The following is a 144,179-nucleotide window of genomic DNA, read 5'->3' on the forward strand; positions in this document are numbered from 1 at the left end:
TGAGTTAACGCGTTATTTTTCACAGCACTAAAATATATACATACATACATACACACACACACACACACACACATATATACTCACACGCAGACACACTCACACACATACATACACACCCACAGACACACAGACACTCACACACATACATACACACATACACACCAGTGGCAGCTGGTGAATTTTTTTTGGGGGGGGCGCAGTTTAAATAACACTCAACAATGAGAAGAAAAGAGGTTTTGAGTAGAATATTGTAAAAAACAAAGCTTTATTTCAAGAACTCAGCGTGCTCAACACTGTCCTATAACAACTATCAACACACTGTAACTTTGGGCATGAGAGGTTCAGAGCAGCTTTAAGGAACATTGGGTTGGGTTTCAGAGGTTTACAGAATAAAAGAGTTTCACCCTCACATGAAAGAGGTTCAGAGCAGAATAGAGTCAGAAAGAGATCACATGTTACGTTGGGTGTTTGACCCACTACTGTAAAGACAAGTAGCTCCTCTCTTTAAAGTGGTCACTTTACTCTCTGGTTAAAGTCAATCATGTCTGTAACCAGCCTGTTTCCATTATTCTGGAGGGAATGTGTCTGTTTTTCAGAACTTCTTCGTTGTGTTTCGATGCCAGTTCGGTCTCCTTCTGCTGACTGTAAACAGGGTTAGCTTCATGCTGTTAGCTCGTTAGCTCCATGCTCTTAGCTAGATAACTGCGGCAAGATTCGTGCTTTCCACTTGTCTGCAGCTCTTTAGATCCCTCCCCCCGTTGTAGTCCAGAGAGTTTCAGTCCCTTTGGAACAACAGACAGGGGAAATTAAACAGCGCATTACTCACTGAGCACCAGCTAACAGCTCCGTTAGCTACCTGCTCGCGTAGCTCCGTGGAGCTCTCTGGGCTGAGGGAACGATACCGGTCTCTGATCTGCCGAATAGTCCAGTCACGTGAAATAATAAAACGATGTCATTGGCCAGAGCGCACATTTTTGCGACCCAAGATTCACGTTTCATCCGCCAATGAGAAGCCGTCCTTGCCGAAACGACCGTGAAATGTTTTATCGATGCCGTACACACACGTTAGACCAGCGACCCAAAAATGGGGAGGGGCTTCTCTCCGTGATAATGGCGATATATTATATTTTTTCACATTAACTTAAGTGGTTGTTGACAGGCTGACGGTCTCCCACACACATTTAGCGCGTCAACACGGTATATTTACTATTTAAATGATTTGGCATATAATGTTTTTTGACAGGATTTTTTTTTTTTTTCTTCTCAAAATTTTAAGAGGGGCGGCGCCCTAGCGCCCCCTATGGACGAACCGCCACATCCACACACACACATACATACACACACACACACACACACACACACCCACACACACACACACACACACGTTCTCTCCCTCAGCATGATTTGGCTTGACACGGTGAGCTGCCAGTTTGAGTGAGCGGCTGAGGTGACCTTCACGAGGGCCACGTGTCGGCCCCTCCGCCGGGGTCAGGTGACTCTTTACACTCGGATGAACCTGCATTGCATCATGGGAAATCCACTCATGTCTAACCTTTGATGTTTTTTAATAAATGGGGCTGAAAGGGAACTGTTCATATGAGGATCAGTAACAATACGGTCAAAGCAGTTGAGGTGGACATCCTGTGTCAACAACAATATACATATATATACATATATACACATATATATATGTATATATGTGTATATATATACACATATATAATACTTGCTTTTACACTCTTATCAGATTCCAATATTCAAAAGAGTTTTATGACGCTTATGAGCCGTGTTGCTAAATGTTGAGACGTCAACACTGCTAGCTTTAGCTTAGCATAACGACTGCTAGCCGGCTAGCTAGTGATAGCTTCATATTTAGTGTTTTTAACATTACAACACACAGAAAAATGAAGGTTCCATCTGGAACCAAAAATGGTTCTTCAGAGTGATGCCATAGAAGAACCATTTCTGGTTCCACAAAGAACCTTTCAATCCAGGGTTCTCTAAAGAACCATTTCCTTAAAGAGTTATTCAAAGAACTTATAAAAGTGTCTTAAAGAACCTTTAAAAAAATTGTTCTTTAAGGCACCATTTATGGTTCCTCAAAGAACCTTTCAAACCAGGGTTCTTTAACCATGTCCAGAGTTCTTCAAAGAATCTATAAAGGTGTCTTAAAGAACCTTAACAAATGTGTTATTTAAGGCACCATTTCTGGTTCCACAAAGAACCTTTCAAACCAGGGTTCGTTAAAGAACCATTTCCTTAAAGAGTTCTAAAGAACCTATAATGGTGTCTCAAACGATAACATGGTTCTTCCGTAGGTGATGGTTCTTTGTAGAACCACAAAACCTTTTAAAGAACCATTTAAGAACCTTTATTTTCTGTGTGCAGACAGTAAGTCACGTCGGCCTTCTCAAATCAACTCTTGGCAAGAAAGAGAAAGAATAAAAAATTTCAAAAATGACAAACTTTTTTTGACCTTTAATATAACATTGATGCAGCTGACACGTTACCCAGAATCCCTTTGGGCCCGGAGACTAAAGATAGACGACCGACTTTTTCTGCTCACGTCTAAACAAATTTCGCCTGTTTTTTCTTCTTCTTCCATTTCTTCGCAGGAGCAGTTTTTTGGTGCAGGATGTCCGACACGTTGATATTTTCCCACGATGGCGGCAAGTCGACATCGAGCCCTCCGGTCGGCCTACGCACCTGTGACCCCCGCGGGACGCCCCGGCAGCCAATGGCAGGATCACAGGTACGACTGAGCCGCCTCGGAAATACACACATCTTTTTCTCTTGACTCTTTTTTGTTGTTGTTGTAATATTTTATTTTCACAATATTTTCACAATGCAAGAGAAGATGCAGAGCATTCTACATTAAACACATTAAACAGAAAATTACACAGCAAGTTAGGAACAAAAATATATTAAAATACACAAGTACAAAATTAAAAGTAAATAGATTATTACCCCCACCCAAAATAAATAAATATAATAAATAAATAAAATAAATAAAAAGAATAAACAAAAATCTATAATAAAAATAAAAATAAATACAAATACAAAGTACAAAATTAAATGTAAATACATAATTACCCCCACCCAAAAAATATATAATAAATAAATAAAAATAAAATAATAATAATAAAAAATACGAAAAATGATAAATAAAAATAGATAAATATTTGAAAAAATATTAAAAATATAAATTAAAAAATTTAAAATAAGAATAAAAAATAATAAAAAATGAGTGAGTTAGGTTTTATTCCATGATATATTTCCGGAGCAAATAAGTAGTTCGCTGCTATATTAATGCTCCGAATATCATATAGAAACATTCGTAACCCTTCATTCTGGTCACATGACATCTATTCTGTCCATCTTGGAGAGGTATTCTCCTCTGTTGCTCTCCTGAAGGGTTCTTAACTTTTTTTACCCTGAAAGTTTTTTTTCTATATATTTTGGGGAGTTTTTCCTGATCCGATGTGAGGTCAGAGGTCAGGGATGTCTTCTGGTCACATGACATGTATTCTTCTGTCCATCCTGGAGAGGTCTCCTCCCTTTTTTACTCTCCTGAAGGTTTATTCACTTTTTTTTACCCTGAAAGTTTTTTATCTATATTTTTTGGGGAGTTTTTCCTGATCCGATGTGAGGTCAAAGGTCAGGGATGTCGTATGTGGACAGAGTTTAAAGCCCTCTGGGGGAAATTTGTAGTTTGTGATGTTTGGCTATACAAAATAAACTGAATTGAATTGAAATGATCTTATAGAAATGTAACGGGAGAATTCTATACTGTCGATACGCTATATGATGACATGTTGAGTCTTAATATTTGAGAAAATTCGTAATTTTTTATATTGGGCTGAATAAAATAAACTGAAGTCAATTGAATATTATTTACCAACAATTTCGAACTTCTCCTTAAATCAAAAGTAATATATTTCACAATAAAATAACCCAAAATATGCCCCCAGACGTAAAGTTGTTCTAACTTAAAGATGAAAATAAAGGAGCATATTGATTGATTTCTGTGTTTCACGATGAGAGAGATGGTTTTATAATTATAGCCTCGGGGGATTTCCCAGTCAGAACCTTTGCAGCTCCTCGGTCCAGAAATATGAGTAAATCTAGATTTACACATCAAACTCATGTCTTGATGGACAGTAGTCACTGTAGATTGTGTTCTTCATCTCTGAAGATGACGATGATCCCACCGCGGAGTCGAGAGGCCGGAAGCGTCGGCTTCACCCGGCAACAGAGCGCCGACTTCAGCTTGAGGCCCGGTGGAGACGGGACCACCGGGTCCGGGTCCGTGGACTCCGACCGGTACCATCCGTACCATCGACAGCTCAGCGACGCTCGTTCACACAGCGCCAGACGCCAGGCATCTTCATCCCCATCATCATCGTCATCATCTTCGTCCTCATCGTCCTGGGACCGGTTCAACGGCAGCGTTCAGGTCTATGAACTCATTTTAATAACAGTCCCAAAACAAGTTGATAACAGGACTTTGAAGAAGTTCATAAAGAAATGGAGTAAATAAAGTTAAAGAAACACATATCACATTCACTTATTTAAATGAAAATATTAAAGCAGCTTTAATCAATACGCAAAAACTAAACGTATGAAATGATGTGGGAATGTGAACGGGGTCTTAATGATGATAAATTATCACAAGCCATTTGATTTGTTTTCACCAGAAATGTTATTATAAAGTACGCGCTTGCACAAGCATACCTCTAAACAACTTTAATCTCTAACTTATTTTTATCAGAGTTCGTTCCCAGAACCACAGACGGACCCGGTCGAGCCGGCCTGCTTCCTGTCTCACGGCTACCCGCTCTACAGCTCATCGGGCGCTCTGCAACACGTGAGTCATCATGCTTATGTATTCACATGTCTGTATTCACATGTATGTAGTCACATGTTCCAGCAACGACGGTGCAGAAGAATGTACGATTTGAGGGCATCACAATAATCTGTAAAAACATATCTGTCTTTTATTGTTGCCGGTTTTCAGCTGTGTGTGTGTGTGTGTGTGTGTGTGTGTGTGTCTGTGTCCTCTACAGGTCTCCTCTAGACAGTATCCTCATAGTGATCAGTGCAACAGCTCAACGTTTTCCCTCCAAAGTGTCTCCGCTCAGTCACACCTGGAGAGCAACGCAGAGTCCGTCTTCCCCAAGCCCATCTACTCATACAGGTCGTCTCTCCATCTTTTATATTTATGTTTAGCTTCATTTAAAACAAATGTAAACCTTTATTTAACCAGGTGAATCCCAATATTGAGATAAGAAATCTCTTTTTTTCGAGGATGACCGTGACAAGACAGACAGCAACATAAAAGACACATAGTTAGAAACAAAAACACAAGAAACACATAGTTATAAACAAAAAAACATAATAAACACATAGTTATAAACACAAAACATAATAAACACATAGTTATAAACAAAAAACATAATAAACACATAGTTACAAACAAAAAAACACAAGAAACTCATAGTTATAAACAAGAAAACCATAATAAACACATAGTTATAAACAAAAAACATAATCAACACATAGTTACAAACAAAAAACACAAGAAACTTGTAGTTCTAAACAAAAAAACATAATAAACACATAGTTATAAACATAAAGCATAATCAACACATAGTTACAAACAAAAAACCATAATAAACACACAGTTACAAACAAAAAAACATAATAAACACATAGTTATAAACAAAAAACATAATAAACACATAGTTATAAACAAAAAAACATAAGAAACACATGTAGTTATAAACAAAAAACATAATAAACACATATTTACAAACAAAAACACACATGAAACACAGTTTAAAAAATTAAAAAAATAAACACATAGTTACAAACAAATCTTAAAATGCTTTTGTTGGCTCCCAAATATGTGAATAAAATGCAAAAGTGAGAGAGGAGTTCCTCTGTGACCGCAGCATCCTGATCTTCTTGGCTCTGAGGAACAGCGCGGCGGGACTTCTGCCGGTCAGCGAGATCTACGGCTTCATGACCCAACACTTCCCGTACTTCAAGGTACCACGATTTACGCTTCTGTACGTCACATGGAACTGAAAAAGACCCTCGGAGCAGCAGCACGGTCCATATTCTTCCCCAGCCAAGTCTCTCTGGATCAATTGATTGCTTTTCTCCAGGAGGTGACGGGTTCACATTCAGGGTTATCGTCATCTCATCGTCGACACGAGTTACGACCTCGTGATTAATGATGACACGCAGGGCCACCTGCAGCTACAGGGGCCCCGCTGAGCGGTGGCCCTGTGGCTGTTGGCATGGGCAGTTTACATGAGGAGCGCTTCTGTATTTCTATGAACATCCACAGTGTTTATGTGTGAAGCAAAGGATAGTTTAACCAGTCAAAGAGAGGGGGGGCTGAGCCAATAGGGGAGCGGTCCCCCTGGGTACATTTATTTTGGGGCCCTGGATATCCATTGTTTCATAAACTGGTTCAATCACAAAGTGATTTTTTCCCCGTAGTTTTTCTTGCATTCAGTATCTGATAACACAGGAGAAAGAATTTCAGGGTCATAGTGATATTTTAAGCTCATTTGGACTCTATCACTGAGATAAAGATGAACTATCAGTGTCAAATATACACTTCACTAAAAAAAAAGTAATAATAATATATATTAATGCAAAGAAAAAGGAGATTTCGATAGTTATTTCTTGTATTTTCAATTCACTCGTTCACACTCTCGCTCAATGGAGACATTTCTAACCTTTCATTTGCCTCAGGTAAAAATAAAAGCAGGTAACACTCGTTCTCAACTACCGATATCCACCTTCTGTAACTAGCTGGACTGACAAGATCGCCCCGTGCATCGTTTACCTTGAGCTCACCTCATTGGCTGTAAGCCAAAACAGGCCTAACTGACAATCAGCGAATCAAAATCTGATGAAAAACGGAAAAAGACGCATCCAAAATGATATGTTTTGTAAAGAAAGTGCACATGTATCTTCGCTTTGATATTAATAAAACGAGAGCAGCTGCAGGGTTGAGCCGGCTGGTTGAACCCTATACACACATTCTGTACATTCTTCAAAGGAGCATCTACAAATCAAATGAGTTCACGCTCACCTCCTGGAAAGAGTTCAAAAGACTTGAACGGCATTCAGATGGAAGAAGGCGCCGTACAGATGGCTGCCGTCCAAACAGCTGCCTGCGACAGAAGTAAAACAAGACGCAGGCTGCACAGCCAACGCATAGATGACGAGAGATACTCGCAGGAACAGTGCATGGGAGGAGAATTCTGAGGTCACGTCAGTCTGAAAGATATGAAAGACAAAAGATTAATACACCGTAACCTCCAGGGAAAGAGGCTTGCTTAAATAAGTCAGTCAGTAAGCGAGTGAGTAAGTATGTAAGTTAGTGAGTGAGTATGTAAGTGAGTAAGTGAGTGAGTAAGTATGTAAGTGAGTAAGTAAGTAAGTATGTAAGTTAGTGAGTGAGTATGTAAGTGAGTAAGTTAGTATGTAAGTGAGTAAGTAAGTGAGTGAGTAAGTAAGTGAGTAAGTAAGTATGTAAGTGAGTAAGTAAGATTCAAGATTCAAGATTCAAGATGTTTTATTTGTCACATACACACACAGGGTGTGCAGTGAAATGAAAGTGGCAATGCTCAGCAGGAATGTGCAAGGGCAACAAGTACACACTATTTACAATAAAAAACAACACAATATTTACAGTAAGTGTGTGTGTGTGTGTGTGTGTGTGCCTAAGAGGGGCAGTTGTGTGGGTCTATGTGGGGGTCCTGGTGAGGTCGGAGTTCACAGTCCTGATGGCCTGAGGAAAGAAACTCCGTCTCAGTCTCTCTGTTCTTGCAGCGTGACTACGGAGGCGCCTGCCTGACCGCAGCAGCTGAAACAGTCTGTTGTTGGGGTGGTGAGGATCCTTCATGATCCTGCGGCTCTGGTTCTGCACCTCCTGGTGTACAAGTCCTGCAGGGTGGGAGTGTAGTTCCAATAGTGCGTTCAGCCGAACGCACTACTCTCTGCAGAGCCTTCCTGTCCTGAGCGGAGCAGTTGCCAAACCAGGCTGTGATGCTTCCTGTCAGGACGCTCTCTACAGCTCCAGAGTAGAAGGACTGAAGGATCCTCTGGGAAACTTTAAATTTCCTCAGCTGCCTGAGGTGGTAGAGGCGCTGCCTTGCCTTTCTCACCAGAGTGTCTGTGTTCGTTGACCATGTCAGATCCTCGGTGATGTGGACTCCCAGGTATTTATACCGCTCACCCTCTCCACAGTAGTCCCGTTAATCCCCAGTGGTGAGTACGTCCTCTGTTGTTGTACCCTCCTAAAGTCCACAATCAGCTCCTTAGTTTTGGTGACATTCATGATGAGGCTGTTGTCCCCCCACCAGAGTGACAGATCAGCAACTTCCTCCAGGTAGGCCTTCTCGTCGTTGTCGGAGATCAGGCCCACCACCACTGTGTCATCCGCAAACTTGATGATGGTGTTGGAGCTGAACCTGGCCACACAGTCATGTGTGTACAGGAGTACAGTAGGGGGCTGAGGACGCAACCCTGGGGGGATCCTGTGTTCAGGGTGAGGGGGTTGGAGGTGTGTCTGCCCACCCTGACCACCTGTGGCCTGGCGGTCAGGAAGTCCAGGATCCAAGCACACAGGACGGTGTTCAGTCCCAGCTCAATCAGCTTGCCGGCCAGTCTGGAGGGACTATGGTGTTGAAAGCTGAACTATAATCAATGAACAGCAGTCTCACATAGCCCCCCTCTGGCTGTCCAGATGAGAGAGTGTGGTGTGCAGTACCTGGGAGACAGCATCATCCGTGGATCTGTTTGGGCGATAAGCAAACTGCAGCGGGTCCATGGAGGAAGGGAGGAAGGCGCAGATGTAGTCCTTTATCAGCCTCTCAAAGCATTTCATGACCACCGAGGTGAGGGCCACCGGTCGGTAGTCATTCATACATGCTGGAGAAGCATTCTTGGGCACAGGGACAATAGTGGATCTCTTGAAGCAGGCGGGACCACGGACTCAGCCAGGAGAGGTTGAATATTGTGGTGAACACTGGAGCTAGCTGGTTAGCACAGGTCTTCAGTACTCGCCCAGATATGCCATCTGGACCTGCAGCTTTCCTGGTGTTCACCCTCAACAGAGCCCTCCTCACACTGTGCTCGGTCACAGAGAGTGTGTGTTCATCCCCAGCGGTAGAACTCACCTCGGCTACGCTTAACGGTGTTGTTGTTAGCGGCGAGCTAGCGCTGTTGTTGCTAGCCTCAAACCGTGCATAAAATGAGTTCAGGTCGTCCGCTAGGGATGCGTCGGCACTCACCATTGCGCGGGTCTGCTCTGGTAGTCTGTGATAGTCCGTAGCCCCTGCCATAGGCGCCTGGTGTCGCGCTGCTCCATCTGTGATTCCACTCTGTCTCGGTACCTCCTCTTGGCCTTCTTCACCGCCTCCTCAGTCCATAGACCGCTGCCTTGTACTCGTCCATGTTGCGGATACAAGACCGGAGTTATAGGCAGCAGTGCGGGCGTTCACAGCTTCACGGATGGATCTATCAACCCACGGCTTTTGGTTAGGAAAGACCCTAACTTTTACCGTGGGGACGATGGTGTCCGCTAGCGTTGCTATGAGGCTCATTGCTACTTCAAACTCGCCGGCCTCACTCGAACTGGATTGGATCATGTCCCAGTCGACGACACGCAGAGCGCCCTGTAGCTCAGCCTCTGATTGGTCAGACCACCGCTTTACGTTCCTCGTCACTACCGCTTCCCTCGCGATCTTTGCGGTACTCCGGAAGCAAGAAAATGGCGGCATGGTCCGATTTGCGAACGGAGGGAGAGACAGCCTTGTAGCCTCTCTTGAATGGCGTATAGCAGTGGTCCAACGTTCTTTCCTCTGGTAGCACACGTAATGTGCTGGTGAAAGTTCGGCATGACTTTTTTAGGTTTGCCTATTAAAGTCCCAGCCACCACCACAGCCGCGTCGGGATACTTGTTCTGATGCCGACATAACACATCATGTAGGTCCGATAGTGCTACGTCGGTGTCCGCTTGTGGTGGAATGTAGACGGCTGTGGTGATGACCGAGCTGAACTCCCGGGAAGGTAGAATGGACGGCATGAGATCGTCAGATGTTCCAGGTTCGCGAGCAGGAACGAAAGAGTCTTAATGTCCTTGGGGTCGCACCACTTGTTGTTAGTCATGAAGCAAACCCTCCACCCTTAGATTTACCAGACTCTTCCGTTCTGTCTGCACGGAAAACAGAGAAGGACTCGGTTGGGCATATGACTCGATCCGCACCAGCGGGTCAGCCATGTTTCCGTCAGACAAAAGATGTTACAGTCCCTCATGTCCCGTTGGAATCTGATCCTTGCCCTAACATCATCCATCTTATTTTCCAGAGACTGGACGTTAGCAAGAAGGATGCTGGGCAGAGGTGGACGGTGGGCTTGAACTCTCAGTCTGTTCGAATTCCGCTCCGTTTCCCTCGATGTTTTCGTCGTCTCCCGTAGTAGCGGCTCCACTGTTGTTGTTGTGGTTCGCTCACGATCTCCGCCGGCCACGCTGGATCGATGGAAAAAGTGGACAAAACCCCTTGTTTTGCGCAAAAGTTTATGTCCAAAAGTGTGCTGCGGTCGTATGCTGTTAGTGCCGATGTGTTTGTGGCAAAGAAAATATTTTTAAAAAACACAAAAATTAAAGAGCGCACAATCTCCGCGGAGCTACCTCGACGGCGTCTGGACACAGCCGCGCCATCATAGCATGTAAGTATGTAAGTTAGTGAGTGAGTATGTAAGTGAGTAAGTTAGTATGTAAGTGAGTAAGTAAGTGAGTGAGTATGTAAGTGAGTAAGTTAGTATGTAAGTGAGTAAGTAAGTGAGTGAGTATGTAAGTGAGTAAGTTAGTATGTAAGTGAGTAAGTAAGTGAGTAAGTATGTAAGTGAGTAAGTAAGTATGTAAGTTAGTGAGTGAGTATGTAAGTGAGTAAGTTAGTATGTAAGTGAGTAAGTAAGTGAGTGAGTATGTAAGTGAGTAAGTAAGTATGTAAGTAAGTATGTAAGAGAGTAAGTAAGTGAGTGTGTAAGTATGTAAGTTAGTGAGTGAGTATGTAAGTATGTAAGTGCGTAAATTAGTGAGTGAGTATTTAAGTGAGTAAGTAAGTATGTAAGTGAGTAAGTGAGTAAGTAAGTATGTAAGTGAGTAAGTGAGTGAGTAAGTATGTAAGTGAGGAGGTGAGTAAGTAAGTGAGTGAGTAAGTATGTAAGAAAGTAAGTAAGTGAGTATGTAAGTTAGTGAGTGAGTAAGTAAGTGAGTGAGTAAGTATATAAGAGAGTAAGTAAGTGAGTGAGTATGTAAGTTAGTGAGTGAGTAAGTGAGTAAGTATGTAACTGAGTGAGTATGTAAGTTAGTGAGTGAGTAAGTGAGTGAGTATGTAAGTTAGTGAGTGAGTATGTAAGTGAGCAAGTGAGTGAGTAAGTATGTAAGTGAGTAAGTAAGTATGTAAGTTAGTGAGTATGTAAGTGAGTAAGTTAGTATGTAAGTGAGTAAGTAAGTGAGTGAGTAAGTAAGTGAGTAAGTAAGTATGTAAGTGAGTAAGTTAGTGAGTTAGTATGTAAGTGAGTAAGTAAGTATGTAAGTAAGTATGTAAGAGAGTAAGTAAGTGAGTGTGTAAGTATGTAAGTTAGTGAGTGAGTATGTAAGTATGTAAGTGAGTAAGTTAGTGAGTGAGTATTTAAGTGAGTAAGTAAGTATGTAAGTGAGTAAGTGAGTGAGTAAGTATGTAAGTGAGGAGGTGAGTAAGTGAGTGAGTAAGTATGTAAGAAAGTAAGTAAGTGAGTATGTAAGTTAGTGAGTGAGTAAGTAAGTGAGTGAGTAAGTATATAAGAGAGTAAGTAAGTGAGTGAGTATGTAAGTTAGTGAGTGAGTAAGTGAGTAAGTATGTAAGTGAGTGAGTATGTAAGTTAGTGAGTGAGTAAGTGAGTGAGTATGTAAGTTAGTGAGTGAGTAAGTGAGTGAGTATGTAAGTTAGTGAGTGAGTAAGTGAGTATGTAAGTGAGTAAATAAGTAAGTGATTAAATAAGTATGTGAGTGAGTAAGTATGTATGTAACTTAGTGAGTGAGTAAGTAAGTGAGTAAGTATATAAGAGAGTAAGTAAGTGAGTGTGTAAGTTAGTGAGTGAGTAAGTATGTAAGTGAGTATGTAAGTATGTAAGTTAGTGAGTGAGTAAGTGAGTATGTATGTAAGTTAGTGAGTATGTAAGTGAGTAAGTATTGAAGTAAGTAAGTGAGTAAGTAAGTGAGTAAATAAGTAAGTGATTAAATAAGTATGTGAGTGAGTGAGTATGTATGTAAGTTAGTGAGTAAGTGAGTGAGTATGTAAGTGAGTAAGTATTGAAGTAAGTAAGTGAGTAAATAAGTAAGTGATTAAATAAGTATGTGAGTGAGTAAGTATGTATGTAAGTTAGTGAGTGAGTAAGTAAGTGAGTAAGTATATAAGAGAGTAAGTAAGTGAGTGTGTAAGTTAGTGAGTGAGTAAGTATGTAAGTGAGTATGTAAGTATGTAAGTTAGTGAGTGAGTAAGTGAGTATGTATGTAAGTTAGTGAGTATGTAAGTGAGTAAGTATTGAAGTAAGTAAGTGAGTAAATAAGTAAGTGATTAAATAAGTATGTGAGTGAGTGAGTATGTATGTAAGTTAGTGAGTAAGTGAGTGAGTATGTAAGTGAGTAAGTATTGAAGTAAGTAAGTGAGTAAATAAGTAAGTGATTAAATAAGTATGTGAGTGAGTGAGTAAGTATGTGAGTAAGTGAGTAAATAAGTGAGTGAGTGAATAAATAAGTAAGTGAGTAAGTGAGTACTCCCCCCCCGTCTCTGCGTCCTTGTGTTCCAGTCCGCTCCTGACGGATGGAAGAACTCCGTGCGTCACAACCTCTCCCTGAACAAGTGCTTCCAGAAGGTGGAGAACCGGCAGGAGGGCGGCCCCCGTAAGTGCTGCCTCTGGGCCCTCAACCCCGCCAAGGTGGACAAGATGCAGGAGGAGCTGCACAAGTGGCGCCGCAAGGACCCCGTCAGGGTCCGCAGGAGCATGGCGAGCCCGGGTGCGTCCTCCAAACCGCCGCGCGAAACAAGTCGGAAAGAACAAGTCACACCTCGCGTCTGATTGGCCGATTTAAACAATGCAGGCGTTCTGTTTCGCTAAGCCTATTATTTTCAAGATGGCGGGGTCAAACGTCAAGGACAGGAAGCTCCTTCAGAATAAAACTTCTTATCTTGCCTTCAAAATAAAAGTAACGTCTCAGCCTCCATTAAACCATCATCTCTAAGCAATAAAATCTCATTCATGCATCAGACAATAACAATAATAAAACAGTGTCTTTCTCTTATGTTTTACAATACATTCCTCCAGAATGTTCTTCATAATATCCCTTATTAATTATCATATCTAAAACATAGACTTTCTTATTTACCTGTGCAAGTCTGTATAAAGTCCACGACAAGTACACAGGTGTCAAACACAAGGCCCGCCCGCCACGTCATTTTATGTGGCCCTTGAAAGACACGTAATCACCTTTTTCTTCAAGAAATTCAAGAAAAATATCCCATGCTTTCATTTTGAAGGTTTCAAATTAAATGGATTTATGTTATAATATTAGAGAAATGTTCTTATGTACGATATTTCTGCACTCAAATAAACAATAATCAAATGCAAAGAGAGCTATTTAACAATATGTTCGGGTGTAGTTTACACAGTTTTCAGTTACACCGGCCCTTTAAGAGGTGGCCATGATGCTGACTTGGCCCACGGTGAAGATGAGTTTGACACCCCTGCTCTACAGGACCCAAAAAGAGACCTTGAAGCGAAATAAGTCGACAATTTGTTTTTTTAACAAGAATTATTAACAGGAATAAAAGATCTAAAACATGCACTGAACAAATGTTTGACCTTTGACCTCTATCTATGCATTTTAGTGCATCTTATTGGCTTAAAAACTTTATTTTGAAGGCACACTTTCCCCCCTACAGAAGACATGGATCGCCTCCTGGGAGAGAGGCCCACCAAACTGAGGCCGTTGCCCTCTTTCGCCACCCCGGCGTTGCTATCCAGGGTGGCCTCCATCTTTGGCCCCGCCTCCTCGTGCACGCCGGCGCAGCATCGGCCGCCGCCGTCGCGCCGCCCGCAGTACGCGCACGCTCAACCGCCGCAGCCTTGCTACCTCCCCCCGCCCGCCGCCGCCGCCTCCTCGCCGGCCGTCCTGCCCTGCAGCGGCGCCTCTCGCACGCCCGGACTTCCTGTTGGAGGGCGACGGCGGTTATGAGGTCGATGCGCTCCACCCGAGTCTGAGCGACCTGCAGCTGCCAGGTACGCCAGACAACGGGAACAAACAAGACGGGTACACACAGAACCATAAAGGTTCTTAAATGGCTCTTTCAAAGGCTTTGTGGTTCTACGTAGAACCATCACCTACTAGAGAACCGTGTTTTTGTTTGAGACACTTCTATAGGTTCTTTTAAGTTACTCTTTAAGGAAATGGTTCTTTAAAGAACCCTGGGTTGAAAGGTTCTTTGTGGAACCAGAAATGTTGCCTTAAAGAACCATTTTTTGAAGATTCTATGAGACACCTTTATAGGTTCTTTGAAGAACTATTTAAAAGAAATGGTTCTTTAAAAAACCCTGGGTTGAAAGGTTCTTTGTGGAACCAAAAATGGTGCCTTAAAGAACCAGGTTTTGAAGATTCTATGAGACAACTTTATAGGTTCTTTGAAGAACTATTTAAAAGAAATGGTTCTTTAAAGAACCCTGGTTTGAAAGGTTCTTTGTGGAACCAGAAATGTTGCCTTAAAGAACCAGGTTTTAAGGTTCTTTGAGACACCTTTACCCCGTGACCCTAATGAGGATAAGCGGTATGGATGAGACACCTTTATATCAGTGGCGGGCCGTGCATTTTCTATCTAGGCCTTCAATGCCGTCTTACTACAGCTGAACAACCTAATGTAAGATATTAGTTCACCAGTGTTCCGGTGCGGGGCTTTTATTGTGAAGGAGCAGACGGAAAAAGATAAAGTTGTCGTGTTTCTTGTGTTATTAAGTAACGTAAAACCCTCAGTTACACTGAGAATTCAGAGAATCGTATCGTACATGTATATGTATATTTCTATCGATGTATGTGTGTGTATTTATACACACATACATCGATATAAATATGATGAAGATGAAAGTTCCTGTTTACCCAAACACATGACACAATTAATGAGTCTTTTCAATATGTCCCTCTTGTTCTTCACCTGTTCATTGTGCAGCTCCGTTGCCGCTTGTTCGTTGATCTGTAGAGCCGCTCCGTGTCCCCAAAAGTTGTCAAAGCACCGATGCTTGTAGGTGCCGAGTCGTACTCTCGTGTCTCGTTGCTGCCTCGGTTAGACAACTCAAGTTTGCAAAGCCAGTGTGGCTCCCAACACCAAATCGATCACTTGCAACAGGCATCCCCAGCAGTCCGGTGTGCAGAGCTTCTCGGAGCCTGAGCCATCGGTAGCGCTCGTAGTTGGAACTTTGAAAGTGGCGAGCGAGCCCCTGTCCCGCCTGTGACGGGCTTTGTAGCGTCGGCGTCGGTCTTAAAGTTCGTTGAGAATGGCCTTATAATTATATCCTCGACCAAATCGATATCTTCTCCTCCTTCCGCCATTGTGGGTTGAACAAACAGCTTAGTAGTACGCGAATTATTTCGTTTATCAAATTCAGTTTCCTAGTTCTGAGGTTCTGCATCTACCTGCCCATAGACCCCGCCTCTCAATATTGGTAATCCAATCAAAAGGCGTGCAGCACTCGCCTGCTAGCTGGCTCCTGTGCGGTTCGGGGCCTTCGAAGGCCTAGAGGAGCCAACTCTAAAGCTGATTGGTTGACACAACATCGTCATTCCCATTCACTTGAAGCTACCAGCGCCCGCAATGTTGATTCTGAAGGCCTAAGGGCAGATGTTAGCCCCCTGGCAACACACGATGGCTGAATATGATTGGATAAAAGATCTAAGATAAAGACCAGCCCTCCAAATCTCAACCTGGCGCTGGCAGCAGCGCAACCAAGAGGAACGCTATGAAATTAAGAGAAAAACTCTTACTCTGGGAAATAAGTGAATACATATTTGTGGGCAAATATATTTAGAAAAAAATATATATTCTGATGATGTTTAGGCCAGCAGAGAAGGCCTTGCTGGCCCTGACGGCCCGCCACTGCTTTATATGTAACACCCGGTTCTGTGTCTCCTGTGTTCCGTGTCTCCTGTGTCTCCTCTGTGTCTTCTCTGTCTTGATTGTTTAATTCCCTGCACCTGCCCTCAGCCACTCTTGTCTCGTTAGTGTCTGATGTCGTACACCTGTGTTTCCCCCCCTATATATTGTGTCAGTCTTTCCTTTGTCTGCTGTCGGGTTGTCGTCTCTAGTTCCGTGTCTTTTTCCCGTCGTCCTGTCTGTCGTATCTGACCCTGCCTGCTTCCGCCCGGCTGCCCTGACCGACGATCCTCTGCCTGCCCCTTTTGGACCTTGTTTTTTTGTTAACTGTTTTGCCTCATTAAAGCGTGCTTTTTTTTGTTATTTAAAAAAAATTATATATACATGTTTTTACGATTCTTTGAGACACCTTTATAGGTTCTTTGAAGAACTATTTAAGGAAATGGTTCTTTAAAGAACCCTGGTTTGAAGGGTTCTCCGTGGAACCAGAAATGGTGCCTTAAAGAACCATGTTTGAAGGTTCTTAGAGACACATTTATAGGTTCTCTGAAAACTATTTTAAAAAAAAGGTTCTTTAAAGAACCCTGGTTTAAAAGGTTCTTTGTGGAACCAGAAATGATTCCTCTATGGAATCACTCTGAAGAACCATTTTCGGTTCCAGATGGCACCTTCATGGTTCTGTGAGTAGGAATGATGGATATGAATGAAACGAGGAGGCGAGAAACGAGGAGTTGAGAAACGAGGAGTCGAGAAACGAGGAGGCGAGAAACAAGGAGGCGAGAAACAAGGAGGCCCTTCTCCATCATTTCATTCTCACGGCAGCCATTTTGACTTCTTACTGTGACGTACGAACATCTGTTGAAGAAGTTTACGATCTTTCTTTTCTTCAGGGAACTTGTGGGACAGCTTGGTGTTTGATCCGACCTCCGACCCGCCGGACCACCGCGACCAGACCGGCGTCCCGCGGGTCACGTCTCCCGAGGGTCAGAGGTCAGAGGGGACGGACGGCGGCGACGAAGACGAAGACGTCTTCGATCGGCACGCTTGTTTGAGCGGACTGCATCCTGCGGTGTGTTCAGGGGCGCAGAGTCTGGCCGGGTATCTGAGCTCCTGTTCCACATCCATCTCCTTAATGTAAAGATCCGACTGCCGACGTACCAGAGTTACCTGAATTAGGATTATTTATCACAAGTATTAGCTTGTTGGTTATTTAATAAACCTTCACACCCTTAAAATAGGAAATATATATTGTTTCTATGCCCCCCCCCTCCCCCTCCCTCACACACACTTATTTATATATTTTGGTGAGTTATCACTAATGATAATAGGTTTTTTAAATAAATAGAAACAGTTGATAAGTTTGTACAATTGTAATTAAATTCCTTCTTGAAAACGTTGTGTATTTCCATTTTATTTACCTTGTACACACAGTTTTGTCACATTGATTATATAATATCGCATCATCGGGACATTAATTCATGTATTTTTTTGTAATTCTAAAAAACTATTTTGTCATTAATTAATTTTATTTTCACTTAATATTGAACTGGATGCAAAACATGAAACTATTGAATATTTGCCTGAATTATTCTGCATTGTTATGTGAACTCACACACTGTTAATTGATGCTTGTCATTGATGGCTGCTTTGTCAACAAACAAACAAACAAACAAAAAACTGTTATTGCAGTTAAACTAATTAAATTAAGTTACATATCAATGTTTGTTAAAAGAAAAAAATAAAAATGCTTTTTAATTAAACAACAATGCTTGTTAAATTAATTAAATTAAATGAAATAATGCTTGTTAAATTAAATTAATAAAATAAAATAACAATGCTTGCCTGTGTGATGGTGACCAATGGAGTGAGTCTGTTGCCACAGAAGATGGCAGCAAAGATCTTGTACTTAAGGTCATATCTTTCATCCTATTAAAACCTTTACTAATAAGACAACTACACCCTTTTTATTTGTGTTTTTGCATCGCTGTCACAGAGATGCAAAGTTGTGACTGTCACCCTCTTTCTTTTATTTTTTTCAAACCAAACATATTGCATCCAAATACAGCATTTGTCTATTATTGTCTTAAATTTCCATACTTAAGATTATTGAGAATTGTTTGTCTTTTCATAATTTTCTCAATGGGATAAAAAACATCAAGAAAATATGTGTTAGCACAAGTTGTTAAACACGTGTGCTGACATTTGTTTTGCTGCTGTTGTTTAAGGGTCTTCATTGAGAATCCAGGCACTTTTCTCTATTAGAAAGATGAATTGATATATATATATACATATTTTTATACATGGATACATATATATATGTACAATCATTAATATATAAAATCAGTTATATATATATGTAATATAGATATATATGTATATATATGTGTATATATATATACACATATATATATATATAAATGATCAGTAATATATATATGTATATATATTTATGTAATATATATGTATATATATATACAAATCAGTAATATATATAAACAGTAATATATATATATACATATATATGTTATATATGTATATATATATTTATATTTGAGAAGAAACCTGTTAGATTTAAACTATTGAATCAGGTAACAATATAATTTTTTCATAACTTTCCATCCCACCAATAAAAGTCGTAACATGATTTTTTTTCCCGTTTTGTTTACTTTCTTGCTTCAGTTGAATCTTTTCATAAAAACAAACAAACAAACAAGCGACTGATATCAAGACTTTCGAAAAAAATATTTATTGCAGTGATGGAATTTCCGCTGTCAACAACTTTTTTATACTCAAAACTTGTCATCATAATTAAAGTATACACAGTGTTCAGTACTACAGAGAATGTACTGGATATCAAAAATCGGTCTCGTATTGGTTTTTTTCCGGACACTTCAGAGTGGCTATTTATTTAAAAAATACTTCTTAAGCTAGTCGTACTACTACGTGAAAACGATGACACATTCACATGGACAACGTACACATTTCATCCGGATGTGTGCTACTAGAAATTTAAGAAACCTCTGGAATAAAAATGTAATGAGCTTCCTATACAAACTATATAAATGTACATCTTGAATGGATTCATTGTTATTAAACTTCTTTTCTCGGGTCTCTTCTTCCCCGTCGACCTTTCCCTCTCTCTCCTCATTTTATTTGCTATTGAAACACACCGAATGTAACTTCTTGATGATCAACCCACAAACACGGACTGACATCACCACAGTGTGCACAGACTCTCAAGCCGCCCGCGCACTAACGCTCACACGTTGATGCCACACACAAAAAAAGATGATAAAACTGTCAGAATTCGATGTTCCTGCAAAAAAAAGAGGGCGAAGGGAGAACATCGACTGGTTCTGACAGCTGAGTACCTGAATGAGAAAGGAGGGAGGCGAGAGAGCGGATCGTCCGTTAGTTCGTCTGTTTTCTGGTCCTGAAGATGGTCAAAGTGTCTAGACTATGGGGAGGATGGGGAGAAGGTGGGGGAGGGCGGAGGAGGGTGGTGGTGTTTTCCTCATGGGCCTCCGCTGTAGGAATAGTCCGCCTTGTTGTGCATCACCAGCTTGTTGTCCACGAAGTAGAAGCTGTCGGACTGCGTCTCGTACGGGTGGAGGATCATCTCGCGCACTGAGAGAGAGACAAGAAACCGACTGAGGGTGACGTCATCACATCAGGGTGTGCAGGGGGGGGGGACATGTACATCTTTTTTTTCGGAGGTATTTTTTGCCCCCACTGATTGAAATCCATGGGAAATAAAAATATATTTGGGGCACTTTTTTAAACTTGTGAAATAACATTTAACCATAGTTAAACAATAATAAATATACTTATTTAGGCTTACAGGATATGAGCAATTGTCATAAAAATTTAAATAATAAGACTATTACGCAATAATAAGACTATTGGGCAATTTGACTATTAGGCAATAGTCTAAAGATTAAAAGTGTTTTCATAGATTTTTTGAACAGAAAACATAAATCGGACAATCATATTCAATTTTATTCTTATTTCTTTATAGTTATTTATTTAATTATAGCTATTAACAATTATAACTTATTTATTTGTGGTTATTTATTGTTATTAATTTTTTTTAAACAACTATTATCACATTTATTTCTCTATGTTTATTTCTTATTATTAATTTAAAAAAACAAATATTTGCAATTATAACTGATTTATTTGTTTTTTATAATTAAAAATTATATTTATTGATTTTTGTGTACCTATCGGCGATACAGATAGGACACACACGACAAAAAACTAAAACAAAACAATAATACATTTTCATAATCGTGGGGTAAATCTTCAGCCCGTCTCCTCGTGACATCAGGGGCAACATTATATTTCTTAGGGGCAGTTTTGCCCTTTGTCCTGGTGTGTGTTTGTGCGTGTGTTGGAGTATCCTGTGTGTGTGTGTGTGTGTTGGAGTATCCTGTGTGTGTGTGTGTGCCGCTCACTGATTTCCTCAGACAGCGCGGGGAACTCGTAGATGTGCTCGCACGTGTTCTTGCTGCTCGGCATGCAGAAGCCGAACTTGAAGTCGAAGCTCTTGAGCAGCTGGTTCCGGAAGTAGTGTCTCTCGATCATGCGGAAGTTGTTGATGGGCGTGTCGCCCACGGTGAACTCCACCCTGCACAAACACACAGGGAGGGAATGTCCATCATCCACCTGGAAAGCAGCAAATGGGGGAGGATTGCTCAAAGGTCAGGTCACCTTTAAAGGTCACCATGTTTACGTAGTTTTTTGCCTTAATGCTTATAGCGACATAATATGTACAAATAATAATTGATAACATCTAAGATCATCATTACAAAATGTTTTGGTTTCAATGAGGAAGACAACATATATGATAATAACCCACCGGTTCAGAAATGATTTTAATATGTGATTGTGTGCTCTATGTTGTTATTGTTGTAATTTGAGTTTTATTATTGCAGAGATTTTAGGATGTTTTAATTATGTTTTTTAAAGTGTCTTTGAATACCTTGAAAAGTGCTATATAAATAAAATGCATTATTATTATCACAATTGTTATAATAATATAATTATAATAATAGTTATGATCATAATAAAATGATAACATAATTATTATAATAACATAATTATAATTATTATCATGATTATTATTACTATTATCATGAAATATATATTACATTTTTTATATGTTATGTAATGTCGTTGAGTAACTTGAAAAGTGTTGTATAAATTAAATGCATTATTATTATTATAATTATATTATTATCATTATTATTATTATTATATACATAATTATATAATAATAAGAATAATATATATATATATACATACATACATCAGACCTCCTCGATTATCCAAATGAGTTAGTTATGAAGATCATCATCATCACCATCATCATCATCATCATCATCCCACGTCCGCCACGGGTCTCGCTCTCGCTTCATTCGGCGGGCACGGATAACTCCGTGTCTCGGGGACTTTCCGTTGTAACTTACGTGGCTCCGACCTCCCGCAGCTGCAGGAAGGCCGGCGTGAACTGGTACCGCACGAAGCGCCCGGCGTTGGGGTCGCAGTGCTTCCTGCCGTCTGCTCGAACAAGAGAGAGAGAGAGAGAGAGAGAGAGAGATTTGAAATGATCCATCAGAACCGCACACTTGCCTTAAAACTCGTGGTGACCTTCTGAGGCAGTACGCACAGAACCATCTCAGAATGATGTCATAGAAGAACCATTTCTGGTTCCACAAAGAACCTTTCAAAGCAGGGATATTTAAAGAACCATGTCCCTAAAGAGTTCTTCAAAGAACCTTTAAAAAATGGTTCTTTAAGGCACCATTTATGGTTCCACAAAGAACCTTTCAAACCAGGGTTCTTTAAAGAACCAAGTCCTTAAATAGTTCTTCAAAGAACTTATAAAGATGTCTCAAAGAACCTTCAAAAAATGGTTCTTTAAGGCATCATTTAAGGTTCCACAAAGAACCTTTCAAACCAGGGTTGTTTAAAGAACCAAGTCCTTAAATAGTTCTTCAAAGAACCTTTAAAGGTGTCTCAAAGAACCTTCAAAAATGGTTCTTTAAGGCACCATTTATGGTTCCACAAAGAACCTTTCAAACCAGGGTTCTTTAAAGAACCATTTCCTTAAAGAATTCTTCACAGAACCTATAAAGGTGCCTCAAATGAAAAAATGGTTCTCCAGTCGGTTATGGTTCTTCGTAGAACCACAAAGCCTTTTAAAGAACCATGCAAGAACCACTATGGTTCTGTGTGTAGCACCAACGCTGTGGAATGTTCTGCTTCATTTAAACTCCATCTCAAAACATTCCTGTTTAAACTATGAACTGATTTTTAAAATCTTTTTTAGTTTATTTATTTTTCTTATTGCACCATCTTTTACAGTGTATCTTACTTTTGCTCTTTTAACTGTTGACATGTTTTGGTCCCTTTTAGTGACAATTTGTTTGAATTGACTACTGAACTTCACTCTGTGACACTTAGTGCAAAAATAAATAAACTTTACTTTCATTACTTACTTAAATCAATCAAAAGTACAGCATTTCACAATAAAATAAAGAAAACATCTCCTGCCCCGGACATGAAGTTGTTATAACTTAAAGATTAAAGTCAGGGAACATATCGATCGTTTCTGTGTTTTATATGTATAAACTTTACTGACTTACATTTGATTGGTCCTCCGCAGGGCCACGGAGACGAGAACAAATATCTTATGATAAAATCTAACGAGTGTCATAACCTTTCAAACTAAAGGATGCTTTGGTGAGATAACATATGAACGTCTTCATGAAGGCTTTTATTTCCTCTTTCTTTCAGAACGGGGCCTTCAGGTGTGTGTCGCTCATGTATTCACGGGTTCTGGCTCGGGGACCGGACCTGTCGGAGGTTTGGTGATCTCGAACAGAACCGTCCCCGTCTCCATGTCGCGGATCTTGAAGCGGGTGAAGTCGATCATGTGGACGTTTTCATCTGGAGAGCAAAGATAATCTGAAGAAGAGGAGAGAGAGAAGAGGAGAGAAGAGGAGAGAGAGAGAAGAGGAGAGAGAGGAGAGAAGAGGAGAGAGAGGAGAGAGAGGAGAGAGGAGGAGGAGAGAAGAGAGAAGAGAAGAGGAGAGAGAGAGAGAGAGAAGAGAAGAGGAGAGAAGAGAATAGGAGAGAAGAGGAGAGAAGAGAAGAGGAGAGAGAGAGAAGAGAGAGGAGAGAGAGAAGGAGAGAGAGGAGAGAGAGAGAGAGGAGAGAAGAGAGAGGAGAGAAGAGAAGAGGAGAGAAGAGGAGAGGGGAGAGAGAGAAGAGAAGTGAAGAGGAGAGAAGAGAAGAGGAGAGAAGAGAAGAGAAGAGGAGAGAAGAGTTAAAACTGTGTTCTATAGCGGAGTGAAAACACACACACACACACACACTCACGCACACACATACACGCTCACACACACAAGACAGATACGCACTCACACACACACACTTGCACACATACACACACACACACACACACACAGTGCAATCACGACCTAATGAGCCCAGCTGCTCTGCTTGTGTTTCTTTCTTCCAGACAACTTGAGTTTTGCTGTTCAACAACAACAAAAAACATCAACAACTGAGAAGTATTGTCATAAGGAAGTGTGTGTGTGTGTGTGTGTGAGAGAGAGAGACACCCCCCTACCATCGCGGCAGGATTAGACCTTAAGAGGCTTATTGTGTTTAACCATCACATGCACCGGCTGGACACACACACACACACACACACACACACACACACACACACACACACACACACACACACACACACACACACACACACACACACACACACACACACACACACACACACACACACACACACACACACACACACACACACACACACACACACACACACACACACACACACACACACACACACACACACACACACACACACAATTAGAGGCCTATGCGTTGCATGAGGGTTGAAGGTCTTTTTCTTACCGATGACCTCACGCAACACATTTTTAAAAGACTGGAAGGGCCCAGAATGTAATAAAATAAACACACATAAAAAGCATCGGTGTTGCCGAGGGCAACGAACACACACCGCCGCATCCTGGGCCGTTGTGAGAGGGTTATGGAGCAGATGGGCCCGGCGAGCTTCAGCCACCTGCTCGAAGATATTTATAGTCAAGTAGAGTCCATCAAACCTGACAGCTCGTCGACAAGTGTTCCTCTGATGAAACGGGACGACTGGAGCTCATTCCTTAAAGGGACAGCGCGCAACAATTAGGGGATTGTAATATTCATAACTAACCCTTAAGTATGTTTTAAGTTCAATACAAAGAATGGAGTTAGTCTGAGTCTTGTCTTTACTTAAGTATACCTAACAATAAACTATATATATATACTTTTTTTCCCCCACTAAAAGGATTTAAGTTATTTTACTGAAATGGTTCAAGGAAATCGGTTTCCTCGAACTATTTGAGTTGACTCAACTCATGTTTTACAGTGTACGTCTTCATCTGTATTTCACATGAAACTAGAGAATTGTTAGTTTTTCCTCAGCTTAGAAAAAAGCCATTTATATTTATCTTGACATAAGGAGCATTTATATTAATATTTACACGAGTCGTGTTTCTCCGCCATGTTTACGGAACATTCCGGGCTTTACGTCTCACGTTGTCTGAAGAGACGCTTTTGTACTTTTTAAAGTTTTGAATCTAATTTATGTTTACGCTGCAGCTTCTTGTTCCACACACACACATAGACACAAACACACACACATGCACACACACATGCAGACACATGCACACATAGTCACAAACACACACACACAGACATATACACACATAGACACAAACACACACACATGCAGACACATGCACACATAGTCACAAACACACACACACAGACATATACACACAGACACATACACACATAGAAACACATAGACACACACACACACACACACACACACATACACACATAGAAACACATAGACACAAACACACACACATGCACATGAACACACAGATGCAGACACATGCACACATAGTCACAAACACACACACATAGACATATACACACATACACACATAGACACACATAGACACACATGGACACACACACACACACATACACACATAGACACACAGAGACACACACACACGTAGACACACATCGACACACGCACACATAAATAGACAAACATAGACACACGCACACAGACATAGACACACACACACATGTAGGAACACATGGACACACATATACACACACACACACACATAGACATACATAGACACAGAGACACACACACACGTAGATACACAGAGACACAAATATACACACATAGACACACACACACATAGACACACATAGACACAGAGACACACACACGTAGATACACATTGACACACATATACACACATAGACACACACACACATAGACACACACACACATGCATGATCACGAGCAGCTCACTGTGGAGGATAACATCAAAAACTCTTGAGTCTCTTTTTACTGCCACCCAAACTACAGGAGTATGGAGGACTTAAAATGTTTTAAGTATAAATAAAGAAATAAAGAAATGCACAAATAAATATAGGAATAAATAAATAAATGTATTATAAACAAATGGTTAAATAAATGAATAAATAAATATAGGAATAAATAAATAAATACAAGAATAAATAAATAAATGCTTAAATAAATGTATAAATAAATAAATGAATACAGGAATAAATCAATATAAGTTATACCTCAACAAGATAATTAAATAAATCTATTTCTACATTTCTGTATTTCTTCATTTATTTATGTCCTATTTATGTGTCCACACGTATTTCTTCATTTATTTCTTCATTTATTTATTCTTGTATTTATTCATGCATTTATTTATTTATACTAAAGACATTTTAAGTCCTCCATACAGGAGAGAGATGGAGCGCTGCTGTTTAATAGATGCAATACCCGCTATCGCCACTAGTCCATGTGACATGAATAAAATAAAAATGAATCCTCTTTATTCTAAATCAGGATGTACACATTCATATTTCAGTTGTTTTTTTCATCTCTACTTCAGTTTTTTCTCACACACACATCGACACACACACACACATACACACACACACGCACGCACACGCAACATGAAGTGCCCCACTTCACTTCCTTCAACACTGTCGCCTAGCAACGCTCCTTCTGATAGCGTGCCGGCTCTATTAGGCCGTCTCTCTCCTTCCCCTCGTCCACCTGGCTGCTCCACAACAACAAGGTGCAGCAGCGAAATCAAAGGAGAGCATCTTAGGTATATACGGCATCAGCGGTATGCAAAGGAAACAACGAAGGTAAGGTATATACATATATATATATATGTATATATATATACACACAACTGAAGGCCTCCTCCTATTGAAGACCGGGTTTCACGAGCTTGAATCCCAGTATGTGTCAACACTGACTTCAATGACACGACAACATGATAAGACTAGAACGGGCACTGGGTAGAGCGCATACCTTCGCATATCACAAGATTGGGCATTGAATTATGAACATTTTGGCATTAGAGTTGCATGCCAATTGGATATAAATTGACCGCGCTATGGTAAAAAGAAGATGTTGACCTTGTCATGACCTTGACCATGACCTTTGACCCGATCGATCCCAAAATCTAATCAAATGGTCCCCGGATAATAACCAATCATCCCACCAAATTTCATGCGATTCGGTTTAATACTTTTTTACTTAAGCGAATAACACGCATACAAATAAATAAATAAATAAATACACGGCGATCAAAACATAACCTTCGCATTTTCAATGCGAAGGTAATAAACACGCCATTAACTCTGAGCACAGGTGATCACCATAACACCTACAGGACTTTCTACATTCATCTTATTGTGATTTCCTGGTACATAACTTCATGTTTTTTGTTGTTTCTAACAGCCGATCTCATCTACGCTCACAGGTGTTCGACGTAGATACACGAGGTCAAAGGGCAAATCTGCCACTAAGAAATTTAATGTTGCCCCTGATGTCTCGAGGAGAGGAGCAACAAATGCCCCCGTGATTTAGATAATTTAATAGCATTTTGTTGTTGTTCTTTGTCGTGTGTGTCCTATCTGTATTGCCAGTACTAGGTGGGTACACAACAAATAAATCAATAAATATAATTTTGATTTATAATTTTTTTTTAAATTAATTTGGTCGGTACACAAAACAATCAATAAATATAATTTAGAATGATAAAAAAAGTAATTATAATTGTTAATAGTTGTTTAAAAAATGTAGTAACAATAAATAACCACAAAGAAATAAGAGAAACATTTAATATAATTGTCTGATTTATGTTTTCTGTATATTTTTTGTTAAAAAAAATCTAAGAAAACAGTTTGAATCTGTAGAATACTGTCTGATAGTCTTATTATTGCCTAATAGTCTTATTATTGCAATTTTTATGACAATTGCTGATATACTGTAAGCCTAAATAAGTATATTTATCATTTTTTAACAAAGGTTACATGTTATTTCCCAATTTCTTTTTAATTGCTCCTGGATTTCAGTCAGTGGGGTCAAAAAATCCCCCCTAAAAAAATATGTAAACGTCCTCCCTTGGTCATAGACCAAAAAGGCAGACAGCAGAAAGCTGTCAAAAGATAATAATATTCATACGTAGTCCATACAGCAGCTCCCTCTAAAGAGAGTACGACATGAGCAGCACCGCCTGGAGTCAAGCTGTGTTCCTGTGTCCGGAGACAAAAGAACCCGCCTGACACCGAAGTGCCATTTATAGTTCCTTAATCCCCGAGATTAGCCGGAGTTACAGACTCTCAGCGCGGGGGATTGACTCCGCACACACACACACACACACACACACACACACACACACACGCCGCCGCGTATTCTTTTCAGTTTGACCCTCCGGTCCTTTACGATCAATGCAGAAGCGCGAAGAGGAGCTTTTAATTTATTCCAGAACGCAAAACCAGAAACAAAGCAGGCGACACACAGAACCACGGAGGAGCATCTGGAACCGGAAATGGTTCTTCAGAGTGATGCCATAGAAGAACCATTTCTGGTTCCACAAAGAACCTTTCAAACCAGGGTTCTTTAATGAGCCATCTCCTTACAGAGTTCTTCAAAGAACCAAAAAAGGTGTCTCAAAGAACCTTCAAAAAATGGTTCTTTAAGGCACCATTTATAAAATGGTTCTTCAGTAGGTGATGGTTCTTCGTAGAACCACAAGAGATTTTCAATAAGTGGTCTTTTGGTCCATCTTGACTGGTTCCATACAAGGTGTCTCAAAGAACATTAAAAATGGTTCTTTAAGGCACCATTTCTGGTTCTACAAAGAACCTTTTAAACCAGGGTTCTTTAAAGAACCATTTCTTTAAAGAGTTCTTCAAAGAACCTATAATGGTGACTCAAACAAAAGAATGGTTCTCCAGTAGGTGATGGTTCTTCGTAGAACCACAAAGCCTTAAAAGAACCATTTAATAACCATTATGTTTCTGTGTGTAGCTGTTAGCTTTATGCTAAGCTAAGCTAACCGTAGATTCACATGTCAGACATTCGAGCTAACGTCTAGATCTACTCGTCTGACTCTCGGCAAAAGCATGAGTCGGCATAAACCGACATGTCGATAGTTCAGATCATAACAAACTCATGAGTTTTATTCATCACACTGCGATACGGAAAGATGAGAGGGGAAAGGATCTCATCTGCACTTCAGCTGCTCTGAGCGCGACCTCTCCGCGACCTCTCCGCGACCTCTACGCGTTTGCCAGTTTGCCTATAGGTGCTTTTAGAGTGGAGACGTGTCGCGGCCCCCCACACCGCCAGGAGAACGTCAACCTGCCGCCGCCGCCGGCTGAGCACAACGAGAAGACGAGTAAACATGCACACAGGTTCTCCAAGGGTCCTTTAAAAGCCTTTGTGGTTCTACGAAGAACCATTACCTACCGAGGAAGCATTTTTTCATTTGAGGCACTTTTATAGGTTCTTTGAAGAACTATTTAAAGAAATGGTTCTTCAAAGAACCCTGGTTCAAAAGGTTCTTTGAGGAACCAGAAATGGTGCCTTAAAGAACCATGTTTTGAAGGTTCTTTGAGACACATTTATAGGTTCTTTGAAAAACTATTTAAGGAAATGGTTCTTAAGAGAACCCTGGTTTGAAAGGTTCTTTGAGGAACCAGACATGGTACCTTAAAGAACCATTTGTGAAGGTTCTTTGAGACACATTTATAGGTTCTTTAAAGAACCATTCAAGGAAATGGTTTTGAGACACCTTTTAGGTTCTTTGAGACACATTTATAGGTTCTTTGAAAAACTATTTAAGGAAATGGTTCTTAAGAGAACCCTGGTTTGAAAGGTTCTTTGAGGAACCAGACAAGGTACCTTAAAGAACCATTTGTGAAGGTTCTTTGAGACACATTTATAGGTTCTTTAAAGAACCATTCAAGGAAATGGTTTTGAGACACCTTTTAGGTTCTTTGAAGTTACTCTTTAAACCCTGGTTTGAAAATAACTTTTTTACAGTTGTTTTTCAGTTTCAAAAAAAATGATATACAAAGCTCTTATTGAATTATCTTATGAATATTTATTAAATAACTATTTTCAAGGGCTTTTTTTTAATGGATGCTCATTTTCAATATATTTAAAACAAATCTCACATACCCCCTTAGAGGCCTTCATGTACCCCCAAGGGTCCACGTACCCCCTTAGAGGGCCTTTACATACCTCCAGGGGTCCACAGATCTCTTTAGAGGGCCTTCACTGGAACAGTTTAGCTCCACACCTTCTTTTTTGTATTAGTTGTTTTCACCCTGTCTCACTAACTATCACGTCATTCCAGATCCTGCTTCCCATCTCGTCAGTCCAACTCCCTTCACCTGCCTCTGATCACTCCCTCGTTAGTCCCTCATTACCTTCACCTGGTCTTCATGCCCGTCTCACCTGTTGCCCATTCCCTCGTTAGTCCCTGTCTACTTAGGTTCCCTCACTTGTCCTCTGCCAGATTGTCTTGTGTTTCTCAGACCGAGCCCTCGAGCGTTCCACAGTGGGTTTGATTATTCTGTCTGTTCCGTTCCTGACGACGCTCTCAGTAAAGGATCTTTATTTGCATTATTGTCTCCTGAGTCGTACATTTGGGTCCACCCTAATCCCCCAGTGACATTCACGTACCCCCTTAGAGGGCCTTCACCCCCATTTGAGAACCACTGCACTAAGGAACCAAACAACCGCGTGTCTAACAATCTGTCGCTCTCCTGAAGGTTTCTTTACTTTTTTCCCTGGGAACGTTTTTTTTCTTTTTGTTTTTTGATCCGATGTGAGGTCAAAGGTCAGGGATGTCGTATGTGAACAGACCGTAAAGCCCCCGGAGGCACATTCGTAATTTGTGATATTGGGCTATGTATAAATAAACTGAATTGAAATGAGTTGAGCTTCATTAGTTTTGCGTCGGGTTAGCCGTCGCTCCACTTTCCCTCCTGACGGAATCCAGAACACGCATCGAAGCCGGTGGGAGAGAGACGGAGGTCACTGCTCCATCAGGGCCGATTCAGGTGGAGCGACCCTGACGGAGGCCTTCAGGTGCATTTCTACACAGAGGGGGGAAACCCCAATGGAAACTGCATGGATGGTCGGAGGGCAAAGAGTTTTAGATTTGACGGTTCAGCATGAATAAATATGAATTAATGAAATATATCTTTTAGAAAACAGTTTTTTTTGTAAGTTCATTAAGAACAAAAGTATCAATTTGTGGGTAAAGATGTTACTAGAGGGTTTAGGTGCAGGAAAGACTCAATTACACGTCATGTAGCTAACACTTTTATCCAAAGAGACTTAGAATAATGCTACATTCACAGACCGTAGACTCAGCAACTAAGGTTTAAGTGACTTGCTCAAGGACACATCGACTAGGGCGGGGATCGAACCGCCAACCTCCTGATTGAAAGACGGACCTGCTAACCACTGACCCACTGTCACCCTCTTTATATCATTAGATATAAAAGACGAAAAGGAAAATTATTACACCCCCCAAAAAAAGCCACGTGTCCCCGTTACCGACCTCCATTCACAGTTTATAACATATTTTCTCAAATGATGAAATTTATGGAATAACGCTGAAAGCTCCGGGGGAAAAAAAATCTAAAAATGAGCCCCGGAATCAGATTTGTAAATTTTTTTATGAATAAGAACACATTTTTATGCTGATTATTAGACTTTTAAAGTCGACTCAACAATCAAATGTCTTTCTTTTAACTCCGATATTCTTATATTCTGGAGGTAAATGTGACTCTAAGCCACCTCTGCTCACTAAACCATCACGCTTGTTTCATATTTCCATTTAAGTCTTGAGAGCAAATAATTTAATCAGAATAAGACAAATAAAGAATATTATACTCGTAAAATATGATTTCAAAGTGTGTTAAACTCCTCATGACTTCACTCTACTTCTAACTCTACGTTTCCGTGACATCATCTCGAAAAAGACTGATATAGTAAATTCTATATTCTATATTCTATGTTCTATGTTCTATATTCTATGTTCTATGTTCTATGTTCTATGTTCTATATTCTATGTTCTATGTTCTATATTCTATATTCTATATTCTATGTTCTATGTTCTATATTCTCTATTCTATATTCTATATTCTATGTTCTATATTCTATGTTCTATATTCTATATTCTATATTCTCTTGCATTCATTCCACTCGACTCTCTCCCGTCTGTGATAATCTGTAATCGGTGGATCTCTCCGGCCACCTGTTACCACCTCTGAGCCACAGGTGTCACGAGGTGGAGGATGAAGTGTATCTACCAAGCAGATGTATTATTATTTTTTGCATCGATTTGGAGAGACGTGTTCAATAACCTTCTCTCACACACAGAGAAACACACACTTACACTCACACCTGTGACCAGGAAACTTCACCTGAGGTCCAATCAAAAATAGGACATAAATCTCTCTCAAAGAAACATTCCACCTGTGACTTCTTATTGAAGATGATACACGAGCTGTCGCTGTCCGTGGTCCTCAAAACAACCCAGAAACAACAATGAGTGTGTCACACTATTATTATTATTATTATTATAAGGACAATGCACAAGCAGCTGCTCTAATCTCCTCTAACCTGCAGGCTGAGGACACAGAAGGTCACTCCTCACACAGAAGGTCACTCCTCACACAGAAGGTCACTCCTCACACAGAAGGTCACTCACTCTTGGTGATCTTCTGCAGCCCGAGCACGTCGTCGGGCGTAATCACGTCGTTTCTGCGCAATTCTTCTTCGGTGGTAACCGGGATGCCCATGGCTGCTGCTGATACTGATGATGATGATGATGATGAGTTGCAGCCCTGCTGCACTTTCATGTCCAGCAGGAGAGCTCGGTGCCTAGCGCCAGGAAGCTTTTCTTCTTCGTCTTCTTCTTCTTCCTCCTCCTCTTCTTCCTGGTGCTTCTCGGCGCGTCGTCGCCGATCTGATACTTATTGCGTCACAAGCCGCCGCAAACAAGAAGGAGGCTCAGTGCTGCTGCTTCAGGAATAACTCACTCTCCTCGTGCCTCCTCCTCCTCCTCCTCCTCCTATTCCTCCTCCTCCTCCTCCTCTTCCTCCTCCTCCTCCTCCCCTTCTCAATAAAAAAGATACAAATCAAGCCCCTCGGCTCCCTAAAGGCTCATCGGTTCTCTCACGAGCTATTTAATCCAAATCCCGTGGCTTTAAAACCCAGCCGGTGGCGCTTGCGCCTCGTCATCTGCTGGTACACACACACACACAGACACACACACACACACAGACACACACACACACACACACACACACACACACACACACACAGACACACACACACACACAGACACACACACACACACACACACACACGGCTGTGTGGGGCTTCTTTTTTTTAATTTATTTTTTTAATTTTATTTTTACTCAGGGGCAGTGTTGTTGCCCAATATGAGCTCCCAACATCCGGCGAGGAAGATGTTCACGTGGGGTCATAAATAACATCTTGAAATGACGTGTGTGGTTGTGAGCTGTTGCCATGGTGACCAAAAGGGGGAGATATGCTGATTTAGCGTCATGCTGCAACGTCACAGTGATGATTTTGTGATTTCTTTTTTTTTCTTTTTATGAAGAAAATAACGACTATAAATAAAATATATTTAGAGTAGTTTCATTTTTTCAAGCTTTTTATAGTTTGTAAATATATATATATATATATATATATAATTATATATAATAATTATGAAGAAAATAACTTTATAGGATTTTTTATTTTTTAAAGCTTTTTATAGTTTGTAAATATATTTATATATATAATTATATATAATAGTTATGAAGAAAATAATTTGATAGGAATTTTATTTTTTCAAGCTTTTATATATATATATAAAAATATAATTATGAAGAAAATAAATAAATTCAAAGAACCATTTCCGGTGCCAGATGGCTCCTTCACATTTCTCTGCCATTATGACCCCCAAGAAGAAAATACAATACACACAAATCTGCTTTATAATAGTTTTATTTCATTTTTTCTTCATTGGAAAACTCTTTTTCCAGATGCCGGCGTTCCCTGAGGAAATGTTAAATGCAAATCTTCCCGATCGGCCTCCATCAATCAGATGAAAACAGCCCAAAAAAAGACCCAATCACGACCCTGCACATCCACTGACTCACAGGCTGCCCTCCATCCTTTCAGTGAAGGTGAGCCTGTTGCTTTGAGGTGAGCAGACAGCGCCCCCTTGTGGTCGGAAAGCTCACTGCATGTGCAGAGAGCTGAGCGCCCTCCATGGTTTACACTTTTACTCTCTAAAAATCTGACCCAGGAGCGATAGATCGAAACACGTAGGCGAGTAAATAAAAAATAAAATTAAAATGTTATAATAGCATCGAAACTAACCAATAAACACAAACTAATCCCCCTATAATCCTCCTCCTTTCATCATCTATCTACGAGGTATGCAGACGGAGAGCATCGCTTCAGTTTTTAACCGGAGTTACTCTGGAAGTCTGTGACAATCAGAGTGTTTTATAGCATTCGCCATGCCACATAATCCCAAAAATCCCAGTAAAAGCAAAACAATATTGGAAAAAAAAAGTGATTAGTTTATAGGCGGAAGTTGAAGAATTCCCCAAAGGGGACGGTCGGCCAGCTGGACTCGTCTCTCTCTCTCTAGGCGGTCATCTCGAAGCACCCCCTGCGGTGCGTCTGCATGTCTCTGACCCGGCGCATGGACTGGATCTGGGGCTGGTGGGCCCCCCACTCGTTCCAGTGCTTGTAAGGGCCGGTCTCGTACACGTACTGGTAGCCGCGGTAGCCGGGGTACTGGTAGCCCACCCAGCTGTGAGGAGGAGGAGGAGGAGGAGGAGGAGGGGGGGGGAGTAGAGGGGGAAAAAAGTGAATCACGGAGCTACACCAGGGCAAAGGTCAAAACTGCCCCTGAGAAATATAATGTTGCCCCTGATGTCACGAGGAGAGGGGCAACAAAATGCCCATTAATTTCCTCTAATAAATATGATATTTTAATACTGTGCCTAAATAAGTATATTTATTATTTTTGAACAAAGGGTAAATGTTATTTCACAAGTTTCAAAAAGTGCCCCAATAATTGAGATAATTCAATAGGATTTAGTTTTTGTTCTTTGTTGTGTGTGTCCTGTCTGTATGGCCTGTACGAGGTTCACACAACAAATCACTAAATATAATGTTTATTAAAAAAATAAAAAAAATAAGTTATAATTGTTCAAAGCTGTTTAAAAAAATGTAGTAATAATAAATAACCACAAATAAATGAGAATATGATCGTCTGATTTATGTTTTCTGGTGGATCTTTGGTTAAATAAATCTAAGAAAACACTGAATCTGGAGACTACAGCCTAATAGACTTATTATTGTCTAATAGTCTTATTATTGCCTAATAGTCTTATTATTGCCATTGTTATGACAATTGCTCATATACTGTCTAAATAAGCCTACATAAGTATATTTATTATTATTTCACAAGTTTCAAAAAGTGCCCCCAATTTATTTTTAAATACCCCTGGAGTTCAGTGAGTGGAGGAAAAAATACCCCCTAATAGATATGTAACCCCCCCCCCCCCCCCACAGCTCATTGTGTGTCGTTAGCTTTGGTTTCTGTCACTAAAATATCTAAAATATGTAAATATGTATTAAAATGTAAATTAAAACAGTAATGTAAATTGTTAAAGTGAAATGTAAATTAAAGCAGTAAATCTGTAAAATATGTAAATTAAAAATGACATAAAAAAAGAACAAAAAAGGAAAATATGTAACCCCCCCCCCTCCTCATTGTGCGTCGTTAGCTCTGGTCTCATCCAGGTGAGCTTACATTCCTCCGGACACCTGGATGCTGGCCACGCGGTCCTGGAAGCCGTAGGACCAGAGGCTGGGGATGTCCTCGTCGCACACCTCCATCTTACGGCCCTCGAAGTTGGGGCACTCGAAGAGGCAGATCTTGTGATCCTGAGGATCCTGGAGGAGACCGAGGGTATGAGGTTAGAGTCATCGTCACATCGTCACTCATAAGATGGACGAGAGGTTGTAGATGGCGGCGGGCGACTCACCATCTTGACGGGCCTGACGGACATGAAGCGGTCGCACCTGTAGCTGTTGGTCCAGGTGTCCCAGCGGGGGTACTCGCCCTTCTCCAGCATGAACATCTCGCCCATCATGTTCTGCTGCTCGTAGCCCACCCAGCTGGAGAGGGGAAAACAGATCCATGTTTACATCTAACGACTGCCTAATAGTCTTATTACTGTCTAATAGTCTTATTATTGCCTAATAGACTTATTATTGCCTAATAGTCTTATTACTGTCTAATAGTCTTATTATTGCCTAATAGTCTTATTATTGCCTAATAGTCTTATTATTGTCATTTTTATGACAATTGCTCATATCCTGTAAGCCTAAATAATTATATTTATTATTTTTTAACAAAGGTTAAAAGTAATTTCACAAGTTTCAAAAAGTATACAATGTAATATGATTGTCTGATTTATGTTTTTTTTGGTTAAAAAAATCGAAGAAAACCCTTTAAATCTGTAGACTACTGCTTAACCCTTGTGTTGCCTTAGGGTCATTTAGACCCTGTTACCTTTATATTTACTAACATATTTTACCCTTTGGATTCAATTTGACGCCAGCAATTAAAACCTCCAGAAAATTATTAGAATTAATATTGTTTTCCAAGTTTAAGTGTGAGGCACTTTATGTTTGTTTGTTGACTACTGAAAGAACACCGACATTAAACATTGAATGGGGTTAAATTAATCCTAAGGGGGGGGGTTTATTGATTCGTCAAAAAAAATGACCCCACAACACAAGGGTTAATAGACTTATTATTACCTAATAGTCTTATTATAGCTTAATAGACTTATTATTGCCTAATAGTCTTATTACTGCCTAATAGTCTTATTATTATGATTGAAAGTCAGAGCTGCTGACCTCTGACCTCTGACCCTCAGTGGCTCTTTAACCCCATAGGGCCCATATGTTTACTCCCTCAGTGCTAACGTACTCTTTAATTCTACCGTGTAGCTTTTGACTTCGATATTTCAAGACACACAAACGTGTCGAGTGTAAGTTGAACTCAGTGGAGAGTTATTCTAAAACTGTCGCTGCTGCTTAAATATCAACATTTGATACAAAAAAGTGATTTTGAGAAACTTGCTGCCGTGTTTCCAGAATTAAAAACGCGTGTGATGAAACTCAAGTTGAAAGGAGACGGAGGGGGCGGAGCTTTCCAGAGTGACAGTGAACGTTGTCAACAACAACACTGGGGTTTTTACACTTGCTCTAGTTATAATAACTCTGAGAGTCAATTCACTTTAACACTGAATTTTTAACACTGGGGAATTAACTCTTAATATTTACACCAACACTGGGGTATATTTACTCTAGTGTTGTGTTGTCATTCATAGAAAAGTTATCATACTACACTGACTTTTTTTTTATAACATTTTACTGTGTCAAGCGTAGAGAGGATTTTACTGTCAGTAGAGAGTTATTCTACTATTACTCTGAAAGAGTTAATAAACTTTTACGCTGAACTTAAAGAACACTAGGGATTTTACTGTGTATTAAAAACTGTGTATTACTGTGTATTTACTGTGTATTAAAAACATAATTTTTTACTTACGGTCCGCACTCCACGCGGATGGATCCGATTCTGTCGAAGCCTTTCTCGCACAGGTTCTTGCACTCGGCCGACAGGTCCAACCTGCGGCCCTGGAAGTTCTCGTATTCGTAGAGGTAGATCTGAAAAGGTAAAAAAACAAAACAACAACATATAAATAATTTTCAATGCAGAATTTTGGGTGTTTTTTTAACGATTAAAATGAAATAACGTACCGTGTTATTGAGCAGTCCACCGATGGCAGAGTGGCTGCCGATGCTTCCCTGAGCGCCTGAGTGAGACATGATCAGATCTGCAGACAGGAGCAGGAAGTCAGTCACATATATGGACGTATGGATGAGGGGGAATTCATGTTTCTTTACGCCTGGAATGCAGAAAGTACACCAAGAGTGGCGTGTGTGTGTGTGTGTGTGTGTGTGTGAGCAGGACCCAAAACATTCATTCATTAAGGAATTTTGCCTTTTGGCTTAAAGGGAACTTGTCTCTCTTATCTGTCCACGTTCCCATAAAGAGACGTATGTGGAAAAATATATATATATATTTGACGTAAAACATAAGCATCAATGGTTTTAAAGTGAACAAGTGTTTTGTTATTGTCTATTTTTTGTGTATTTTTGTCCCAAATGCATATGCACAGCAACTCTGGCATACAAAATAATACAAAATGTACAATAATACGTTTAATTACAGGACATTTCATGAATTTTGGACAGCCGCTGTGCAGTGTTAAGAGGATTTTAAAGGGTTAAAACTAACACTGCTCTGTGTGGTTGGATGTTCCCCTAGACCATAATCATGAGCCCTGTTGGTGTGTGTGTGGTTGAGTGAGCCCCCTGTAACCACACCCAACTATGATGATGTCATGGTGCACTGACACTACATCACCACTGGAGCGAGTTACAACTGCACTCCTATATATTTATTTATATATATATATATATATATATTTATATATATATATGTATACATGCATTTCTCTCTCTTTATATATATATATACATTTATATATATATATATATATATATATATATAGATATATAGCTACATACATCTCTCTCTCTCTATATATCTGTATATATACTGTATATATATATATGGAAAAGGCCCCGTGATGTTTCTTTTACATGATGATTTTACATTATTTTACATTATTTTACATTTTTCCTCAGGATGAGCGACAATAAAAACATAAAAAATCAAACCCTGCTTGTATTTTCTTCGTCAATATTCCATCTGCTCGGTCCGAAGTTAAAGTTTAAAGAGACGACTAACTACTTGCTTGGTTCTTTCAGTTCAAAGTGTTAAATATCCAAATGATATAATCAGTTATTTAAAATGTTAAAAGACCTGAAAGCGGAAACTCACAGTTACAGTCGCAGGTTGACGGGCCGACCTTTGGAGAGGAGCTGATGCCCCCGGCGGAGCTGCTGGTGTTTATATGTGTACATTCACATCTACGCCATGTCTGTCGAGGCCGGATCCTGGCTCCTCATTGGCTGCCAGCTCGTGCAGGGGTCAAAGGTCACACTGTGAGTCGCGCTGACGCGGCGGCTGCCCGCTTTGTTGTCCCCCCCGAGCCCCATTGTGGGGAACAGTCACTGGCATCAGCAGAAACACACACACATACACACAAACACACACACGTACACGCACACACACACGTTTTGCTCACACTGCTCTCATATTTTGTTCCTCACTTTATTTACATGTTTTCTTTTGTTTGTTTTTCCCTTTGTGTCATTTTCTCTTTTTTTCCGTGATCTGTTTTTCTCTTTTCTTTCCGTCTCTCGTTCTCTTGATCCTCGGTGTAGCCTTTGAGCCCTGTGTGTGTGTGTGTGTGTGTGTGTGTGTTTGTGTGTGTGTGTGTAATGTGCTGACCATCTCTCTATTGTTTTGTATTGTAAAGCTGTGCAGACATACACACTCATACAACCCAACAACCTACACACTCATGTCATATATGCACACACACATCCACACACACATGAATATTATAGAAACAATTAACCTATATATATACATATATATATATATATATATATAAATACAGTATATATACTGTATAAATATATATACACTGTATATATATACTGTATATATAAACTGTATATATATACAGTATATATATATATATATATAAAATATACACAGTATATATATACTCTATAAATATATACTGTATATATATACAGTATATATATATACAGTATATATATATAATACATGCCATGTTATTTTAATGACTGATGCTTTTACAGTGGAGCAAACATTCGCAATATAAAAGGGAATTATTACAATGGAACACACGGGTAATGTCAGCTTTAAAAAAAAAAATTTATTACAAAGACAATATGAAAACATTTTACATCTCAGCTTTTTTTATTTGTATATTTACAAAGTCAACACGGGCATTTAACCCTTTTTTTATAAGACGAGGATTTAGGTGTGTTTTTATCTCTTGGTGTGATAATTCTATCTTTTATATTATTTATATTATATATTTACAGTAAGTACCTTAGTCTTTATAAAGATATTGCAAATTTACAGCATACACAAGGTAACCGGTATAAATATGTTACCACCGTATCTCTCATCATCTTCAGGCTCAAATATCAGTTTACATTGAGACACTTAAAATATATAAATAAAAAACCTTCCACAGATGTTTGACAAGGCAACCACAAAGCTCTCACACACACACACACACACACACACACACACACACACACACACACACACACACACACACACACACACACACAGCTTAGACAATTATCCGCTTTTTACAAATTTATATCAAACAAATCAAACAAGGCTATTAAACAATAGATACTGTATTTTTTTAAATTTCAAAATAATTATAAATCACAGATACAATCTAAAGAAATTGATTAATAATAACAAATAATATTCTCTTAAATAGTATATTTAATTCTTCAACGACTGAGAGCATCTATATATATATTTATAGTATAGTGTGTGGACCTATGTAATATGTAACAATGATTATATATTATTGGAGTTTTAGTTAAAGCTACCATGTATGAGGAATTTAAATATTGTATAAAATTACAACGAAGATGTACTTTTCCAACATATTTAGGCCTAAGTGAATATTTGAATTAATATTTATTTTTTATCGTCAAGTAGAAAAAACCATTACGTTAAACAACGTGATATTTAAAGTCGTAAACTGACTCGAAGGTTATTCTAAATGCACGTGTGGAGTGTGTGAGTTCATTTGTATGATCTGAATGTACATGCCTGTGTGTGTGTGTGTGTGTGTGTGTGTGTGTGTGTGTGTGTGTGTGTGTGTGTGTGTGTGTGACTGAACATGTGTGTATATAGCAGTGAAAAGCTGGGTGGGGTCCGTTGACGTGGTCATGGCGTGCAGATCGGAGACAGAGCTCAGCTGCAGGTACATTATTGAAACGCAAATATGGCTTATTTTTTAGACACATCTGTATTTTAGGATAGAGAGAGATTTTAAAAACAACTACCAACAAGTAGCCTCAGCGGCCTTTACAATCTGTACACATACGACATCCCTGATCTTTGACCTCACATCGGATCAGGGAAAGTTGCACGGTTTGTATTTAAAATACAAATGTAGTCTCATTAGATAAAACAAGTATAGAGCAATACAATCTCGCAAGGAAATAAAGAATATAGCTCCTATTTTGTCTTCTGTGCCAAGTAATGTCATATATACACTACCGTTCAAAAGTTTGGGGTCATCCAGACAATTTCGTGTCTTCAATGAAAACTCACTTTTATTTATCAAATGAATTGAAAATTGAATAGAAAATATAGTCAAGACATTGACAAGGTTAGAAATAATGATTAATATTTGAAGTATTAATTTTGTTCTTCAAACTTCAAGCTCAAAGGAAGGCCAGTTGTATCGCTTAAATCACCAGCATAACTGTTTTCAGCTGTGCTAACATAATTGCACAAGGGTTTTCTAACCAGATATTAGTCTTCTAAGGCGATTAGCAAACACAAATATATATATATATATATATGTATAAATAAATATATATGTATAAATATATATATATATATGTATAAATATATATATGTAAAAAAAATTATATATAAATAAATACAACAAATTTGCCTCAGCGGCCTTTACAATCTGTACACATACGACATCCCTGACCTTTGACCTCACATCGGATCAGGAAAAACTGCCAAAAAATAGAAAAACTTAAACACTAAATGTATTTTTTCCCCTTCATTTTGCACCAGAAGTCAAGACTGGGACCAGGACTGCTGGATCAGGACTGGTGGACCAGGACTTGGCCCGAGACTTGTTGATCACGGCCCATGTGTGTTTATCCGCACTGGGCACGGTGCCCTCCATCCAAGCCCGGCAGCTCAGTGCCGAACAATGACTCCACCGCAGCGGCAATGTGCTGACCGACTCCTGCCCCGAACCCACGAGCCCGGCCGCTTCTCAGCACCGGCGCCTATAAATAGGTCCGTTCACTCTAGGGGGTCAGGACATCGTACTGCACTGCTATTCTTTCGGGGCCCCGGTCAGGTAAGCCTTCCATCATCTCAATGCATTCACCCTACAGACCTAACAATGCGGGTCCATTGTCTCGTTATCTCTGCCTGTCTTTTGATTTTTTCTTCTGAGCCTCGTGAACGTATAGACGGAGGTCAGAAATGCGCATGCACACTCGTGCTGACCAAACAGCGTCGCACCCAGACGACAAACAGCCGCATCAGCGAGTTTTGAGCATTACAGTCAAGCTTCAAGAAAGGTGTCATACCCAGGGGCGTTGGCAGGATTGAAAGAAAGGGGGGGGGGGGGCTAAGCCCCAAGTGGACTGCTATGTTTGGTTATGTGGCAATTTTCTTTGGGAGGGGCCTCCGGATATCCGTTGTTAGAGACAGAATTTCAGGGTCATAGTGATAATTTATGCTCATTTGGACTCTATCACTGAGATAAAGATGAACTATCAGTGTCAATATTATATATTAATGCAACGAATAGAGAGATGTCGATAGTTATTACTTGTTTTTAGAATATTCTCGTTCACACTCAATGGAGACAGTTTCTAAGGTTCCTTTTCATTTGCCTCAAGTAAACTTAATGTAAGCAGGTAACAGGGGGGGGTGGGGAGTTGTAAAAACCCACACACCGAAAAATGAAGGTGCCATCTGGAACCGAAAATGGTTCTTCAGAGTGATGCCATAAAAGAACCATTTCTGGTTCCACAAAGAACCTTTTAAACCAGGGTTCTCTAAAGAGCCATTTCCTTTAACCCTCCTGTTACCTTTAGGGTCAATTTAACCCCATTCAATGTTTAATGTCGGTGTTCTTTGGGGTCAATTTGACCCCAGGCTGTTTTTCACTGTGTCAAACATATAAGAAATATCAACTTTTTTATATATTTAAAGGGCTATTTAGGTCGTCAACAAACAAACATAAAGTACCTCACACTTAAACTTGGAAAACAATATTAATTCTAATAATTTTCTGGAGGTTTTAATTGCTGGGGTCAAATTGACCCCGAGGGTAAAATATGTCAGTAAATATAAAGATAACAGGAGGGTTAAACATTGAATGGGGTCAAATTGACCCTAAGGTAACAGGAGGGTTAAATATTAACTTCAAAATAACCTATAAAGGTGTCTCAAAGAACTTTTAAAAAATGGTTCTTTAAGGCACCATGTCTGGTTCCACAAAGAACCTTTTAAACCAGGGTTCTTTAAAGAACCATGTCCTTAAAGTGTTCTTTAAAGAACCTATAATGGTGTCTCAAAAGAAAAAAAATGGTTCTTCGTAGAACCACAAAGCCTTTTAAGGAACCATTTAAGAACCATTATGTTTCTGTCACAGTCTTGGTGTTATGCTACTGTTAAGCTAATAACGTTAGCCGAAGATACAACGGTCTCCTAACCTTAATCTACAGGTAACGCTACAGAGGTCAAGATTCTTCTCGATATTTTGAAACATGCATACGCAGAAAATATGAATACACCTCCTAAATAGGCTATTGCTAATAGCATAGCTCAAAAACACACAGGAGGGTACAGGTTGCGTTTGAACTGTGTCGTGGTGTTAAATTCTCCCTTCTCTCTTGACTGAAGGAATCAGCATGGAGAAAGACAGCAAGATGGCTTTGAATATCCCCAAACCACTGGGACCATGGAAGGTGAGCGTGATGCAGAAAGTAGATTCACATTATTTTTGTGGCATGTGCATATTACATATATGCATTTTCTTTTAAAAACCTTTCTCCCAGGTCACCGTTTACGACCAGGAGAACTTCCAAGGGAAGCGTCTGGAGTTCACCTCGGCCTGCCAGAACGTCATGGAGTGCGGCATGGACAACATCCGCTCCCTGAAGGTGGAGTGCGGAGCGTAAGTTTCACGCGGGGGAGGAAATTGCCTCATTGGGTAGTGGCTACAACCTGGAAAAGAAAGCTATAAGCTCTGACATGTTTAGAAGACAAAATTAACCTACAACTGTACAATATTAACCTCATGACCTACCTGAAGGCCCCATTCAGAGTGTCTGTGCATACTATTGGGTCTGTAGGATATATTTCTAGGATATTGTGGCCATTTCTGCATAAAAATACCCAATTATAAGGGAATTAAGGCCCAATTTGACCCTTTGGACCCGTTGTTTCGGCCCCTTAACTTGCAGGGATTGGTCCCAAACTTTGGTGTATTCATATTCAGATGTCGCTCTTTGTTTTTAGAAAAGGATCCACGTCTATGAGTTGATTTAAAGTAATTCATCAGAATTAAAAGACTGGTTATGGGACATTTGGCACCATTTCTGCCATTTGGGGTTAAAGCACGAGATGAAATTTACACTTTTTATTGATCCCCTTGAGGGAAATTCTTCTCTGCATTTGACTCATCCTTAGTTATTAATGGAGCAGCGGGCTGCAGAGCCAATATCTGATACGTGTTGTAAGTGTCCTAACTGTCCTGATGTGTGGTTGTTCGTGGGTCTGTCTAACAGCTGGGCCGGATATGAGCACTCCAGCTTCTGCGGACAGCAGTTTGTGTTGGAGAGAGGAGAGTATCCACACTGGGAGTCGTGGAGCGGCAGCAACGCCTATCACATCGAGAGGATGATGTCCTTCCGCCCCATCTTCTCTGCTGTGAGTCCCCGCCCCACTCCAAATTTCTTTACGATTTTTGAAAAAAGAGAGTTGGTTTCAGCCTAAAAATAAACTATCGTGCATGCATGATCTTATTCAATTCAGTTTATTTTATTTAGCCCAATATCACAAACTACAAACTCCCCTCAGAGGGCTTTACAATCTGTTCACATACGACATCCCTGACCGTTGACCTCACATCGGAACAGGATAAACTTCTCCAAAAAATAGAAAAAAACCTTCATGTGGTAAAAAAGGTGAAGAATCCTTCAGGAGAGCAACAGAGGAGGATTCCTCTCCCAGATGGACAGAATATATGTCATGTGACCAGAATCAAGCGTTACAGAGTTACATAAACATTCAATGAATATGACAGAGTGAAAGAACAATTATTATGCACAATAAGATTATGAACTTCCCACACAAATTAGAGTAATAGCTCCATTTTTGGTGAATAACTTTGTCTTTTCACGTGCACACAGAACCACAAGGAGTCCAAGATGGTGTTGTTCCAGAAGGAGAACTTCACGGGACCCCAGTGGGAGATAAGCGACGACTACCCCTCCCTGCAGGCGATGGGCTGGGGCAACAACGAGATCGGATCCATGCAAGTTCAGAGCGGCTCGTAAGTCTCGACCTCAGATGGATGGATCTACACGACTTTAAAATATATGTTATAATAATACACAAACAATCTGCAGACACCTGATCCCATCCCCCGAGTGCAAATGATGTCATTCTTGACTTATTGCAGCTTAACTGAATGCATCGTTGGGTATCACATGTACTATACCAGGATAGACCTTTTGAAGACGTATTTCTTATCTTATATTATATATTTCATACTTGTATATCTGTCTGATTTATGCTGTGAGTGATCGACACGCTCTCATAATATATTCTCACATCGTTTTTTCTAAAAGTGTGCGTTATTTTCAATCATTAATTTCCGGGTTCATCATCCCCCCCCTCTCCCCCTCCCTCCAGCTGGGTGTGCTACCAATTCCCCGGTTACCGTGGTTACCAGTACATCATGGAGAGCGATCGTCACGGCGGCGAGTACAAACATTACCGAGAGTGGGGCTCCCACGCTCAGACCTCCCAGGTGCAGTCGCTGCGTAGAATCCAGCACTGAGACCTGCAGCCTCCTCCTCCTCCTCCTCCTCCTCCTCCCAGTTATTCCAAGCTTCATCCAGCTCTTTAAAGATGTTTAACCACACTTTTGTTTTGTTTTCTTTTGTTGCCCAATGAAAATAAAGAGAATTTATGGATATAATTAAGACAACATTTTTAAATAGTCACTGAAGAGAATAGTGACCGAGGAGGGAAGATGGGAGGAAGTTAAAGGGCCCGATGGCGGCCGGGTGGAGACGTCACTCAGGCATTGCTCTTCATATTTGTGGGTGAAGATGATGTTACGAAGTGCAACACAAAATAAACAGAAACACAAGAGTCTGCTGCTCACCTCCATCGTGCTCACTGGTGCTTTATTTTGTATTCTCTGTATTTGGAAAGTTTTATATTGAAGTACTCACACTCACGAAAGCTGAGCAGTGTAAATGAGGATAACTCTTGAATTGAAGTCTTGCAGAAAATATGTAGATGGAGATATTAAAATAATGCACACATAAACACCACCGACATGTTGTCAGTGCTACTGGTTTAATTACTGGAGATCATGAGCAAGAGTCATCCTCTGATTTCATTGTGACAGAGGATTAAATACTTTAAAAAGCTTAAATCAACCTCTCAAAGTAGTTTCAAAATGCAAACAAGTTAGATGCAATTTGGTTAGGAGAAGCATTGCATAAGTTTCTGATAACAGTTATAACAGCTTAACAGCATGGACAAGGAAAACACTCAGGCAAATTCATTTTCAATGATATCATGTTCAGGAAAGAGTAGTTAGAACATATTGAGTCAATAATCCTCAAATTGAGACAAAACCTAGATTCCATAAGATTACTAGTTGAAGACCCTTCATAGCTAAAGTATATTGGGTATAAAGAGTGATAAACATTCAGAAGGTTTGTGTACTTATAGTGGGTTGACATGGTCTACTCCAACCCATTACAGGTACTGCCCGAGTTTTCATCAACTCCATCAGTGCAATGAAAAATGCAACAGAAAATGACCTGGAAATGTTTATTAAAAAAAGCAAAATAAAACATTAAAGGTGTCAGGACTTTTAATTCAAATAAGGTAAGGTAAGGATGTTTATTGTCATTGTAAAAACAAACAACGAAATTGAGTTGGCGACTCATCAGTCAGTACAGCAGTCACAGATAAAAACATGTATTAAAAAAACATTAAGAAAGGATATTTCGAATGTAAAAAAAGACATTTAAAATGATATGAATACAAAAATAAAATAAATGAATAAATACAAAACTAAATAAATATAAATAAATATAAATAAATTCTAATAAATACAAATAAATAACATAAAAGATAAAAAAAACATAGAACACAGGCATCAATGGTTTTAAAGTGAACATGTGTCATGTTATTGTCTATGCTTGTCCCAAATGCATATCAACAGCAACACTAGCACCCGCATTAATACAAATGTACATAAATACATTTAATTATCAGTACATTTCCCGAAAAATATACATCTAGACAGCCAGCATCTCACTTTGGGACCGAAAAGGTGAAGAAGAGAAAAGAAAGTCGAACTCCATCGGTCCACCTTAAAAAACTACGTCACATTAAAGCTCCGCCCCCTTCTGAGATGAGCGGAAGTCGATGGAAAACAGGCAGGCCAGACCGAGGATCTGACAGCGAATATACGCCTCTGTCGCTGGGGGATCCCACAAGCTCTTCAGACCTGGAGGTTGTTTAATTTTTCTTTGTCTCGAAAGTCCGAATGGTGTAAAAAAAAAAGAAGAAGAAAAAGACAAAGTCAACATGGTGGACATCTCTTCGCATCCGCGATCGACGCCGAAACTCCGGTCGTCACTTTTCTTCGCCTTTCTCCTTGTTGTCTCCCTTGTTGACGCCAGGACGCGAACCGTCGCCCCCTCGGCGGAGGAACCGGGCGAAACTTACGACAGGTACTATAATTACGATGCGCTGACGGAACGGCTGCAGTCGTTAGCTCGTAAGTACCCCCACATAGCTAACCTGTCGAGCGTCGGGCAGTCCGTGGAGGGCAGGCAGCTCTGGGTGATGCGGATCACCAAGGACCCCCCCGCCGACGGGGGAGACGCGCCGGGGAAACCCAAATTCAAATACGTGGGCAACATGCACGGGGACGAGACGGTGTCCCGGCAGGTGCTGGTCTACGTGGCGGAGTACCTGCTGACTGGATACGGAGCGGAGCCGCGCGCCACGGAGCTGGTGGACACCACGGATGTTTACATCATGCCCAGCATGAACCCGGACGGCTTCGAGAAGTCTGTGGAGGGCGACTGCGCGGGCCGCCACGGGGGTCGCAACAACGCCAAGAACATGGACCTCAACAGGAGCTTTCCAGACCAGTATTCTGGGACCAGTGCGAACCCGGAGACCATCCCCGAGGTGATGGCGGTGATCAGATGGATCCAGGAGAAAAAGTGAGTCTCGTTCTCTATCTCTCCATCCACGCCGGTGGTGGAGGCCCTTGTGGCCCACAGCTCATGTTGGAATCACTCTAATAAGTTCATTTTATTAATTTAAAACTTGTTTTATTCAATGCATATCTCTTACAGTTTGGAGAGTGACAGATATGCCCAATAATGAGCAACTCTGTTCTTTGTTTAGCAAGGCCTGCAGGGGTTGTGTGTGACTCGTTATGATAAAGTCAAGAATGACTGATTTGGGGCACCATGACGTCATGTTTAGTTTAGTTTATTAAGGATCCCCATTAGTCTACAACACCGTAGTCCAGGCGAAAAAACATTACAAAACAATACAAATAGATAAAATGCAGTATAGCATGATCAATTATCACAAAAATGCTTAGACTTTGAAAACAACATTTACATTAAAAGTAAAATAATAATACCCAAATACCTTTAAATACCTAAAATAAATAAATAATAAATAATGTGTGTTAGACTGAGCTAAAGACGATTTCGAGATTCAATCCATCCACAATTAACTTTCTCCATAACTTGCTAATCGAATATGTCTGGGTCGCCCTCGATGAAGAGATGTTTAATCCCAATCGGTTAAATAAAATTTTTAATAAATATGGCTTTTTAAAAAAAAAGCAAAATGGCCAAAGGTTCAGTGGCTCCAGCTTCATAAATTTTGATTTTCGAGTTTATTTTATACCGAGTATATCTGGGATCTGCAATAAAAAAAAAAGAAGACTTGGAGTGTGAGACGAGAACATAAACCTCCACATAGACGAACAGTAAACATTCACTTGAAGTGAATCCAGAGAAGAAGATGCTCAGAATTTACTTCCAAACATCTTCACGCAACATCATTACTTTCTCATAACTCATACAAAGTTATGAGGCGAAGTCACACGCGGTTGTTTTTAGAACCTTCTTCCCCTTTGCGTGCCTCTCCAGGTTCGTGCTGTCGGGGAACCTGCACGGCGGCACCGTGGTCTCCAGTTACCCGTTCGACGACTCCGCCATCCACGAGCGGCAGGGCCGCTACAGCCAGGCGGAGGACGACGGCCTGTTCCGCTACCTGGCGCTGGTGTATGCCCAGAACCACCCCGGGATGAAGACCGGCGAGCCCAACTGTCCCGACGCCCCCAACGAAACTTTTAAAGACGGCATCACCAACGGCGCTCAGTGGTACGACGTTACCGGTAAGAATAAGCTCCATTGTTTAGTTTTTATTATATCCTGGTTTAGGGGTTGAGAACAAATACTTGAGGTGGAGCTCTTGAGGTCCCATCCTGTATGTGTTCAAGGTACATCCTCACCTTTTTGTTATGGAGCTAACAGAGGCTGTATGTTACCATGGAGATGGCTGGGTGGGATTTGTGTTTTATTATCAGAGAGCTGTTGTGGTAGAAGATCTCCTTTTCCTGTCATTGTTCTCTCATTTGCTTCAATTGAGATGTTTTTTTATGCAAATCTTCATGGAATAAAAAATAGTCATTTTACCCAGTGTTAACCAGCCATCTGAGAGCAGAGAATGTCCCTTTTTAATCCTTTTAAAAATAAGTTATTTATTAAATACAATATAATTGTAAGTTTAAAAAACTGAATTGTATATATATTCTATATTAAATCAGAAACGTATTATTTTATAGATGGCTCAGTTATTATTTTCTAGTCAACTTAATTATAATTTTCTAGTCATCTTAATTATTATATTTTACTTAGCTCAATTATTATTTTCTAGTCAGCTTAGTTATTATTTTCTTGTCAGCTTAATTATTATTTTCTAGTTGGCTGAATTATTATTTTCGAGTCAGCTTAATTATTATTTTCTAGTCGGCTTAATTATTATTTTCTAGTTGGCTTAATTATTATTTTCTTGTCGGCTTAATTATTATTTTCTAGTCAACTTAATTATTTTTTTCTAGTCAACTTAATTATTATTTTCTCGTCATTTTAATTATTATTTTATAGTCATCTTAGTTATTATTTTCTTCAAGCTCTCTTTAAATGACCAGACGTTGTAATGTAGGTAAATAATCTGACACACAATTTCACGATTCCTTTAAAAAACAGAAGAAAGTATAAAATGTTCAGGTGCAGATCGCTTCAACCCAGGTCAGAATGTCACCGTGTCCCTCGTTGCCGTTATCACGTGAGACGTTAATCATTCACTGAACTCACGCTGACGCTTTTAAAACGACAAGTTTTCTCCTACGTCTCCGTGTAAATATTTTCTTTAGTCGCCATCAGGAACCAGAGCTGTGGTTTGAGCTGAAGATTACCTCCCTGTGTTGGGCTGGTGCAGGTTACCATGGCAACCAGTTCATGAAGCTCTGAGCAGCAACAATATATGAAGAAGAAGAAGTGTAAAACACTTGAATAGGCAATGCTTGTCTTCTTCTTCTTCTATTCACTTTCTTCATGCTTCTTGTTGTTCTTGTTCTTCCTCTTTCTTCATGCTTCTTGTTGTTCTTGTTGTTGTTGTTCTTCCTCTTCCTTCTTGCTTGTTGTTCTTATTCCTCTTTCTTCATGCTTCTTGTTGTTCTCCTCCTTCTTTTTCTTCTTGTGCTATTCCTCCCTCCTCTTCTTCTTTTTCTTCTTGTTATGGTTCTTATTCCTCTTCCTTCATGCTTGTTGTTGTTCTTCCTCTTTCTTCATGCTTCTTGTTGTTGTTGTTCTTACTCTTTCTTCAGGCTTCTTGTTGTTCTTCTTGCTTCTACTTCTTCTTCTTCCTTCATGCTTGTTGTTGTTCTTCTTCATCTTCCTTCATGCTTGTTGTTGTTGCTGTTGTTCTTCTTCCTCTTTCTTCATGCTTCTTGTTGTTCTCCTCCTTTTTCTTCTTGTGCTATTCCTCCCTCCTCTTCTTCTTTTTCTTTTTGTTATGGTTCTTATTCCTCTTCCTTCATGCTTGTTGTTGTTGTTGTTATTCTTCTTCCTCTTCTGGCCTTTTTATTTAACCCGGTAAAATCAATTGAGATCCATTTCTCATTAACAATGATGCCCCGGCCAAGAGGCACAGATACCGCACGACAACCACAGGAGAACACGGCGAAGAACAACACGGGTACATGAATAAACACGACGTAGAAAATAAAACAAGTCATCTTTCTGACACGTCTCATTGGACGAAATGTCACCGCTAACACTGCTGATGGCAGATGACATAATGACATAATGAGCCAGAACCAGGGACCAGGTCCAGGAGACTGTGTGTGTGTGTGTGTCCGTCGGGGCTTGAACTAATGACTCGGCATAACTCGCTATCTGGATTTATAATCTCCCGACGCAGATGATGTAACCCTCGTGACTCAGGCACCCTGTGCTGCTTTTAAGCTTTTCAACTTGCACAACGTCCGCCTTGTGTTGCGGAAAACAGCTTTAAATGATCGTCATTCATTTGTTCAGCGCTGTATGTTTGTATTCATCTTTGAGACGCACGTCTTGGAAAACCTGGAATAGTCATGGGATTTTAAAATGGTTATTTCCAGGCCTGGAAAAGTCCTTAAAAAAATAAATAATTTGAAGTCACCTCATTTCGCCGAGCCAGACGTCAACACCTGTACCTAAACACACACACACATCTAGTACATCTGTACGTAGTTTGTTATGCCATTCCTAGCCTAATTTTGTTTATTACATGTCTGGCTTGTTACGAGGTTCGTACGATCATGGAAAACCTGGAAAAGTCCTGGAATAAAAAAACAAAATCCAAAGTTTTGAAAAAGTCATGAAAACTTGTTTATATTCATATGTTCATTTAGGCAATATATATATATAGCTATATAATTGCTATAATATATATATAGCAATTAAAATTCCAAAGCATACAGCATATATATATATATAATTGCTATAATATATAAATATTTATATATGCTGTATGCTTTGGAATTTTAATTGCTATAATATATATATATTATAGCAATTATATTTATATATATAGCAATTAAAATTCCAAAGCATATATATTTATATTTATATATGCTGTATGCTTTGGAATTTTAATTGCTAGTTTAAATACGACATTTTCTCACTTTTTCATGTCTACACCTGAGATTTCACAAAATGTTGGGTCATGGAAATTTGGTTTAAAGTCCTGGACACCCATTGGTCGCAATGTGTTTGGACCCTTAATTTAACTATGTAAATACAGCTTTATTACTGTGATAATCTGAGGCCCTGGAGGTGTTCAGATGGCTGTACAACGTCCTGCTGCCACGACACGCTGCTGACGGTATAAGTTCAGCCACCGACTCCGGCTCCATTGTCTGCTGGCTTCCTTCCACCTGCAGGGTGTGTGTGTGTGTGTGTGTGTGTGTGTGCGTGTGTGTGTGCGTGTGCGTGTGTGTGTGTGTGTGTGTGTGTCACCGGATCCGGTACACACACCGGATGTTTCAGGCCGAGCCCGTCGGTCAGTGTGTTTGTCCGACTGTGTTGGCACACGGGGTGTTAACCTCTTTAAGTAAATGTCGCCCGGCCCGTATGAACAAAGTGCTTCTGACGCGGGACGCCGACGCCTCGCGTCTCGTGAGCCGACCCAGAGGGGTTCGTGTCTGTCGCGACGGGACGGCCGCGTGTAGCTCTATAGAGCCGCGTGTAGATCTATAGAGCGGCGTGTAGATCCATAGAGCCGCGTGTAGATCTATAGAGCCGCGTGTAGATCTATAGAGCCGCGTGTAGATCTATAGAGCCGCGTGTAGATCTATAGAGCCGCGTGTAGATCTATAGAGCGGCGTGTAGATCTATAGAGCCGCGTGTAGATCTATAGAGCGGCGTGTAGATACATAGAGCCGCGTGTAGATCTATAGAGCGGCGTGTAGATCCATAGAACCGCGTGTAGATCTATAGAGCCGCGTGTAGATCTATAGAGCCGCGTGTAGATTTATAGAGCCACGTGTAGATCTATAGAGCCGCGTGTAGATCTATAGAGCGGTGTGTAGATCCATAGAGCCGCGTGTAGATCTATAGAGCGGCGTGTAGATCCATAGAGCCGCGTGTAGATCTATAGAGCCGCGTGTAGATTTATAGAGCCACGTGTAGATCTATAGAGCCCTGTCAAACATGCCCGATACATGTTCTGGCTACGATGCTCAGTAGTAGTACAATAGAAATAAGGATTTAGTTAAATGGGTTTAAGAAGCACTGACTCAATACGCTATTGTTTTAGTTGTACATCCCTGATAGTTTAATTATATTGTTTTAGTTGTGCATCCCTGATAGTTTAATTATATTGTTTTAGTTGTGCATCCCTGATAGTTTAATTATATTGCTTTAGTTGTGCATCCCTGATAAAGCCTAACGGTTGATGTGTTCCTCGGTGAGACCGGGGGGAGGCTGGTTGTTTTGCCAAAGTTATTTGTTCCCTGTTACAAAGTACATAAAGGTCAGTGATCCACTGGATCCTCCAGCTGCCCAGCAGGTAGTCACGGCAACCCTCTAGCCGGGGGGGGGGAGGGGGGGGCGGGAAAGTCTCTGGCCGCCTGCTGTCGCTCCGGCGGGACGGCGTTCCTTCCTCCACGGCTTCCTGTTTGCCTAAAAACCAGAAGCCGAGGCCCGCCGCCACGTCACGCCCCGCCTGAGAGCCGAGACGTTGAAGACTCGACTCTTCTACAGCCTCCTTTTCTTTTGTTCATGATTTGGCCTTGTTGGACTAGTCGTGTTCAAATGAAGCAAAGCAGGCCACGTTTAACATTTTACTTTCATGTTTGCACACTTTACAAAACAAACGTTGGTTTATTTGATAAGGGACAGTCGGTGCACATTCATACAAACATTTCTGTAAATGTGCCAGTTATGAGCCAAGAGGCGTAGTTTCATCTGTGTCGTCCCGAGGGGCAGACGTCATAAAACAAACCTAAAAACATAAGATTACACACAATGTTTGTACAATGTTTACGCTTTGCATTGTTTGCACAAACATTTGTTGCACATACGTCAATTCCTGGATTTCGACGCATTCTTTTCTATGATAAAATTCAATGTAATAATTCAATGTAAATGAATGCGTTATGCAATTTTTAAAAATATGTTATGTTTAAAAACAAAATTGGAAATATTGACAGGTATATAAAACAGTAAATATGTACTTTAAATGGTATTTCCATCTTTGTTAACAAATACAAACAACAACCCCCCCCCCCACACACACACACACACACTGGTACACCCACCTAGAGGAACAGATAACTAAATACATAAAAATATATAAAAAGAGGTCACCTCACTCCGCACATGTACCTCAACACACAAACATCTAGTACATCTGTATGTAGTTTATTAATAATAATAATACTAATTTAGTTCATTACATGTCTGGCAAAGTCCTGGAATTTTGAAAACTTGTATTTACAGCCCTGGAAAAGTCATTGGAAACAAATTAAATCCCCAAAGTTTTGGAAACCTCATTGAAATGTGTTTTATTCACATTAATTCACACTGTATATGTAACTGCTTTGGAATTCTCCTTGTTAGTTTAAATACGACATTTTCTCACTTTTTCGTGTCTACACCTGAGATTTCACAAAATGTTTGGTTATGGAAATTTGGTGAAAAGTCCTGTAAATCCATGAGTCGACATGCGTGTGAACCCTGTTGTTTTTCTATTCTATAATTAAATACAATAGTCTGTGTTATGCCATTTGTAGCCTGATGTGTTCCTTACATGTGTGGCTTGTTGTCCAGGTGGGATGCAGGACTACAACTACCTGCATGGCAACTGTCTGGAAATCACCATGGAGCTGAGCTGCTGCAAATATCCTCCAGCCTCTGAGCTCCAGAAGGAATGGGATCTGAACAGGGAATCCCTGTTGGCCTTCATGGAAAAGGTAGAACTTCACGAAGAAGAAAAGAAGTGCCGATCCATCAGCGTTCACATTAATATATTCTCCAGTTCAGCCCGATGCTGCCCTCGGTGTTTACGCTATCGTCGGTCTTCCAGGTCCACATCGGCGTCCATGGTTTTGTGAAAAAGGCCATTGTGGGTACGGCCCTCGCCGATGTCAGCATCGTGGTGGCGAGCATCCGCCACAACCTGACCACGGGAAACACCGGGGACTACTACCGCCTTCTGCTCCCTGGGACGTACAACATCACGGCCGTGGCCCCGGGGTGAGCAACGCCATTGAATTTCTTTTCGCAAAACGGAATCGCTAATAATTGTGAGCTTTCAAATTCAATTCAATTCAATTCAATTCAGTTTATTTGTATAGCCCAATTTCACAAATTACAAATTTTTTCGAATCTGTTACAATCTGTACATCATCCCAAAACCTCCCTAAAACATCGGAAAAGGAAGGAAAAACAAATAACAACCTTCAAAAATGTCACCGCAACCACTGATGACGGCAACGGCGAGCAGCGCCTTCATCGCCGCTTGTTGTTGTTGTTGTTGCTTGACTGTCAAAAGGCGAAGCGCAGAGTCAAAGTTACAGAAGTCGAAATACACGAGGGCAAAGGGCAAAACTGCCCCTAAGAAATATATTGTTGCCCCTGATGTCACCAGGAGAGGCAACGAATACCCCCATAATGATGATAATTATGATTAATAGTGTTTTGTTTTTGTTCTTTGTTGTGTGTGCCCTATCTGTATTGTCTGCACTAGGTAGGTGCACACCAAAAAAAATCAATGAATATATATTTGAATACAAATAAATTAAAAAAATAAGTTTTAATTGCTTAAAACAATTTAATAACAATAAATAACCACAAAGAAATAAGTTATAATTTGTAATAGTTGTTTAACAAATTCTAATAACAATAAATAACCATGTGCCTAATAGTCTTATTATTGCCATTTTTATGACAATTGCTCATATACTGGAAGTCTAAATAAGTATATTTATTATTATTGAACTAAATTGTTAAATGTTGTTTCACAAGTTTCAAAAGTGCCCCCAATTTCTTTTTAAATGCAAAAAAAAGTAAAAATACACCCTAAAAAATATATAATTTGCTACCCTGGCTCAGAGTAATTATCTTTCTAAAGAAAAATGTATGTCACAGGCTTATTGTTGGTGAATGACCTCCTTGGAGAGAGTTTTAATAGGAAACTACGCCTTTTAATGTTTATTTGTCTTAATTCGGGTACTTCCTGGATTTTTTTTTACGGTGGACTGGAAGAATTCAAGCGTGTTATTTTTTCTTCCTTTCTTTTTCTGCACACAGGTACATACCAATGACGGTCCACGGGGTTCTGGTCGAAGAGGGCAAAGCCAAAGAAGTGAACTTCACCTTGACGCCTGAGGGTATCGCTGTGACCACACCCGCCGTGCCGTCCACCGATAGTCCAACCGTCGCCACCACCACCGACGCCACCGACTCCACCCAGACCCGCTCGGCGCCCGAAGCGGCCGGCGACCACAGCCCCCCTGCGCTCCCACCTGGTCGTCAGCCCCTCCAGCCTCAGGAGTTTCGCCACCACAGCTACGCGGACATGGAGCTGTTCTTGCGCAAGTACAGCAGCGAGTTCCCCTCCATCGTCCACCTTTACAGCGCCGGCCGCTCCGTGGAGGACCGCGAGCTCTACGTGATGGTCATCTCGGACAACCCCACCGTCCATGAGCATGGTATGGCCCACGACGGGTGGATTAAATATGGTAATGCTATCTATTTCTACACATTTTTTTTTTACTCTTTCCTCCTTTTTCTTGTTTTCACGCCAGGCGAGCCGGAGTTTAAGTATATAGCCAACATGCACGGGAATGAAGTGGTGGGCCGAGAGCTGTTGCTCAACCTCATCGAGTACCTGTGTCGTAACTACGGCTCTGACCCGGAGGTCACGCGGTTGGTCAACAATACCCGCATTCACATCATGCCTTCGATGAACCCCGACGGATACGAGGTGGCCACTGAAGGTAAGGGACACGAGAATAAAGTTATCCACTATCTGGACAGGATGGAACGTGAGAAAAGATGTGACATTACAGTCATTTTATCACTTGACTAACATTCCTCGTGTCTATGAGCCTTTATAACCTTTTATCAGCTGGAGGGCTTTGCAAAGAAAATCATATGTAGGGTGATCACAAAGAAATATTCAATATGCCCTTCGTTCATTAAGTGTTTAAAGGTTTATTAGAGGAACACTCAGCATTATATATATATATATATGTGTGTGTGTATATATATTTAATTAAAAAAATATATATAAATTTAATTAAATAAGATATATAAATTTAATTAAATATAAAAAGAATAATAATAAATAGATGTGTGTGTATATCTATATATATTAAAATGTGTATATATATATTCTGTATATATATATATATTAATATGTATATATCGCTATAAAAATAAAAGATATATCTATTTAATTTTTTAAATAATAACAAAAAAGCTATATATATTATTTATTTATTTGTATTTATATATATATATATTAATATATATTAATATATTTTTCATTTCCCTTTACAAAATGGTATATCCTTACACATTAAAGGCCTCACCTCGTCTGCTCGTTTAAATGTCTTTAGTAGCACCATCTGGCTTCTGTAAATATTTTTAAAGAATCCCCCCTAAGTACCTTTAGTGATGTGTAGGAGCTGAGGTTGTGTATGCCGTCGTATCAGAGATGGATGCATGCAGGTGACTCCTTTCCGCTCATAATTTAGTTTCCTTCCAGGTGATGCGAGAGGATACAAAGGGCGCAACAACAGCAACAAGCTCGACCTGAACCGCAACTTCCCGGACCAGTTCTTCACCATCAGGGAGCCCCGGCAGCCGGAGACCATCGCCGTGATGAACTGGGTGAAGAGCATCCCCTTCGCCCTGTCGGCCAACCTTCACGGAGGTACGCTCTACTTTTTGAGTCTAACGATCTCTCTATTTTCAGGGTTCGTACGGTCATGGAAAACCTGGAAAAGTTATGGAAATAATAAAAAAAAGGTTATTTCCAGGCCTGGAAAAGTCATGGAAAATGTGTTATGTTCATATGTTTATTCACGCAGTTTAATAATAATAATCATACTTTTATTTTGTAATGAGCCTTTCAAGGCACTCAAGGTCGCTGTACAACACATTAAAACAGTTACAGTTAAGACAACCGGAGTTTGATTAAAAGGATAAACATTTATATAAATATTTATTCTTTTAGTCATTCATTTGTGTTATTTAAGGTATATACTCGTATATACACAGAGATTTGTGTTATTTTAGGTATATACTTGTGAATACACACAGATATGTGTTATTTTAGGGATATACTTGTGTATAAACATATATTTTACGTCATGTTTAGTCATGTAAATTTGGTTTAACGTCCTTGAAATCCATTAATCAGCATGTGTATGAACCCTGTATTCAGAATTGTAACTATTATGCATGCATTTACATCTTAAAGTGACTTCAGTAAACCTCGAGGATTAGTGCTCTACGGTTTTAAGTCTCGTCTTTGTATCCACGCTTTACGTCTAGGCTACACTGTGAGAGGTAAACAAGTTATGCATAGATAGTATATATATATATATATATATATTTTAACCGTAATCTTTGTGTTGTGGGATGTTAGGCTCCTTGGTCGTCAACTACCCCTACGACGACGACAAAGACGGGCTGTCTGAGTACAGCCGGTCGCCCGACGACAGCGTCTTCAAGCAGGTGTCCAGAGCCTACTCACGGGTAACTTCAAAGTGCATATGTCATTTTATGAGTCTAAACAAACAAATAGTTCGTAGTTAGGAGTTGTTGTGTTGTTTTCTCGTGTGCAGGAGAATCCTCTGATGCACAACGGACACCCCTGTGCTGACATGTACCGCGGGGAGTATTTTCAGGACGGCATCACCAACGGCGCCAACTGGTACAACGTCCCAGGTGAGCCTGAATCTACCGTTGGAGTTATTTATTTCATGTTAGTATTTCGCTTATTTTATTGACAAGTCGTATTATTTAGTCATTCAGGTTGTTTGCTTATTTACGTTTAGATGTTTTGATATATTAGAATAGATTTTTTCTTGTGGTATTTTTAGTTTAGTTTAATTAATTGTTGTTGTTTAGATATATTTAGTCTTTTGATTGTTCACTCATTGGGTAACACTGTGGTTATATGTAGGAGTTTTTTTTACCATGCAGGAGAGGCAGCGTGAGGAGTTCCTTTTATTCTTTTGTTTGTTTAGTTTAATTAATTAATTTCTTTTGGCTGCGTAAACCACAAACCCAGTAGCAATTTTTATTTATGTTTTTTTTTTACATTTATTGGACAAATGGCCACTACATTTATTTTTGTAAAGTCAAATAATCTGGAAAAGTTGTTCATATCTTTTTGAAATGGAATTTGTCATTTTTTGGGTTGTTCTAGATGAAGTTTAAAGGAGCTCTTTTTTGTGTCCTCTGCAGGTGGCATGCAGGACTGGAACTACCTCAACACCAACTGCTTCGAGGTGACCATCGAGCTGAGCTGCGTAAAGTACCCCATGAGCAAAGAACTGCCCAAATACTGGGAACAGAACCGACGGGCCTTGCTTCAGTTCATACAGCAGGTAATACATAAATACAAATAAATAAAAGGTAACATCAGGGTTCATGGAAAACCTGGAAAAGTCCTGGAATTTTCACATGTAAAATTTATTTTCAGTCCTGTAAAAGTCTTGGAGAGAAGTATAGTTAGTATAGTTTCATATATTTAAAAAAGGTCAATGGAGGCTTTCCCTCTTGAAGAAAAAACTGCACACGTGTATAAACAGGGTTCGTACGGTCATGGAAAACCTGGAAAAGTCATGGAATTTTAAAAATGGTTATTTCCAGGCCTGTAAAAGTCCTTGGGGGAAAAAAAATCTCATAGGTTTTTGGAAAAGTCATGGAAAATTGTAATATTCAAATGCGCATTTACGCTGAGTTTTTAAATAATGAATATGCTTTTAAAATAATGAATATGCTTTTAAAATAATGACGCTCAAAATATAAGCCGCCATATACGCTCTTTCATACTTCATATTTCGCGTTGCAAGTGAATGCACCGTAACTTGAAAAGACATAAATGTTCATTCTTTTAATCTTAACTATTGTCATTTAAGGTTCTATACTGTGTGCTTTGGAATTCTCATTGTTAGTTTAAATACAACATTTTCTCACTTTTTTCATTTATGCACCGAGATTTCACCAAAAAAAAGTATTTGACAAGTCCTGGAAAAGTCCTGGAAAAGTCTGTATATATATATATATATATTATATATTCATAATATATATGTATATTAATATATATATATATATGTACATAATATATATAAATACTACATTTTGAAAAGTCATAGAAAAGTTGTGGGAAAGTAATATATATATATATATATTAATGCAGAGCGCTGTGTGTCTGTAGGTTCACGGTGGCGTTAAGGGTACCGTCTCTGACTTCAGGGATGGCACAGGAATTCCCAACGCCACCATTAGCGTGGAGGAGATCGACCACAACGTCACCACCGCTCAGACCGGAGACTACTGGAGGCTGCTGGTCCCCGGGACTTACTCCATCACCGCCTCCGCCCACGGGTACGATTTGGGTTTTCAGAAGGAAGAAACAAAAACTGGAGATTTTTACCATTTCGTTTCTACATAGCAGCGTCGGAAAAACACGAGGGCAAAGGGCCGAACTGCCCCTAAGAAATAAAATGAGGCAACAAATGCCCCCATAATTTAGATAATTTAATAGCGTTTTGTTTTTGTTCTTTGTTGTGTGTGTCCTATCTGTATTGGCTGTACTAGGTAGGTACACACACAAAAATTCATAAATATAATTTTTTATTATATTCAATTTGTTTAAACAACAATTTATAATTCAATATATATATATGTACATATATTTTGAATTATAAAAAATAAAAAAACTTATAATTGTTAATAGTTGTTTAAACAAATTCAATAACAATAAATAACCACACATAAATAACTAGAATGGGCACTCGGTAGAGCGCATACCTTCGCATATCACAAGATTGGGCATTGAATTATGAACATTTTGGCATTAGTTCAATTCAATTCAATTCAGTTTATTTGTATAGCCCAATTTCACAAATTACAAATTTGTCTCGGAGTGCTTTACAATCTGTACACATAGACATCCCTGCCCCAAAACCTCACATCGGACCAGGAAAAACTCCCAAATAACCCTTCAGGGGAAAAAAAGGGAAGAAACCTGGAGGAGAGCAACAGAGGAGGATCCCTCTCCTAGGATGGACAGATGCAATAGATGTAATGTGTACAGAAGGACAGATTTAGAGTTAAAATACATTCAATGAATATGACAGAGTGTATGAATAGTTCATAGTAGGCATATTCCACGATGGAGACTCCACGATCCATCAGGCAGATGGCGGTGGGAGGAGGAGGGCGGAGTCTCAACAGGACAGTGGCGTAGTCATGAGCAGGAATTCCACGACCCAGACGATCCATCAGGCAGATAGATTTATGCCGTCTCATAGGGTCCGATGACCCCATGAGACGAAAGTCAAAAGGACTTCCGGGAGAAAGCAGAGTTAGTAACGTGTGATTGAGAGATGAAAATTCATCCTTAAGGAGAGAAAAAGAGGAGATAGGTACTCAGTGCATCCTAAACGTCCCCGGCAGCTATAAGCCTATAGCAGCATATCAAGGGGCTGGACCAGGGCAAACCTGATTCAGCCCTAACTATAAGCTCTGTCAAAGAGGAAGGTCTTAAGTCTACTCTTAAACGAGGTGACTGTGTCTGCCTCCCGGACTGAAATTGGAAGCTGGTTCCATAAAAGAGGAGCTTGATAACCAAAGGCTCTGGCTCCCATTCTACTTTTTAAGACTCTAGAACTACAAGTAGTCCCGCATTTAGTGAGCGTAGCTCTCTAGTGGGGCAATATGGTACGACAAGCTCCTTAAGATATGATGGAGCATCACCAATCAAGGCTTTGTAGGTTAAGAGAAGAATTTTAAAAGTGATTCTTGATTTTACTGGGAGCCAGTGCAGAGCAGCTAGTGCAGGAGTGATGTGATCTCTTTCTTAGTTTTAGTGAGAACACGAGCTGCAGCATTCTGGATCAACTGGAGAGACCTAAGAGATTTATTAGAGCAGCCTGCTAATAAGGAGTTGCAGTAATCCAGTCTCAAGTAACGAACGCTGAACCAATTTTTCTGCATCTTTTGAGACAAGATGTGCCTGATTTTTGAAATATTACGTAGATGAAAGAATGCAGTCCTTGAGATTTGCTTTACGTGGGAGTTAAAGGACAAGTCCCGATCAAAGATAACGCCAAGATTCTTTACAGTGGTGTTGGATGCCAGGGCAATGCCTCTACAGAATCCACATCACCAGATAATTGATCTCTGAGGTGCTCAGGGCCGATTAAAATTACTCGGTTTTGTCTGAGTTTAACATCAAGAAGTTGCAGGTCATCCATGTTTTTATGTCTTTAAGACATGCTTGAATTTTACAGAGTTGGTTGCTCTCTGGTTTTATCGATAAATATAGTTGAGTGTCATCTGCATAACAATGAAAGTTTATGGAGTGTTTCCTGATAATATTGCCCAAAGGAAGCATGTATAAGGTAAATAAAATTGGTCCAAGCACAGAACCTTGTGGAACTCCGTGATTAACGTTGGTGGTTATCGAGGCCATCGCTACAAATACAAACTGAGATCGATCTGATAAATAGGATTTAAACCAAATTAGTGCCGTGCCTGAAATGCCAATCGACTGCTCCAGTCTCTGTAACAGGATGTCATGGTCAATGGTGTCGAATGCAGCACTAACAACGTCACCACCGCTCAGACCGGAGACTACTGGAGGCTGCTGGTTTTCAGAAGGAAGAAACGAGATTTTTACCATTTCGTTTCTACATAGCAGCGTCGGAGGAAATAACCACACATAAACTAGAATGGTAGAGCGTCGCATATCACAAGATTGGGCATTGAATTCTCAAGGATCTTGGAGAGTTGCATGCCAATTGGACAAAAATGTATCGTGCTATGGTAAAAAAAGAGTTTGACCTTTCCATGACCTTGACCTTTGACCCGATTGATCCCAAAATCTAATCAAATGGTCCCCGGATAATAACCAATCATCCCACCAAATGTCAGGCGATTCAAGAACATTTTGACCTGTTCATGACCTTTGACTTTGACCCGATCGATCCCAAAATCTAGTCAACTGGTCCCCGGATAATAAACAATCATCCCACCAAATTTCATGCGATTCGGTTCAATACTTTTTGAGTTCTGCGAAAGATTTTGACCTGTTCATGACCTTTGACCTTTGACCCGATCGATCCCAAAATCTAATCAACTGGTCCCCGGATAATAAACAATGATCCCACCAAATTGCATGCGATTCGGTTCAATACTTTTTGAGTTCTGCGAAAGATTTTGACCTGTTCATGACCTTTGACCTTTGACCCGATCGATCCCAAAATCTAATCAACTGGTCCCCGGATAATAAACAATCATCCCACCAAATTTCATGCGATTCGGTTCAATACTTTTTGAGATTTGCGAATAACACGCATACAAATAAATAAATACATGGCGATCAAAACATAACCTTCCGGCATTTTCAATGCGAAGGTAACAATACAATTGAATATGATTGTCTGAGTTAAATTTTCTGTTTGTTTTTTGTTAAAACAAAAATAAGTAAACACTTTGACTCTATAGACTACTGCCTAATAGTCTTATTTTTGCCCTTTTCGATGACAATTGCTTACATACTGTAAGCCTAAATAAGTATATTTATTATTTTTGAACAATGGTTAAATGTTATTTCACAAGTTTCAAAAAGTGGCCCCAATTTCTTTTTAAATTCCCCTGGATTTCAGTCAGTGGGGCCAAAAATACTCCATAAAAAATCTGCAAATGTCCTCCCCTGATTTCCACTGCTTTTAACTCTTTTTTTTATCTTTCTGTTGTCCAGTTATAAACCTGTGAGGACCTACGCCACCGTCTCTAAGGATCATGTGGAGATGGTGGATTTCAAACTGACACGCCTCCACTCGGACCCTCACGGCCAGTCGCCCAATGGACCCCAACCCACGCAGAACCCCTCGGAGAAGGCGTTCCAGAGCCTGATCAAGGACCTCTCTCTGGGCCAGGGGCTGGAGCAGCTGGTCAGCAGCACGGCCGCGGAGAGCAGCTTCCGCTACAGACGCTACAAAGAGCTCTCCAGCTTCGTCAGAGGCCTCACGCTCAACTTCCCCAAAATTACAGCTTTGCACAGGTATGAGTCGGTACTGTCCAGAACGGCAATGTGTTGTTGTTTTTTTACATTTCTTCTACAAGGTTTGTACGGTCATGGAAAACCTGGAGAAGTCGTGACATTTTAAAATGGTTATTTCCAGGTCTGGAGAAGTCCTGAAAAAAATATGTAATGCCCAAAGTTTTGGTAAAGTCACGGAAATGTTGTTATGTTCATTTACGCTGAGTTTTTAACTAATGAATATGCTTTTAAAAGAAAGACGCTCAAAATATAAGCCGGCATTCGCTCTTTCACATCGCACATTTTTCGCGCTGCAAGTGAACGCACCTTAACTAAAAAGACATACATGTTTATTCTTTTTATCAAACTATTGTCTCTCATTCATTTGTGTAATTTAAGGTTATATACTGTATGCTTTGGAATTCTCATTATTAGTTTAAATACTAAATGTTCTCACTTTTTAATTTATGCATTTGGGTCATAGGAATTTGGTTTAAAGTCCTGGACAAGTCCTGAAAAAGTCATGGAAAAATTATGAAAAAGTCATAGAAAAGTAATGGAAAAGTCAGAAAAGTTGTGGAAAAATCATAGAAAAGTCGTGGAAAAGTCAGAAAAGTTGTGGAAAAGTCGTGGAAAAGTCAGAAAAGTCATAGAAAAGTCATAGAAAAGTCGTGGAAAAGTCAGAGAAAAGTCATAGGAGATTCGTGGAAAAGTCGTGGCAAAAAAGGAGTCAAATCCATTGGTCAACATGTGTTGGACCCTGTTATAATACTGATGTATATTTCCTCTCGCGTGTCCAGTTTAGGCCAAAGTGTAGAGTTTCGAACCATTTGGGCGTTGGAGATCTCCAACCGACCGGGGGAACCGGAACCTTCTGAGCCCAAGATCCGCTTAGTAGCCGGTATCCACGGCAACGCCCCCGTGGGCACCGAGCTGCTGCTGGAGTTTGCCGCCCTCCTGTGTATCAACTACGGCAAAAACCCGGTCATCACCAGGGTGAGTTTTAGAAAGGAAATATAGTTAATTTATAGCCTGGAATTCATCTTAATTATTTATATACACATATCTATATAAGATAAGACTCATTCATGTGTGTATTATTCTCATTTCCCTTCCACAGCTGATCAATGAGACCCGGATCATCATCGTGCCTTCGATTAACCCCGATGGACGTGAGCAGGCCGTTGAGAAGCAGTGCACCTCCAGCCAGGGCCTGACCAACGCGCACAGCAAAGACCTGGACACGGACTTCTTTGGTCAGTTTTATGGATTTGATATATATTTATAAATGAATATAAATATATATTAATATATGTATATATATATTATATATATTAATAATATATATATATATATATAGATATGTACATATTATATATTAATATACATAAATACTACATTTTCTCACTTTTTTCATTCATGCACCGAATTTTAAAAACAATTTTGGGTCATGGGAGTTTAGTTTAAAATCCTGGAAAAGTCCTAGAAAAGTCATATATTATATATATTAATATATATATATAAATAAATAAATATACATATATATGTGTGTATGTATATACACATATATATATAATTAATATATTAATATATATTTCCTGTCTACTGTCTACCATCTTTTTAAGGCAAATATATATATATATTAATATATATATATTAATGTATATTAAGTATATAAATATATATTAAGAATATATATATAATTAATATATCAATATGTTTTAGGCAAATATAGAAGAAACAAATATATCCATTAATTCATCTGCAATTGTGAAAAGATGTGTGGTGAATGTCCCACATATGTCATACGCTGCCGTACCAAAGCTACGTGTCCTCTAACATTTCCTGTCCACCATCGTTTGTCTTTAGGCAATGCGTCGCAGCGCGTCGTGGAGGCCCAGCCAGAGACCAGAGCCATGATGGACCTGATCCTGGACAGGAGCTACTCCCTGTCCGTGGCCCTTGATGGAGGCTCCCTCGTTGCTACCTACCCTTACGACAAGCCTGTCCAGCCTGGTAGTTTCTTCTTCGCAGCTTTACAGATTGACTTGACAAGCGTTTGATACGTAGCAGACAAATGATGCACCATCTTAACGCTGATACATATATGTATTTTTTTACAGTTGAAAATGAGGGCACGTTGAAGTACTTGGCAAGTGTTTATTCCAACAACCATCCAAAGATGCACCTCGGGGACACTGGATGCACTGGGCAGAGTATGTCATTGAAGCACTGAGAATAAGCCCCGTTGTTGTTATTGATATTGAATCGTTATTAATACCCAATTAAACTTCTCTGTGACTCAAGTGGGCAACATCCCAGACGGAGTTATGAGGGCGGCGGAGAGACAAAGTCACATGGGAAGCATGAAGGTAAGTGTCTCCACCGTGCAGTATTTCATGAAAGCGTCTGCCCCGATACGTGTCTCATGTGTCCCCTTGCGTGTTTGTGTCCTCCCAGGACTTCAGCATGGACTTCGGTCACTGTCCAGAGATCACCGTGTACAGCGGCTGCTGCCTGTTCCCTCCGGCTGAGCAGCTGCCCGCCCTCTGGGCCGAGAACAAGAAGGCTCTCCTCAGCATGTTGGTGGAGGTACGACACACACATTTCTATCAGCGTTGTTTTTTTGGACTCGTCTTTCATTGCTACATGAATATTTTTACCAGCTGTATGACTTGTAACCAGTTTTAAATGAGATATTCTCAAAAATAATGCAGCAGTATGGAAACTTAAAATAGTGAGTGCTCTAGCTTAAAAAGGTGTTTAAGATGTAATATATATTTATATATATATTTATATTCATTAATATGTATATATATGTTTATATATTAATAAACATATATATATAGTATATATCTATATTCATTAATATATGTTTTTATATTAATAAACATATATATATAGTATATCTATTTTAATATATGTTTATTTATTAATATTTGTCTATTAATAAATATATATATGTGTTAATATATATACATATTGATTTATTAATAAATATATATATATAAATATATAGATAAAAAAATACATATTTCTAGATAAATAAATATTAATAAAAAAGTTAATATAATAAAAATTATTATATATATATGAAAAAATAAATATATCCTTAATTTACCCTACATTTCTACCCCACCCAGGTCCACAAAGGGGTGCGCGGCGTGGTGCGGGACAAGAGTGGAAAACCCATCGTCGGGGCCATCATCGTACTGAACGGGGGAGTCAGCGTCTTCTCCGGAGAGGGCGGCTACTTCCACGCGCTGCTGGCGCCAGGCAACCACAACATTGAAGCCGTTGCCGATGGATACCAACAACAACGTCAAGAGGTACACAGTTCTACATGCACACCGTGTATAAAGCAGTCAAGGGATGCCAGAGCCTTCAGGTAGATGATCATGATTGGAAGTAAATCAAAGTTATAGCTATGTTCCATTATGATCACTTGAAATACAGCCAATAGCTTACTGCTAGTGTAAGAAGAGGCTGAGAACATCTGGTTTTCAGCATGATTTATATGCTTAAGTCTTAGAAAGAAGAAAGCAGTTGTGCCTCGTTTGCAACCACAGGTGGTGATCACACACGCACACACACACACACACCCTCACTGTACAAACTAATAATTTGAAATACTCATTTGGACTCAGCATTTGGACACTTAGGCATAGAAACAAACTCCAATAAAAAAATGCAGCATTATTTTTGGCTCTGTGGGTCTTGCATACTGTTTAAAAATTGTTCATAAAGAGATTTTTTGTTGTCAATGTGAAATATTTGATTTTTTTTTTCTTCCTTTTTTTGAAATAAACATTTGAAATATAAATTTTAGCTGCCACATTACATTTCAAGGCAAATGAAAAACGGTCTCGGTAAAGTGTCAAGAGACATAAATATTCCCCCCCGCCCCACAAAAACAAAAACCTGGAACACTCGTGTCATAGACAGTTACCCATTTAGTCTATATCTATGAAAGGGGTCGGGCGGAGCACACAAAATCTCTCCGTCAGCTCCACCTTTCCGTCGGGCTTCTCCGATATCTGCAGCGTGGGGTAGGCCAGCTCCTCAAACAAATGTTCCTTAATTCTTCTGCCCATCTCCAGGCTGTAGGCCGCGAGCTTCCCGCACGGCCGTAAGAGCAGGGGGTCCACCACCGAGTGATAGGTGTGCTGGTACTCTGGCACCGTGAAGCCGTGGATCATCAGAGGTCCCGGCGGCTGGCCGACGGAGGTCTGCTCCCCGGTAGCGAGGAGGCCTTCGTCGGGCCGCGCGAGATCCGGGAGAACGGCGGCGTTCCTCACGTAGCGGTCGTCCAGGGGCTTCTGGGGGTCCGCGTTACTCTGCTCGCACAAAAGGTCCAAATCATAACTCGAGGCCAACATGCATCTCCTCTCTTTTATAGTCTCTCCGTATTTCTTGGGACATCGAATACTCCGCCGCAGACCATAGGGACGCATCTCATTCAGAGGTCATACGGTCATGGAAAACCTGGAAAAAGTCATGGAATATTTTTTTTTAATGGTTATTTTTCAGGCCTGGAAAAACAAATTAGACATTAGACATTTGCATTTACACAATTTCATTAAATGAATACATATTTATACCTATTTATTCTTATAATCAAACTATTGTCTCATTCATTTGTGTCATTTAAGGTATATAGCTACTCATGTATACACGGAGATTTTTACATTATATTTGGTCCTGGAAATTTGGTTTAAAAACATGGAAAAGTTATGGAAAGGTTCATGTGTATCAACCCTGTTCATTCCTCATGAAAAATTAAAAAGGTACATTAGTTTGTCAATTCTGTCTAATTCCTTCAAAAGACAATGAAAATATTCATAAAAACAAGGAAATAAATTAGGATAAAAAGAGGTGTACTTACTCTGCGTCAACAACTTGTGTGTGTGTGTTTGTGTGTGTGTGTGTGTGTGTGTGTGTGTGTGTTCAGGCCACATTACTGAATCACACGGGTTGAAATCCTTGTTTCTTGAGCTCTGGGTCCAGTTTCCCCCATTTTGAACAGCACTTTAAATAATAAGAGAGAACCCAACGCTTTCCACGGAGAAAAGTCAAGCCAGTTAGGAAAAAACAATAATATATGCGTCTTAGTTATTCACCTCCTCCTGAAAAATAGCTGTGCAATTTTTTGTAGGATTTATTTGAGCCAGCGCTCAAATCCCTATTCTAGACATTCAAGACAACCTGCAGCAGATTATACTTAAACAGGCACACCTGTGAGGGAGGCCGACTAACGAGGTCATTAAGAACCACACTTCAGTGGGGAGCTTCCGGCACACGGCTAGATGGATGAGACGAGCCCGTCTGCCATGTGGTGGAAGAGCTCAATTATTATTAGTAGTAGTAGTAAGATGGATGAGACGAGCCCGTCTGCAATGTGGTGGTAGAGCTTGATTATTATTATTTATTTGTATTTTTATTATTATTATTGTTATCATCATTATTATTATTATTAATAATAATAATAAGATCGATGAGACAAGCCCGTCTGCAATGTGGTGGTAGAGCATGATTATTATTATTATTATTATTATCATCATTATTTTCATTATTATCACTATTATTATCATCATTATTTTCATTATTATTATTATCATTAATATCATCATCATCATTGTTATTATTATTATTATTATTGTTTTTATTATTTGTGTTTGTTTTACTGACGTGGAACGGTGTGTGCTCCAGGTGGTGGTGTCCTCCTATGAAGCGGCGAGCTTTATCGTCATCGAGTTCGACATGGACAACAGCATCTTCGGCCTGCCCAGAGAGTTCGTGGTGGCCAGTGCAGGTGAGCGTGTCCAAATAACAAGATCTTTAATAATAATAATAATAGTAATAAAATAAAAGCATGTCATGTTGTGCTCCAGCCACTGGGATGTGCAGTTAATATTTCAAAAACTTGTGTTTCGGTTGGTTTTGGCAGTTCTATTTAAATTTACGAGAGGATGCTTTAAGTTGAATCTGTGCATGGTCTCTTCTCTTGCATGTCTGCACACAAAATATTTAGATTCTTATTATTTCGCAACAAACTATGATCTATGAAGCCGCTTTTCAGCAGTTATCGGCTTCTATGAAGCAACTCTGAGTGAAAAGTATAACAAATTTAATAAATCTCCACCCTAATTCTTTATCTGCATCTACTTTTCGTCTTTTGATCTTTGACTCGGATGACGCGCACTCCAAAAAATAAAACATTTTTAAATATTCTTGAAGGACTCTATTCCTCTTCTTTTTCAGTGTTTTTATAAGTAAGTAAAGTTCATTTATTTGTGCACTAATCGCAGACAGTGTCACAAAGTGCAGTTACACTAGTGAAATAAAACAAATTGTCAATAACAGGGACCAAAACATTTCAACAGTTAAAAGAGCAAAAGTAAAATACACTGTAAAAGATGGTGCAATAAAACAAATTAAGAAAAATAAATAAACTAAAATGCTGGCCATAGAATCTGAGTTTTAACCAAGACTTTCCCCCCGGCGTCGTCTTAAAGGACACTTATGGAGTACACACTACCGGTTAAAAGTTTTAGAACTTCCCCCATTTTACCAGTTTTTATTGATCAGTTCAAATCCAGTTAATGACATGGAAAAAGTACAAAGAATCAGCGGCAAAAAGATTAGGTGACCAAAACCTGAAAAATAATGTACATTTCAGAGATATACTAAAAGGCCTTTTTCAGGGAGCAAGTAATTAAGGGTTAACGACGTTCAGCTGAAGTAAATTAAGCCTTGAAAGTTGATTCCAACAGTTCCTCCAGGTGTTTTCACTTGTGTTGATTACTGTCTGTATAAAGCAGTGGTGGAACAGTGGTACTACACCCTGTGAAGCATTATGTGGACTGTATTGTTCTGCAGGAAGTCGTATATGTCGCTCTTATAATGGCAAGAAAAAGGCAATTAACAAAGGAAGACTGACTTTTATAACCCTTAAAAGTGAAGCTCTTTCCTTTTAGAGGAACTAAGGTGCTCTAAAACTGTAAATTATTATGTTTATTGTGCTTAACCATTAAAAATAATCTTATTCCGATGTGGGATGAGTATCTAAATACTCGTTTTCTTTCCCTCCCTCTCCGCAGCGGCCTCCATGACGGCGCTGGTGGTGACGGCGTGCATCATCTGGTGCGTGTGCGCCGTCAAGTCCAACCGGCATAAGGACGGCTTCCACCGGCTGCGGCAGAACCGCGAGGACTACGACGACGAGATCCGCCTCACCTCCATGGGCTCCAAGAAGTCGCTGCTCGCCAACGAGTTCAAGGACGAGAGCGAGAGCGACGAGGAGACGCTCTACGCCAACAAGATCTGAGGAGGAGGAAGAGGAGGAGGCGGGGCCCCGTTCCGTCGGCTCCGTAGTTTATTTACTTTCTCCCAACAGTTTCAAATCTCCTAGACGGCATTTTTTTGTCTCCTATTTTTATGACAGGGAGGGGGGAGAATATAAGGAGTGATAAAAGACTCTTTGTTCTGTTGTAACAACAAGGGGAACTCACTCCCAGTCACTCGGTTAGATAAGTGCGACTAAATTATTACGTTAAGAGCATCCTGCTGGCGTCTGGACTGGAAAGGGGGCGTGGCCTATTCTCTACCTGACTGGATCAGGAGGAAAAAAGACACAAAACAGGGTGAGAGGAAATATATGTGGCGCTCATTCATCCATCCATCCATAAAGCAGCTTTTTTTTCTTCATTATGATTTCTGAGCCACGCATAGATTGCTCTTCTTCGAGATCACCACCTGTCCTTACCTGGCTGAGGGGTTCCAGCTGATTGAGTCTAGATTTATTAATATATATATATATATTAATATTTATATATATTAATATATTAATATATTTATTTATATATTAATATATATATTAATAAATATATTTATATATTAATAAATATATATTTATTAATACAAATTTAATAAATTAACGCTAAACGAAAAGGACTTAATTGCTACCTCGAAAGCGTTCCCGATCCTTTTTTGGGGGGTTTGGGAAGACTTAATCCAAACACTGTGCCTTGGCTTCCATAAAAGTTTAATTTTTGTGACTCAAAGCGCCAACGTAGTGAATAGATAATATTTCATCCCTCCTAAACTCAGGTGGTAGGACAAAGTAAGTTATGATTTAAAATAAAAAAGGACTGCCGAGTCCAGCGTTGCACTGTTTCTGCACACAGGTGACTCGAGGCGGTTCTGGTCTCGGTTCAGTAGTTTATTTTTTTTGTATTTTGAGTCACCGTCCCGATGGAGGAAAGTGTACTTTTACAACAAAAAAGCTTTTTGGAGCTTCAGGGGAATCCGTTACCAATGAAATGCTTGAGTGGAAACCCTCCCCAGGAAGTGCAGGGTGCTCTAATGTATGCATTGAGGTCACTTTGCACTAAATGGGAAACAAATATTTGTTTTTTATTGTCCCCCGTATCACGGGGCCAAGACGATTAACGTTTATAAATATGTAATCATAAAAAAAAAAATAAATGGATTTGTTATCGTTTTTTATTGTAGGTTAATTTCAAAATCTGTCGACATGGATGTTTGAGTGTGCCCTGTTTTTATCATGGATGTGCATTCTCACTGTTCACATAAAAAGGAATATGAATTCAGTTTTCTTTTCAATGTTTTAGTGTTTATTCTCCCACTAACTTAATACTCTGGAGTGCAAAGGTATCCTCTGGTTGTCTATTTACTGATCGCTGTCTAGGAATCGACGTCGGCGCCATCCGGCGACACAATTTAAAGATCTTGTGCAAAGAAAATGATGCATCATCATCCGTGTGAAAGCTAGAAAATGAACCTCTTTGAGTTGAAGCTTTAACATTTTTACATGTGAGTGTTATTATATCCCTTCAGCCAGTCTTCAAGGAAAGTGGCTTCAAAGAACATGATACTTTGGTGCAAAATAATAATAATTTGGATATTAAAGAAGCTCTTTTGTCATCCCACAATATTTAATTGGGGTATAACATCTAGGGAGCAGGTTTTAACTTAAATGGAATTACCAAAACAAACTAAACACGGGTTTCATAACATCACACATCTGTGCAAACATCAAGATCATTTAAAAATAAGCTCTTGGGAATGCCATGCATGTTTGAAGGAATGGACTCTTGTTCCCAAAAGAATTTGCCTTGATTTCTAATTTGAGAGCCTTTAAAAAAAAAAAAATCAAATACATCCGCCGTCAGTAAAGTTTAAAATAATAACCTAATTTCTGCGTTGGAGACTATTTTGTACATACTTTTTCCTTATGTCTGTTGATGCTTGTGTATGCATTTTTGAAAGATTAGTGTGTGTGTGTGGGTGTCAGGGGGTCACAGTGTTGGTGTGAACATTTTATATGAACTGGAATCGACTGTAAATGTTTGACAAATTGAGAATGGGCAAAAAATAAAGGCGATTCATGTGAATCCATGAATTTACACCAAACATTCAATAAAAACCTGTGTGATCGTGACATGCTTATAACGCACAAACAATACAATTTAAAACACCTCACAGCTTCAAACGTGTAATATTTTTTAAATAATTACAAAGATTGGGGGTCACTGTGACTCATCGGGTCATCTAATTGCAGCGAATGTTGGTGATTCAATTAATTGATCCTCTTTTCTCCACTGAAACTCAATCTATTGTGAATATGTTCCTGCACGCGTGCATAAAAGACGCATTGTTTAGTTAATTTTCCAACATAACACAATCAGACAATATGAGATATTTATAATGTTAGTATTTTATTCGAGATAAAGAAAGAGGATTTTCTGGGAATGTGTGTGATGCAACATTGCACAAGTAAAACAAAAAGTGTATCCGCTGTTCAGATCATGGTTATTTCAGCTTGAAACATTTTTAACATGTTATTTGTCAACATTCAACAATAAAATATTCTTATAATGTGCCACGTGTATTAAAACATGCTAACCAATGATTGGTCCTTTGAGAGAGCAAAAAACTGCCATATGATGCAATAGTGACGACATAAACATTTGTCGTAGTGGTATAACGCGACAAGAATACAAAAGTGACTTCAACTATCACACAATTTGACAATATACATATGATCTATAATATATTTTGCATCTGCATGATGTATAATTATTTTTCTGTGAACCGACAGTATTTTACTAATTGTTCAAACTGACTGTCGAAGCCCAACTTACCTCTAGGTGGCGCTATTGGCTGTTTTATGTGTTGCCTGAGAGTCTCAGCTGAGGGCGTTAAAAGCTCCTTCCAGTGGCACTTCGCGCTCTGCTTCTGACACGTGACACACACATCCGGGTCCCTGGAACGAGGTGACGTCGCAGGACAACAAAGATGGCAGGAATAGGAGGCAGCAACTACTGGGAAGGTAAGGAGGACTCTTTAAGAAGAACAACAAACAGGAAATAAAGCAACAGCTAGTAAAAATATTCATAAGTTCAACAGTCAGACTTCCGGTGTACGCTGACGTCGCGTGCGCGGTTTTAAACGCGAGACGGCGAGCTCCCCAACAAGCTAACGCTAGCTGACACGTCCCCGTGTACATTGGTTATCCCTTCACTCAACGTTAGCTTAGTGACATGGATGTTGCCACACATGACCGATTCACCTCCGCACACCGTGAGCCAGCTGTCACTCGCGCATGTCCTCCCTCTGTTGATGTAGGTTAAGCTAGCTACAAGATACATGCCGCTAACGTTAGTAAATAAGCGTCACATCATAGTGTATGACAATAAACTAAAATGAGTCGCTGTTAAGCGCTTAATTCTATCGATCTATCTATGTCTGTTGCTCTCTCTGTCCCTACTCACTCTCTCTCTTGCTCTGTCCCTATTCTCTCTCTTGCTCTGTCCCTACTCTCTCTCTCTCTCTCTCTGTCTCTGTCCCTACTCACTCTCTCTCTCTCTCTCTGTCTCTATCTCTCTGTCCCTACTCTCTCTCTCTCTTTGTCCCTACTCTCTCTCTCTCTCTCTCTCTGTCCCTACTCTCTCTCTCTGTCTCTCTCTCTCTGTCCCTACTCTCTCTCTGTCTCTCTCTCTCTCTGTCCCCACTCTCTCTCTCTGTCTCTCTGTCCCTACTCTCTCTCTCTGTCTCTCTGTCCCTACTCTCTCTCTCTCTGTCTCTCTGTCCCTACTCTCTCTCTCTCTGTCTCTCTGTCCCTACTCTCTCTCTCTGTCTCTCTGTGTCTCTCTCTCTCTGTCTCTCTTTCTCCCTCCCTCTCTGTCTCTCTCTCTCTGTCTCTCTGTCCCTACTCTGTCTCTCTGTGTCTCTCTCTCTGTGTCTCTCTTTCTCCCTCCCTCTCTCTCTCTCTGTCCCTACTCTCTCTCTGTCTCTCTGTCTCTCTGTCCCTACTCTCTCTCTCTCTCTCTCTCTCTCTGTCCCTACTCTCTCTCTCTGTCTCTCTGTCCCTACTCTCTCTCTCTCTCTCTCTGTGTCTCTCTGTGTCTCTCCCTCTGTCTCTCTCTCTCTCTCTGTCCCTACTCTCTCTGTCTCTGTCTCTCTCTCTCTCTCTCTCTCTCTCTGTCTCTCTCTCTCTCTCTCTCTCTCTGTCCCTCTCTCTCTCTCTCTCTCTGTCCCTCTCTCTGTCTCTCTCTCTCTCTGTCTCTCTGTGTCTCTCTTTCTCCCTCCCTCTCTCTCTCTCTCTCTGTCCCTACTCCCTACTGTCTCTCTCTCTCTCTGTCCCTACTCTCTCTCTCTGTCTCTCTCTCTCTCTCTCTCTCTCTCTCTCTCTCTCTCTCTCTCTCTCTCTCTCTCTCTCTCTCTCTCCCTCTCTCTCTCTCTCAGATCTGCGAAAGCAGGCCCGGCAGTTGGAGACGGAGCTGGACCTGAAGTTGGTCTCCTTCAGTAAACTGTGCACCAGCTACAGCAGCTCCAGGGACGGCCGTCGAGGAGACGCCACGTAAGACCCGCCTCCCCTCGAGGAGTTAAAACGACGAGCTAAAGTGTGTGCGAGGAAGAGGAGGCGCAGGTAGCTTCACCGGAGACGACACAGTTAAAGAACTACCTGTAGTCAAACTGCTATTTACTACTACCGGGTACATACAACAGGCTCGTACGGTCATGGAAAACCTGGAAAAGTCATGGCATTTTAAAATGGTCATTTCCAGGCCTGGAAAAGTCATGGAAAAAAACGTAAATCATAAAAGTTTTGGAAAAGTCATGGAAATTTGTTATATTCACATGTTTATTTACGCCGAGTTCAATATAATTAATATGTTTTTTAAAGATAGACGCTCGAAATATAAGCCGGCGTACGTTCTCAATACGCAACATTTTCTAAATGTTTCATGTTTATACCGAGATTTCAGTTTGGTCATGGTTTAAAGTCCTGGAAATCTATTGGTCAAAATGTGTAAGAACCCTGATATAAGGCAGGGACATATTCAACCTGATGAATCTGCAACTGTTTTAATAAAAGATGAATCATTAATATCAAGTATAAATGCCCAAACGTCGTAAAAAGATGGTTTCATAGTCATTTTAATATAATTTGATCCCCACGCTAAGATAAAACAAAGAATTTAAAGATGTCACCTTGGGTTCCTGCAAAGAATGATTTAAAATCAAATATAACTTTAAAATCAAAACAATTGTTAATTGCATTTTTAAAGTAATTTAAATCATTCACATTTGTGTTTAGTGAAGGGATCCACGCTTAATACTTAAATATGAGAGTGATAATTTGCTGTATGTCATATATACTGTAATTCATACAGACAACAATAGATGCAACAGACAATAAATACACGACGAGGAACAAACACGACTATAAGATGCCCCATAAAACTAAATCTAATATGCTAAATCTAAAAAAAAATAACGGTGTTCATTAAGAAATCGAACTTCTGCTGGAACAAATCTTCTAAGTAGTTGTGCTGGTCGGTGGATATTTGGGAGGAGGCTCGCCCCACAGGAAAGGGTCGGCAGGAAGGAAGTGTTGAACAATATGTTTAATCCATAGCAACTCCAAGAGTGTTTACTGCACTATTCTAGGAGAACTTCCCTCTGGATGTGTTATTATTGTAACACAACCAGTTCACCTTTTGTTGTCTTTTATTAATCAAGCCACGACTTGTGAGCTGGAGGAACATTTGAGATCTAGCACGCCTTCAATTTAGATTCTTAAAAATATTTTTTCTATACAAAACATTCTTTGTTACCAAGGGGAGAAGATTTGAAGTCAGTGTTCACTTCTAGTGATGTGATCAGACAATAGTGAATTATCACTAAGTCCATTACCTACCCATGTAATCTTATCTAATTTAATACTATGTCAATCAGCCTGAAGATCTCTGTATGGAGGGAGTAGTGTCTGTTTCACAGAGGAATGTCTTAAAATATTTTCCATGAATATTACTTATTAAAGTTAATATTGAGTAATTTCTAATTCAACGTGTTTTTTCATTTGGAAGGATATTCATTGTTTGAGTCATCAAATAAGCATTAGTTCCTTAAGTTTAGCACCAAAACTTGATATTTAAAACATTATATTTCGTCAGTGGATAAAAGAATTTATGGAAAAAACTTATAAAGATGTGTGAAGTTGTTTTGTATTTTATTCAGTCAATCATTGTAATACAATATTATTCTTTATAATATACAAAACAGAAAGACTGAAAAAGGTGTAGGTAGAAGCAAAAATGCTTATATATTCCTATCCTAAATTATTATTATCAAATTAATCAGATAATTAACATAAAATGAATAAAGAAAATTAAAAAATAAAATATATAGATATATATTTTTTACATCTTCCATATATATATATTTATATATATATATATATATACATACACACGTTTCAAACACACTTATAACCCTCAAAAAGTCACACTTAAAAAAAAATAAACGGCACAATTTCAAGTGTTCTTCCTCATTGTTCTCCATTCCTTTGTTTCCTCCTCCAGGTCGGACACCACCCCACTGCTCAACAATTCTACCCAGGACCGGATGTTTGACACCATGTCGGTGGAGATCGAACAGCTGCTGGCCAAAGTAAGCACACTTCCATGAGCCAGTGGCCCGTGAAAGGCCAACAGAAAGAGACTAATAAGAACAGTATTGGATTTATGGCACCAGGGAAAGAGCAGCCTGCAGGCTCCACTTCCTCACACCCCAGAAGTGCTTTAATGTGTATGACTCGACATAAAAACTTCAAAAAATGTAACTTTTTAATTTAACACAATTACTAGAGATCAGGGTAGGAAATGTACATATTTTTATATATTTTTTAATGTGCACTGAAATCCAGGGGCATTTAAAAAGAAATTGGGAGCACTTTAAAACTTGAGAAATAACATTTAACCGTTTTTCAAAAAATAATAAATATAATTATTTAGGCTTACAGTATATAAACAATTGTCATAAAAATAGCAATAATAACACTATTAGGCAGTAGTCTACAGGTTAAAAATGTTTTCTTCGATTTTTTTAACACATAAATCATATTTAATTTTATTCTTATTTATTTGTGGTTATTTATTGTTATTACATTTTTAAGCATCTATTAACAATTATAACATCTTTCTTTCTTTTTTGTTTAATTTAAAATTATATATTTTAATTTTTGTGTGTGTACAGTACATGCAATACAGATAAGACACGCACAACAAAAACAAAAGGTTATTAAATTATCAGAATTATTAGAGAAACATTTGGGTCATTTTCTGCCTCTCCGAGTGATATCAAGGGCAAAATTATATTTCTTCAGGGCAGTTTTGCCCTCTGCCCTGGTGTATTTCTGACGCTGCTAGAGATACTAGTCTAAAATTACGGCTATATTTTGATATTTATTCTGTGGATTTCTAATCTCAAAATCGTCACCTTCCTTCCTAAAATAATGGAATACAAAATATTTGTGTTGCCTAAATCATCTCATGCGACTGGCCACCTCGCCTATACATCCTCAGTTGAACACATCATGTGATTCTACCCCTGTAGTGTAATATATCATATATAGATCAATATTTGGTCGTTTTTGTGTGTTTTCTGAAAAACTTGTAAAAATGACTATTTTAGGAAGTTGACAAAATACTACGATGCAGTTATCCCGAGTATAAGAAATACCTCTCCTTTGATATAAAGGGTTAATTCTTGATTCCACGCATGTTGTCTGTGTGTTCCCGTGTTTTGCGTATTGCCCACGTAGCATTGGGATTTCTGCGTGAGACTATTTATCTGCTGCTCTCCTCGTTTCCCATCCATTAATCCATCCATTTTAATTTCTCTGGTCAGCTGACTTTAGTGAACGACAAGATGGCGGAGTACACCAACACGCCGGGCACAGCGTCCCTCAATGCCGCCATCATGCACACGCTCCAGAGACACAGAGACATCCTACAGGTCTGCCCTCTCATGGTTTTCAGCTGTTCTTCTTGCTCTTCGACACTACCGTTGAAAAGTTTGGGGTCACTTAGAAATGTCCTTATTTTTCAAAGTAAAGCACTGGGGATTTTTTCTCCAATGAAGATAACATTAAATTAATCATAAACACTCTCTCTACATAGTTAATGTATAAATGACTATTCTCTGGTGTTTAATGAAGTCTCTACAGAGGTGTGTAGAGGCCCATCTCCAGTGTTCTAATGGTACAATGTGTTATCGCCTTAGAAGACTAACGGAGGGATATAAAACCCGTGAAAATCCTTTTTATGTGAGCGCAGCTGAAAACAGTTATGCTGCTGAGAGAAGCTATAAAACTGGACTTCCTTTGAGCCACAAGAAGAACAACATTAATATTTCAAATATAAATCATTATTTCTAACCTTATCAATGTCTTGACTAGATTTTCTATTTATTTGATAAATAAAAGTGTGAATTTTTATGGAAAACACCAACAATTTTTGGTGACCCCAAACTTTTGAACGGTTCTACTTTAAATGTTTCGTAAAGAAACGTCAATAAATTCACTCAAACACAACAACACGTGCCTCAGCGTTTCCTTTTTTAGTCCTCTTGGCGTCCCCCCTCCACCACTCCTTAATTTTGTACTTTTTTATTTTTTGTTCCTACGAAGGATTACACGCAGGAATTCCACAAAACCAAAGGCAACTTCCTGGCCATCCGGGAAAGGGAAGACCTGCTCGGTTCCGTCAGGAAGGACATCGAGTGAGTACCCGGTCACGACCGCGCAGGTTATTCACCATGCGTGTTTCCAAAGTTACGGCAATATGGATTCTGTAGTTTATTGACACTGTAAACCTCAATTTCAGTGCACATAACTATTAATAACTGTATTGACTGCTGGAGGTGCAGTGAACGAGGTGTCGCTCGTGTTTGATCTCATTGGCTGTGGACGACTAAAAACGGTCGAGCATTATTCACAGTGTGTTTTTTGTTTTAACGTTGTAGACCTTATCCTTAGAGGGGTAGTTGAACCTTGACTTCCACCATATGTTGGCCGTTAAAACCCAAGAAGATTCATGTCCCCCGTCGGCCTCGTGTTGAGAAAGTGTGTGTCCTCCGCTCCCGTATAGAAATGAGATGGAGGCCCACCACAAACCATGACTCTTGTGGGTATTTTTGTGTGTGTGTGTGTAATGGCTTATTGATCCATAAGATGCAGCAGTGTGGGCACTGCAGGATTCCTATTGATCCCTTTCCATCCATTAACTGTGGTATGCAGATGCATCATGCAGCCATACATGTGTCCCATAGGCCTCAGTCACTGTTATATCACATCTCTTTCTCACGCATTAAAAACCCATTTAAAGATATATCGAGTTTACTTATTTATTTGGCATATATATATATATATATATTTAAATAAATAAAAGAGTTGCCTTCATGTTTTCTAAAGATAGTGCTTGGCTTACTACGTAATGCTGCTATTGTTTGTCTGATTATTATAATAAGAAAGGATTCATTGATGTCATGGTTAAGGAACGATGCTGATTTTGTCAGAATTGCGGAGGAACAAAGCAATTTTTCACTCGATAGGTTTCTTTCTTTTTACGTACACGACCGTTCAAAAGTTTGGGCTCACCCAGGCACTTTCAGGATTTCCATGGAAACTCACACTTTTATTTATCAAATTAATTTCAAAATTCATAGAAAATGTAGTCAATACATTGACAAGGTTAGAAATAATGTTTTTTATTTGAAATATTAATGTTGTTCTTCAAACTTGTGGCTCAAAGGAAGGCCAGTTTTATAGCTTCTCTCACCAGCATAACTGTTTTCAGCTGTGCTCGCATAAAAAGGGGTTTCAAGGGTTTTCTACCCCTCCGCTAGTCTTCTAAGGCGATAACACAATGTACCACTAGAACACTGGAGATGGGCCTCTACACACCTCTGTAGAGACTTCACTAAACACCAGAGAATAGTCATTTACACACTAAATATGTAGAGAGTGTATTCATGATTAATTTAATCCTATCTTCATTTAAAAAAAAACAGTACTTAGATTTCTAAGTGATGAACAAAGTATATATTTTTGTTGTATTACCTCTTATTCACCAAGTACTTGTATACTTTTAAGTTGACCTTTTTTCTTTCTTCTAACTACTCTTATCAATGCACCACCAAGCCATTACTGTCTAATCTGAATTCTAGCTGCACTCTAGCAATTACATTTAATGTTTATCTACTCGGGTGAGTTGCATCCCATGAGGTCACTGCATGCAACAATTCCCTCAAGCTTCTCATTTAAATCTAATTTCTAAGGAGTGCCACTGAGCGGACAAACGGGCCCACTGCTGATGAATCTAATGCATAGAAATGAGCCGGTGTTGTTGACTCCATTGCTCAGGATAATGATGATTAATGTGGGGGAGGGGGCCTAATGAGAGGACTGCCGAGGCTTACAGGTAGGGGAAGTACAACTGCAGGTGTGGGCATGAGCAACGGGATAAGTTAGGACGAGAGAATATATGTAACGAAGTTTGTACGGTTGTGGAAAACCTGGAAAATGCATGGAATTTTTACAAAAATGGTTACTTCCAGGCCTGGAAAAGTCATCGACACAAATTAAATCCCCAACATTTTTTTAAAGGTCATGGACATATGTTTTATTCACATATTCATTTACGCCGAGTTTGAAATAATTAAACTTTTTTTAAAATAATAAAAAGGAATTCATGTGTACAGTATATGAGCAATTGTCATAAAAATGGCAATATTAACACTTTTAGGCAGTAGTCTACAGATACAAAGTGTTTTCTTAGATTTATTTTAACAGAAAACATTAATCATATTCAATGTTATTCTTATTTCTTTGTGGTTATTTATTGTTATTACATTTTTAAACAACTTTTAACATTTATAACTTCGGGATAAGTTAGGACGAGAGAATATATGTAACATTGTTCATACGGTCATAGAAAACCTGGAAAGGTCATGGAATTTTTAAAAAATGGTTATTTCCAGGCCTGGAAAAGTCCTTGGAAAAAAATGTAATCTCCAAAAGTTTTGGAAAAGTCATGAAAATGTGTTATATTCACACACAAAAAAAAGTACAAAAATAAATAAAAACTGGCATACTCGCGGCGCACGTTTAGGGTTAAACAATAGTTTGATTAAAAGAATATACATTTATATAAATATAAATGTATATTTCCGACGCTGCTGTGGAAAGCACAACGGTAACGTTGGCTTCATACAGTGATGAGCCTTTTGTCAGGCAGAGGGCAGCAGAGAGTTACGGCATGTATCACACTGTCAGTATTTCTCGTACACACACACACACACACCATTCATAACAGTCGAGCAGAGCTCAGACCTAACGCTGCTTCTTCTCTAAATGTCAGCAACAACAATGACGACCGCTTTTCCTGATTTACATCAGTGCCCTTTGAAAAGGAAAAGAGAAACTGAGTGATGAAGCTCGCTGTCAGTGTGGGCAACTGTAGCTCCCACAAAGACATCCGGCAGTGTGTGTGTGTGTGTGGTGGTCTCTTTGCTCCACTCCTTCCACCCTTCACTTGCTCTTAACCAAACATTAACAGTCTCTAGTTTCTTGCTCTATGTTAAGTAACTGCTAATGCAAACCCAAATGGATTTCCTGCCGCTGCTCTTTTCACAATAAAAGCTTTCCGCTGGTGAACCGCAGCGGCTTTTACTGTGTACAGCAAGACATGCCGCGGTATCGGCACCAACTAAACATTTTTGGTGCAGTGGCTCGGATTAAATATGGCAATGAATAGGACAATAATCTGTTTTCCGCAGTGAGCTAGTTGGATAAAGAGCTTTTAGTGTGTGTGAACCACTGAGGCTCCAGCACGCCGTCGATGTGACACCTTAACATCCTAATGTTCAGTGGTGGAGACGAGACTGATGGTGTTGCATGAAAAACCTGAAATTGATTTGATGGAACCAAGATGTACTTGTCAGACTGGTGATGTGTGAATGTGTTTATTTGCTGTGGTTTTATGTCTCCTTTCCCTTTGGATTGTATCCTTAAAATCCTGTCTTGTTGATATGTAAAATCAATATATATATATATATACATTTTTTTTAAAGTATATATATTTTTTAAAGACACATATGTATAAATATATATTAATTAAACATATCTAATTACAAAATATATATATTTACTTTTGTGTGTGTGTATATATATATATATATATAATTTTTTTATAAATGTATATATATTTATTATATATATATATAAAAAATGTTAAGTATATATATTTTTTAAATTGTGTGTGTATATATATATAAAACTGAAATTCGAAATGTAAAGCATAAACATGTCGGAAGTGAAATGAAAACAAAAGAAAGTGGTGCATATGTTTGTATTCATCTCCTAAATAAGTTCTAGTGCTCCCGATTACCCTCAGAAGTCACAGCACAGGGTTCTTCTGGTTATGGAAAACCTGGAAAAGTCCTGGAATTTAAAAAATGGTTATTATCCAGGCCTGGAAAAGTGTTTGGAAAAAGAAAAAATCCCAAAAGTTTTGGAAAAATCATGGAAATGTTGTTATATTCATACGTTCATTTACACAGTTTGATTAAAAGAATAAACATGTATACAAATATTTAAATTTCAAGAGATTATTTTTAATTCTTAGAGATTTCACAAAAAGTTTGGTCATGGAAATTTGGTTTAAAGTCCTGCAAGTCCATTGGTCCACATGTGTATGAACCCTGACGGCATTAGTTGGATAAAGTGTCACTAGAAGCACTAAGGCTATTGGTCAGAAGCCTATAACCTAAGATAGAGGTCTGGATATTTTTTAAAATGTTGAACCTTTATTTAAAGTGACGGCGTTGTTTTTAACCCATCGTGTCTTCTGCGTTCCCTTTTTCAGGTCTTACAAGAGCGGCTCCGGGGTCAACAACAGAAGAACAGATATGTTTCTAAAGGAGCACGAGCATCTGAGAAAGTAAGTCTCCCCCACACACACACACACACACACACACCCATCACCATGCTTTGCTGTGTCTGAGGAATGTGAAGAAAATAGTGAATAAATATAGAAACGAAAAGCCCGGGAGTCAAAGCTCTGATAACTTCATCTCTTTATGGTTATATTTTATTCAGTGTTCAGAGCACACTACATTAAATTACACAGCTAGTTAGGAAAAAGAAAATAATAATTAAATTAATAAAATATAATCTGATAACTCATATTGATGGCGTAGTCCAGGGGTCCCCAAACTTTTTCCTAAGAGGGCCACATAACGTTTGCCTTGTCTGCTGGAGGGCCAGCCGGGGGGGGGGGGGGGGGGGTGCTTGTGAGAATGTGCTCACCTGTGTGCGGTATTGTGTGGTTGTTGCGTTGCGAACAAGCATCGCTAAACATGTTTCAAAGTGTAAATATCCGCTCAAGATGACCAGTTATTTCAGATCCCTTCGACCAAACTGTTCCCATGAAAACATAAGAAATGTGACTTAATGGATCAATATATAAATTACTTGACTTGAAACTAATATCTGGTGGCGCAGCGCACAGACTGCGCGTCTTTGAGTGCGGTCTCCTTTTGCGTGAAAGAGATCGAAACCAGGTCGGGCGATCTTTTTATTTTTATTTTTCGAAAATGTATTTCTTCATCCGTGGCTGTGATGCTCTGCTCACTTATACAATCGTAATCGCCGAAATGGATATGAACGGTGGCTTGAAGATCTCCAGCAATATGTTTGTGAATGTGTGACGTATCTGGTGAGCGAGACAGAGCCCCGCTGCAGATGTGAAGAGAACACAACGCACGCGTAGGGAAACCAGTAGGTTTGAAAACCAGTAGGGGTGTAACACCGGCATATGTGTTTCATGACAGAGGAGATCTGCCGCCGTAGGTGGAAAAGTCAGAGACACGTATCAAAGAGAGAAGAAGAGAGAGCAGCGAGAAGCGCAGTGGGAGTGCAGCTCAGTCCACTAAAAAGTGGAAGTACTCTGCGGTCGCGACGCGTCTGGTCTGAACACACTTTTTTTTTCGACGCGCGTCGAGACTGCTGCGTAAAATTCTCGACGCGTCCGGTGTGAACACACCATGACATTCAAGCTAACCTAATTTCCCAAACGCTGTGGACATCTGAACGCTGATTGGCCGAGACGCGACACGTCCCATCAAAGATGTTCTATTGCGAAGAAGAGCACCACTCCACATTTTCTCCGCGTCTCAATCACTGCAATCTCAACGGCAGCGGGCCAGGTGAAAAAAATAATAAATCGGAACGCGTCTCTGGTATTGTTCAGGGGGCCGGTCCAAATGGGGAGGTGGGCCGGATTCGGCCCGCGGGCCGTAGTTTGGGGACCACTGGCGTAGTCATTAGGGGAAAAACCCTGGAAATCGTCGCCGTTATGTAATTCAATCTAGCAGATGGAAAGCCACTTTTTTTCTCTCAAGATGTTGCATTCATTAAACTATAATTTGTTGTATAATTCAGGACGGAGAAAATATAGTTTTTATATTTGAGTGCTTTCCTGGCTGGGTTGAGGGGAACAAAACCAGCCTCTGTGTTTGACTCGATGTCCCGTTGAAGGGTTGAGGTTCACGTCATTGTCTCTCGATGCAGAGTAAGCTCCTCCCACATGGCTCCGACAACTGGAGCATCTTAAAGTCGGGCGTACCTTTTGAAACCCGACGCCGTACACGATGATCTGCCAGCAGCCTCGTTAGTGTCCTTCCATTGGGCTGATGCAGCACTACAGAACTGCATGAGGTAGCACAGTGTGTGTGTGTGTGTGTGTGAGAGAGGAGAGTGTGTGTGTGTGAGAGAGTGTGTATGTGTGAGAGAGGAGTGTGTGTGAGTGAGAGAGAGGAGTAAGTGTCTGTGTCAGAGAGAGAGGAGTTTGTCTGTGAGGAGTGTTCATGTGTGTGTGTGTGAGGGAAAGGAGTAAGTGTGTGTTAGAGAGAGAGAAAAGAGTGTGTGTGTATGTATGTGTTTGAGAGAGGAGTGTGTGTGTGTAAGAGAGAGAGAAGAGCGTGTGAGAGGAGTGTGTATGTGTGAGAGAGAGTTGTGTGTGTGTATGTGTGTGAGAGAGTTGTGTGTGATTGTGAGAGAGTTGTGATTGTGAGAGAGGTGTGTGTGAGAGAGAGAGGAGTGTGTGAGAGAGTTGTGTGTGTTTGTGAGAGAGAGGTGTGTGTGTGTGTGTGAGAGAAGAGTGTATGTGTGAGAGAGAGTTGTGTGTGTGTGTGTGATTGTGAGAGAGAGGTGAGTGTGTATGTGTGTGAGAGAGGTGTGTGTGTGTGTGATTGTGAGAGAGGTGTGTGTGATTGTGAGAGAGAGGTGTGTGTGATTGTGAGAGAGAGGTGTGTGTGTGTGATTGTGAGAGAGAGGTGTGTGTGTGATTGTGAGAGAGAGTTGTGTGTGTGTGTGAGGGAGAGGTGTGTGTGATTGTGTGATTGTGAGAGAGAGGTGTGTGATTGTGAGAGAGAGGTGTGTGTGTGTGTGTGTGAGGCGCACTATGTTGAAAGTAAAATTGGATGTCAGCAGGAAACGCACAAACGAAACACAAATGACACACAGACGAGTGTGTAACACGACGTTGTGTTTCGGACTAACGCTGCGTGAGTTTACTCGTTTGACCATTTGTGGCTTTTCGCTTCATGCGGGGTTTAGAGGGGGCGGGGCTTATCTCTTTGGCTTTACTCCATGGAAACGGTTATCATTTCCTTCATCCACCACGGGAGAAATAACCACCAGTTGTTCAGGACATCCCACAAACGTTGGAACATCTGACACCCTCGTGTTCTGGTTCATAACATTAATATAATATATGTATGTATGAATATATATTTGTGAATGCAGTTTAAGAGGAAAATTATATATACAAGTCAATACTTTTTTTTTTTCTTTATATATTTTTTATGAGATATTTTTTATTAATATATATTTCTTTTTATATATATATATATATACTTTAAAATAAGAGTGTGTGTGTATATATATATATATATATATATTAAAAATATACATTTATTTAAAAAATGTATGTATATATATATATATATAAATGATGTTTCCAAGAGAGGGATGAAGCTGCAGGATGCACGACCATTAACTCGACTCCTGAAGTGAATTCCTTAATCAGGTTTTATCTCCTCGGTGGGTTCTCAGGATCTACATAGACACTCGGACGATGTGTCACGTGGCGTTGTGACATGGCGAGGACGATCTTAAGTGAAATCCTTAAATGGGTTTGTGTATTGAAGCGGAGCGAGAGTCATTCCTCACGTCCTGCCACTGAGGGAGTGGCTTGTACCTTGAGAGAGGAAAGGAAGATGAGTCTCTCTCTCTCTCTCTCTCTCTCTCTCTCTCTTCTCATTTATCTGACCATCACAGCAAACGAAAACATCGGTTTGTCACAAATTGTGTCAATCCAGCACAATTGATCAGGATATCGATAATACAATTACCTTATGAAACCACATCCCACATTAAAGGGATTCCCCAGACCATTGATGAAACTGGGAGGGGTGGGGGGGGGGGGGGGATATTGGAGATGAGGAATCGAGTTACGATCGATTGATTCTATTAGAGCCATAAAACAGGAAAGAGGAACGCAAGAGAAAAAGGAATTAAATGTGTTAGTGGTCAGAGAAATGGTCTTTACACTGAAGGCTGGACACACAACGCTCTTCATCTTTTTCATGCTTCCTGAGGCTGATGCTTCTCATGATATACAGTTTTATGAATATTGAAGTTTTTTTATGTGAACTTGTGTCATCTGTTTTGTATCTAGAAATATTCTAAATGTTTAAAAAATATATTTATATATTATTCTATAAATGATATAAAATACATATATTCTATTTTATATATATATTATGTAATATATATTTTATAATATATATTAAATGTATGATATATATATAAATACTACATATAAATAAAATATATATATATATGATGTGCATTATAAAGTATTCACATTTTAAGATTATCTTTCTCAACAAGGGTTTTTTAGGGAGGATGACGTAATGTATGATTAATATATATTGGCAAGTCTCGGTACAAGCTTTGCCAAACTGATCAGCTAAGATGTAATCGCTTACCAAAGAAAAACACAATAACAACAACAACAACAAGTCCCTTCCAGTTAATCTCCAAATGTCTGCGGTGGATGGGAGTGCTTACCAGCCTGAATCTAATCAGAGTGACACGCCCACGATTAATGTTTAAGATAACCTCCTTTAGTTCTTCATCAGTCAGACGTACATTATGTTAAGAGGAGGAGGAGGAGGAGGAGGTTTAATGTTGTAAACTGGGTTCATACGGTTATGGAAAATCTGGAAAAGTCCTTGATTTGTTAAATGGTTATTTCCAGGCCTGGAAAAGTCCTTTTAAAAGACAATTAAATCCCAAAAGTTTTAGAAAATTCATGGAAAATATTCATATCATTTACGCAATTTGATAAAAAAAAAGAATAAACATTTAGATACATGCTTTAATCTTTTTAATCAGACTATTGTCTCATTAATTTGTGTCATTTAAGGTATAAACTCGTGTATACGCCGACATTTCACAAATGTTTGCTCATGGCAATTTGGTTTAAAGTCCTGGAACCCCATTGGTCCACATGTGTATGGCCCCTGTGTAAACTAAGAGCTGGTTTTAAGGATTCACCCATTTTACTTTTTTCAGCCCAGATATCAATCCTGGTACCCGGGCGTCGGGTATTGTCCGGTACCGAGTCCCCTAGAGAATACCAGCGTTTAATTAAAAATCAGTGGGCGTGACCGAGTCGTCCCGTGTTCATCCCTCTTTCCTTCTCTCTAACTTTAATGTCCGTGTTCACGGATAAACTGAGACATGGGAGGGCGGGTCCGTTAGCGGCTCATGGAGGAAAGCTCTACTGGTCGTGGTCACTCTGATCAGGACATCCTGTCAACATGGGATGTTTTCTTTTTACCGCACATTGGTCACTGTAACTTGCTTAAAGGTCCCAAATGACTTCCTCTGCAACCATCAGCTCAACGTCCGAACAACTTGATCACGCGATTGGAAACGATTCCTTTTCTATTGGATTCATTTTTGGGCCATTAAAGAGAAGGGGGGGAAACGAAATTAAATAAATATGCGGGTACTCTAAACACACTGGGTTACCATAGATGAGAATGAATGATGTATATATATATATATCTTTTTTAATATGTTCTTTTTATTTTATTTATATATGTATGTATATATATATATTTATACTTAAAATATATATATACATACACAAGTCAATATCTTTTTTCTTTCTTTATATATTTTTTATTAGATATTTTTTATTAATATATATTTCTTTTTATATAAATATATATCTTTAAAAAATATATATACTTTAAAATAAGAGTGTGTGTATATATATATATATGTATATATTAAAAATATACATTCATTTAAAAAATGTATGTGTATATAATATATAATATGCATGTGTCATGATTGTTCCTTTCTCTTTGAAAGGGTTTATTTGAATCGATATGCTATTATATTATCATTTCGGTGGCATAAATTGATAATCCTGGACATGTCGTCGGAACAAAAGCAGTTCATCCTGACAGGTCTGCTCTTTTCAAAGTGTCTGCCTCTTAGTTGCCAAGTTGTTGGAGTTTCTCCAATATATTTATTGGCCAAAAAGTTGGTCAATGTCATCGTTACTGTCAGGATCGTCTCACAACGTGCTGCAGCTCTGAGCTCTGGTCTGGGCTCTGATCTGTGGCCTGGTCTCTGGTCTGGGCTCTGATCTGTGGCCTGGTCTCTGGTCTGGGCTCTGATCTGTGGTCTGGGCTCTGATCTGTGGCCTGGTCTCTGGTCTGGGCTCTGATCTGTGGCCTGGTCTCTGGTCTGGGCTCTGATCTGTGGTCTGGGCTCTGATCTGTGGTCTGGGCTCTGATCTGTGGCCTGGTCTCTGGTCTGGGCTCTGATCTGTGGCCTGGTCTCTGGTCTGGGCTCTGATCTGTGGTCTGGGCTCTGATCTGTGGTCTGAGCTCTGGGCTCTGGACTCTGGTCTGTGAACATTTCGCCTCTTTGCTGAAGCAGTTTTCCTTTCTCTGCTTTAGTTGCCGAGTCGTGCTCGACTCGTTTCCTCGGCAGAGTAATGAACGCTCCAGTTTACCTGCTGATTGTATTCATCGGCTCTTAAAAGCCGCCGTGACGGAGCATCACTCTCAGAAAGTTGCCGCAAAGCATTTCAGAAAACCTCTTGAACAGTCAAATAACTGCTGAGTCAACAGAAAACAAATGGGTTATTATTCTGATTACCCATTAATCTGTTGAAGTCACGGGTCGTTCCTCCAGAACAAGATGCAGGTATCGCCTTGGGGGAGGGACGTGTGTGTGTGTGTGTGTGTGTGTGTGTTTCTATGTGTGTGTGTGTCTGTTTCTCTGTGTGTGTGTGTCTGTTTCTCTGTGTGTCTGTTTCTATGTGTGTGTGTGTCTGTTTCTCTGTGTGTGTGTGTGTGTCTGTTTCTCTGTGTGTGTGTGTCTGTTTCTCTGTGTGTGTCTGTTTCTATGTGTGTGTGTGTCTGTTTCTCTGTGTGTGTGTGTGTCTGTTTCTCTGTGTGTGTGTGTCTGTTTCTCTGTGTGTGTGTCTGTTTCTATGTGTGTGTGTGTGTCTGTTTCTGTGTGTGTGTCTGTTTCTGTTTGTGTGTCTGTTTCTATGTGTGTGTCTCTTTCTATGCGTGTGTGTGTGTGTCTCTGTTTCTATGTGTGTGTGTGTCTCTGTTTCTATGTGTGTGTGTCCTGAGAACATGGGCGTGAGGTTGTGTGGGTCCATCCCACTGGAAAAAGCAATTAGCTTGAAGTTAATGAGCAAAATAATGACTTCAGCAATATGCCACTGGCCGAGGAAGAAGGAAGGAACCCTAGAAGGCCACATATTATATGTATATTTTATATATATATAAATGTGATCATACAATCTACGGCTGCAGCTTCGAATTTCCGCATAAATCTTTTTCCACGTCTCAATCGTCGTGTATAAAAGCTCCATAAATTAAACGACGCTCCTCGGCTCCTCGAGTCGAGATTTTCAAGCTGAACAATGTTTGTTTATCTCCGACACTCAAATGTTTGTCCGTCCGCCATATTTTTTTCTCCTTGCATTATTTTCAGACGGGTGTCATGCGGCCTTTTTATTTTTTTTGTCTCGCCACAATCTTCTTAGATTATTTTTTTAATTCAAGAAATACAGCCTTTGTGCGGCCGTTGCTTGATCTTATGTGCCTAATAATAATTAAACAAGCACACTGGGTCAGTACCACCGCTGCTTTGCGTATTCTTTGACGCTCCCGCAATTAACTTTAAGCCACTTTGCCGTCCTTCATTCTGAATGATGTGCCCGTTTTTATCAAATGAGTTTTGAGTCCGGTACATTATTTAAATTTCAGTGTGACAAACATCAAGATAAATGACAGAGGTGCCTGGTGCGTATTACAGGCCATCAGCGGCGCTAATCTCAGTGATTACACCTATATCTAATATATATATATATATATAAAAAGAAATAGATATTAATAAAATATATATATATATAAAAATATTTACTTTTATGTATTCATGTATATATATATATTTTTTTATATATAAAGAAATATATAATCCAAAATATCTAATAAAAGAAAAATATATACATGTATACATAAAATATATATATAGAGGAGATAGTTTGTCCTTTGAGGAATCAGGTGGTATTGCTTTGTTATTGTCTATAATCTTTGGTCTATATGAGCTTCATAGAACTCCTCCTGTAATAATACTAAAAAATTATATTGTCTTTTGAGATTATTAGATCATCCTTGAATTTAACACTTTTTGAAAACTCCTTTTTGATTGGCTGTGAGATGAAACTAACAAAAAAAACAACTGTCAAGTCGGCAAACGTAGTCGCCAACGATTCACGTGCAGAGAGCCACATGTCGCGTCTTCCCCTCACTGAGAGGACAGAGAGGAACCGCACCCTCTTTAATAATCTCGCTCTAATATTCTCTGCAGGACAAAAGCCTCCGATAGAAGAGACTCCACCACACTGACGTCAGTGGGGAGATTCTAGAGACGTTATTGTGTTCTGATTGGTCGGTTAGTCACCGTGTGGAAGTCGAGGAGATTTGATACGGAGACGAGACGAGAAAATCCAGATTTTATTAATTTCAGTGTCACATGATCATAATTCGGTATTTATTGCAGCTTGAAACCGATCACGCTGCCCACCACTTAATTTATCCATAACTGCTCCATGTTTTGCAACATTTTGTCTCGTGTCCATTACTAATTGGTGTCTTTCCCCCCCCCCCCTCTCCTTGTCTGTAGTTCGGACCGACTGATGGACGACACCATAAGGTGAGACCTGCTTCCAGCTCTCCGCCTATGGAACATGAGTAATTTGCATAATGTGACTCAAACCCTTCAGAACGTGTCCCAACACCGACCTTACCTGGCCTTACAGGGGGCGGGGCTTATCTCTGTGGCTTTACTCCGTGGAAACGGTTATCATCTCCTTCATCCAACATGAAGAACTAACCACGAGTTCTGCTTCATACGTGTTGAGGACATCCCACAAACGTCTGAACATCTAGCGCCCTCGTGTTTGGGTTCATAACAAATGTATATATATATATATTTGTTTATATATATATATATTTGTTTGAACATCTAGCGCCCTCGTGTTTGGGTTCATAACAAATATATATATATATTTGTTTATATATATATTTGTATATTTATATATATGTGTATATTTATTTATATATTTGTGTGTATGTATATATATATTATATTAGTGTGTATATATATTTGTATATATATATATTCGTTTGTGTATATTTATATAGATTTGTGTGTGTATGTATATATATTAGTGTGTATATATATATTTGTTTATATATATTTGTGTGTATATATTTATATATATTTGTGTGTATATATTTATATGTGTGTATATATATATAATATTAGTGTGTATATATATATAGTTTTCGGCAAAGTTTTTAAATACTTCAACTTGAGGCGAATTTTTTTGCGCCACACAATTCTCAAATTCTCGCCTGTACGTCGACGTTGATCTACTCGCCTGAAAAAATTGTGCAACGCTTTTGGTTGTGAACGCAGCTTCACTCCCATCGACTTGTTTACGACGCCTCGTCCTCCAGGAGCCGCCATGTGGCAGAGAATAACAGATTATTTCTCCCTAACCCAGTTTTAGAACCTTCATTTTAGAAGATAGAATTAACCGTTGCACCTGTGGAAGTCAAACAATCGTCTTTTCTTGTTTTTTGGGGATACAGCCTCCTGACAATAGACACACACACACACACATGTGAGCACTAGCCTGTCTCATTAAAGAGAAAACAGCTGGCAGAGCTGCTTATTTTCATTATTTATTGCTGATGAACCAGATGTTCCTGACATAGAAACATATGTGCCACCTGGATGATGTCATGATGCATCACAGAGAAACCGTGTTTACAGTTAAAGTCTCCAACTTCTTTATCCAGCTAAACAAAGTGATAACACATTAAACTAGAACGGGCACTCGGTAGAGCGCATACCTTCGCATATCACAAGATTGGGCATTGAATTATGAACATTTTGGCATTAGTTGCATGCCAATTGGACAAAAAAGTATCGTGCTATGGTAAAAAAAAGATTTTGACCTTTTCATGACCTTGACCTTTGACCCGATTGATCCCAAAATCTAATCAAATGGTCCCCAGATAATAACTAATCATCCCACCAAATTCCATGTGATTCAAGAAGATTTGACCTGTTCATGACCTTTGACCCGATCGATCCCAAAATCTAATCAACTGGTCCCCGGATAATAAACAATCATCCCACCAAATTGCATGCGATTCGGTTCAATACTTTTTGAGTTTTGCGAATAACACGCATACAAATAAATAAATAAATACATGGCGATCAAAACATAACCTTCCGGCATTTTCAATGCGAAGGTAAACAACATGTTTTATTGCTGCAGCCTGGACAATCCATCTGACCACAGCTGCTGATTTTACTCCAAAGTTAATCGTTTATACCTGAATTAATTTTTTACGGCCGACTTCCTCCCCCAGAAGCTTTTACGTGAATTGCGTTGTTGTGCGTTTTTTGTTATTTATTAACTTTTCGGTGCAGTTTGTGCTGCCGATTCAATCGCATCAGAGCTCTGGAAGTGCAGCAACGGCACTTGTAGCTACCATCCATCTCTCACTCCCCCCCCCCCCCTCTCACACACACACACACACACACCCCGTGTGACGGGGCATCGGCGGCCCTCGGTCCCCTGAGCCGGTTAACTTTGAGAAGAAGTCAAGGTCGCAGGAATCAGCAAAGTGTTTGTTACTGACTGAGGAGAACATGATCCCCAAAACACAGCGGCGGGCCAAGACTGCGGACTGTCAGGGGAGACACACACACACACACACACACACACACACACACCACGGGTTCAAGAGTTGTTGTATTCTTAAGCATATTAACACGATGCGTAAGTAATTTATTTTGACTTTGTCGGCAGGTTTCAGGGAGCCCATTTATCTCTCTCAGTGAGGATGAAACATGGCCGCCTGTTATTGATTATCCGGTGTAACGGGACGCCGCGGAAGAAAGACGAAGGGCCTCAAACTTCTGCTCCAGCGGCACTTTTTTTTTCCCGTACCGAAAGTTGCTGATGGACAATTTGAGAGAGCTAGAATGTCACCGCAGCTCCACACACACATCATTATTTTCCCTGTAGCGTTGCCTCCAGTCGTGTAGTCCCCTTAAATCATTTGGGAAGATAAAATAAACCAAGTTGTTGACACGGATTTAACCCACAAGATAAACGTCGATTTTCTTGAAATACTTTTATATTTTTTTGGGCTGCCAAACTTTTGCCAAACGTTGTTTTTCTAACGTCGATCGGATGTTCACTCCCCTGCAGTCGCAGTATTAATGAGTGTCTCTCTCTCTCTCTCTCTCTCTCTCTCTCTCTCTCTCTCTCGTGTCTTCTTAGTATTGCCATGGCGACCAAGGAGAACATGACCTCCCAACGGGGCTTCTTGAAATCCATACAGGGCAGGGTCAACACGCTGGCCAGTATCCTTCATTGTGTGTGTGTGTGTGTGTGTGTGTGGAGAGACTCGTTATGAACTCAACGCTCACATATTGCTTTTCAGTGATCACATGATCTGATCATTGATAAGGATGTAGTACCGCGTGGTGCCTGCAGGGTTCGTCACGGAAAACCTGGAAAAGTCCTGGAAAAAAGAAAATCCCCAAAGTCTTGGAAATGTTGTTATATTCATACGTTTCATTTACGCTGAGTTTTAAATAATTCATATGCTTTTTAAAAGGATGACCCTCTAAATATAAAGTCGGTATCCGCTCTTTCATACTCTCAGCGCACATTTTCCGCACTGCAAGTGAACGCACCGTAACTAAAAGGACATAAATGTTCATTCCTCTAATCTCAACTATTGTCTCATTAATTTGAGTCATTTAAGGTTATATACTGTATGCTTTGGAATTCTCAGTTGGTTTAAATACAACATTTTATCACTTTTTTTCCATGTGTGCACCGAGATTGTTCATGGAAATTTGGTTGAAAGTCCTGGAAAGCCGTTTGAAGTCCAGTTGCACTCCTCCTGTTTTAAATGTTCCTGACCTTTTCAATATTTCAATATTTTCGACAGACAAAGTTGTTGTTTTTTCTCGTCTGTACTTTTAAACATTCCCGATCTTCCTCAACTCGCGGTTCCTCCAGATCGTTTCCCGACCATCAACAACCTCATCCAGCACGTCAACCTGCGGAAGAGGAGGGACTCCCTCATCCTGGGCTCGGTGATCGGCGTCTGCACCATCATCCTCCTGCTCTACGCTTTTCACTGAACCTGTGAAACCTGTTTGTTTTTCTTCTTCTTTTTTTTAACGTAACGTGGGAATCGAACCCCCGACTGGACCGAGCTCGGTTAAAAAAACAAAACATCGGAGAACCCTGGGGTGCTCCGGAGCAGAAAGACATGTCAGTTGGTCCAGTTTCCTGGACGCCAACGTGAACTACTGGACTTGCACCCGGCAGCGGGACCGACGGAGGGATCGCAGACCAAAAAGTTGTATATGACTAGATTTTAATAATCAATAATATTGATCATTTCACCGGGGGGAGGAGCCGAGGGCAACGTGTTAAAGCGATGGAGGACGCGTGACGCAGCCTTCTTTTTAGTTAAATTTGGGGGTTTTTCGATGGAAGTGGGGCGGTGGCTTCGTTGTGAATTGTAAAAATGTGAATTAATAAATTATTCATTTCAAATATGTGCAAAAAAAAATAATGTGCGACGCCACGAGAGGCTGAACATTTAAACTCTTTATTTTTAAAATAAGACGTGAACTCGTTTCCAAGCAAGTTGAGCCACTAGGACGCCACTCAAAATATAATTATTGCTTCATATTCTTTTGGGGTATTGTTGGCGAGAGAGAGACATAGAGAGAGAGGTAGAGAGAGAGACTCAAGGACCCTGGTTGACCTCTGACCTTCAACGCTGTGGTTCAAGGTCGTTGGGCTGAACAGGAAATGTTCCGCTAACATTTTGGTTTGTGATGAATTGTAAAATAAATATTCTCCGTTTCATATTTAGAGCTTTAATATCGAACTGAAGAAACGGATCTGAGTCGCTACATTAAATTATTTCTTTGTTGGTGGAGGGATTTAAAAAATAAGAAAACTGAGAAACGACGTGACTCGCCGACTCGAGAGGGTGAGTTAGTTTTTTCCCCTCTTGTGTTTAGTTTTTTCCTCTCAAAGAAAGAAGGAAAGTACAGGAAGCTGAACACCTCACTTCCTGTCTGCGAACACGCTGTGGGGAAGACGTAAAGATGGCCGCCTCTCAACGCGAGCGGCACCGAGCACTCGGAAAGAGTTGCGGTAAATATTATATTTTAATATATTAAATACTATATTTATATTATATCTATTAATATATATATATTAATATATTTTAATATATATATGTATATTTACACAGAACTTCTGACTGCATAAAGGTTAATAAACGCAGCTGAGAAGAAGACATAACTAAAGACAACTGAAGACATGTTGTTTTTTGTCATTTTTCATAAGTACTTTATGGTTTATGGTTGAGTACATTCCCAAATAGTGTCTTCATAACCATGTGATCAGCAGACAGACACGGGGACCATGCATGGTAACGTTTATTGTACATGCACAATGTACAGAGATGAAGACTGGCACAGACAGTACCTCAGGGAAAAAAAGAAATAATATATATATATCGGAATGAAACTAAGGACAGTTTGCTCCTAAATATGAATATTAGTTATTAAACTAGACTCAATGTGATCTACAGGAATTACACACATTGTAATGTGTACATGGTTTTTCGGTTTTTTTTGTAAACACGGAGGAATCTTTGGATTTTTGCTGTTTTCAGATGTTTGGATAATTAATGATTTTTTTAAATTTGATGTACAACTGTAAATTTGTGGAATTGACAAAAAGCCCATTTAATAACAAAACGTGCATAATTATCGTGTTATAACACTTTTAAAGATTTCAGTCGTTCGGCCTCACATTGATGAATATTAGCTGGTGTTCCTCTAGTTTTAACTTTTATGAGCCCTTAAACAAACAAACATGTTTTATCACTTAAAAAATATGTCTAAAAGATTCCTGATTAAAATAGAACAAGATTGTCTTTTAAAGTATTAATGCCGAAAGAATAGCAAAAAGCTGATATATATACATATATTTTAATATATATGTTTATATATATATTAATATATTTGTATATATATAAATATTCATATATATATGTATACATACATGTTATTATATATTACATATTTATATATATATATTAGTATATTTAATATATATATATAATATTGCTACATGGTGATGTTACCTGTTAACAGTCTTATGGAGCCACAGGGGACTTATTTTTCATAAAGTTATGATGAATATAGACGATCTGTCAGACAAATGTTGTTTAAATGCTGTTTGTTGTTATTCAGACAAACTCATCGGGCCGGTTCGTTTACAAAAAAAGTAAACGTGTGTACCCATATAGCATGCATACATATCGCATATACATCCATATATATTTATATGTCCCAACAAAAGGAGCAGGAGGGGAAACGAAGGCAATAACAGTCAGTGGAGAACAATGTAAGAACGATAATGACAAAAATGGGGAGCAAACGGTGGAGAAAGGTAGGAAATAAATTAGGAAAATTTAATTATGGCCACTAAATTATGTTTGGGGTAAAAACAATAATGCAAGAATGTAAAATAAAAAATATTTGGCATGCGTTTTTTAGACCCACACAATGTACACAACAACAATAATAATAATCTTCCATGTGCAAACCCGCCGGCTCTCCGTGGCTCCTCCCAAAGAGACGACTCATAACCGTCATGACGAAGGCAGAATGTTGGTTATTTACATTCAGACATGCAGTTAAAAAACTATAATAATAAACAATAACACACATTTAAAAAGTCCCCCCCCCCCCCTTTCATAAATCCTGCAGTCTTGAACCCAGCACCTCTTGGCATACAAACATGTTATAAAATGTACATCCATCATGTGTTTCCATCCATCAGATATAAGTGGTTTATACGAGAGGTTCAGCATTATGAATATATGATGATTATTATTATTATGATACGCAGCGGTCCAGAGTCTGAGGACGTAGAAACGTTCGGCTCCTCAGACGCAGCTCGTCTTCTTCGTTTGAGAAGTCCGTGATTCCAAAAATAAACATTGTGGATTCTCCTGGACGCTCCAACATCTTCATCTTCTTCATCTTCCTCTTCAGGTTCATGAATGTTGAGAAAAGCAAAAGTTACAGGATTCTAACGCATGCAGCGGTGACTTAGTATGTATGGGTTTATTTGCTGCAGTAGTCTCTCTCTTTCTCTCTCTCTCTCTCTCTCTTTCCCTCTTTCCCCCTCTCTCTCTCTCTCTCTATTTCTCTCTCTGTATATCTCTCTTTCCCTCTCTCTCTCTGTATCTCTTTCCCTCTCTCTCTCTCTCTTTACCTCTCTCTCTCTCTCATGATGTGATTTTACAATATGGTATAAAGTTGGACGTTTTGTTTCTTTTTTCTTTTCTTGAGCTCTTCGTTGATTTCGGCTTCACGGTTCATTTGTGAGTCACTGGAGGAGAAGAAGAAGAGGAGAAGAGACATCGTCACACTCAGCGTGAACACACACACACCAACACACACACTCACAGTCAGCGTGAACACACACACACAGTCAGCGTGAACACACACACACACACACAGTCAGCGTACACACACACACACAGTCAGCCTGAACACACACACAGTCGGCGTGAAATCACCGGCACATACACATACACACACCGTCAGCATGAATATTACTCCGACTAGTGCAGCTCAAGTGTCGAAGGCTCTTTGTAGCACACGCACACACACACACACTGTAAATGTGCTGAGTGTCATCTGTCCTCCTGTCGTCGAGAGGCAGTGTCACCTGTTGTCAGAGATGTGCTCGCTGTGGGCGGACATGTTTGTATTCATAAGTCATCGTCGCTCTGCACTCGTCACTAAAGTATACTGTTGGTGAAAATGAGTCTAAAAAGTGTCCCAATTTATTTTTAAATGCTCCTGGATTTCAGTCAGTGGGGGCAAAAAATACCCCCTAAAAAAAATGATGTAAATGTTTCTACCCCGACGATGATGACGAAGATGACGAAGACGACGTACCTGACACGGAGACGTAGACGACGATGACGACGACGCCCAGCACGATGGACACGATGCTGAGCAGGCGGGCCAGGCGGCCCAGCCTCCGGGCGTCGTCCACGTCGCCCACCTGGAGGCTGTTTCTGGACTGGAGACACACAGGAAAGCGTCATGTGATCACGTTTAATTTTAAAATCTCGATCATGTGGCCGAACTGTTTTGATGTTTGAACAAATTGGTTTACCCAAAAATTTCTTGGGTTCACAAAAGCAGTGAAATATATGAATAAAATGATAGATACATGTAAGTTAATGTCTAAAACCAAATGTGTTATTTTATTTATTATAATAATTATTTAGATCGTTTTTTATTTATTATTATTATATTTTTTATTATATATTTATTATTATATATTTATTATAGGTTTTTATTTATTATTTGTTGTAGTTTTTTATTTATTATGTATTATATATATATTGTATTATATATTTATTATAGTTTTTTATTTATTATTATTATTTATTAGTTTTTTATTTATTTTTTATTATAGTTTTTTGAGTAGAAATTCACCAAAATGATAGACATGTGACTGAGAGATGACGTCATGCTGCAGTTGAAGCTTCACGTGCTGATGATGATGGAGGAGCAGCTGTCCGTGGTGCTGAGTGTTTGAGGCCTCAGCTCTGAGGTCACGACCTCTCACTCCTCTCTCTTTATGGTCGCTTTATTTCTGTCGGTGCTTTTCTCCATAAAGATAACGTGGTAAACAGAATAAATAAATACTACGCCTGTCTTGTTTCCCTGAATCTCTTCCCAGTTACTTCATCCCTTAATTTTCCCATGAGCCCCTCTGTTGTCAGATCCTGCAAACTACTTTTAAAATACACCGATGTTGCGATCTGTTTATATATATATATTTGTGAAAACACTATATATCTTTATTTTATTTATTTTGTTGTTGGTATTATTCTTTTATATTTATTTAAGTTTTTCTTTTTGTCATTTACTGGGGGTTTTTTAAACTGGAAAAAATAAATAAATGAAAAGTTTTAAAAATTAAAATAAAACAGTTTAATAATTTAAATAATGTTTAAAAATACTTCTTCCTGGGTTTTTTTTTACGGATCTTGTAGAGTGTGTGTGTGAGTTTGTGTGTCTTTGTATGTGTGTGTGCATCCATCATGCAGAGTGAGTCAGTGTGTGTGTATGTGTTCGTATGTGTGTGTCTGTGTGTGTGCATGTAAGTGTGCGTGCGCACGTGCGTGTGTATATGTATGTGTGTGTGTGTGTGTGTGTGAGGTATCCTACCACTCAGCTGATGTTCGTCTGTATTGATTCACACTAAGAGTCTGAGGCTCATCTTTATTTTCTGAATGGGAAATTCTACCCCCAAAAGTGTCTTTCCCGGTGTGTATTGCACACACACACACACACACACACACAGTAAGTCAGTAAGTGCTTCCCTTCTGTGTCATGAATAATGGAGGCAGCTTCATCCTGATGCAGCTCGAGTGTCTCTGATCATTACGATCACATTAAAACACTTTATTTACATTTATTTAAACTTCCAATAATCACTTTCAACTTGTGTCAATTGTTCTTTACACTTTTACTTTTACGAGGATCATTTTTAAAAGTGACTTCCTCATTTGTTGTTTTTAAAAAAAAAATTTAACTTTCTTACCTTTAGAAACTTTAAAACATTTTTAAAAAAGTGTCAAAAGTCGTGTAATTTATAATTAATAAGTTAATCCTGTCCAAGACGAGCCGGCTGCTCTCTGCTCTGCTCGGCTGCTCTCTGTCTTGTTGAACTCAAATCTCCATTAAAATTGCAAAACCACTCAATGCGGTCACATGACCAAGATCAAGTTGGCTCCGCCCACATTCTCGGGGCTGTGAAGCAGCAGCAAAGACATTTATATTTTATTACACACGGAGGTTAAAAACAGTTAAAACAACAACTAGGCTGTTAGAATAACCTCGTTTATCGAAATAAACCCGGCACACGATGCCCAGTTTAGTTCAAGGCACAGATTGACACATAAAGGAAACCCCCGTCATCAGGAGATGGTTTGTCCCGATCCGTCAAAGCTTTTAAAATCATTACCAGACAATAATATTAAAATATTTCAAAATGACATGCACATTTAGTTCTTTACTACTTCGATGTGATGAACAGCTGAAGTGAGTTAGTAATTTAGTAAATTAGTAACTTAGTAACGTGTTAACACGTTAACGTGTGTTAAGGAGCACGACAAGTCCAGCTGAATGGGGGGTGTTATTAGTTTTGCTCTTTTTAAATCATAAACTAAATAATAAAGTTGTTCTCATAATCTTATCTGACTTTAAAAGGCTGCGATCACTTTTGGGTAAAAAAAAAAAAGAGTGTATGTGTGTGTGCGTGTGTGTGTGTGTGTGTGTATCCATCATGCAGAGAGTGTGTGTGTGAGTGTGTGTGTATGTGCATGTCATATTGTTTTAGGATGCACTGAGTACCTATATCTCCTCTTTTTTCTCTCCTTAAGGATGAATGTTCATCTCTCAATCACACGTTACTCACTCTGCTTTCTCCCCGGAGTCCTTTTGACTTCACGTCTCATGGGGCCATCGGACCCTATGAGACGACATAGATCCTATCTGCCTGATGGATCATCGAGGTCTGGGTCGTGGAATTCCTGCTCCTGACTACGCCACTGTCCTGTTGAGACTCCTCCCACTGTTGAGACTCCGCCCACTCCTCCTCCCCACCGCCATCTGCCTGATGGATCGTGGAGGTCTCCATCGTGGAATATGCCTACTATGAACTATTCATACACTCTGTCACATTCATTGAATGTATTTAAACTCTAAATCTGTCCTTCTGGTCACATTACATCTATTGCATCTGTCCATCCTGGAGAGGGATCCTCCTCTGCTGCTCTCCTGAAGGTTTCTTCCCTTTTTCCCCCCTGAAGGGTTATTTGGGAGTTTTTCCTGGTCCGATGTGAGGTTTTGGGGCAGGGATGTCTATGTGTACAGATTGTAAAGCACTCCGAGACAAATTTGTAATTTGTGAAATTGGGCTATACAAATAAACTGAATTGAATTCAATGTGTAAAAAAAATAAAATAAACTATGTTTAAAAGATGTTGGGATATATATATATATATATGTACACTACCGTTCAAAAGTTTGGGGTCATCCAGACAATTTCGTGTTTTCCATGAAAACTCACTTTTATTTATCAAATGAATTGAAAATTGAATAGAAAATATAGTCAAGACATTGACAAGGTGAGAAATAATGATTAATATTTGAAGTATTAATTTTGTTCTTCAAACTTCAAGCTCAAAGGAAGGCCAGTTGTATAGCTTATATCACCATCATAACTGTTTTCAGCTGTGCTAACATAATTGCACGGGTTTTCTAATCAGACATTAGTCTTCTAAGACGATGAGCAAACACAATGTACCATTAGAACACTGGAGTGATAGTTGATGGAAATGGGCCTCTATACACCTCTGGAGATATTTCATTAGAAACCAGACGTCTCCACCTAGAAGAGTCATTTACCACATTAACAATGTATAGTATGTATTTTTGATTAATGTTATCTTTATTGAAAAAACAGTGCTTTTCTTTGAAAAATAAAGACATTTCTAAGTGACTCCAAACTTTTGAACGGTAGTGTATATATATATATAAAATATATATATATATATTTTAATACATATAAATATATGTACATATAAATATATATGTTCATATATATATATATTTAAATATATGAATATATATATATATAAATATATGTATTTATTATATGTATAAATATATATATATGAATAAATACATATATATATAAATAAATATATTAGAAAATCTATGTTCCATAATAACAATGCAACGTCCTGCCGGGACGTTGCAGCTGGTTACACGATGGACGTGTCGTGTGCCTAGCAGCCCCTTTCCGTGGAGGACGTAGATGACATCTACCTATTCGGAACTATGATTACAGGATTTCTGCTGTTTGGATTTGGCGTTGCCCTGGTTTATCGGAAAATTAAGGAAACGGTGACAGCCGTTAAAAGCCCCCTAAGGCTGCCCGACGAAATTGGATCGATTTGAAAAATGGGAGGAAAGTGGTGGAATAGCAGGTGCGCAAATTGGATGTAGCTGCTGGAAGACCAAACAATCCCAATCTTATCTGCTTTCGGCTCCCTCAACCAGAACGGGCCTTGGCCAAGGCCGTTACTGGAACAACAACTCCCCTGAAGATCGCTGAAGTGAGAACCTCTCTCATTCCCTTCCCCCTATCCACAGACACCTGTGGTTGTTTTCTCCCAGGACCTTTCAAGGCTATCTCCATGGCAACGACCATCTTGCGGACTGAGAACTCTGTCTGTTGTGGCCTGGGGGAGGACGACATACCAGAACACGCACACACGAACTTTCAATAATACTGATTGCATTCACTACCCCCCTCCCCCCATCCCACGCCTTCGCCTGCTTTTTACCCCCAGTGTGACCGGACGGGGCTGTGGCTGGCGCTGCTGTGATGGCGCCGGACCGGCTGGCTGCTTGTCGGTGCTGGTTACCTTCTGCCCCCAATGGATGGGCTTAGATCACCCAGTTGTTGGATTACCTCCCCCCTTCCTACTCGTTGCAAGTCATGTCTAAAATGTATGTGCTTATGTGCTAAGGTGTTTTTTTCCTGCTCCCACACTGTACCCCTCTCGGGGCATAGTCGGGGGGTTGGTGTTTTTTCTCGCCTTCTTCCCTCATGTTATGCTGTAATCTTTCATCCACCCTTTCTTGTAATTTCGATGCTTTTGTACCTGTACTCTGGCAAACGACAAATAAATATATCAATCAATCAATCAATATGAGCTCCATCTGGTTTTCTCTCTGATTTCACATAATTAGCGACACCAGAGCAGAGTGTTCTCTCACTACATCTGCGCCAATAGATGTCGAATAAGAAGTAATTTACCTACACACACACACACACACACACACACATACACACACACCCAGTGCAGCAGTGCGAGTCCATATTTCACAGGCAGAATCTTGCAGAGCGTGCAATAAACGCTCCCACAGTCTGGGCCGCCCCATTACTGGGAGAGGCCGACTGAGCAGTAAACCCCTCCCCCCCACACACACACACACACACACACATCCCCTCTCCAATCCCCCTAATTGGCTGCACATCTTCTATGTTTCTTTGCCAGCCACCACCAGACTTCTCAGCGGCCAGCTGGGAGTCAGTTTGGCTTCTCGTTGTCGAGCAGCTGGTTGTCGAGTTTACGATTTTTAGACCGTTGCAATTCCCCAACTCCAGAGGAAGAATTATTATGACTTTCTATCTCATAAAATGTAGATACTATCTCATTATTATGACTTACTATCTAATTATTATGACTTACTATCTCATTATTATGACTTACTATCTCATTATTATGACTCACTATCTCATTATTATGACTTACTATCTAATTATTTTGACTTTATATCTCATTATTATGACTTATAATACTATCTCAATATTATGACTGCCTATCTCATTATTATGACTCACTATCTCATTATTATGACTTACTATCTAATTATTTTGACTTTATATCTCATTATTATGACTTATAATACTATCTCAATATTATGACTGCCTATCTCATTATTATGACTCACTATCTCATTATTATGACTTACTATCTCATAATAACAAGATAGTATCTCATAATATTGACTTACTATCTCATTATTATGACTTAATATATCATAATAATGAGATAGTATCTCATTATAAGTAAATGAGTAAATAAGTAAGTAAAGTTTATTTATATTTTGCACTTATCACAGACAAAGTGTCACAAAGTGCAGTTCACTTGTGAATTAAAACTATTTGTCAATAACAGCCAAAACATGTCAACAGTAAAAAGAGAAAAAGTGAAATACACTGTAAAAGATTATGCAAATAAAGAAACAAACCAGATGAAAGTCAGTGCGTACTGTTCACCGTTAAATGTTCCGTTGTTCCTCTGACGTCTCAGAGGTCAAACAACTGACCCCCCCTGAAGGCTGAAGTCTCAGTAATGTGGAAATATTTAAATTATTAAAAGATGGTATAACATTACCAACATAAAAGGGTCATATTGGATTTGTATTGGACCATTTGGGAACAGCGGAGATGACACAAGATCCCCGTGTAAAAAGTTAGCAAACAATAGTTTACATTCCAATTAGTTTATGAATTACACTTTTATTTAATTGAATATTTATGAAATAACCATTTTCAAAGGTTTTTGTAATGGACGCTCATTTAAAATATGTTTAAAACAAATCTCACGTACCTCCCCAAGGGGTCCACGTACCCCCCTAGAGGGTCTTCATGTACCCCCAGGGGTCCACGTACCTCCATTTGAGAACCCCTGTATTAATGCAGACGTCGATAGTTATTTCTTGTATTATTTTGAATTCTCACTGGAGACAGTTCCTAACTCGTCTCTCATTTTCTTCAAGTGAAGCTAAACATAAGCAGCTGACACCCGAACCCCCTAAGAACCGTCCGGGCGACGCCCTGCTGCTGCTCCAGGGAACCACCGGGGTCCTTAGCGGCTCGCAGTTGCTAACGTTTCAGAGCTCACGTTATAACAAATGAGTTAAACGGCTTCCTGCCGTCTGGGGGAACTTCCTCCGCCGCAATAATGCACTTTTTTTTAATAACAAGGTTACCAGAAGTATCCGTTTCACAAAGGGGGCGGGGCTTAACGAGCAGCACGTCGCGTGGTAGTGAAACCGTCTCCTGCTCCGACTCACTGGCACTTATCCCACGTCCCACGAGGTCTCCGGTTCAATTCCTCCCTGATCCACTGAGAGGAAACTCTCTCTCTCGCTCTCTCTCGCTCTCTCTCTCTCTCTCTCTCTCTCTCTCGCTCTCTCTCTCTCTCTCTCTCTCTCTCTCTCTCTCTCTCTCTCTCTCTCTCTCTCTCTCTCTCTCTCTCGCTCTCTCTCTCTCTCTTTCTCGCTCGATCTCTCTCTCGCTCTCTCTCTCGCTCTCTCTCTCTCTCGCTCTCTCTCTCTCTTTCACAAACCATTATGCCCTTGTGAACGATAGTTTCGAGGCCCGTATCTTCTTTCCCTACCCTCAGGGGGAAGGGAGGGAGAGAGAGAGAGAGAGAGAGAGAGAGAGAGAGAGCATGTTGATGGGCTGCTGCCACAAAGCGTGGCTAACTGCTGCAATCTGCCCTCTGCGGAGAAACCGAAGAGACTTCTTCCCTCTCGCCTTCTATCGAATTAGAGGCCGGCTCCGGTTTCTCTCTCTCTCTCTCTCTCTCCCTCCTTCACTTTTTCGCCCTCTGTCATACGCCTCTCTCTCTCTCCCTCGCTCTCCCTCTCTCTCTCTCCCTCTCTCCCTCTCCTCGCATTTCCATTAGCGAGCGGGCCGACTCGTGTCTCCCAGCCGGTTCACGGTCACGTGCTCCGAGCGTCTCGTGATATTCCCCTCGGTGAGTGTTCAGTGGAGTGAGATCTCAGGTCTAATGGGTCCGCTGCGTCGCCTTTGACGTGTTTCTCTGTCGGATGATGGACGGCGTCGGAAGTAAAGTGTGCTGAAAAAACCCCCCAAATGTGCTGGGCCAATAGCAACGGAGCTGCCGACGGGAGTTAAACACCTGAACCCAACAGACGAGGTTCTGATGCCACTCAAAGACTCCTTGGTAAAGTACTGACGGGTACTTCATGCAAAAGTGAAAAAAACAGTCTTAAGTATTGAGATTTAAAGTAAAAGTATTAATACCACACTGTAAAAATACGCCGTTGAAAAATTGTTACTTAGGCCTACTAAAAAATATAGGTATGCCAGGATTTATATAATATATATATATAAATAAATATATAAATAAATATATATATATATATATATATATATATAAGTGCATATACAGGACTGTCTCAGAAAATTAGAATATTGTGATAAAGTTCTTTATTTTCTGTAATGCAATTAAAAAAACAAAAATGTCATGCATTCTGGATTCATTACAAATCAACTGAAATATTGCAAGCCTTTTATTCTTTTAATATTGCTGATTATGGTTTACAGCTTAAGAAAACTCTAAAATCCTATCTCATAAAATTTGAATATTTCCTCAGACCAAGTTAAAAAAAAGATTTATAACAGCTGAGTGTTTGTCAAGGCTCAGGAAACCCTTGCAGGTGTTTCGAGTTAATTAGACAATTCAAGTGATTTGTTTAATACCCTACTAGTATACTTTTTCATGATATTCTAATATTTAGAGATAGGATATTTGAGTTTTCTTAAGCTGTAAGCCATAATCAGCAATATTAAAAGAATAAAAGGCTTGCAATATTTCAGTTGATTTGTAATGAATCCAGAATGCATGACATTTTTGTTTTTTTAATTGCATTACAGAAAATAAAGAACTTCATCACAATATTCTAATTTTCTGAGACAGTCCTGTATATAAATATATATATATATAAATACATATATAAATACATATATATATTCATATATAAATGCATATATATATACATAAATAAATATATATATATATAAATATATATATAAATAAATACATTATTATTGATGTGTTTTCATAGCTTAACAGTATATATGTGCAACCATAGTGACGATTAACGAGCTACACACACTTTCCCGATGCTAAATCACAACACAGATCCGATCCCATTGGACCTCCTCACCACTCAGTGTGTCATGCTCACACCTAGAAAAAGTCCAAATTGCGGCTTCGATGTCGACGGAGCCACGAAGCTCTCGCTTCAACAACAAGTCGGCCATCTTTCTGCTGCCGACCTCACCGCTGCAGAGCGGGACGACAGCGGGGCTTCAGGAGCTGATCTGGGATCAGCATTTCCTGCATGAAGTATTAATGGAGCGTCAGCATCGACCCGCAGCCGAAGCCTCGGCACCGGAGGCCGGAGATGTATCGAGCTCCACGTAGGCGCGTGTGTGTGTGTGTGTGTGTGGGTGTGTGTGTGCATTCCGCGGAATATTCAGAGTTCATCCGGGACCTTTGATCACAATTATTTACACTCAATGCAATATGAGGATTTTTTTTTTTTCGGATATGAGGATATACGTCAATGCGCTGAATTTAAAAAAAAGAAATAATATTAAAAGAATTGTTCCGTGGAGTTTTGTAACACTTTACAGCTGAGGTTTTTTTGTTTGTTGGTGGAATAGATTTTTATAATCTTTTTTGTTGTTGTATGTTTTAGTAAACGATAATAAGTCCCACAAATTGGGTAAAATATCGAAAATTAAAACGGTGACTATTTTTGGTAGTTGAATATTAATTGTGATTTACAGCCAATACAATGATGTCTTCTCTAAATGTGAAGTGTGGCTGCTTCTCTCACTTTTATACTTTATGGATTGAAGTTTTTACCTTTTTTCAATACACAATAAACTATTTAAAATCTTCCAAATCTGATGATTGTCGCAAGAAGTTTGGTGACCGCTCTTCTAGCGAAGGGGAAATATTTCTCCTAAATATGCACTTTCACTTTCTTCAAACATCAAAATGATGTATGGCCAACTGTAAAAAGTAATAAAACTGATTATTTTGCTATTAAACTTATTTTCAAATATGAGTTTATGAAGTTGGAAATGAGAGAGTACAGTCTATGAAATATAGACAATATTTAGTTCTCTTATGCGGTCTCTCCATCATATATTTAAGGATGCTGCATATATATATATATATATACACATATGTATATATATACATATTTATTTAAGGATGCTTCATGTACATATATATATTTATTTAAGGATGCTGCATTTCTATATATATATACACTACCGTTCAAAAGTTTGGGGTCACTTAGAAATGTCTTTATTTTTCAAAGGAAAGCACTGTTTTTTCAATAAAGATAACATTAATCAAAAATACCCACTATACATTGTTAATGTGGTAAATGACTATTCTAGGTGGAAACGTCTGGTTTCTAATGAAATATCTCCAGAGGTGTATAGAGGCCCATTTCCATCAACGATCACTCCAGTGTTCTAATGGTACATTGTGTTATCGCCTTAGAAGACTAATGGATGATGAGAAAACCCGTGCAATTATGTTAGCACAGCTGAAAACAGTTATGCTGGTGATATAAGCTATACAACTGGCCTTCCTTTGAGCTTGAAGTTTGAAGAACAAAATTAATATTTCAAATATTAATCATTATTTCTAACCTTGTCAATGTCTTGACTATATTTTCTATTCATTTGATAAATAAAAGTGTGATTTTTCATGGAAGACACGAAATTGTCTGGGTGATCCCAAACTTTTGAACGGTCGTGTACATTTATTTAAGAATGCTGCATGTATATTTATATATATATATATATACATACATATTTATACATATATATATTTATTTAAGGAGGCTGAATGTACATATTTATATGTATATATATATATATACATATTTATTAAAGGATGCTGAATGTACATATATATATTTATATATTGTATATATTTATTTATTTAAGGAGGCTGCATATATATATATATATATATTTAAGGATGCTCAATATATATATATAATATATATATATATATATATATATATATAATATATATATAATGATGTATTCAAGGATGCTGCACTCACCATGATGGAGTACACCAGCGCCACGATGCTGACGGGCCACACGGGGCAGAAGCACGACAAGATGACCAGGATGAGGTAATCCTTGGGCTTCGGGGTTTCCTGCACGGCGGCGTTCCCGGTGGAGGAGCGGCTCAGGCTGGCCCTGGACGGCGAGAGAGAGGCGCCGGCGCCCAGGTGCCCGGCGGAGCCCGACCTCACGGCGCCGCCGTGGCCGTTCAGGTCCGCCTCCTGCTGGCTCTTGTCCACGTCCATGTTGACGGTGAAGGAGGTGGACATCTTCATCCCGTGTCCCGCGGGCTCCGTGGTCAGCGCCAGGAGCTTCTCCGTCTCGTGGGGGGCCGCGGGCCGGGGGCCGCCTCCGCCCTCGCTCAAGTTGGACTTCAGGAAGTCGGTGTCCGTGTTGATGGCCATGGTCGGGTCTCAAATTTGATTTAAAATAAAGAAATATGCAAGAAAAATGTTTTTTGGGGGGGGGATTAATTAAAAGCCGGGAGGCACCGACATCCCATAACAGATTTCACAAATGATCTAGTAGATTCTGCCCGAGGTGAGCTGTGTGTGTGTGTGTGTGTGTGTGTGGATGAAAAACCTGATAGTTTGAAAGGATGTAACAGATCGGCACCCCCCCCAAAAAGAAGAAGGGATGAAATCAGAGAGGAGATGCAGGCAGCAGCGTGATTCCTGCACAGATCATCTTCCTCTTGGATCACTTTCCGACGCGCGGCTCATTTCCGGAGGCTGAAGATGAAGTAAAGCCGAGGAGGAGACGCACAGTCAGAGGAGCGCCCGCCGCCCTGCTGCAACACTTCTCCTTTTTAAGTTCCTTTTTTAAGTTCCTTTCTTCTCTTTACACGGGAGGATGAAGCTGAAGCGTCTCTCTCAGACACTTTCTCTCTTTCTCACTTTCTCTCCTTCCCTCCTTCTGTCCTTCTCTCCTCCAGCAGCAGCAGCGACTCTCCTCAACTTGGGACCAGTGTCAAGCCACCCATTCTAAAACGCACCACTTCCGGTGACGACATACAAAATAAAAGCCCTGACCTCTTTAAATATGTTGAAAGTAATGAATTATATATATATATATAAATATGTTTATATATAATACAATAAATAATATATGTATATATATATAATATAGTTATATGTATATATAATATATATGAGGTATATATATATGTATATATATAATACAATAAATAATATATATTTCTATATATATAAATGATATATATATAAATATATATATAATATATACAAAATATATTTATAAATATAGATATATATCGGTAAAAAAGAAGAAAAAAGTACCTGTCTTACGTAATCGACGAACCGCACGGCGAGCACGCGCACGCAGGTGTTTGCTAGCTCTGGTAAACATGCTACATGCAAATCCTTCAGCACTGTAACGTCACTTGAGCGGGTTTGTGTGACGTCAGAGCCTGGTTCAGGGTTCACGTGGGCTCGTGCACCTGGAGCCCGAGTGGACGGCGCGTGCACATGGAGCCCGAGTGAGGAGTACCGGAAGCCACGTTGCGTCGCACGCGCTTCAGACAGGTGAGTTTAATGAGACACTTCTTTGTCCGTGTGAGCTCGACTCTAAACTTCTCATCTGCCACTTCCGTTTGATTCTCGGTCGTCATTTCCAGTTGTGTGATTGGTAAACAGTTGTGTGGAGTCTTTAAAAAACAACTTTATTGTTGGTTTGGGGCTCTGTGGATGTGAAGGTGTAACTGATGTTCATACACTTTATATAAGTTGTTTATTCATTTTAATTAGTCTTCGTATCACTCTTTTTATTGTATTTGTGGATGGAAAAAAGGGGATGAGAATAAAAGAGGGGAAACAAATGCAGGAGATAAAGTTATTATATTGCCACACACGTTTAATTAAAACACGTTTACCGAGAAAAGTTAGCAAAATAAGAACCCACAAAATAAAATAAAAAAAGAAATTTTATTTTGATGATGCAATCGTATACTTCCGGGTTTGAAACGGTCCTTTTCCTGCCGCCTTGACGCATGTTATGTCGGAGCAGGGCAGTCCTCCTCCTCCTCCTCCTCCTCCTCCTCCTCCTCCTCCTCCTCCCTTTCTTCCCCCTTCTTCTCAACATCAGCACCAGTGGTTTATGGAGGAAAGCCAGCCGGCAGATTTGTGTTGCTATGCAGAATTTACTGTCGCTCTGTGTTTTAGGCGTGCACTTTTCCAACGGCACATGAATGCATCATCAATCTTTTCTCTCTCTCCAAGTCCATTTTTCTTTTCTAATTCAGCACCATGGTGTTAAAGTGTGAAGATTTAAGGAAAATGTCAAACTGGATCTGAGAAGGAGAGATGAGTGGGGATTCCCTGAATGAAACTTGAGAGCTCAGTGTGACGTCATATCGATCTAATATTTTAAATCTCGAGGCACAAACAAGGCGTTCAAATGTGTGTGTGTGTGTGTGTGTGTTTTATAGTGCATTTCCACAGATGTATTAGTTATAACTCTCCCCCTTTCTTGGATGCAACGCCCTCCTCCGTTTCCTTCGTCTCTCTCTCTCTCTCTCAAGATGTACAAATAAAAGGAGAAGATGGGGAGGAGACAAGCAGCAGTAGATTAATTTTTTACAAGCACCTAGACTAAGAAGACAGATGAGAAGCTGGGCTCAGGATACATCTCTCTCTCGTTCTCACTCACTCACTCACTCACTCTCACTCACTCTCACTCACTCTCTGTCTCTCTCTCTCCCCCTCTCTCTCGTTCTCACTCACTCACTCTCACTCACTCTCTGTCTCTCTCTCTCTCTCTCTCTCGTTCTCACTCACTCTCACTCTCTGTCTCTCTCTCGTTCTCACTCACTCACTCTCTGTCTCTGTCTCTCTCTCTCTCTCCCATAGGGTTCGGGTTGAGTACTTGGGGTCAGAGCTCCCCCTGGTGGAGAGCCAATGTAATTACACGAGAAGTAATTCGGCTTTACTTTTATTTTCATACAAATCCTGATACTATGTATTACAATTTTAGAAATAACAAAATAAAAAAGTGGTAAGAATGATATAAATAGAATGTTTATAGTTGGTTCTGATTGTTCATTTGTAATTGTTGTCTGGTTCTGTATAACTTGTACACATTTTAAATTAAAATGATTGAAAGAAATAATACACATCAAACACACATCACACACACACATTACACACACGTCACACACACATTACACACACGTCACACACACATCACACACACATTACACACACATTACACACACGTCACACACACATTACACACACATCACACACACATCTCACATCACACGTCACACACACGTCACACACACATCACACACACATCTCACATCACACATCACACACACATCACACACACGTCACACATCACACACACGTCACACACACACGTCACACACATCTCACACAGAAATAACACAGCTACCTATAAACTCCTCAATATAGTTTTTTGGGAAGATAAAATAACTAAAAATAAAATAAAAGTCTTGCTGTTAAATTTTGTGTTTGTGCATTTTTAGAAATGAATCCAAATGAATTAAATTCGACATTTAACGTCAAACAGACGAACGGACGCACTTCTAAAACTTCCAGATTTTTAATAAACCACGGGTCATTTTGATGGGAGGGGCTTAAAGAGGAAGAGGTCCTCAGCTCGTCTTCGTCCTCAGAACATGCCTTTGTACTTGTCCCGGTCCTCGTGGTTCTTCTCCTCCATGCGCATGTTGAGCACCGCCAGGTCCCTCTTCACGGCCTTCCTCATGCCCGGGTCCAGGTCCAGAACCCGGCTGAAGTCCTGCCGGGCCTCGGCCTCGTTCCACACCTCGGCGTGGGCCTTCCCCCGCAGGTAGAAGGCCTTGAAGTCACCTGCAGCCCAACACACACAGCATGATGAACACACACACACACACACACACACACACACACACACACACAGCATGATGAACACACACACACACACAGACACAGCATGATGAACACACACACACACACACACACAGACAGCATGATGAACACACACACACACAGACACAGCATGATGAACACACACACACACACACACAGACACACACAGCATGAAGAACACACACACACGCACAGCATGATGAACACACACGCACAGACACACACACACAGAGCATGATGAGGTCACACACACACACAGCATGATGAACACACACACACACAGCATGAGGAACACACACTCACAGACACACACTCAGACACACACACACACACAGCATGAGGAACACACACACACACACAGCATGAGGAACACACACACACAATGTGAGGAACACACACACACAGCATGAGGAACACACACACACACACACACACTCAGACACACACACACACAGCATGATGAACACACACACACACACAGAACATGATGAACACACACACACACACACACACACACACACACGCACAGATCATGATGAACACACACACAAACAGACACACACACACACACAGCATGATGAACACACACACACACACGCACAGAGCATGATGAATACACACACACACAAACAGACACACACACACACACAGCATGATGAACACACACAGACACACAGACACACACACAGAGCATGATGAACACACACACACACACACACACAAACAGACACACAAACAGACACACACACACACACAGCATGATGAACACACACACACACTCGCACGCACACACGCACAGACACACACACAGAGCATGATGAGGTCACACACATGCACACACACACACACTCACAGACACACACACAGAGCATGATGAGGTCACACACACACACATGCACACACACACAGACACACACACAGAGCATGATGAGGTCACACACACACACATGCACGTGCACACACATGCCCACACATGCACACACACACGCACTCACACGTCACACATCTCACGACACACATCACACACGACACACACACAACACACACGTCACACACATCACACACGACACACACGTCACACACGTCACACACATCACACACACAACACACACGTCACACACACACATCACACACATCACACACGACACACACACGACACACACACACACCACGTCACACACACACACACACACACACACACACACACACACACACACACAGTATACATCACACACATGACGCGACGCACACATCTCACACACATACATCACACACAAATCACACACGCGTCACACACACACGTCACACACACATCAAACGTCACACACACGCCACACACACCCGGGTGCTGGTTGATGATGTCGCTCGTGTGCTCGATGGCCTCGTAGAACTCCTCCATGCGCAGCAGACACTGGCAGTAGTTGAGCGTCAGCGTGTTCCCCATCTTCTCCAGCTTCAGCCACGGCGCCTCCCACGCCTTCTCCTGTCGGACACAGGTTAGAGGAGATCAAAGGCGGGACCGGTTCTTTGGGGGGGGGGGCCTCCGGACCTTCATCTGGACGTTCTTGATGCAGACGAGCGCCTCCTTGTACTTGTGCGTGGCGTCCTCGTAGCGGCCCAGCTTGTACAGCCGGTTGCCGTGGCCGTGCAGCACGGGGACGACCTGCAGCCGCTCGGCGTCGCTCAGAGCCCACGTCTCCCTGTTGTAGTCGCTGGGCTGCTGCACCTGCACACACACACACACACACACACACACACACACACACACACACACACACACACACACACACACACACAGCACACACACACACACACACACACACACACACACACACACACATGCACACACACACACACACACATGCACACACACACACACACACACACACATGCACACATGCCCACACACACACAGACATATACACACACACACACAAACGCACACATGCCCACACACACACACATACACACATGCACACACACACACACTGTTTACAAATCCTTTTGTGAAGCTTTCTTTCCTTTTTTTGTCATTATTTAAACAATAATTAAAAGTATAAATCAATTATACATTTATAGACGTCTTTCAGAAAACTGACAGCAGATTATTAGACGATGCTCATTTTAGTTTTATACATATTTAGAGCAAGAAATGTAAAACAACATAAGATAAACAACAACAAAAAACAATGTACAATAGGGAGTGATCTATTCTCTATTGTACATTCATTAATTCATGAAAATGAAATCAGGTCTGAGGCGTTATAAATTATGACCCCTTTATCCCAAAATGCCAAACATGCCACCAGAAGTACATTTAGTAAATATTTATCTCTTTTTAACAATGTTTCCGGTAGATTCCCCAGATACACGATCTCGGTATCCTCGGTTGGTCCCATAACGCGCGGTGACGGTGTGATGTTGGTTTCCACCACCAGGTGGCCGACCATCCGGCTTCCCTTCGCTCCTCCTCACCCTGATGAGCTCCATGACGAAGAAGAGGGGCTTGGGCTCCTTCATCAGCTCGTCCAGGTCGTCGTAGCCCAGGCTGTGGTAGGCGAACATGTTGGCCATGCCGCACGAGTGGATGTGCCAGTCCACCGGGTCTTTGCCCTCGGCGATGCGCCGCATGCTCTTGGCCACCAGGGCGTAGACGCCGGTGTGCTGCAGAGAAAATACACACAACGTGAGAGACGTGGTGATGTAATCTCATCTCATTTTACGGTTAACCCTCGACGTGTTGAGTGTCAAACGGATTAAAGAATGATCGTAATTCATATTATTCATCTCCAGTCCACCTCCTCAGTCTAACGGGGCAAGTGTGCCCCCTAGTGGATGGGAGTGACATGGCACAACATATCGAGGAGACTGAGCAGTGGTTCTCAAATGGGGGGTATGTCAAGGCCCTCTAAGGGGGTATGTGGACCCCTGGGGGTACGTGAAGGCCCTCTAAGGGGGTATGTGGACCCCTGGGGGTACATGAAGGCCCTCTAAGGGGGTATGTGGACCCCTGAGGGTACATGAAGGCCCTCTAAGGGGGTACGTGGACCCCTGGGGGTACGTGAAGGCCCTCTAAGGGGGTATGTGGACCCCTGGGGGTATGTCAAGGTCCTCTAAGGGGGTATGTGGACCCCTGGGGGTATGTCAAGGTCCTCTAAGGGGGTATGTGGACTCCTGAGGGTATGTCAAGGCCCTCTAAGGGGGTATGTGGACCCCTGGGGGTATGTCAAGGTCCTCTAAGGGGGTATGTGGACCCCTGAGGGTACATGAAGGCCCTCTAAGGGGGTACGTGAAGGCCCTCTAAGGGGGTATGTGGACTCCTGAGGGTATGTCAAGGTCCTCTAAGGGGGTATGTGGACCCCTGGGGGTATGTCAAGGTCCTCTAAGGGGGTATGTGGACCCCTGAGGGTATGTGAAGGCCCTCTAAGGGGGTATGTGGACCCCTGGGGGTATGTCAAGGTCCTCTAAGGGGGTATGTGGACCCCTGAGGGTATGTCAAGGCCCTCTAAGGGGGTATGTGGACCCTGAGGGTATGTCAAGGCCTCTAAGGGGTATGTGGACCCCTGGGGGTATGTCAAGGCCCTCTAAGGGGGTATGTGGACCCCTGGGGGTATGTCAAGGCCCTCTAAGGGGGTATGTGGACCCCTGGGGGTATGTCAAGGTCCTCTAAGGGGGTATGTGGACCCCTGAGGGTATGTCAAGGCCCTCTAAGGGGGTATGTGGACTCCTGAGGGTATGTCAAGGCCCTCTAAGGGGGTATGTGGACTCCTGAGGGTATGTCAAGGCCCTCTAAGGGGTATGTGGAGCCCTGAGGGTATGTCAAGGCCCTCTAAGGGGGTATGTGGACTCCTGAGGGTATGTCAAGGTCCTCTAAGGGGGTATGTGGACCCCTGAGGGTATGTCAAGGCCCTCTAAGGGGGTATGTGGACTCCTGAGGGTATGTCAAGGTCCTCTAAGGGGGTATGTGGACCCCTGAGGGTATGTCAAAGCCCAACAAAGGGGTATGTGGACTCCTGAGGGTATGTCAAGGCCCTCTAAGGGGGTATGTGGACCCCTGGGGGTATGTCAAGGTCCTCTAAGGGGGTATGTGGACCCCTGAGGGTATGTCAAGGCCCTCTAAGGGGGTATGTGGACCCCTGGGGGTATGTCAAGGTCCTCTAAGGGGGTATGTGGACCCCTGAGGGTATGTCAAGGCCCTCTAAGGGGGTATGTGGACTCCTGAGGGTATGTCAAGGTCCTCTAAGGGGGTATGTGGACCCCTGAGGGTATGTCAAGGCCCTCTAAGGGGGTATGTGGACCCCTGGGGGTATGTCAAGGTCCTCTAAGGGGGTATGTGGACCCCTGAGGGTATGTCAAGGCCCTCTAAGGGGGTATGTGGACTCCTGAGGGTATGTCAAGGCCCTCTAAGGGGGTATGTGGACTCCTGAGGGTATGTCAAGGCCCTCTAAGGGGGTATGTGGACCCCTGGGGGTATGTCAAGGTCCTCTAAGGGGGTATGTGGACTCCTGAGGGTATGTCAAGGTCCTCTAAGGGGGTATGTGGAGCCCTGAGGGTATGTCAAGGCCCTCTAAGGGGGTATGTGGACTCCTGAGGGTATGTCAAGGTCCTCTAAGGGGGTATGTGGACTCCTGAGGGTATGTCAAGGCCCTCTAAGGGGGTACGTGGGATTTGTTTTAGACATATTTTAAATGAGCATCTGGTCAGGGGGTACTCGGCTGAAAAAAATATTTCACAGGGGGAACGTCACTCAAAAAAGGTTGAGAACCAGTAGAATGTGTGTTTGTGTGTGTGTGTGTGTGTGTGTGTGTGTTGCCATGTTGTTCATAGAGGAGTGAATACACGCTCTAAGCCCCATCAGCTCTAATCAGTGGAGGCTAGTCTGTCGTGCTGACTCAGTGGGAATCCGAACCGATTAGGGAAAAGTGAGGCGGCTGCAGATTAATGACATCACACCTCCACCTGCCTGACACACGGGAGAACACATGATGTTCATCAGGGGGGGAGGTCATGTGACCATGGTGTGTGTGATGTGTGTGTGACGTGTGTGACGTGTGTGTGACGTGTGTGTGACGTGTGTGTGACGTGTATATATATATATATTTATATATATATATATTATATATATATATATATACAAATATATATATATATATATATAAATATATATATATTTGTATATGAACTATCTGTATAGTCTATATGGGACAACATGCCATATCAGGGAGAGAAACCACAAGTTAATTTAATGTTTCTGAGGCAGTTTTCTTTAAGCATGAATGCAAACCAGGTGTATTATTATAATAATTATTATAATTATGACAGTTATTATTACTATTATTATAATAATAATAATTATTATGTCACACGTGACACACACATGTCACACGTCACACACACGTCACACGCACTTCACACGCGTCACACATCACACACACACGTCACACACGTCACACACACATCACACACACCATGGTCACATGACCTCCCCCCCTGATGACTCATCATTGTCGGCGCCGTGTGACTCACGATGACGTCGCACCAGAACTCGGCGACCTCGCCGCCCCTCATGGAGGACAGCAGCGTCTCCCAGATGTCCAGCTTGAACATGTTGCCGATGACGACCTCCATCGGCGTGCCCGCCACGCGGCTGTCGTCGATCACGGTGCGCTCGTCGTCGCACAGCTGGGTGCGGAAGTGGAACGTCACCTGGGGTCCGGGGGGGGCAGGTAGAGAGAATAACTTGTTTCAAGTTTACAGATTACGGCAGATTTGTCTTTATTCAAGTATAGTATAGTTAGTATAGTTTCATCTATTTGAAAAATGTCAATGGAGGCTTTCCCTCTTGAAGAAAAAACTGCACACGTGTATAAACAGGGAGAACCTGGAAAAGTCATGGAATTTTAAAAAACGGTTATTTACAGGCCTGGAAAAGTCCATGGAAGAAAAAATCCCATACGTTTTGGAAAACTCATTGAAAATGTTGTTATATTCAAATGTGCATTTACGCTGATTACCTTCGCATTTTCATGCGGAAGGTTTTGTTTTGATCGCCGTGTATTTATTTATTTATTTGTATGCGTGTTACTCGCATAACTCAAAAAGTATTAAACCGAATCGCATACAATTTGGTGGGATGATTGGTTATTATCCAGGGACCATTTGATTAGATTTTGGGATCGATCGGATCAAAGGTCAAGGTCAAGGTCATGAAAAGGTCAAAATCTTCTTTTTACCATAGCACGGTCAATCTTTATCCAATTGGCATGCAACTAATGCCAAAATGTTCATAATTCAATGCCCAATCGTGTGATATGCGAAGGTATGCGCTCTACCAAGTGCCCGTTCTAGTTTTTAAATAATTAATATGCTTTAAAAAAAAGACGCTCAAAACATAAGCCGCCATATTCGCTCTTTTATACTCGTAGCGCACATTTTCCGCATTGCAAGTGAACGCACCGTAACTGAAAAAACGTAAATGTTTATTATTTTAATCTAGACTATTGTCTCTCATTTATTTGAGTCATTTAAGGTTATATACTGTATGCTTTGGAATTCTCTCTGTTAGTTTAAATACGACATGTAATCACTTTTTCATGTTTACACAGAGATTTTACAAAATGTATGGTCATGAAAATGTGGTTTAAAGTCCTGGAAGCCGATTGGTCGACATAATGAACCCTGTGTTAAGTGTTGTTTACGTTTATAGAACCATTTTTGAAAAAACCTGATGCAGATGGTTCAAAGTGTATTGATTTTAGGGTTTGAAAATGATTTTTTTATTAAAGGGTCGTATGTCTTGTCAATTACAGTTGCAAAAGCTTAAATATGGTCACCTTCCTAGAATAATAAAAAAAGGAATTTTTACAGTTTTATTTTAGAAAACACAAAAAACGTGACCACATATTGCTATATATGATATTGTGATACATTATACTACATATATATGTATTGGTGATTTTACCAGAGGTGGCCAGTAGCATGAGGAGAAGATTTAGGCAACAACAAAAAATGTTTCTCCAAAGATGACGAGCCATTATTTTTAGGAAGCTGCCGATATCAAGAAAAATAAATCCACTAATCTCACGTAAAGACGACCCTGCACCCATCACGTTACTGTCCCTTTAAATATGTTTCTTCTGAAGAGGAAACTCCAAGCACGGCCACACGACGACGCATTCATGCTCTCTTTTGTCTCTGCATGCTCTAAATAATGTGCAATATCAATGCAAATAATAACTGATATTACTGGAATTAGATTTAGAACATTTTAAACTTTTGCCGTGCACATTTTCTATAATTCAGTCATTTGATATTCTTCTGGAGCGCGGGCTCAGTGAGATGAATTAACGTCGATGAAGTGAAATGTGTCTATAACTGATGAGTTATTACTTTATGAATCAGACGATGTCAATAAATAAATACCTTCGCCCCTGTGATGTATTTGGGGATGTCTCCGGTGCCTCCGTGCAGGATCGTTTTTTTGATTCCCTCCAAGCCCAGCAGCATGGTGTCCTGCATATCCGACATCTTTGTTTGCTTTATTAATATGGATCACCTAATACTACCATGCAGGTATGTATGAATATGTGTGAATGAGTATGTGTGTGTGTGCATGGATATGGATTACATGGAGGTGTTGCTCCTGGTGGATTAGTTTAGGGATAATGAGATTGGAGATCCCCCCTCCCCCCTTATGTTTCATAATCTCTCTGCTGGTTTTGGGTATCGGTCATCATCAGCACTTTCTCTGAAACATCTTAAAAGGTCAAGAAACGGAGTCAGAAGTGGATAAAGTGTTGTTTTCTTTGGAGACACAAACATGTCCGTGAGAGTCGGACATGTTTTACATTCCTGAGGAAATTTCCTGGATTTATTGTGGATGTGGTAATCTGAACAATGCCGAGAAATAATAGAGCAGAACATGACTGGATGGACTTCATGACCTCGTCTGTTCGACATCTGTCTGCCGTGTGTGTGTGTGCATGAGTGTGTGTGTATGAGTGTGTGTGTGTGTGTGTGTGTGTGTGTTCGTGTTCCAAGGCTCCTGTTAAGTCTGCAAGCAATTATTCTAAAACATTACTCAGTGTTAATGCCAATAGAAAACCCCAGAACTGTGGCTGAAATATGCATTTTTCATCAGGTACGGTTGGAGTGTTATCTATATTCAAATAATAAGTTATTATACTTGGAAAAGTGCTGCAACATTATGTCAAGTTTGTCTTAATTTGTTCCACAGGATTGGGCAACAGTTGGGTATGTAGTGGCAGCTCGAGGCACAGGAATGAGGAGATGCTGCGCCCTCTGGTGGAGGAGGGCGGTAGTGCAGCAGGAGCTGTTTCCTCTTCTTCAACATGTTGGCCACTGTGGACATAAAGACACAAATATACTTCATACCGCCTAATAATTAATAGAGAATAGTCACAACAAAGCGTGACTCCTCAGGGTGCTGGCTTCACGAGCAACATCAATATAATATATATATTTTTTGTTTTACTTTTTATTTATTGATTTTTTTCTCAGTGAACTGAACAAAAAAATAACCCGACAAAATATTGTAAATGACGAAAAAGAAAAACTAATAATAATTTAAAAAATATATATAGATTCTACTCATGTCTGTATTTTCTTCATTTTTATTTGTTTTAAATTGTTTAACATTTTTTTTGTATCATTATACTATAAATGATCTTATATACTTGTTTCTCCTGCTCTATGGAAACACTGGTTCATATGGCGAGGGGGGGGGCTTGTATGACAGGCTTGTGTTACTATAGTTACAGCCTCTTACATCATTATCACATCTCTGTGAGTTTAAAAAGAAGAAAAAAGAAGATTGCGACGTCGTTGGACCCTCGTCATCAGAACGACCTCGACCTTCCGGAGACGTGTCACCATGGCAATGACACGCGGTGACTCACAGCGCTGAGTCACAGCGCCTCCACCTCTCTCTCTCTCTCCACCTCGACCTCTACCTCTCTCTCTCTCTCTCTCCACCTCTCTCTCTCTCTCCCCCTCCACCTCTCTCTACCACCCTACAGTTTTTCCAGCAGGAGGTACAGTTGCTGAAATGTTGAATATTTTCTATCGTTCATCTCTCATATTTCCTCACAAAATTTGTCTTAAAATATATATATATATATATATATATATATATATGTATATATACGCAAGATGGCAGCAGTTATATTTTCTCCAGTGGAATGCTCCGGGCTCACCGTTTTCATTTGAATCTCATTTTCCACTTTTTGAAAACTGTGTCTGTCTCATTTATCAAAAAAAGGACAAAAAACACACACAAAAACACAACTTTCAATACATGCGTTACAGATGTCTGAGGAACTGGAACACTCGCCCGCTCGACGAGAAGCTCCCAAAACAATGTGCCTACAATGCTTTGAAGGACCGGTATATATATATATATATATATATATATATATATATATACTGTATATATATATATCCTTCAAAGTATCAATAGAGTTCAGCAGGTGTTCACGATATTGTTTCCAACCCTTGTGATGATCGACGGGTGTATATATACATATATATTTATTAATCTTTGCAGAAAAGTCTTTACAAAGTTCTGAAAAAAAACCACACAAAAACGTCAAATTAATAAAAATGAGTATAAAGTCAAACAAATAATTTTAAAAAACATAAACAATGTTGCCTTTTGAAAAACAAAGGTGTTTTTACCCTTAACTTATATAATTTGTCTCATCATTTACCTTATTAAGGAGAAAAGCTTCACCCTCAGTAGACTCTATGGAAGGCGGCAGGACGTCCCCATAGAGGTCCACTGGCGACCGTGTTTTTTTTAGCCCTTTAACACGTTTGGCGTTTCCATATTTATCTCGTCAGAATCTCGGCCAGATGATAAGTTAACTATCTCTCTTCCTCGTGTAATTCCAGTCTATTCACGTGTGTAAAGCGGAAAAGGTCAAAGGTCAGAGTCATCAACCATTAGGGGGAAAAAAGAACCCCCGCAGTACCGCTTCTGACCACCAGAAAAACTGCTGCACGCTCATACTGTGTGTGTGTGTGTGTGTGTGTGTGTGTGTGTGTGTGTGTGTGTGTGTGTGTGTGTGTGTGTGTGTGTGTGTGTGTGTGTGTGTGTGTGTGTGTGTGTGTGTAGCTACCTCAGCATTCTCAGGAATGAACTCATGCAGACGAGTTAATGACGGGTGGTGAGACGTTTCCCAGGAATGTCGCGGCTCATATTCCCGAAATGCGCGTCGGGGTCACCGCGCTTGAATTACACGCACACGCGTGTTTTAGGGGGGGTGGGGGGGGGCAATTTAAATAGTCACGTGGCGCTAACTGATTATCTCCTCTACGCATTCTTGCAGCCTGTAATCATTTTAGCCGGCGCACAAGGGTCGGCATTGTTCTGCTCTTGATGGTTTTGGTCCTAATCTAGCTTCCCCCCCACCCACCCTGACCAGGCCCTGCACTAGATTGCCAATGGGTCACAAATGGCAAATTAAAAACTCAAATTTTGAATCCTAAATACATGACAGTAACGGATCAGTGGTGAGAAGTAGACCTTCTAGAAAAGATTCATTATCTGTGTACAAGTGCAGCAAAATTACTTGAATAATAATCTGCACCACGACTAAAAAAATTAATCAGACGATGAAAACTGAGTAGAATTAAACTTTATTTTGCCTTTTTCTTATCATTCAATATTGGAGAATACATCATCTGCTACAGGAAGGTCTTTTCTGCTGGTGCCTGTAGGGGGCGCTGTGATCACTGTGTGATATGTGTGTCCGTGATGAGTCACGGTAAGAGTGATGGAGCCAATTGGCCCAACACACACACACACACACACACACACACACACACACACACACACACACACACACACACACACACACACACACACACACACCTAATTCTACCATTTAGAGCCCATGAAGCTGTTAAGACGTCTAAAATCCAGCCTTGCAGCATGTCATCACACCCTGATTTATCTGTTTTTAATTCAGCATTGTTTTGCAAAGCCGGAAACATGAAAGGAAATAAAACACACTTTATTTACCAACTTGATTATTTGCAGAACACCAGGAACATATCGGACACACGAGATCATAAAAGCTTCAGATGTCTGATTTGTATCGGCTAATGACTCATAAACTGGGTTCGTACGGTTCATGGAAAGCCTGGAAATTCATGGAATAAAAAAAAAAGGTTATTTCCAGGCCAGGAAAAGTCCTTGAAAAAAATGAAATCCATAAAGTTTTTGAAAAGTCCTGGAAAATGTGTTAAGATCAGATAAAATAATATAATCCTTTATATATAAATATATATTATATAACTTTTTAGATATACTGTATATATAAATATATATATAAATATTATATATATTTATATATAATATAATATATATTCACATGTTCATTTACGCAGTTTGATGAAAAGAATAAACATGTATATCAATATTTATGCTTTTAATCAATTTATTGACCCTCATTCATTTGTGTCATTTATACACCGAGATTTCACCAAATGTTTGGTCATGGACATTTGGTTGAAAGTCCTGGAAAAGTCCTGGAAGCCCATTGGTCAACATGTGTATGAACCCTGAATATATATAATCATGTACCTTTTGGACAAAAAACAGTGTTAAATATGACTTTCCTTTGTACCACCTCTCTCCCAGTCTTGTGTATTGCACTTTACATATTTATAGCATCAAAGGATATCTCGTATGAGTTTCCCGTTGACCTAACTGTTCATATGCAATGTACTCGATAATAATAATCACATAAGAAATGGGGAATACATACCTGCAAACTTGTCACCTTTCGGTGAAATTCACCGTTTTGAACTCAAAATAGGTCATCCACGTGAATCGTGGAGATCCGAAGAGTTTTTGTTTTGAACTGTGTATCATCTGGTCAGAGACTAACGGCCTCATAGTGTATCATCAATGCTATGATGGAACCATGTAAGTAAGTAAGTAAGTAAGTAGCTTTTATTGTCAATTTCTTCACATGTTAGACATACAAAGGAATCGATCGGACGTTTCCCACTCTCCCACGGTGAAACATAGAAAAGTGCACAGGCACAACAGATAAGACAAGACATTTCCTAATACTAAGTAAACATAAAGATAAAGATTCACGTACAGTTGTTATAAATACTATATATATATAAATACTATATACAGGACTGTCTCAGAAAATTAGAATATTGTGATGAGGTTCTTTATTTTCTGTAATGCAATTCAAAAAACAAAAATGTCATGCATTCTGGATTCATTACAAATCAACTGAAATATTGCAAGCCTTTTATTCTTTTAATATTGCTGATTATGGCTTACAGCTTAAGAAAACTCAAATATCCTATCTCTAAATATTAGAATATCATGAAAAAGTATACTAGTAGGGTATTAAACAAATCACTTGAATTGTCTAATTAACTCGAAACACCTGCAAGGGTTTCCTGAGCCTTGACAAACACTCAGCTGTTATAAATCTTTTTTTTTACTTGGTCTGAGGAAATATTAAAATTTTATGAGATAGGATTTTAGAGTTTTCTTAAGCTGTAAGCCATAATCAGCAATATTAAAAGAATAAAAGGCTTGCAATATTTCAGTTGATTTGTAATGAATCCAGAATGCATGATATTTTTGTTTTTTTAATTGCATTACAGAAAATAAAGAACTTTATCACAATATTCTAATTTTCTGAGACAGTCCTGTATATATAAATACTATAAATACGTAATATAATTTTCGACAAGTGAAGACAAGTGATTAGAGTGCAGAGTTTTGAGTGATTTTTTTAGGGGGGATTTTCAGCTTCCTGTCAGACTGGAGGAGATGGCTGGGGGGAGAATGTAGCTTCCTGACAGCTTGGTGTATGAAGCCATGACTGAGTCTGGTGGTGCGGCAACGGAGGCTCCGGTACCTTCTTCCAGAGGAGGCTGAACAGACTGTGTGCAGGGTGGCTGGTGTCATTCACAATGGAGGTCGCTCTCCGGGTGAGGCGAGTGGTGTAAATGTCTTGTGGGGCACCGATGATCTGACCAGCTGTGGTCACGATGCGCTGCAGTGCCTTCTTGCTGTGTTCAGTGCAGCTACTGCCCCACACAGTGATGCAGCTACTGCCCCACACAGTGAGCTGGACATGATGCTTTCAATGGTGCCCCGGTAGAATGTGTTCAGGACGGGAGCTTTGGCTCTCTTGAGCTCGCGGAGGAAGTCGAGGCGCCGCTGGGCTTTCTTCGTCAGTGATGCAGAGTTGGTTGCCCGGGAGAAATTTAAAAAGTATACATTTATAAATGTGCATGTCCTCTTTCTGTGCACTTCAGGATTGATGATGCCAGTAAATCTAATATTGGATATCTAAAACGCTAATTATTGCGAGCAGTAAGCAGTCGGTGTTCTACAGTTGAGAGCATGTTATTATGAGCTTGAGGTTAGCTGGCGGTTAGCTTGAGGTTAGCTGGCGGTTAGCTGGAGGTTACCTGGAAGTTAGCTGGAGGTTAGCTTGAGGTTACCTGGAAGTTAGCTGGAGGTTAGCGTGAGGTTAGCTGGAGGTTAGCTTGTGGTTAGCTGGAGGTTAGCATGAGGTTAGCTGCAGGTTAGCTGAAAGTTAGCTTGTAGTTAGCGTGAGTTTAGCTGGAGGTTAGCGTGAGGTTAGCTGGAGGTTAGCGTGAGGTTAGCTGCAGGTTAGCTGAAAGTTAGCTTGTAGTTAGCGTGAGTTTAGCTGGAGGTTAGCGTGAGGTTAGCGTGAGGTTAGCGTGAGGTTAGCTGGAGGTTCGCTGGAAGTTAGCGTGAGGTTAGCTGGAGGTTAGCTGGAAGTTAGCGTGAGGTTCTAAATCTAATATTGGATATCTAAAACTCAAATTATTGCGAGCAGTAAGCCGTCGGTGTTCTACAGTTTAGAGCACAGGTGTCAAACACAAGGCCCGCGGGCCAAATCCGGCCCGCCAGGTCATTTTATGCGGCCCCTGACGGCTTGAAAGACACGTGATCACCTTTATATCCTGTGCTTTTATTTTGAAGGTTTCAGATGAAATGGATTTGTTTTATAATGTTAGAGAAATGACACTTGAATGAACAATAATCAAATGCAAAGAGTTATTTAACAATATGTTCGGGAGTAGTTTATACAGCGCTTCAGTTACACCGGCCCTTTAAGAGGCGGCCGTGATGCGGATGTGGCCCTCGGTGAAGAGGAGTGTGACGCCCCTGACTTAGAGCATGTTATTATTAAAAAGAGGCAAAAATACCTTCATGTTGGCGTACTGTCTTAATATTTTCTCTCACACATTCATGTCGAGTTTCACGAGAGTGATGGACGACCTTAATTCTGTTTTAATGCAGTAAAAATGTATTTTAAATTGATTTGGACATTAAAAAAACAATCGTTATCCTTATAAAGACGTTTAATGTGACAAATAATAAGGCCCTTAAAATCAGATTTTTTCTCATGCGTTAACTTTAATGATCAATTCTATGTTTTGTGTGTGACGCCGTCGGCTCCTTTGATGATGCGGCAGCTTGTTTGCTCGTCACAGCTGGAGCAGCAGCTGCAGGTGCAGGTGCAGGCCACCCAGGTCTACTGGCACACATCTGGGCGGGAGAGAGGGAGGAAGTACACACACACACATACATATATATACACATTTATATATATATACACATATATATATACACATATACAGTATATATACATATATATACATATACATACACATATATATATATACATCCACATATATATATACACATATATATGTATATATTATATATATATATACACACACACACACACACACCACAGGAAAGCAGCATGATCCCGTCCTGTAGGATCAGGTGGATTCTCATCCCTCCTTTCACAAGCTCTTAATTCACTCACGGGCAGATTCCCTTAAAGACAGAGAGGAAGGAAAGGGCAGACAAGATGATGAGGAGATAGGAGATTAGGACACAAGGGCAAAAGGGCAAAACTGCCCCTAAGAAATATAATGTTGCCCCTGAGAGGCAACAAATGACCTCATCATTTAGATAATTTAATATCGTTGTGTGTTCTTTGTTGTGTGTGTCCTATCTATATCGTCTGTAGGTACAAACACCAACATTTATAAAAATAATTTTGAATTAAAAAAAACGAGATAGAAATAAGTTATAATTGTTGATAGTTGTTTAACATTTTTTAATAACAATAAATAACCACAAAGAAATAAAAATAAAATGGAATATGGTCTGATTTATGTTTTCTGTCTCTGCCTAATAGTCTTATTATTGCCATTGTTATGACAATTGCTTATAACTGTAAGCCTAAATAAGTATATTTATTATATTTGAACAAAGTTTCAAAAAGTGATCCCAATTTATTTTTAAATGCCCCTGTAGTTCCGTCAGTGGGGAAAAACTGCCACCTAATAAAAATGTAAATGTCCTCCCCTGGATTGAGGTACTGATGAAGAAGAGGATGGAGTCCGCCCAGTTCCTTCCACAGAGAGCATGTGTGTGTGTGTGTGAATATAATGAGAATTTAAATAATAATAGAAATATGACGAGTTAAAGCAGAGATTAAAGAAGATTTCAGCCGACTGTTTATTTATTATTTAAGCGTTATTAGTTTTAGTTTCTCATTAATTAAGCAAACAGATACAGAGCGTGACTAATACCCATCGTCACCTCCAGCGATGAGGGATTGTAATACAATATTCTTTATTAGCTTAGAAAGTGAATTACTCATCTAATTGAGCCTCCGGTTATCGTCAAAAGAAATATTAATCTATTTAAAATGTTGTTGTTTTTCCTTTAAAAAATATATATATTCCAAATCTAAAACGAGGAAAAAAAAGACTTCAATGTGACTAAAATGTGTATTTTTTCAAATTTATTTTAGGAATGAAGCAAGCCAGGTAAAAACAGCTTTACAGTAATACACACTAAACTACACAGCTATACAGACATCTAACCCCCCAAAATGACAGATGATGTTCCCATGATGCAATGCGGTTGTTACATGATACGGCAGGTGTCATGGTATGAATCTCAACACATGAACGTGCCGCATACGTAACTAATCGGGTTTTCCATGTGGTGAACAGCTATGCTTAGTAATTGAAAATGTCTATATAAGAGGACCCCCGCCCCCCCCCCCCCCCCATGTGACTGATGGTGGGCGGGTCTTCAATGCAGGAAAGGGCCGACCACAACAGTTCTTCAGCTGGCAGCTTTAGCTGGTACATGAGGACATAAAGCTTGCCAGTGAAGAACTGCTGTAGGTCAGCCAGCGAGCACCGTTTACCCAGCATGCAACACCCTGAAGAGATGTAGAAGTAAAACATATTTTTATGGCTTTGATGTCAAACCGCTGCTAGCTGAAGCTAATCGGAGGAAAACAACGTCAATAAATAATTAAGAAACCACACAAACAAACACCTGGTAACGTCGTGATATCTCCTAATAGCTTGAAATCGCCATTAAGGAACCAATAAGAGAGCTGAAACAACTTCTTACAACAATCAGGGTTCGTACGGTCATGGAAAACCTGGAAAAGACCTGGAAATATAAAAAAGGTTATTTCCAGGCCTGGAAAAGTCCTGAAAAAAAATTGAAATCCCCAAAGTTTGGGAAAATTCATGGAAATTTGTTATATTCACAGGTTCATTTATGCAGAGTTTTAGATATTTAATATGCTTTTAAAAGATAGACGCTCGAAATATAAGCCGGCATACTCTCTTTCATACTCTCACATTTGTCGTGCTGCAATTGAACGCACCTTAACAGAAAAGACATAAATGATTTATTCTTTTAATCAAACTATTGTCTCATTCATTTGAGTCGTTTAAGGTTATTTACTGTACGCTTTTGAATTCTCATTGTTAGTTTAAATACAACATTTTCTCACTTTTTCATGTTTTCACCAAGATAAAAAAATTAATGTGGTCATGGAAATTTGGTTTGAAGTCCTGGAAACCCATTGGTCACCACGTGGATGAACCCTGACCAAAAAAAAAAGAGACTTTTTATTTCCAGAGAAAATAATGTGGGACCTTTTCAAGTGAATTCTCTGCAGAAGGAGATTTTTTAAATTTTCTTTGGAGCTGGCATCTAGCAACCATCACTCCCATCTTAAAACGCTTCCACATTGGCTTCAGCTTTTGGCCATGCTTGTAGATGCTTGGCACACACACACACACACACTTCTGCGCTGGCTTTAAAGGGAACTTGTCGTGGGAGAGATGTGAGGAGGGTTAGGGACAAAGATACCAAAGAGAAGAAACAACTTTTAGAAAGAAAATGTGTCCTTATGTCGAACAAGCTGCGTGTGTGTGTGTGTGTGTGTGTGTGTGTGTGTGTGTGTGTGTGTGTGTGTGTTAAGCTTGCATCAGCCACCCTACTGTTTTAGCATTCTCTCTCTCTGTGTTTTCGCTCTGATTGAAAACAGAAGTACTCGTTGCTCGATAGCTCGGCCTCTGGTTACGGGCTGGAACTGCTGATAATAAAAAGCAGCTCTGGTCCCGTGGGGCAGTTCGGTTTACAGCTGAATGGAGGAATGTTCCTTGTTGTTCAGACGCTTCCAGTCCCTGTCTTTTTTTTGGGTTCACCAACATCTCCAAAGTATTTTGTTTCAACCCCCACGATCCATCCGGATGGATGAATGTCAGTTTGAGACATTTTTTGGGTGGACGGATGAATCCCCGAAGAGAAGCAACATCATCCTCTTTGCTATGAAATAGTTTTTTAAAGAGTTTAACCGTGGGCCTAATCGAGTGTTCAGAATTAGAAGTTCCCCCCCCCCCTCGCTGCTGTCTAATACTTTGTCTCTCCCTGGGTTCAGCTGGCCGGACTTCAACTATTGCAGTCACTCGGACTGAAAAAGCCTTCTTTTTTTTCGAGCAGCATATTCGTGCACAGTTCGAGGACGGACGGGACTTTGGGCAAACCGGCTCTCGACTGCACCGCGAACCCGGCAACCCCCGAGAGAAACTCAATGAACCCCACCCTGCTCTGAGCAACAGTGGAAAGCTCTGGTCTCTCGCTCTCTCTCTTTCTCTCTCTCTCAATGTGACCACATGGTCCTCTTCCGCACCAGTTCTGAATTGGCGTCGGGCTCCTGATCTCGTATTGAATCCAAAGGGGATCCGTTGCGGGTGGGTGTACTATCCGAGAAATTACTTGTTGAAATTACACGTAGTGGTCAAAAGTGTGTTAATTTATATTTTAATGTCTGTTGCAATGGGGATTTTAGTTTTGTCTCCTATAAATGTGCAGGGTGAAGTTTCTCTAATTATTCATTGCTGTGCCTTTTTTTTCTTTTTTTTTAAAGATCCAGGACTAAAAATGTTCTTTTTTTCCGTTAGCCGTTTAGCCTTCGTTAGCAAACAGGGGGTAGATTTGTTTCTTCTGGTGCTCAAACGGATCGTATTATTGAATTTTGCTAATTACAGTTGAAGGGAGAGAGAGACGTAAGCAGAATAAGATAAACAGAAGAAAGAGAGAACGGCAAACAATAACACGGCTAGAGATCAGCGACAAAATGGTGACCGTCATATCCCAAATGTGACGAATGATGAAATATAATAATCTGGTCACGTGTCTGTTCAGCTCCAAAAACACGATCTGCGCCATCTTAATCTGTTTGAATTGCTTGCTCACCAAAGTGAGTATAAATATATGTTATACACCAAGTAATTGAAGGACTTTGTAGCATTATTTGTAAAAGGTAACCCTCTACAAGGCAGTATTTTCAACTGAACACACAGATTTAAAAAAACACACCGTCTTGAGCTTCCTCTGGAACATGAAATACTTCTGTTTTCAGAATGAGTCATAAAAAAACAACCTGTTTTCTATTTTGTGTGGACATGCAAGGCTTAAAGGAAATTTTAAAGGAAAGACAAGAATAAGCACAAACATGCGCAACCCCCCCCCCCCCCCCCCAAAGGAACTAAATGAGATAGATTTACATCATTATACACCAAAGGCATGCATTGTTTTTTCTTTTAACCCTCCTGTTACCTTCACATTTACTAACATATTTTACCCTTGGGGTCAATTTGACCCCAGCAATTAAAACCTCCAAAAAATTATTAGAATTAATATTGTTTCCCAAGTTTAAGTGTGAGGTACTTTATGTTTGTTGACTACCTAAATAGCCCTTTAAATATATAAAAAAGTTGATATTTCTCATATGTTTGACACAGTGAAAAACAGCCTGGGGTCAAATTGACCCCAAAGAACACCGATATTAAACATTGAATGGGGTCAAATTGACCCTAAAGGTCACAGGAGGGTTAAATAGCACAACATATTAAGTTGAACCTCTACAAGCTGAGAGCAGCTGCAGTTATTTTTTCCCCTCCTAATGTAATTTTCAATTCCTATTAATCCTCAACTATGTTCTTTCGCTGCTCAAGATTTGTTACGCGCCATCCACACGCACACAACAGAGAGGCCATCCCGGAGTGGAGAACACAGCGTACCAGAGGAGTGATTTATTACCCAGAGCTGACGATTCCCAGGACAATTACAGCCGGAGCAACAGGCTGGAAATGGCTCCTCCGAGTGCGTGTGTGTGTGTGTACGCACAAATAGGCAAACGCACAATAAGGACAGTGTACGAGGGATTCAAAGCACAGTTGGCAGCGTGAAGGCGATAACTTGGAGTCGAGGTTAGCGAGGCCAGCTCTCGCCTAAAATGCGGCATTGTTAAACATTCGCAGAGAAAAAACACATAATGTTTGTGTTTCAGGTGTTTTAAGCTTTTAATTTGGTTAAAATTAGGCAAAAATGTGTTTTTTCTCTCTGTGATGATGAGTATGAGGCGATAAGCTGGCGCGGTTAGCTGGAGGTTAGCTGGAGGTTAGCTGGAGGTTAGCTGGAGGTTAGCTGGAGGGTAGCGTGAGGTTAGCTGGAGGTTAGCTTGAGGTTAGCTGGAGGTTAGCGTGAGGTTAGTATGAGGTTAGCTTGAGGGTAGCGTGAGGTTAGCTTGAGGTTAGCTGGAGGTAGCGTGAGGTTAGCTGGAGGGAGCGTGAGGTTAGCTGGAGGTAGCGTGAGGTTAGCTGGAGGTTAGCCGGAGGTTAACTTGAGGGAGCGTGAGGTTAGCTGGAGGGAGCGTGAGGTTAGCTGGAGGTAGCATGAGGTTAGCTAGAGGTTAGCTAGAGGTTAGCTAGAGGTGAGCTAGAGGTTAACTAGAGGTGAGCTAGAGGTTAGCCAGAGGTTAACTAGAGGTGAGCTAGAGGTTAGCTAGAGGTTAGCTAGAGGTTAGCTAGAGGTTAGCTAGAGGTTAGCTGGAGGTTAGCCGGAGGTTAGCTGGAGGTTAGCTGGAGGTTAGCCGGAGGTTAGCTTGAGGTTAGCTGGAGGGAGCGTGAGGTTAGCTGGAGGTTAGCTGGAGGTTAGCCGGAGGTTACCTTGAAGTTAGCTGGAGGTAGCGTGAGGTTAGCTGGAGGTTAGCCGGAGGTTAGCTTGAGGTTAGCTGGAGGTAGCGTGAGGTTAGCTGGAGGTTAGCTTGAGAGCAAACCTTAAAACAGAAGTGAGGTTTGACAAAAGTAACACTTTTAAAAAGTGCTCAATAATGCAAAGTCACTGTGAGATAAAACTACAATCTGTTGGCACTGAATAGAAATCGCCGAGTATCAACACCATAAAGAGAGTTCATCAAAGTGCTCCCTCTGGGGGACGAAACACCCTCATTTGTTCCTATTGTCACCCGACTCGTCTTGTCAGTTTAGTTTGTAATAATATTTCTCATTAAATTTAACTGATGTCTAAAGATGATTTTAATAAAAAGTGTTAAACCCAGAGGGAGAATGGATCGACTCTCTGAATGTTTGCCAACAACAACATATCCCAGAGGGCCATGCGGGGAATGACTTGGCAAAAGACGAAAGAATGGGAAGCCCCGTGAATCACTCTAGGAATGACATTTATGATCCAAAAATCCCCCCCCCCCCCCCCCCCGCCATAAGCAGCTGGTCTGTATTGTGAGATTCTTACAATTCCAATGTGATGGTTTTAAAGTAAACTGGATGTTGCAACATGGATACTAGAACCCAGCACACAGATGGGAGATGATATGGTATTTTGACGGGGGGTAATCTAAAATATGTGTTGTTGTGCTTTAGGGATGAGAGCAGCTTTGCAACAGATTCCGACAAGCATCTTATCCGTCCTCAAAAGGAGCATCAACAATATTCGTTTTCTCAAGCAGCTTCACCCTCATCTTTTTTCGCTAAAAGAAAAATGTCCCTTTAAAAGCCGCAAGCTCGGCAGAGCAGCTCATGTTAGCTTTATTATCGCAATAAAGGGCACAACTCAGAGTAACTAGTACCAGCATATAAATCAAGATGACCCCTGTTGGTGTCATCTGGCATCAGGTGACTGCCAGTAACACAGATTATGCACATTAACATCTTTAGAAAGTGGCTATTATAGTTAATTTATCTGAGTTATTCTTCACTTCAGCTGTGTCATTTACAGACGTCAAGGATATCCACGTTTGTATTATTCCTCCACTGAGATTTTGGGAATTCTCTATTAATGGCCACATTAAATGTTTGAGTTCAACTATAGTCCAAAAAATATTTGGAATGAAGGCGATTATGGAAATGGAATAAATGACCGTTCAAAAGTTTGGGGTCACTTCGAAATGTCCTTATTTTTCAAAGTAAAACTCTGTTTTTTTCAATGAAGATAACATTAAATTAATCATAAATACACTCTCTACATAGTTAATATGTAAATGACTATTCTCTGGTGTTTAATGAAGTCTCTCCAGAGGTGTGTAGAGGCCCATCTCCAGTGTTCTAGTGGTACATTGTGCTATCGCCTTAGAAGACTAACGGAGGGGTAGGAAACCCCCAAAAAAACCTTTTTATGTGAGCGCAGCTGAAAACAGTTATGTTGGAGAGAGAAGCTATAAAACTGGCCTTCCTTTGAGCCACAAGTTTGAAGAGTAAAATTAATATTTCAAATAAAAAACATTATTTCTAACCTTGTCAATATCTTGAGTATATTTTTAAAATTAATTTTGCAAGTTATTTGATAAATAAAAGTGTGAGTTTTCATGGAAAACACCAAATTGTCTGGATGACCCCAAACCTTTGAACAGTAGTGTGTATGTGCACGTTTACACTGATAGCACAGTGTGCCAGTCTCAGCTGTGCACTAGATCACATGCACAGATCCAACCCCCCCAGAACCCTTCCTCACCCCGGGGCTGGAAAAATTGCTTTTAAGTCGAGAGCGGATCAATATATTTATCAGTGCTTTTCCTCCTACAGGCCTTGAATTGAGATTGGGCCGTGCATTTAAAGAGACATACACACTTAAAAACACGTGAGCGAAACATCGCCGAGGGGCAAGTAGCACCTCGCAGCGGGTTCGTTAAAAAATGACCGAGATTGGGGAAGCAGGCCGGACGTGACTGGAACTGATCTTTGTGAGCGTGTGAGCATTTGAATGCATGCGTGTGTGTGCGTGTGTGTGTGTGTTAGTGTGTGAGAGAGAAAAAGGTTGACGCCCTGTTTTATATAAGCATGACTTGCTTGTTCCGAACACACACACACACACACTCATGCAATGCGAGTTATGAAATGCCACTTGACATTGCTGACAGAGAGTGTGTGTGCATGTGTTACTGCACATGCATTGAGCCCTGTGCATGTATTGCATAATCTCTGTTTGCACCTGCAGCTATCGTCTTATATGGATATGAATTAATAATGAAAAAAATTCTGCCCTCATTCTTCAAATGAGGGCTGAAGCTCCATAAAAAAGATAACGTGTTCCTCAAACGGAGGTTTTGTCTAGTTCAGGGGTGCCAAACGCATTTTTTCACCGTAAGCATCATGGCCGCCTTCTTAAAGGGCCGGTAGTAACTGAAACACTGTATAAACTACTCGAAAATATAGTTAAATAACTCTTTGCATTTGATTATTGTTTATTTGAGTGTAGAACATATTGTACATAAGAAAATTGCTCTAATATTATCACATAAATCCATTTAATTTGAAACCTTCAAAATAAAAGCATGGCGTATTTTTCTTCAATTTCTTGAAGAAAAGGTGATCGTGTGTCTTTCAAGTCGTCGGGGGCCACGTAAAATGATGTGGCGGGTCAAATTCGGCCCGCGGGCCTTGTGTTTGACACCTGTGGTCTAGTTCACCTGGTTGGATGCATACAGTAATCCTAAAGGGCTGTAATGAGAGCCTTTCTTCTAATTTGGGAGGATAAGCTGCTCTAAAATAAACTTTTTAAATGCAACAACCGGGCAATTACTGACGCAGGTGTGAGATTTTTGTTTCCAGCCAATGCATCATGGTATTCGCTTCAGGAAGTCAGCAGGTGGGGAAGGCATGGCATCTAACAGGCTCTTTTTTTATTTCATTTTTTTTAACAGATTATCTGGAGCCATTGCGGAATGCATGGGAACAGTGTGTGTGTGTGTGTGTGTGTGTGTGTGTGTGTGTGTGTGTGTGTGGAAAAGAGGCGGGTGGTATCTGATGATGTCATGAAGGGAAAGAATCAGACAACCTGGTCCCTGGTGTTCAAACCACACACAGATGAGACAATGACGCAGCATGACTGAGGGTGTGTGTGTGTGTGTCTGTGTGTGTGTGTTCGATGCAAGCTCCCTGTGAAGGACAAAGAGTGTCAAATCTTCTACGCACACACACTGACACACACATGGAAGTCGGGGCGTGAATGACCAACATAAAGAAAAGATGTCTGTGTGTGTGTGTGTGTGTGTGTTTCCTCTGGCTGCCGTCTCCCCTCCCACCACTGGGAAGGGTGTCAAAGAGTACATTGTCTCTCGCTCTCTCTCGCTCTCTGTGTGTGTGTGTGTGTTCATCCCTTTGCTGTAGCTTCAGATGGTTTATCCAATAGCCTGCCCCCAAGTGCCCGCACCTTTAAAAAAAAAAAAAACTTCCAATGACGCTTCCCACTTGATCCTTTTGTGACAAAACATCTGGCGGCCAGGTTAAGATAGCCTGAATAAAATATTTCCTAATTTGATTAGTAGGTTCCTGGCATTATGAGCTAAATGTCTAATTGGATTATAAAGGATTAAGAACTTCTCGTCAAGATGAAACGATAACGCCGGTGACAGTTTGGATAGTCGATGAGGTCAGAGGTCAACTGCCATTAAAAATGTGAGAAACGGGTAGATGGCCTGAGAGAGCGTCGTGCTAAGCTAACGGTAGCTGGAGGGACACCACATGTCATATCCACAGAAGCCACGCCCCCTGCTGAATATCCTGTACTGCATTAGATATGCCACAATATCTTTAATATCTTTATACTTCCGTTTTCTGATTAATCTGTAATCATAATAGTGTATTTTATAAACCTTTTTAAGTCTATAAATATGGATACAAAGTTTGAATAATTTAATTAATAATCTTGTTTTTCCAGACTAACCGTCTAAAAACAAATGATACGAAAGAGAAAAAAAGCAGCATATCCTGTATTACATTAAATATAAAACATACCGGTGATACCCAACAATCTCACTTACTGAATAATGTTCATATTTTATTTTTTCTGATTAATCTGTAATCATGAACAAATAATTCGTTAAACCTTTTTATTCTATAAAATGTGGAGAAAAAGTGAAAGTTTTAATTGTCTTGTTTTTCCTAACTAATCGTCTAAAAAAATTAATTCTAAATTATACGATAAAGGACAAAAAGCAGAAAATCCACATTTAAATATTTATTGCTCTAATAAATAATGTAAAAACCACAAAAAGCTGCCGGTCAGAATAGTTGCACATTAAATGTTCATCAATCAACCGAGGCTCGTTATTCATCATCAGCATACCAGCATACACACATTAGTCACGGCAAGTATAACAACAGTACAAATGTGTCTGTTTTTAGATCACACACCTATTTTTCCTTTAATACTTTCACTCTTCTTATCCTCTTTCATCACTCCCCTCCCATCTTCCCTTTCCACTCGTCTCTCGTGCGCTTTAAGTTATCTTCTTCTGCCTTTCATCATCTTTCATTTCCCCCAAACCTCCCCTTTCCGCCCCTATGTGATCCTCTTCATCCCTTTAATATCACCTCCCTTCTCTTCATCCCTTCCCATCCTCCTCTTCCCTGCTCGGCTCCCTCTCTGTCTTTATAGGTCGGTCGGTTCGTTGAGGCCGAGCTACATTCTTGGGATGCCTGCTACAGATGGTCCACATTCCAGCAGCTCTGCCCGAGAGGCCCGCTACTTCTTTTTTTCCCTTTTTTCTCCCAACGCCGGCCAACCAAAAGCTGAGCGTGCCACAGCGTTGCTTCATCCTAAAATAATCTGAACAGAGCTTTAGTCTTGCTCGGCCTAGAACTAAAACTCAGATCCAACCTAAACCGAGTGTTCCCTAAAGTCTTCTTTCCTTTCACGCAGGCTGTAATGTATTTCTCTGAATACCTGTTCCCTCAGGCTACTACCTCTGAATCTGTGTGTGTGTGTGCGCAGTTTAACATTTTTGTTGAAAGAGAGAACTTTTCCAGTGGGCCGGCTCACATAGTGCAACATGTGTTGTACATATGCGTACGAGGCTGCTTCAGATCACAAGCGAGCCCCGCTGAGGCGTGTTGGAAATCTGAAATCTCGCACCATTTGGTGCATAATATATAATATTATAAAACACTATATTGTCTGGGACACGAATATGATAATATATGAACTACGATATCTGTCACTTTGCGATGCTGCTCACACCGAAACGTCCTGGTCCGTGTGCACACTAAAGCACAGGAGAACACACACACACACACACACACACACACACACACACACACACACACACACACACACACACACACACACACACACACACACACACACACACACACACACACACACACACACACACACACACACACACACACACACACTTTTAAAACCGCTGACAATTCCTATACGCGTTAACCTCTTTCAACCGTGTACCGGTGTTCAAAGGGAACACCGTTAGCGAGTCTCTACGTTAGCTCCCTACTGTCTTGGGCGTGGCCATAAAAATGTGCAACCTCACTGCAGCTACCGCATTTACCCCCTCCCTCCCCTCCTCCCCCTCCCGCAGATCCTCCCCGTCTTCGGTCGGTCGTCAATAACGATCGATGTTCAGTTGCGCTCACTTGCAATAAGTCGTTTGACGGATTGCTTGTTCGTGAAAAAAACACAACTTACGTTAGCAGAGGAGGAGTGACTCGTCAAATGACACGTTTACAGTAACTCTGGTCAAACCGTTCCAGGTCTCGAGGAAAGCGAAGTCAAAGGCCCAATTTGCCGACCCCACACGTGTAGAAAATTATTATTATGACAAACGCTCAAAAACATGCGCACGCAACTATTTAGCATCCGCGTGGATTCAAGCTAACGTCTTTCGGGATAACCAGACATTTGAGTCTAGATTATAAGGCACGGGGAACAAACACCAGATACCGATCCTCCTCCGTCTTCCATGCCCTTTCAGTCCGGGGAGCGGCTCGACGGCCGTATGAATCACATCCAGCCGTGTAAAGATAAAGACGGCGCCGGCTCACCACACACACACACACACACACAAACGCACACGCACGTATTTACATACGTAGGTTAATTAAATGTGAGAACCCAGACAAAGCAAACATTCCAACAAGAAGCCAAAAGAGAAGAGAAGACGTACGGTATGCACGAGGCCTGTGGCTAAGGGTGTCGCCTGACTTTATAAAGTCATTACATTCTTTACAAATCCACAGTAATTACCCGTGAAATGCAAGAATGCAGCTACTTGAGGCCGCAGATTCAGTTCCCTTTTATTTTATTTTTTTTACATGATTTTAATCTGAATTTTTGATATCTGCGCTGGATTGCAGCCGGTTCACTTGGACTCAGTTTCACATCCTTTAAAACGCCCTAATGCGCCATTAACGAGGCCTTTTAAATGCTATGTTCACACTCCAGTCCCGACACAGTGCTGATACTGCATTGGGTGGGACTCTGACAGTATTACCCCCCCCAGGTTAAGTCTCAGGGCATCATTCATCCTCGATAATCCAGATGTGTGCATGTATAATTCACTATTCATACCCCAAAAAGAGGGGATAATTACAGCAAGCCAGGGACTCATGAGGAAAAGGGAAGGCAGTCGGGGTGTGGGGTTTGGGGGGGGGGGGGGGGCGGAACCCCGTACAAACTAACAAGCATGTCCAGGGCATCTCCGGGCCTGAGAAGTGCATTTTCTTTGATTTCATCGAGCACAATCAGAGAAGGAAAGGGAGGAAAAAGGACATTATTTTTTGCATTTGACCAGGTGAAGTTGTCCAAGGCTGTTGGGGGGGGGGGGAGTAATGGCCAAGGTCAGGTTGTCCATCAGGAGCTCCGATGCCAAAAGATCAGAGACAACGAGGTCCGAGGAGCCGTCATCCTTTCTGACTACGAATTCAAGCCTTGAAACCAGAGGCGTGGATGTAAATCGTTATATTTTAACCCCGTCGTCTTCCTTTAAAAAAAATGTTATATGTTGAAATCTTTAAACTGAGATTGCATGAACGCCGACTGTAAGATTACATAATCCCCCGTCACTAGAACAGATGGGGGACAGAGTTCGTTGGCGGTCTAAACGTGCAACAGGTTGATAAACAGGTAATTAACTGGCATTAAAAGTATAATTTTTTAAAATACAACACGTCACGTGAATACACTTCTCGGTAGACAGGTTGGAATACCTTTCGGTTAAATAATGGAGCGTTAAGCTTCCCACGTGCAGACCACCACCCTTACCTCCATCATGTAACGCCTCTGCGGATTCCCCGGATGTAGATCCCGACGCCACGATCTCAAGTTGACGTGAAGATCTGCTGCACCTTGAAGACACTGTGTGGGGGGGAGGAGGGGGTAGAACAGCGCGAGACGAGCTTGAAAATGGAAATGAATGACGCGGAGAGGGAGTGACGGAGAGGAGGAGGAGGAGGAGGTGGGGGCAACTGTCCACATCCATGTCGCGCTGCAAAGGGTGGGGCCTTGAAGAATTCTCTTTCCTTCCCACTTGAAGCTGATCTTAATGAAATCGCGCGGGGGTCAGTCGGCCGGTGCACCCAATGACAGCTTTAGGGTTATTGTGGCATAAAGCATCGCGAGAGGGAGGAATGGACTGCTCGAGATTATTTTGACAAGTACATCAAAAGGACTATAGTGTCGGGAAAATATACAGCAAACTCCTTCTGGATTCATACCAACGCCCAACGTCGGTAAAAAAAGACGCACGCGCCTCTTCTTATTATCTCAATAGAATAATAAATAATAACGCTGTGTCATAAACACGTATTTTAAATGAGCTCACACCCTTCACTGACATATCATTCTTCCGTTTGGACTGACACATAATCCATATTTAAGATAATGACAAGAACACGCGTTATAACGCCTTTTCGGTGTATAACCCCGCCCTCTCGTGTGGCCTTTATATATATATATATATATATAAAATGTCACCTCTCCGCTAAAAAGTTTGCACAAAATCTATTTTGCCAGTCTCACTTACTTTAGTTTCACGGTAGATCCAACCGGCTCCACACCGAGGGGCACGTTTTTTTTAAATGAGTAATTTGTGCCGCGCTTGGATGAGATATGAGGAATATTAGGCTCCGTTCGGACCCCCCCCCCCTCCCCACACACACACACACACCACCCCACCCCCCCACGCCCAGTCTGCCTGTGGCGTTCAGCAGTAAAGTTGCCACGTCCCTTGAAAACCAAAAGCAGAAACATCACGCACTCGACTTACTTCTTAACTGCGTAATAGTCCAATTCATCTATACCGGGAGCGCGCGTGGAGACAAGGTGTGCGCGCGCGTCAAAGAAATGGTGATTACAGTTATGTAATATCTCCCCGGATGAAAATGACGGAGCAGAATCTATAAACGTATCGGTGGGTGTGAGTCTGGACACTCGAGGAGAACACAGTCGGGGTTGTGACATGTTTCCAGGGTCGAAGCCTGACAGAGAAACCCTCAGCCACACCTTAACTCTCAATCAATTTTTTTCTCCAGAGTTCCAGTGGGGGTTTTAGACGAGATGCAAAAGCCCCGCAAGTTCACCCTCAAACCCCGCCCGTCTGCGTCGTGTGTCTCGTGCACTTCCGCCTGTTAACGTTTTAAAACCCCTTTTTTAAATTAAAAAAAAGAAAAACGTAAAAAACGGTCCAGTCTGAGTATCCGGTTAGCCGGACCCACACCCCGTGCATGCTCGCTGCTCCTCGGGGCTCCCTCTCTCCGGTGTCTCTCTCTCTCTCTCCGGTTCCAACTCCTCTCTTCAAAAACCGGCTTTCTCACTCCGATCAGCTGGCGGAGCCGTGACGTCAGCAACGAGCATCGGGCCAATCAGCGGCGCGCCGGAAAAACCCCAGCGCTGACGCCCACGCGATACGCACGCCGACGGATCAGGTGCGTCGACCAATCACGGCGTAG

At 40.4% G+C, this 144,179-nt stretch overlaps 8 protein-coding genes and 1 long non-coding RNA gene across 11 annotated transcripts; 4 read left to right on the forward strand and 5 right to left on the reverse strand.

Moving 5' to 3' along the window:
* Positions 1-2,635: 2,635 nt before the first annotated feature.
* On the forward strand, positions 2,636-14,305 carry foxn1 (forkhead box N1). The gene is made up of 7 exons (XM_056442073.1): positions 2,636-2,752; positions 4,196-4,456; positions 4,772-4,867; positions 5,067-5,197; positions 5,955-6,051; positions 12,880-13,087; positions 14,013-14,305. Exons 1-7 carry the CDS (start codon positions 2,636-2,638, stop codon positions 14,303-14,305), a joined length of 1,203 nt encoding a protein of 400 aa, XP_056298048.1.
* Positions 14,306-18,933: 4,628 nt separating this feature from the next.
* unc119a (unc-119 homolog a (C. elegans)) lies at positions 18,934-32,691 on the reverse strand. The gene is made up of 5 exons (XM_056441929.1): positions 32,381-32,691; positions 23,070-23,180; positions 21,680-21,770; positions 20,666-20,838; positions 18,934-19,835 (listed from the first exon to the last, which is right to left on the reverse strand). Exons 1-5 carry the CDS (start codon positions 32,529-32,531, stop codon positions 19,723-19,725), a joined length of 639 nt encoding a protein of 212 aa, XP_056297904.1. The 5' UTR covers positions 32,532-32,691; the 3' UTR covers positions 18,934-19,722.
* Positions 32,692-33,669: 978 nt separating this feature from the next.
* On the reverse strand, positions 33,670-38,729 carry crybb1l3 (crystallin, beta B1, like 3). Its single transcript, XM_056441291.1, has 6 exons — positions 38,687-38,729; positions 37,537-37,613; positions 37,325-37,443; positions 35,751-35,883; positions 35,516-35,658; positions 33,670-34,507 (listed from the first exon to the last, which is right to left on the reverse strand). The coding sequence occupies exons 2-6, from the start codon at positions 37,603-37,605 to the stop codon at positions 34,339-34,341; spliced, it is 633 nt and encodes a 210-aa protein (XP_056297266.1). The 5' UTR covers positions 37,606-37,613; positions 38,687-38,729; the 3' UTR covers positions 33,670-34,338.
* Positions 38,730-42,027: 3,298 nt separating this feature from the next.
* cryba1a (crystallin, beta A1a) lies at positions 42,028-45,923 on the forward strand. 2 transcript variants are annotated; one of them, XM_056441436.1, is made up of 6 exons: positions 42,028-42,093; positions 43,427-43,491; positions 43,582-43,700; positions 44,314-44,455; positions 44,938-45,080; positions 45,443-45,923. In XM_056441436.1, exons 2-6 carry the CDS (start codon positions 43,435-43,437, stop codon positions 45,588-45,590), a joined length of 609 nt encoding a protein of 202 aa, XP_056297411.1. In that variant the 5' UTR covers positions 42,028-42,093; positions 43,427-43,434; the 3' UTR covers positions 45,591-45,923. The 2 variants fall into 2 exon arrangements, with proteins under 2 accessions (XP_056297411.1, XP_056297410.1); XM_056441435.1 differs by lacking the exon at positions 42,028-42,093 and adding an exon at positions 43,076-43,248.
* A 1,113-nt stretch (positions 45,924-47,036) lies between these two features.
* Positions 47,037-73,616, forward strand: cpda (carboxypeptidase D, a). The gene is made up of 21 exons (XM_056441429.1): positions 47,037-48,012; positions 48,961-49,208; positions 54,691-54,833; positions 54,947-55,116; positions 56,173-56,573; positions 56,670-56,861; positions 57,635-57,802; positions 58,520-58,629; positions 58,719-58,821; positions 59,344-59,486; positions 60,320-60,489; positions 63,872-64,174; positions 64,954-65,149; positions 65,274-65,409; positions 66,023-66,169; positions 66,277-66,369; positions 66,461-66,525; positions 66,614-66,745; positions 67,297-67,482; positions 69,863-69,965; positions 71,254-73,616. The coding sequence occupies exons 1-21, from the start codon at positions 47,366-47,368 to the stop codon at positions 71,478-71,480; spliced, it is 4,083 nt and encodes a 1,360-aa protein (XP_056297404.1). The 5' UTR covers positions 47,037-47,365; the 3' UTR covers positions 71,481-73,616.
* Positions 73,617-74,444: 828 nt separating this feature from the next.
* gosr1 (golgi SNAP receptor complex member 1) lies at positions 74,445-96,801 on the forward strand. The gene is made up of 9 exons (XM_056441434.1): positions 74,445-74,507; positions 75,923-76,037; positions 78,046-78,133; positions 79,373-79,480; positions 80,154-80,245; positions 84,391-84,465; positions 92,823-92,852; positions 95,506-95,588; positions 96,256-96,801. Exons 1-9 carry the CDS (start codon positions 74,474-74,476, stop codon positions 96,378-96,380), a joined length of 750 nt encoding a protein of 249 aa, XP_056297409.1. The 5' UTR covers positions 74,445-74,473; the 3' UTR covers positions 96,381-96,801.
* Positions 96,802-99,371: 2,570 nt separating this feature from the next.
* trarg1a (trafficking regulator of GLUT4 (SLC2A4) 1a) lies at positions 99,372-111,283 on the reverse strand. Its single transcript, XM_056441437.1, has 3 exons — positions 110,859-111,283; positions 100,245-100,371; positions 99,372-99,669 (listed from the first exon to the last, which is right to left on the reverse strand). Exons 1-3 carry the CDS (start codon positions 111,267-111,269, stop codon positions 99,656-99,658), a joined length of 552 nt encoding a protein of 183 aa, XP_056297412.1. The 5' UTR covers positions 111,270-111,283; the 3' UTR covers positions 99,372-99,655.
* A 3,143-nt stretch (positions 111,284-114,426) lies between these two features.
* On the reverse strand, positions 114,427-122,375 carry aipl1 (aryl hydrocarbon receptor interacting protein-like 1). The gene is made up of 6 exons (XM_056441433.1): positions 122,181-122,375; positions 120,285-120,464; positions 117,234-117,422; positions 116,308-116,484; positions 116,100-116,241; positions 114,427-114,719 (listed from the first exon to the last, which is right to left on the reverse strand). Exons 1-6 carry the CDS (start codon positions 122,283-122,285, stop codon positions 114,520-114,522), a joined length of 993 nt encoding a protein of 330 aa, XP_056297408.1. The 5' UTR covers positions 122,286-122,375; the 3' UTR covers positions 114,427-114,519.
* A 6,765-nt stretch (positions 122,376-129,140) lies between these two features.
* On the reverse strand, positions 129,141-144,125 carry LOC130210912 (uncharacterized). Of its 2 annotated transcripts, XR_008834879.1 has the most exons (4): positions 143,498-144,125; positions 142,495-142,587; positions 129,552-129,642; positions 129,141-129,345 (listed from the first exon to the last, which is right to left on the reverse strand). It is a non-coding gene; the product is annotated as an uncharacterized LOC130210912 (long non-coding RNA). The 2 variants fall into 2 exon arrangements; XR_008834878.1 differs by lacking the exon at positions 129,552-129,642 and having other exon boundaries at positions 143,498-144,115.
* Between the last annotated feature and the right edge of the window lie 54 nt (positions 144,126-144,179).

This window comes from Pseudoliparis swirei, chromosome 20 (genome assembly GCF_029220125.1).
Source record: "Pseudoliparis swirei isolate HS2019 ecotype Mariana Trench chromosome 20, NWPU_hadal_v1, whole genome shotgun sequence".
In the NCBI taxonomy this organism is placed as follows: domain Eukaryota; kingdom Metazoa; phylum Chordata; class Actinopteri; order Perciformes; family Liparidae; genus Pseudoliparis; species Pseudoliparis swirei.

What these genes read in the sequence shown, in the direction of transcription:
- foxn1 (XM_056442073.1), top strand. Translation starts at nt 2,636, where the DNA reads ATGTCCGACACGTTGATATTTTCCCACGATGGCGGCAAGTCGACATCG. An exon ending in GGTTCAACGGCAGCGTTCAG is followed by an intron (nt 4,457 to 4,771) that starts GTCTATGAACTC and finishes TATTTTTATCAG; the next exon opens with AGTTCGTTCCCAGAACCACA. An exon ending in AAGCCCATCTACTCATACAG is followed by an intron (nt 5,198 to 5,954) that starts GTCGTCTCTCCA and finishes CTGTGACCGCAG; the next exon opens with CATCCTGATCTTCTTGGCTC.
- unc119a (XM_056441929.1), bottom strand. Translation starts at nt 32,531, where the DNA reads ATGAAAGTGCAGCAGGGCTGCAACTCATCATCATCATCATCATCAGTA. An exon ending in GCTGCAGAAGATCACCAAGA is followed by an intron (nt 23,181 to 32,380) that starts GTGAGTGACCTT and finishes CCTCTTCTTCAG; the next exon opens with ATTATCTTTGCTCTCCAGAT. An exon ending in CTGCGGGAGGTCGGAGCCAC is followed by an intron (nt 20,839 to 21,679) that starts GTAAGTTACAAC and finishes GTGTTTGTGCAG; the next exon opens with GGTGGAGTTCACCGTGGGCG.
- crybb1l3 (XM_056441291.1), bottom strand. Translation starts at nt 37,605, where the DNA reads ATGTCTCACTCAGGCGCTCAGGGAAGCATCGGCAGCCACTCTGCCATC. An exon ending in ATCCGCGTGGAGTGCGGACC is followed by an intron (nt 35,884 to 37,324) that starts GTAAGTAAAAAA and finishes TCCCCTCTCCAG; the next exon opens with CTGGGTGGGCTACGAGCAGC. An exon ending in ATCCAGGTGTCCGGAGGAAT is followed by an intron (nt 34,508 to 35,515) that starts GTAAGCTCACCT and finishes TCCTCCTCACAG; the next exon opens with CTGGGTGGGCTACCAGTACC.
- cryba1a (XM_056441436.1), top strand. Translation starts at nt 43,435, where the DNA reads ATGGAGAAAGACAGCAAGATGGCTTTGAATATCCCCAAACCACTGGGA. An exon ending in CTGAAGGTGGAGTGCGGAGC is followed by an intron (nt 43,701 to 44,313) that starts GTAAGTTTCACG and finishes TCTGTCTAACAG; the next exon opens with CTGGGCCGGATATGAGCACT. An exon ending in ATGCAAGTTCAGAGCGGCTC is followed by an intron (nt 45,081 to 45,442) that starts GTAAGTCTCGAC and finishes CCCTCCCTCCAG; the next exon opens with CTGGGTGTGCTACCAATTCC.
- cpda (XM_056441429.1), top strand. Translation starts at nt 47,366, where the DNA reads ATGGTGGACATCTCTTCGCATCCGCGATCGACGCCGAAACTCCGGTCG. An exon ending in CCCCACCGTCCATGAGCATG is followed by an intron (nt 56,574 to 56,669) that starts GTATGGCCCACG and finishes TTTTCACGCCAG; the next exon opens with GCGAGCCGGAGTTTAAGTAT. An exon ending in CACTGGATGCACTGGGCAGA is followed by an intron (nt 66,370 to 66,460) that starts GTATGTCATTGA and finishes CTGTGACTCAAG; the next exon opens with TGGGCAACATCCCAGACGGA.
- gosr1 (XM_056441434.1), top strand. Translation starts at nt 74,474, where the DNA reads ATGGCAGGAATAGGAGGCAGCAACTACTGGGAAG. An exon ending in TCGAACAGCTGCTGGCCAAA is followed by an intron (nt 78,134 to 79,372) that starts GTAAGCACACTT and finishes TTCTCTGGTCAG; the next exon opens with CTGACTTTAGTGAACGACAA. An exon ending in CTGATGGACGACACCATAAG is followed by an intron (nt 92,853 to 95,505) that starts GTGAGACCTGCT and finishes GTGTCTTCTTAG; the next exon opens with TATTGCCATGGCGACCAAGG.
- trarg1a (XM_056441437.1), bottom strand. Translation starts at nt 111,269, where the DNA reads ATGGCCATCAACACGGACACCGACTTCCTGAAGTCCAACTTGAGCGAG. An exon ending in CGCTGGTGTACTCCATCATG is followed by an intron (nt 100,372 to 110,858) that starts GTGAGTGCAGCA and finishes GTGTGTCTCCAG; the next exon opens with TCCAGAAACAGCCTCCAGGT.
- aipl1 (XM_056441433.1), bottom strand. Translation starts at nt 122,285, where the DNA reads ATGTCGGATATGCAGGACACCATGCTGCTGGGCTTGGAGGGAATCAAA. An exon ending in AATACATCACAGGGGCGAAG is followed by an intron (nt 120,465 to 122,180) that starts GTATTTATTTAT and finishes CCCGGACCCCAG; the next exon opens with GTGACGTTCCACTTCCGCAC. An exon ending in AGTTCTGGTGCGACGTCATC is followed by an intron (nt 117,423 to 120,284) that starts GTGAGTCACACG and finishes TTTTCTCTGCAG; the next exon opens with CACACCGGCGTCTACGCCCT.